This window comes from Pezoporus wallicus, unplaced genomic scaffold (assembly GCF_028554395.1).
Source record: "Pezoporus wallicus isolate ANWC-B61680 ecotype Strahan unplaced genomic scaffold, APGP_CSIRO_Pwel_v1 contig_3488, whole genome shotgun sequence".
Classification (NCBI taxonomy): domain Eukaryota; kingdom Metazoa; phylum Chordata; class Aves; order Psittaciformes; family Psittacidae; genus Pezoporus; species Pezoporus wallicus.
The window spans coordinates 1257174-1372296 of record NW_026635397.1 but is presented as its reverse complement, the minus strand read 5'-3'; the positions used below and the strand labels follow the sequence as shown (position 1 = coordinate 1372296).

General features: G+C 44.2%; 1 protein-coding gene across 1 annotated transcript; it reads left to right on the top strand.

Annotated features, from left to right (window-relative positions):
- The first annotated feature begins 16735 nt into the window (after positions 1 to 16735).
- Positions 16736 to 112378, top strand: IQCA1 (IQ motif containing with AAA domain 1). The gene is made up of 19 exons (XM_057422577.1): positions 16736 to 16753; positions 25949 to 26273; positions 29714 to 29827; positions 31977 to 32165; positions 32864 to 32935; positions 42569 to 42756; positions 65980 to 66064; positions 71072 to 71197; positions 74744 to 74819; positions 78216 to 78322; positions 78531 to 78626; positions 83952 to 84010; positions 87313 to 87395; positions 89459 to 89566; positions 93085 to 93284; positions 101087 to 101173; positions 104061 to 104238; positions 107643 to 107881; positions 111803 to 112378. The coding sequence occupies exons 1-19, from the start codon at positions 16743 to 16745 to the stop codon at positions 111899 to 111901; spliced, it is 2442 nt and encodes an 813-aa protein (XP_057278560.1). The 5' UTR covers positions 16736 to 16742; the 3' UTR covers positions 111902 to 112378.
- The last annotated feature ends 2745 nt before the right edge of the window (positions 112379 to 115123 follow it).

The window sequence follows — 115123 nt, the reverse complement described above, 5'->3', positions numbered from 1 at the left end:
ACCTGCAAAGTACAGTTTCACTCAGACCACCTTGACAAGAATTCCTCATGCTAGCATCAGCCATGCTTGAATTAGCAAGGAAATGAAAACAGCCACAGCAAAGAAGTGGGCTGGGGGAAAAGATGCAGATATAATGCTAGGCATCCATGTCAAGCCATGGCTGGCCACATCCCATTAGCCATGTCAGAGGATTCCTCCTGTTCAAAACAGCACCTCTGTAGCAAAGGAAGAATCCTGCATGCCCAATCCTGCAGCTCTTTTGCTGGGCACAGGCTCCTTTGAGACATCAGCAGCCATGACTACACATCCCATAGCTCTACAGTTGCACTGCTTTGCACCAGGAGAACCTAGAAATCACTGAAGGCTCAGTGCTGGAAAACCAGCATTTTCAAAGATGCTTTACAAGGTTACAAGCTCCTTTGCTAGTTCTAGCACAACCTCTAGGAAAGATTCCAGCACTGACAGAAGCAGCTCCCTCACCCACCTCATAAAAATGGCTGGAAGGGAGAAAAGTTCTTTTTCTCTAATATCAACCCAGCCTCCCTTTGTGCTTAAGGATCTCAGGAGACAGTGCAGAGATGAAGAGAACACCAATGACCCCCTTTTAAGGTTGAGTAAACTGAAGCACCGAACAGTGTCTGTGATTTACCCAAGCAGAACCATAACCCAAACTTACCTGTATGTGAAATACTGTGTCCCAGACTAATCTAGCCAGTTGAAAATACAACTCTGTGTCATTTATTGTATTTCCTTGCTCAAGGGGATATAAAACTCTCAGATACTCATTATGCCCATTTCATTAATGTCTTTTTAATACTGTAATGTAGTTTAGTAGTTTTCCATTGTTCATGCTTTTAATAACCCATCTCTTCCAAGCATGCCTTCAGGAGAACAAGAGCCACAGGGCTGAAAAGCACAACTGGAAAAGCTGAGATCCTGAACACTCAGCAACTCTGCAGTGGTCAAAGGAAAACCAGTCTTTGCATTTTGATAGCTTCATTAACTGCAAAATGGGGAGGACCTGTTCACAATTCAGGCTGTTTGCTCCCCACCACATAAACTAGAAGGGTCTCATGTTAGCGGACCTTCTAAAGCTTCTAAGCTTTCCAGTTCTGACCATACTGTAGTCTTCAATGTAATACAGAAAGAAATGAAGTGACTGCCTTTAAAATAGCTCCACAGATGATTACCCTGAAACACTGAAGGTCGTATTTAAATCCACAAATACAACAAAATGCACAGTGACAGATGAAATCGCCTCCTTAACAGACTTGACCAAATTCAACCCTGCTACACATCACCCAGCAGATGAACCTGGCCCAGCCATGCCTCAGAAATCCAATCATAATGAAAGCTTGTCCATGGTTTGAACCCAGGAGCAATTAACCTTGACAGGGGGAGATAAGATTCAAGTTTCAAAGAACAGAAAGTTTACTGGGGTTTTGTGTGCTTTCATGAGGCTCTGATTATTATTTTAATGCAGTTGTTTGTGGGTTATTTTCTTTCTTCCCCCTCCTCCCATAGATAAAAGTCTTTGCATTCATGGCAGGAGCCAAAGGATGGCTGAAGTCCAACCTACCTCCACCCCACTGCACTCACTGGCTATGCTTCCAGAGAAGGGGGAAATCAGACACATAGATGCTGCGGATCACTTAGGATTGACTCGCATCAGAATTCTTGGAAAAGAGAGAAGAAATCATTAGGCTAAAAGGAAAGCCAAAAGCAGTTGTGAGGGTGCTCTTTTAGGGGACTAAAATAAGAAGCCAACAGATCTTTACATGCTTCTCAGTAGGAAGCCTACAGTCATCCATAACACTGCTGATCGCCCTCTCCATGCTTGGCAAGGCTCCCACTCAACCATCTGGAGCTCATCCATGGAGGCACAACACTGAGAAAGGAGACGGAAGCCTGGCAGAGGTGCTCAGACAGGCTTAGGCAAGTAGGTGGGCCACTCACCCAAGTGACTGCTGCTCTTTGATCGGTACCAAAGCCAGTTGAGGACAGCTCACCTCGTGTCTCCAGGGACCACCAAAGCCACCACAACTCCTGCATCACAGAGGAACACCTACATCACTTCTGTTCGCACCAGCTGATGCTGTGATCTTGCTGATGTCTAAAGCAGAGCTCCATCCAGGTGAGGGCCAGGAGTTCGCTCTGTATCTCTCCTTGAAGGTAGCACTGATATTCATCCTCCTCGAGGGCTGTTAATGACAGCGTGTTCTCTAGTTAGGTGGAAGTACAGCTCTGAAGCCTCTACCAGAGCTTTTCCAGACAATGCAGCCACAGGAGGTCTGTAAATAAAAGGAAAGAATCAAAGATGGGGAGTGATGTGGTCAAATCAGCTAGGGGGGAGGTGGGAGAGAGCAAGCGCACTGCAAGCACTGCAGTTGTCTTCCAATGTCCATTAGACAGCAAACAGCAGTGGCCTAAGAGTTCACAAGTGCTCTCAATATTGGCAGATATCACCTGGAAGGGCCTGTCATCTGTGCTGTGAGAAAATGTGCCATCAGCATAAGAGAATAGCAAAATACAATGTAATGTAGTGCATATCTCTATGCTATTTACAGCCTCTGCCAACACACATACACACACTTGGGTCCCCATGGGATTTTCCTGGCTGCAAAACCCCTATTTTGCATTCACACAGCAGGTACTGAAACCAGCCACTGAGTTAAAACACATTGACTTCCCTTTCTTCACCCTAAAGTTCACCTGGAGGACACCTTGCTGGAGGTGAAGGGGGCAGAGGGGTGGAAGCAGAGGAATGGGAAAGGGACATAGCCTTTTACCATGAAGCCGCCACTAGAGCATAGCAGTGACAAAAGCTCAGGCTATGGTGAGCCATTTCTCCCTAACATGGACATCCATGTTAAGATGAAGCTGCCGAATCCTCCCTTCCAGCCCATTCCCATAACTCCTCCCCATGGAAGCCCCCAAAGATGCACCTCAGTCCTCTCTTTCCCACAGCAGCTCCTCAAGACCTTCACATATTTTGATCATTGTTGGTATGCTGTAGGCACACTGTTCTCTCCTTAACACTCCTGCAACTCTCCAGCTTCATGCCAGGAGCAACCACTGACTCTCTGATGATCACATTTGGCCAAGAACCTGGGAAGCTCTTTTACCCATGGCTGTATTCAAGGACTGCGATGCGGCTTTTCAAGCATACTGAGACCATCAGCCGAAGCTAAAGCAGAGCCTGTTTCCTAAATGGGAATCCTACAAGGATTTTATCATACTGCGTCCAGCTCTGGAGCCCCCAACATCAGAGGGATGTGGAGCTGTTGGAGCAAGTTCAGAGGAGGCCACAGAGATGCTGCGAGGGCTGGAGCAGCTCTGCTCTGGAGCCAGGCTGAGAGAGCTGGGCTGGTCCAGCCTGGAGAAGAGAAGGCTCCTTAAGGGGAGACCGGGAGACCTCAGAGCAGCTCCAGTGCCTAAAGGGGCTACAGGAAACCTGGAGAGGGGCTTCGGATAAGGGCCTGTAGGGACAGGACAAGGGGAGTGGCTTTAAACTGCCAGAGAGGAGATTGAGATGAACTCTTAGGCAGAAGCACCCTGTGAGGGTGCTGAGGCGCTGCCACAGGGTGCCCAGAGAAGCTGTGGCTGCCCCATCCCTGGCAGTGTTCAAGGTCAGGTTGGACTCAGGGGCTTGGAGCACCCTGATCTAGTGGAAGGTGTCCCTGCCTGTGGCAGGGGTTGGAACTGGAGGAGCTTTGAGGTCCGTTCCAACACAAACCAGTCTGGGGTTCTATGGCCCTATTTAAATCACCTGGCAGAGGGGATGGGCAGGGTGAGGGGGGCAAGACTCAGGGATGCACCCAGCCAAGCCCAGGCAGAACTCAGCCTCCTCCCTGAGCCCGAAATGGCACCAAACCCACAGCTGGATCACGTCTTATTCCAGATTTCCAGCCACTAGATCAAAGGACAAAGGTATAAGGGCACAGGAGTATCTGTAGTCTGACCCAACCCAGATTTAACTACCCTGGAAAGCTACTGCAAGGGCTTCATGAAAATAAACCCCACCAAAAACCAACCACTCCCAAAAGCACAGAAGAGACAGATTTTAACACTGCATACATCATGGTCTGTCTTGCAGGAGGTCCCCAATCTTGGACAAACCCTGGCTAGAGGACGGAAGACTTTCTAGTGGTCCAGAGCCTCTGAAAAGGGAAAAAAATGGGCATCACATGTCCAGGAAAACAAGACTCATTCATTACCAAACCGGCTGCACAGCTCTCAAGATACAAACGAGTCATGGGCATCCTTGTTTTCTGATGAAGAAATCAGTAATGGCTTAGTACAGATGCAAAGAAATAACTCCTGGGGCCAACCGACCAAACCAGGCTACTTAAATATACCACAGCTTGTGAAAGCTTGCAGAGACCTGCTGCTGAGCATGGGATGATCCAGCCTCTGCCACAGCCTCCTCTTTACAGCTTTAAAGTGCCATCTGAGCGCAACCTTTTCCTGCTGCTTGATGCTTTCAGATCCTTGACCTGGTAATGATATCACATCTGCTAGCTATTATCAGAGGAGGAGAAAGGCTCTCCCCTCACTTCCCCTGCATGCAAGCCGGTGTGAACCCAGCACAGCACGGTGTTGTGTCTTTGTGAGCTGAAAGCTGTCAGGCTGTTAATTCAAACAAATCAGATCTAATCACCTTTATCAGCAGGGTGAGAAAATCAGCAAAACTGAGAGGCTACAGAAACACAAGGCTCGGAAGTATTTTCTGATGGGCACAGAAAGCAAACACCTCCGAAGAGCTCTTTTCCCACAGAGATCCCACCCCACCGAGAACATCAGATCACAGTGGGGCACTGCTGAAGATCAGTGGCTGCACAGGTTCTCTGCCATCTTTTGCAAGACCTAAAACCCATTGTTTCCCAAGCTGTGCTGCTGGAAGAGGGGTATGAGACACAGAGGGCTGTGTTCCAGGACACCCTGTGGCTCCTAAACCTTGGACAAAATGCTCACAAACCCACTGCACATGGACTGACACCACACCAGCCAGATGCTTCATGACCCAGACAAGATCCAGGTACGGAAGTAATCACAAGTCTTATTTTGTTTGCACACCTCCCCAGCCAAGACCTGGACCTGGGCACAGGCACATTGCTGGAGATGAGGGTTTTTCTGAGAGCAGAACCCTGCTTTAGATGACAATGCAATCCTGGGTGTTCAGAGAGCACAATGGGGCTGTAAGCATCAGTCCTCTACTTGCACGTAACAGTACCCTGCAGCTGGTTCTTCTCTGCCCTATCAGCAAGCCCCTGATCCCATCTCAGCCAACTCAATGGCACCATAATGGGAACAGTCCTTAGCAGGTTTCCTGCCTTGAGCTGCCTGTGCTTTCTGAACCGGGGCTGCTTAAGGTCACTTCCAAAGGAATCACGTGGAGTCTCTGGCCAGCTAACAGAGAACCTCTGCCCTCGCATGACTCACCTTCCCATCGCAGAAGAGCCTGAGAACGTTCAGGAGGATGAGGAGAGTACGAGCGCGCAGACAGAGAACTTCCTGACACACAGCCCTGCGTAACTGCCTGTTAGTCACAGCCTGACCTCCCTCCAGCGAGCGTGACGCAAAGCAAAGCTCCACTTACTGATTTCAACACCAGCAGCCACCGTCACACAACGATGGAAAGAGAAGGGTTGGAAAAGACCTTGGGAGGTCAACCAGTCCAGCCCTGCGCCCCATGGAAGAGTCAGCACTGTGTTACCTTTGTCAGGCACACATCTAACTCGTTCTGAGAGGCCTCTGGTAATAAAAGCAATGTGTTCCAGGCTTTTGCTATTTGCATCATGAATTTAATCCCTACTTGGAGAATGAAGGGCACAGAAGGGAATAGCTGCAGAACAGAACACTGTACTACAGCAATGTTGCAGGGCCCAGGGGGAAGCTGCTGAAGTGAGAAGGATCTCTCAGCCATACCTCAGTGCAAAATGTAAGAGCAGGTCCACCAGCAAGAAAACAAGGGTATGAGTGGGGTGCCCCAACCAACCTGGCCAGACTGCCTGGGAGGGCTGTGACATCTGGAAGAGCTGGTGGGGACTGATCCTCCTTCACCATGTGGAGGTGCAGACTCCAGTGCTGCAACGGAAGTGGTCTGAGGGGATTAAAACACTGCAGATAAATGACAAATAAAGCTGTGCTCTCAGTGGCTGGGGGTATTTACACAAACACACAGACTCCTGCAAAGAGCAGTGGAAATGCTTTGCACAAAATCTCATTAGCAAACAAGGGGATTTCTGAGAGCACCATCTGTGCACCACATTGAGCACTCGCCCCAGAGCACAGAGACTATAGCACATTGCATGTGGAAGCCCAAACAAAAGCATATACAATAATACACAAAGGCAGGGATAGCACATATAGGATGGGGAAGAAGCCAGAAGAGACCTTTTCCTCCCCATCTTCACAATACCTGAAATCCCACTCCCTTCACAGCCTCCCAACAATGGCTCCTGAAGCACCTCACATCCATTCTGCACCCAGTGCGAGGCCCCATGATGTTGTCACAGAAAGGGATAGAAAGCTTTGTCATGAATGAGAATCAGCTGGCAACCCAAACCCAATCAGTGTGAGGTAACACAGAGGTCTAGTATTGGAAATAACTGTTTTTCCTTGGGTGTTTTCCAAGGAGGTCTCACAGCTTTCTAAGGCAAAAGTTCCCTGGAAAACACTGTCTCATCTGTGAGCTTTCTTCTCCAGCTCAGGGTCCTGGGAAAAGCCCAAGAGTAGCCAAACTAGGGTAGCTGTGAAACAAAGCAAGAGGCAATGTTGTGTGAGGGGGGTTTGGAGAGCAAAACAAACCCAGCTTCACAAATCAGCAGCTTGAATGATGCATCTCCAGTGACTCTCAAGTGCCCCTTCTCCTTTGCACTTCCAACCACCCAAGGGCTCTTCAACAGCATCCTCCAAACCAGCTATTACTGCAATTAATTGATTTGCATATCTCCAAAGCACCATCATTAGTGCAACACAGCCAAGCGTGGTAGTGTTTAATACTATCAATCAACAATTATTCATAACATCCCGCCCTGGCAGACCTAAATATAGAGACAAGCATTCATGTGAGAACAAAAAGGAGGGGGGGGAAAACAGCAGCTAAACAAAGGAATTAATTTAGAGCAGAATTAGGATCATAGAAACAAGGCAGACAAGAGACCAGCTCAGATGTCTCGCTCCCAGCTCATGTGTGACTCTCCTAACCTGCCTGCTCCCAGTTACTTAGGTAGCTGCAACTAAATAAAGTCATTTTCTCCTTGCAGTAAATAGCCATAGAGCCACAATGATGTACACAGGGTAGAAACAACAAGAGGCAGCTTCTACAGCCAGCTGGCCCTGGGTCAGAAAAGCTCAGGAGGGTCTCCATGCAGGACAAGGCTTAAGCACATGCTAACATTGAAGTACCTGCTTCTCCTCAGGCCAGGCTCCAGGAAAAGGGAGAGGCTGCTATCCAGTTATCCAAGCATCTTTAGCAATACAAGTTGCACCTCTTAAGGACTATATGCTCTTTGCTGACCTCCACATTTGGAGCCAAAGCCCACCCGCTTAATGCACAAGTCCTTCAGGACGCAAGAGTCCTCTCGTGCTGGGACAGAACAGCACCTAGCATCAGAGCCTGGAGGTACCATCCGCATGGAAACAGCATTCAATACCACAAGCTAATGGGAAAACAGCATCAAGGCTGCTCCGTATCAGTCCATCTTCAAAACTAAACTAAGGCTTTAATTAAACGCAGGCCCTTGCTCAAGAGACAGGAGATTCAGTGAGGGAACCACATCTAAACAAAGCAAAGCTCAAAAGAGCCAGAAACCCATACTACTGATGCAAACCTGCCATGCTTCACACATCAAGAGGAATACACAACCATCCCAGTCTGCCTTCCCTTCTCTGTCATACAGCACCCATAATGTACACATTTGCCATTTCTTATGATTCCTCCTCCTCTTATTATGGGACCTGCTCCCCATGAGCACAGCACTGAGATGGTCCATGTCCTGTCCACACACTGCACATAACCAGGACCAAGGTACTCTGCTGTGAGAGGGTGAAGACCTGACCAAGGAGCTTTGCCAGAAAGTACATTTTCCAGATGCATCCATGCAGGGCAATGTGAGGCCAGTGTGAGACCATCACCACTGGCGTGACTCTGTGAGCACACAAGGATATGAAAGGGAGCTGGCAGATCACTGCCTCACAGTGTGTTTTGCATGACTTTGATGTGCCCACATCACAGAATGGTTTAGGGTGGAAGGAACCTCAAAGCTCACCCAGTTCCAACCCCCTGCCACAGGCAGGGACACCTTCCACTACAGCAGGTTGCTCCAAGCCCCTGTGTCCAACCTGGCCTTGAACGCCGCCAGGGATGGGGCAGCCAGAGCTTCTCTGGGCACCCTGTGCCAGTGCCTCAGCACTCTCACAGGGAAGAACTGTATGAGCTTTAGAGTCCCTTCCAACACAAAACAGGCTGTGATTCTATCAAGAGCAATATCCCTGCAAGCATGAGTATGGGGAAGGGGCAGCTTTGCCCTCACACCCCACCCTCTGGCACTGAGACAAGCTCTCCAACATGTTTCTCTCTGTTTTGGCTCCTTGCACTAGACAGATACATCCCAACACTGCAGATCACACCAGCTTGAGAAGGAGGACACCCTTCTTCCCAGCTCGGTACCCATACTAAAAGCAACCATCAGCTACTGACTGCAGACTAAACAAAGCTTTTTGACACTGCTCACAGTCTGGACCCCTAACTGGAGACTCATCCAGCATGGCATCTCCCATCCCTATTTCTTTCATACCTCTTCGTGCCTCCATTGGTGCTGATGCTGGGGAAGACACTGTGCCTTGGTGGTAAGAAGGAATCAAATGCAATGTCTCATTAGCAGCATGCTAAAAAGAAACAAGTAAGGTTTTAAAGCTCACTTGCCTTTTGCTGCCCAACTTGCCCCATGTCTGTAACCACACACAACGTGATGGGAGGTGTGCCCAAGAAGTGAACCGCTGAAAGCATGAACACGAAGCAAGGCGAACTACGACTGCAGCAAACCACTTCTAAAGGGCTTCATTCTTGCTCAGAACAGCTTGAAAGGAAACCTGTCACTCACGGAAGTTAATCCTCCATCTTTCACCTGTTTCAAAAGAAATACTAGTCTGATGGGCTCTCTTTTTCAGAGGTAAAGAGGGTTTCTGGAGGGCAGGGTCTAAGAGCAAAACATCAATAGGAAATGTATAAGCTTTCTTAAAACCTCGGTTTGTTTGTGACAGCCCCCAGCAGCTTTTACTGCCTCCAACAGCAACTGATAGATTTGAACGGAAAAGACAGATGTCAGTGGCCACAATGCTGCTTTGCAGAGAACCTGAAAGGAGAAACGCAAAACTGAGTGACAAGGCTGAGGACCTCGAGAGAGGGTTTCCTGCCATGCAGGAGTTCACATTGACAGAGCCACGTCCTGAAATGAGCACAGGAGCTCAGTCTGGAAATACAACTGGATTTAAGAGCCAAATGCCTGCCAGGTGCTGGCTGCTAGGATGTTACCATGTCCCACCTCCAGCCAGGGAGGGTCCCCATGCATGTTCCATGCTCCTGCAAAGGGGAGCTCGTGCCAGCTCTCCTGCCCATGGTGCCTATGCAGTGGCACCATCCCGCAGCCAGACACCACCACATGCTACATGCTCCTGCTCCACAGCCCAGAGACAGCATGTGCTCCTCTCACACATGGGTCTCAACACACACCAACACCCTCCTCTGCCTTCCTTTTCTATGGGGCTTTAATTAGAGGCAGACATAAAGGGGGGTATGCACAAATGTGTATTTTTAAGTGCTTCTCCCCCTGGGACCCCACTCACAGGCTGAGGAGTGAGAGCAAAGGAGGAGTAACTCCACAACAGCCTCTGAGTCCCTCCATGGCTTCATCCCACAGGTAGAGGAGCAGTGTCCCCTCTTAGAACACCTCTGACAGGTGCAGGACAAATGGCATGCTCCAAGCAAGGACATCCTACCCTCTGCTTTGCACATCAGGGGCTGCCAAGGGGCTGGCCACGTGTTCAAGCAGGATGAAGCCATAGCACATGCAGGTCTGGCCACCTCATTTCACCTGTCTGAGGCAGAATTATTACTCTGGGGCTGGACTGCTTCCTTTACAGTGCCAGAGCTCATTTTCAGAGAGAAAATGGAGGGAGAAAGCTTTTGACTCATTAAGCGCCTTTGTAAAGGACTCACTGTTGGCATTTGACTCTCTCAGTGAGATAAACACACAGTCATTTAGGTCGGAAGGGACCTTTGGAGGCCATCTGGTCCAATTCCCTGCTCAAAGCAGCAGTAAATAAATCTCAGCACGTCTCCTCTGCTCCTGCAGCCAAAGGCACAGGTGGGGGACACATGAGGAGCAGGGGAGTCCTAAAGAGACCTCAACACAAGAAAAATCCCTCCTGCCCTGAACACCACCATGGAAAACAAGTCTCCTACCTGAGAAGAGGCTGCTAAACCACACGTGGCCCAAACTGACCACCTCAGCTCTCCCCCCAGAGCCTTGGAGTGTTTCCTCAACACAAAAAAGCAGATTTTGGCCCTTAAGTTCCAACCAAAGAAACACTGAGGTGCACAAAAGGTGCATAACTGACCCATAACTGCCTTTGGTCTGAATTTTACCCCTTTATTCCAAGGGCTCATGGCATTACTGTGAACCTTGCAAAGCAGTCCTGTCCCATCAACCTGGGAATAGCTGTAACTGCAGCCTCAAAGGTGCCACATCACCATACACTAGTGTCAGATACAGAAAATGCTGCAAAGCCCCCATTTGACTGATCAAATCACCTGTTTCATGCTTTGATCTTGATGCAGGAAGCAGCAAACCCCCTGTGCTATCCTTCTCCAGCAAACATCTTCCCCAGCTATAACCCTGCAATGGTTTCAAGCTGTTTCTCGTCTGGTCTACTTCATTTCATCACACCAAAAGCAGCAACAGGCCTGAAACTGAATCACAGGCACCAGTTTCATTCATAAACTGGGCTGCACACTTGCAGGGGGAGCTGGAGTTGTTATTTCTCACTGTTTACCACCTCCGAGCCAGGGAGCATTGTTTTTATCCCTATTGTGAGAACAAGAGTAGGGGAACAAAAATCACTTTGAGCTTCCCTTTCCCTCCCAATCAAATATAATGGAGAAAAAAAACCCACCGAGAGGCCGGATGTCAGATCCTCACGGAGTGTTTTTCCGAGCTATCTAGGGGAGCTCAGCCTGGTGCTGCAGGTCTCTGAGCCTGGTTTTATCAATGGGCTGCATTGGTCCATGTGAAAGGCCAGCAGGTGTTGGAACAATGAGCACAGACTGCCTCTACATCTGGGCTACAAAAGCAATCGTTGTGTTTACAAGAAACAGGATAATCAAGAAAACATCCTGCCACAGGCACCTAAACAACCACAGCCTCTTGTTACTCAGTTTTCTCTCACACTGCACCGCTTATTTATAGCACAAGAAGCTGGACCGGGAGGAGGAAAAACAGCAGAGTAGTTTTAACACTGGTTTCCATGCAGGAGTGACGCACGTGCAACGTGGAAGGCATGGACAGTGCCTGGCCTGCATTGTTCCTTCAGCTCGAGGTGGGATGCTATTAACCCTTGAGCTCTGGCTGGGAAGAATCAGCTGAGCAGGAGTTGTTGCTTTTGCTTCCTCAATGCAACCATGCCAGTTAAACGTAATTCAGTCTGGGATGCTCTGGATAGAAACTGAGCCGCCACATAGTGGATATGATTTTCCCAGTGCCTAAGCAGAAAGAGCTAGGCAATTATAGGGGAGGGATTGTGGAAATTGCTCATCCATCTTAGCCTTCAGCACTTCAGATTGGAGCAGCAGAGTAAGAGTGATTCTTCATGACCCAGCTTCAGTGTGTACTTGAGCCCAGAACCGTGTTGAGCTGCATCCCCAGAGCAAGCGGCACTGTGCTGTTCTGAGCTCTTACCCACCCAGGGCTCCCCAGCAAACCTCCTGCCTGTTTACTATGATATAAGGGGGTTCAGGTCAGCTAAAACCCACTGCCATTGAAGGGAATAGATAGAAGCTTATGTTGTGTAGCATTTCCTCTTTGCTTAAAACCATGACAATTTGGGATGTTTTCAGTCATTCATGGGCACACGTAGCCAGGATTAACAGTCAAAATTCTTCTCATTTTTCTATCAAAATCATGAGAGAACTATACACATCTCATATTGCTGCCTGGTGGGCCTATAAAGTCAGTAAATGGTTAGAGAATCTGTGCATCTTAAAAGAACTGAGATGGGTCTGTCCCAAAGTGCCATTTCACATGCGATACTGAACGCATCTTCACATTACACAACCAAAAGAAATGCTACTTATTTCCAGTATTTGCTTTGCAGAACAATATCGAAGCAACCTTTGCCCCCTGAAGTGACTAAAGCCTGACACTGTGTTTGTGTTCATTTATCACAAATTTCCTAGCTGAAGCCAAATGTTCAAGCCAACCACTTTCCTAAAACCTCCACTGACAAATGGCTTGGATAATGGCCAGAAGCCTGATCCTGATCCCTTTTTCTGTCTCTTTCTCACCAAAAAACCCATCTGGTGCATGTTAATTATCAGTCTGGATGGACTGCTAGATCTGTGCTAGCAGGCAGCTTTAAGAACAGCATCCTAGATAATTAAACTGCTGAATGCTGATGAACACTTGTCAATACAGAATCAAATCAATACAGTCCCTGATGTTTCCTAATGATGGACAGCCAGTGCTGTCTGAACCAGCTTCTTTTCAAAGCTTTAATTTTCTCAAACAACATTCTTTCAGGAGAGATGATTTGGGGTTTTACTTTCTAACAAAGAGAGAAGTGGAGTGCGGCATGGCATTTAATATCTGGCTGAGATTTAAAACGCACGCTCCTTATGAAGTGTGACATTTTATACCTGAAACCACAGGAACATTTCCCACATTTAAGTGATAGAGAGAAAATTCTTCAAATTAGATCTGAACTTTATACCTTCTAATTCTGCTCCAATCCTCCTCCTCCATGTACCATGCTCGGGCCTGATGAACACGCTGGTGCTATATCAAAGCCTAACAGACCTGACTGCCGACAAATCCCCTTCACTTAGCCTTGAAGTAAGCAGCAAACCTTCTGTACATCCAGTAGTTAATGTTAGCTGGAAAAATAGCTCAATGGTGGATTGCAAGGCTAAATGAACCGGTCAGCACAGCCCAGCTGGCAGAGCTATCCCTCCTGGCTGTCAGCATGAGCTGGTAGCCAGCACTGAAGCCACATGGCAGACCTAGGTCCCAAGTGTGCAGGAAAAAGCTGCCCAGAGCTCCTTTACACATTTTAATTCAAGCCTAAAGGTAAAACAAATGCCCACCAGCAACGAAGCCCAGAGCAGCATCTCCCAGACTTGCCCATCAGAGCTCCTACCCCTCACTTTCCTGTCCAACTAAGCTGTAACCAGGTCTTCCCTTGGGACCAATTGCCCTGCTGTCACAGCCTCCATCTTTTCCAGGAGAGGCTCTCTGTCAAGTCCTACAGGATGAGAGGTGCACCAGCACTCTGGGGTAGGTCTCTGGAGCAAGGTGGCTTTTCAGTGCGAGACATCCAGGAAAACCCATCCTCCTGGCACTTCTTCATAACCCATTTCATCCAGCTCATTGGTAGCATGCAAATGGGCCCCTTCAGCAACCCCTCATGTCAGCCGGAGATGCCTCATAGAGCACATCACAGCCTACACCTCAGCAAGGTGTAGCACAGATATCCCATGTCTGTCCCTATGGCCAAAGAAGCAACAGTATCCTTTACCCCCAAAGCCTCAAGTCATCCATCCCATGTGATGGAGAAAACCCTGACCACGCAGCCTCTCCTGCTGCATGCTCTTAGTCCAGCAACGCACACAAAAAACCCCACTCCTGTGCCTTGAAGGACAATCCAGACCTTTGTAAGTGCTTTGAAATATGAGTTGCAAAGGCAGAATATTTTTCCTATTATGTTCCTTGCTTTACTTAAGCCCTTACTCAATAAGAGACAGGTGCACTAAGCTCTTTGCCAGGGACAAGGCCCTCCAGTTTCATACATTCACCCTTTGGAAGCTCAGTAGTCGCCTCTTAAGCTTTTAATAAAAGACTTCTTTAAAAATGATGGCACCTAGTTTCCAAGGCAGCAGAACTTTTAAGCTCATGTTTGCAAGAGCCTAAGGAATTACAGATGCCAGAAGTAACACACTGTATAAAACCCATCACCTATTCCTGCTGGATAGATTAAATAACACAGTTCTATTAATGCAACACAATCTGGGCAAGGAAGTCGCTATCAGTGCTATACAGAAACATACAATGTGTGGAGTAACAGCTACAAATCCTTTAATCTCTGCTGGTACCTAGAGATCTCAGATGGTTGGTGCCTGTACAGATTATAGGAGATATGTGATCCTAGACTGGAAAGACTGAGACGCTTCATGGTGTTGCCTGACCAATGGCCTCCTGGACCTCAGCTGCAATTCAGTGCTCCAGGGGAAGAGATGAGAAGGGAGATAAAGGAGCAGAAAGCTGGAGATGGGGATGGAGAGCTCCTGTGCCAAACCTGAAGCACAAGATGCTGCCATGATAGAAAACACATCACAGGGCAGTCCTTTGAGGATAGCACTGTCCAAACTGCCCAGGCAGACACGCATCCTCTCACTTCAAACTCAAGGATTTAACTGGAAACCTACAGGAAACCAGGATCTCTCACACTCCCCAGTTACTCCGTTTATAGGTGTCTATTTTCTTAGGCTAAACTATTCTCAGTCACATGCTACTCCCATTTTGGCTACAAAGCAGGCTCCTTTCCCATGGAAAACAAGCAAAAACATCAACTCCGCTTACTTCATAATTAATTTTACTGCATCACTTTTTTGTAGCTTAATTTCCCATCTTTTCAAGGAAGATGTTTGCTTTTTGGGGTGTTGGAAGTCAGCAATGGGCACTCCATCTTTAATACAGTTTCTAACACAATAAAGACCATCCATTGCACTGTGACAATGAGGTGTTAACACAGGGCAATAAATTCAGATTAATAATTAACATCCACATCGTATCAAGCAATCTTGTTGCTCTGACTTCCAACTGCTTCAGAAGGCTTCTCAGTTGTCTCAAATATTGCTTAGCTATTAATTTTAGAAGCTACTTTTGATTGATGCATTCCAGAATAAGAAAAACAAAGTCATTTTCTATTCTGACTCCAATTCCTGAATTTACTTGTTGAATCACAAGAGTTACTCCCTTTCTCTTGGAGATTTGTGAACGATAGCTTAAGGTCTATGGGAAAGGGTATATTGCTTAGGGGTTATGGCCAAATTGGTCCTTAAAACCACACACTCCGATGGAAACAGCACTGCTGGGACTCTGCGGGTAGAACTCTGGCTGGAAAAGGAATAGTTCAGCAGAAAAAGGGATGCATAAATGCCCACACTGACGAAAATACAAATGCGATGTTCCCATCTGGGCTGCAAAGACTCAGTTAAGGTATTAAACATGAACCAAACACAAGTTAGTTACTGCTTGAGAGCCCCCCCTAACCTGCAGATGGATCTTCAGGCATTGAAAGGAAGCAAGCAAGTTTCTGATGTAAACGGCAGCAGCATGAAGAACCACTTTCCCATGCTGATTTTACACCCCTCCAAAAGAAAAAGCAAACAAGTCCTGAAAGCTCACTTACTCTTAACAAAACCCCACCAATCCAATACATCAAAAGCAATTGTGCAACGTGCATGACCATCACATGGCTCAGAAAATAACACACCTCAGATGCTTTTTGTTATGGTCTTGGTCCTTTAAGGTTCATAGTTTCAATGTGAAACCTTCTCCTCCAAAGCCATGGGGGCTAGGAACTTGATTTGAGAAGCTGATAGCCAAGACTCTCACCTAATTATGTGAGATGGGGCTTCAAGGGCGGGGGGGTATAAATACATAAAACCAGGAAAGGAACGCAGACATCCTGAGATTTATGTCTAAAATGTGACTGCTGGCAGAGCACTCATTGTCCCACACTGCTCCATTTCCCCCTTCCCCACTTGCGCTGTCGAGGAGTGCATTTTCCACCCCCAAACCCCTGTAATGTGCTGCAATCCTGTCTCACTAGCTTTGATTCCCCCTTTTTTTCAATAAGGAGCCTTTTAATGTCCTACAACAGATGCTTCTCACCCCATGCACAAACAGCGAATTAAAACGATTAGTGGCTCCCATTCCCCCATTGCTAATATTTGTAAAACCCAAAGCCGGAGCACATCCAGCTAGGAGGGTGAAGTACCCATAGGTGGGATGGAGACACAGGTCTCGGCGGTCACTGCCCAGCCGCCCTTGGCATCCAGATGTGCTCAGTTCGGGGATACAACGGGGAGAGGAAGTACAGAACACGAGGCGGGTTTCCAGCTGTTGCAAGGGGGAAAAACCCCACAAACAATAAGCACCGTGTTTTTAAGCAGTAGGGGATGGAAAACCACTACAAACTTGTCTCCGTGGGTGCTCGGAGAAACAAAAATAGAGGCAAAACGCGATGAAACGCGGACCGTCCATACACTGCGCAGCAGCACCGGCAGGCTATAACGTGCACGCATCTCGCGGCCCTGTCTCCACGGTAACGGCGGGGCGCGGGCAAGGCGTCCGGTTGCCCGGGCCTCGGACAGGCCGCTGCCAGCCGGGGCCAGGCCGGAGGGGCTCCGAGCGGTCTCGGCACCGGTGTGGGCTCCGCGGCGGCCTCCGCTGCGCTTCGCCATGTCTCAGGCGTGAGTAGCGCGGGGCGCGGGGGCCAGGAGGGGCAAAGGGCCGCAGGTGCTCGGGCGGAACCCGGCTGAAGGGGCTAAAATACACACACACCCCTCCACACACCCCAACCCTCCGCGCATCTCCGGAGGGGAGCACCCGCCGGTGCGAACGCGGTGCCACCGGTTCCGCCGCGCCGTATCCGGTGGGGCGCGGCCGCGGCCAGTCCGCGGGTTCCAACGAGGGGATGTTCAGCCGCTCCAAGGCTTCGGCTCACCTCGGCAGCATTTAGGCCGCTGTTGGTACCTTTCCTACCCACTCTGCCCATCTCTGCTTGCAAAAACATCACTTTTTCCCCTTTCCCAGACGAAAACTTGCACAAACTAGGGTTTTTCGCCCTGTAATGAATTCCTGATGCTGTCAGCAATGTACAAGTCTTAAAAGTTTGTTTGCAATAAGCAGACCCTGATGATGGCATTGGATCAAAGTGCCTGCAGGGAGCCATGCTCATCTTTCCAGAAACATTACTAAGATACCCAGCCTCCTTACTAAGAATTACTATTGGTTCCTACGTTGCTATTGTGCTACAAAGATGGGAACCTAACTGTGAGCATCCTTTATGGCATTATCCCTCAGTATTTCGCAGTTTGCTGCCTCCATGTCCAGCAGAGCAAGCCTCTCTCAACCCGTCTTCACTGTTCAGCTTAACTCAGTGTAATTTTAATAGACAGGGTTCTTCAGCATTTCCTGCAGCACTACTAGTGCTAAACAGCAAATCCACGCAAACATGATACGCATCTCCTCACCACATGACTAAACTATATACAGTTCTGCTTCCAAACGAGGTAGTAATGCTGGTAAGGGACTCCAAGTTGACATTGATGCTACTTGGCTCACTTAACTGGAATCACTCTATAGCTGTGCACAGCATGACATTTATAGCTGGGCTAATCCTGCCCTTCATAAATACATGTCTGAATATATACCAGTTCATCAATTACTGCTTCTATGGGGCCTGAGTTGAGCAACAGGCTGGATAGCTTTGTTTGCAGTGTTCTATACCTCAGCATACCAAGTTTTCTGGACAGTTTGTGCAGTTATTTATTGCCCCATGCTGGATTCAGGTTTTACCACCTCAGAATCTGAAATTAATAAATGTTAAGAAAACCCAACAGTAAAATGTAATAAAAAAATGGTCACAAACAATCAGGAAAATAAAAAGTAGAAAATTCTTACCTAAATATAGACAGCTTTAACTTCATAGAATCCCAGGCTGGTTTGAGTTGGAAGGGACCTTAAAGCTCATCCAATTCCAACCCCCTGCCACAGGCACCTCATCACTCTCATAGTTAGAACAGGGAAGAACTTCTTCCTAACTGTCTAATCTCAATCTCGCCTCCTGGTTTTTAAATGGTTGTGGCTGACAGTGCTGGCAAATGCATTAGAAAAGTTATCAATATTTCCTGTTCAGAGCTTTGTGCATTCCTCCCCAGCATAGAGCCGAGTTGTAATCAATGCCAGTAGTTACCAAATAGGAGTGCTTCTTGCTTTTGCAGAGCAAGATCGTTTAGAACACGACTCAGCCGAATTGGTTCTCAAGTACTGATGGTACTGTTACATAGACTCATAGAATAGTTTTGGTTGGAAGGGACCTTCAGGGGTCATCTAGTCCAACATGACTGTATGATGCCATGTCATATGGAAGACAGACTTCATGCTATAGATAGGCACATCAGTAAGTCCCAGTCGAGTCTGTAGCAGTGATCTCTCAATGCTGTACAGTCACATTCTGTGTACTCTATAGAACTGCGACACAGCACATAGCTCTTGTTCTGAGCTTGAGGTAAACAGCTGCTTTTTAGACATCTGGAAGAACAGCTGCTACCACAGAGAAATTGCCTGCGTCTCCTGCAGGCAGTTGGACATACAAATGTACTAAGTGTGTGTGCAGGGTGGTTGTCTCATGCACTGTAAGTCAGAGCGGTCAGGCTGGCATCTTCTGCAGCACTGAGTCACACTGCACATGAGTTTACATGGCTGGAATATCAGTTATTTCCACCCAGTTTATGTTCACTGTCCTCAGGGCCCTGTGGTTTGAAGCTCACGAAAGAGTGTTATTCCACTGCTTTAGTTTTGCATTAGGGTAGAGGCAGGACACTTAGGGCACTCAGTTATATTCTCTTAGGGTCAGTAAGCTCCAGCAGCCAGCCATAGGAAAACTCAGTGTTCAGACTTGCTTGATATGTTCTGAGGACAGCTGTAGTACCCCTTACATTTGCCGTGGGGATCATTAAGAAGTGCTGGATGTAGCACGCTTCCTAAAGTACTCAGACCCCAGCATTTGCATACAGATGTACGCTCTGTTCCAGACACTGAGCAGGAAACTTACAGAGATGGCTTTGCATTTATGTGTTCCTGCTGTGTTTCCTTTATGAATCTGTTTACCATTTACTTGACCTGTAGGAACAGTGATTTCTTAACTTGCCCTCACAGTCCTACTCCTGCCACATTAAAGCTGAGCCTTGGTGCTGCTACCACTAGTACCAGGTTTTAACCAGCTACAGGACGTTTGCCATTGCCACCAAGGGGCTTTAAACAATCAGAGTGCTTTAAAATTTCACCTCATGTCACAAAGAGAACTTTCTGTGGTTAAATATTGATCTAAGACAAGATCTTTAGCATCTCATTTTCTGCTTCTCACAGAAGCAGCCAAAGGAGACCTGTGTATTTTGTATTGCACGCCCAAAGCTCTGATGAACAAAATGAGGTTGCAAAACCATAGTGTAAGAAAATGCCAATCCAACTTTAATCCCCTCTTCTCTCCCCCGCTTTTCGTGGCTGCATTACGATGCAGTTTCTTACGTTGTGATCACATCCTATTTTCTTCCCATGGGGCCCCAGCCTCATTCAGCTATTGGGTTGTTGCTGAATATTTCTTTTTATCCCCTCATTCAGGGTCTGGCCCCAGGCCATATTCTTCAAATTCCATCCAAACGCCACAATTATTAGCTTCCTTCTGGGCATTCTGAGCATGTTCTCTCTCATACATCTCTCAAGCATTCATGGATTCATCTTTGCCCCTCTTCCCACCCCTGGTAAGCATTAGCATGTCATCTTGTTTATGTTAAAGGAGGAAAACAGAGGCAGAATCCAAATGATCACAACTAAGACCTAAAGTCTCTCATACATCTCCCTTCATCCTTAATGAGCAGGTAGGGAAAGATCTTGTGCATTTACTTGTACACTGTCTCCTTCAGGAAAAAGCATTGCCAGTGGAAATACTCCAGCAGCGTTTCTCCTGGAAAATGGTGAAAGAAGCAGCTACAGGTCTCAAGACCATGTTAACTTTGAGCTTCAAGCCTGATCCTAGCAGAGGTGGAGCAGCACCCAGGCACAGCGTCTGCTGCAGCAGCGCTACACAAGGGCTGCATGAGTTACCAAAGCTCTCTTTCCCCATCCTCTCACGTTTCCCTGCAGAGAGGAGGCTGCTGTTCTCCTTCTTACCTCCACGGAAGGGCAGCCTGACAGACAGAGGGATGGCCCTTGGCACAGGCTACACGAAAGCTCAGCCATGAAATATGCAATCACTTTGCAAGGTCTTCCTGAGTTTGGCCAGAGAAGGTGCTTGAGACCTGCTGAGGTGTGGCGTTGCCACGGCTGCAGGTGAAGGGGGTTCCTTCACCTTCCCTGCAGTGTCCCAGCACATTTATGCCACATAAAACCTTTTATCCCCTATGCACTTTCTGTCATAGCACCACAGACTGAACTTGGAGATGACAGAAGCACAGAGCTGGTCACATTAACAATGTCACCAGGCTGTATGTTTTCTTCCCCTGTCACAAACAAAGCCTGGTGAGGTTTTTCTTTACCCCAAGTACTTCCAACTTTGTAAAACATCATGGCTAGAGCAAGCCTGCTTAAAAAGTCATCTGACAGCCCTACCTTCACCACCAGCTAAGAAGTTTGGCATAGCTGCAAGCCTGACCAAGCTCAGAGCCACGAGTCTGCATTGCTCCAAAGTGCACGATAAAGGCTTTTACATCAGGAATTGATCCAGACAACCTTCAGTCACTTTATGTCATAAGGCCACGCTGATCTCTGTTTGTGTCTATACCTCTCCACGCCAAGAGCAGCTTTGTCTATAAGACTAAAGAAAAGAGAAGGCCACTCCCGTAATATATTTAGTCCCGCAAGGCAATACCTGAGTTGGTTGTAGCAGGGGAATAGGTAACTGCTGACCTCAACAAGCCAGCAGTCATCTTAAGCGTAGTGATCTTTGGAAAGAGAAGAAAGAACCAAAGCAAAGCAGCAGTGTTTGTGCAGCCTCTTTTCCCCTAGGGCCTCACTTTCCCCTCCCAACCTTTGTCTCTTGGTTCTTTATTTGACAGGGGCTGCAGGGCAGGGTTTCCCTCCCCTGTGTTTGCCCAGGGTTTAGCACAATGGCTGACCTGTCAAGCCCAGAGGATCTAGAGGATTCCCTGAGGACTGGCCCATACATGCACTTCCTCATTGCCAGACCCACGTCTCACTCCCTCTGCTCCTTGTGCCCACGGAAGCCCTGCTCCAGCACGCAGATCCCTGCTCCAGCCCCACTCCTCACTCCCTTGTTCTCACAAGCCCTGTCAGTGCTTTCTCTGTTCCCTGCTCTATGGCTCAGAACAGCCCAATCTCCTGAGAAAGGCAGGTAGTTTGCAATGGTGGCATAAATGCTCCAGAAGTGTGTTAAAACACACACAATTTAGAGTTCATTTAATCAAATGGGTGTTTCCATGTTAGGTGAAGAGACATGACCCACATCAGTCAGATGTTTTCCCTTCCATCTCTTTACATCCAGCAGACAATGCAGTAGTGCACATGCAGTGCTATGCTCTGCATTTATATGGTTGGCATATGAAAGTGAGAGATATTTCTGTCCTCGGGGGACAGCCCAGAAAAAACAGGCATCAAAGTAGCCTGGGTTCAGCCCATATACAAACCCAGAGACAGACACAACTTGGAATGCAAACTGCCATGTCCTGAAATAACAGGAATAGTTCCCTTTGGCAGTCAAGTAAAAACACCGAGACACTGTGGGGAGAAGGGGGAAGGAAAACCACACAGGCACAAAGGTGACCTCACTGGTGCCAGGCTCCAGTACTGGCTCCTGAGTGGTCTGAAGGACAGTTTGCATGCTCAGCACAAACCCTTTCAAGCAGAGCATGCTTAAGTGTCAAAAGAAGCTCAGCACAAGTAGGCAGGGTAACCTCATCTGGACCTCAGGACCATTTTAGTAAAAGAGATGGATGGGTCAAACAAATGTGCAGAGTTAGAGGGCCCTGGAATACTGAAAGAGGCAATGTGTAATTTGGCAGGATTTTAAACAGCTTTTTATAACTTGAGCAGAAAAAAAAAACCAAAAACTAAAAGTTTCACTCTAAATAAAGAGATCAGGCTTTATTTTGAGCAGTAAAAGCAAGATTCAAACTAGAAACCATGCTATAGCAAGAGTCTTCTTTAGCCCTTGTTTTAGACTCGGTTTGTACTTCATGGGAGTGAAGAGAAGGGACATTGGTTAAGAGTTAGAGCCTTGACCTTCCCTCCAAGCCTTAAGCTGCCAGAAAGCACTCTGGGGGCTCTGGAGTTAAGTCACTCTACGTGTTTTTAACTCATCCCATTACAGGATTGCTTATTTTACCCATAACACTCCTATTTTGTAGTTGCTATGACAATTTGCGGCATTACTTATACTGCTATACACACGCGAAGATTGAGACAGACATCCTTCTTTCCCAGGATTTAATCATCTTATGCCATGAGAAGGAAAATTATGCTCAGTGGTGCTGGTTGTCAGCACTACAGGCTAGTTAGATGCTTTAATCCAATCTAATTCTGATGCAGCATCACCCTCAGGGACAGATACAGCTCACACCCTACCTATTACAGAACAGGAACGAGTCTACTAGATGAATCAGTAACAGTAAATGAAAAGCCAGCATGCTCAAGGCTGTTCTGTACTCCCCCTTCAGCGTGTGGAAGCAATTTTGAGGGAGTTTACAGCTTAATGCAGAGGGGTACTGAGCAAATAGGCAAAAATACAAGTAGGGACTTGGAGGTCACACGCCGTCAGATTGACGGGCACGGAGCATCAGTCCTGTTCTCTGCTTTTAACGCGTAACCTTGAAGACACGTTACTCCTCCTGACTACCCTTTGAACACAGTTGTCTCTAAAACTGAAGGGCTCCCCAGGATTACAGCAGCTCTGCCAGACAGGGCTATAAACACACCAAGCACATCCAATCCTTCAGGCTAGTCCAGAAGGACTCCCATTTAGATACCAGTGAAACCTGAAATAATGTTCTGGGAGAGGAAGCAAATGGCTGTGCACATGTCCTCTGGTTTTTAGTCAGGGAGAGCCAAAGGAACACTCAAATCACATTGCTGCTTGCACTTATCTGTTCCCAGTTATCAAGTATCTGCTGTTTCCCATTACATGCCTAACAAACAGAAGCACTAGGGCCATGTCCCCCCAAGGTGTCATTCACTCTAACTGCAACAGGTACAAGAGAAAATCTAGCAGCTCCTCATAACTCTTTTCTGTCAATACTTCATTTTCCAGTGGGCCTATCCCTTCTTTTGCCCTCATTTACACAGAGCATCACTGCTGCAAGAGCTCCAAACATGCCACAATATCCATAGTCTTAACATCTGACCCACAGCAACGTGCTTGCAATCATCTTAATGCTTATCCGATAAACTAATGCGTTATGGAAACAATTATGTTCCATCTATATTGCCTGATGTTAACACGCTCTGAAGGCTGGAGCACTGTCTCCCTCCTCCCTTAAAAACTCATTTGAAATATAAAGAGAAACTGGATATTAGCTGGCTCAGCAGGAGGAACCACTTGACATTCCTCAGCCAGAGGAGGCAGAAAGGGAGATTATTGTAAATTGGAGTGGACAATCATGGAATTGGTTCTTGTACAAGCTGTTGTCCCCATGCAATAACCTGCATTCAGAACACTTCAACCTGTGCATACCCACTGTTCATAAACCTGCAGGGCTAGGCTTCCCCCAAGATTTACAGCTTCCCCACTGCCAAATGCCCTATGAGCAGGCACAGCTACGTAAGTACAATACCACGTTGTTTCCTTCTGTGCTGGAAAACCCCCTGAACCTCATACCAGTAGACGTTCTTCCACATGCTGACTGTGGAGGAAGTGGACAAACCTCCCATTGATTCACTGGCAGAGCTATTAGGTCAAAGCTAACACTGGTCATACTTGTGCCAAGCCTCTCCACGCTGCTGGTTTTATGTTGTATATCTCCTGCACCTGGGTTAATTGCTGCAATTAAATCATTTGGGTGGTGCAAAGGGATGTCAATGAAATAGGGAAAAAGGAAAGGGAAAGAGCTGGGTGGGCTGCAGAGGCATTAGGAAAAGCAGGACCAGCTGCATCCTGCAGAAACCCAAGTCAGCTGAAAAGTGTAATGTGCACTTTAATGTTAACAGTGCAGATTCAATAGCAGGGTTCAGGTTGGTGGTGGTTCTGCTGATGGCTTCAGGGAGTCCCAAAAGCCCCATCAGGATCCTGGATGTGCTGCACACACCTCATGCTCAGGGCACTTGTGGGCTGGAGTTTGTCCTCCCATCCACTGCACTGGTCCCTCCTGCAGCACAAGGGTCATTCTGTTCTCTGAGGTTGGGAATGATAAGATCAGCTGACAGAGCTCCCACTTAGGCAATTACAATCTAGCATAAGTAATGTTAACAGCTGCCTGGATTTCTTGTCAGAATTAATACACAAGCACTTGCTCAGTGCTGCTCAGACCAGCAAGAGAGCTGCTCTAAAAGCTCATCTAATGGAGGCAGAGCCTTTTAGTATTCATCCATCTTTGACAGGCTCTAGGAACACCAAGCAGTAGTTTGGTGGATGAGTCTGCATTACACCATGGAGGCCAGTAGCCTTTATTTATAGGTGTAAGAAACAAAAGTCAGCTTTCCCTGTTACCTTAGCCCACTGTTTTCCCCTCCTCCTGCAAACCTGACAGCGTGAATCAACTTTTTCTCCCAGCATCACTGAGGCTCAGTGCAGAAGCTTCTTACCTTTGCTATTAAAGAAACATTGCCAAAGGTGTAAGATGTTTTTGACAGCTGTCACTCCCAAGAGAGAGCCTTTACCTGGGCAGAAGTAAAACAGAACCTAACAGTGTCTTTGACTACCACAGATGTAGCACCTTTCGGTGACAAATCTGCTGCTTGAGCTCTTCTATGAAGAAAAGCCTCTTTGCCCAGAGTCCGTTTCTTGCCCCTTTAGGATGATTTCCCATGATATTCTGCACTTGATCTGCTTTTACCATGCAAAGCAAATGACAGCCAGTGCATGCTCATCACATCAGAGCTCCACCTGTTCGTAGAATCACAGAACTCTTCGGATTGAAGGGACCTTAAAGCTCATCCAGTTCCAACTCCCTTCACCTTCCACTAGAGGAGGTTGCTCCAAGCCCCTGTGTCCAACCTGGCCTTGAACGCTGCCAGGGATGGGGCAGCCACATCTTCTCTGGGCACCCTGTGCCAGTGCCTCAGCACCCTCACAGGGAAGAATTTTCCTACCAAATTCCTACCAAAACCACCAAGTAAAAAGCATTATTACTTCTGAAAGTGAAGCTGGTAACAAAGGTAGGTGACAGACCTCAAATAGGTTTGGACCAGACATTCAGCAATTGCTTGGAGTGCAGCGGTTGCTACCAAAGAAATAAATCACTTTCCTCACTTCACATCTGAAATAGTGCTCACAGCTCCACTCTAACACTGGCACCAACACAGCACTTACCCTACAATGAGCCCTGAGAACCACTTCAGAAGAAAGGCAGAAAATCAACACATGCTTCAGAAACATCAATTGGTCCTCATCCCAAATATGCAGGGACCTAAACCAGACCTTCCCCCATCATAAGGACTTTGAGGGGACACCCCTTTTCCATTAAACCATCTTCTCTATTAGCACAATGGAATGAAACTCATGGCACTATAGGGGGATGTAGCTTCAAGCATTCAAAGGATGCATTAAGGTGAAAATGAAAAGTTAAATACATTGTAGTTAAAATCTCTTTATAAATGTAATGGCTCACATTTCCAGTTTGCTTTTTTGCAAAGTCCACACACAGAGAGCCTTAGCATCATTGTGTGCTGACTCTTGCTTTCACGTCAGGTTAACTTAGTCTCTTCTTTTCCATTAGCACTTACAATAAGATGTGGACAGATGCCCAGAAAGACCTCGACATCCAGCTCCAGAGAGAAAGAGAAGAGTTTCTCCAGCCAGAGCAGGACCTCGTGAAAGTATTCAGGATGTTGGCCACTTCCTACATCAAGTACATGCAAATCTTCCATACCCTGGAGACAGCCCACGACCAACTCCTTCACCAGCAGAAGCGGGCATTGATTCGGCAAGTGCTGGATGGTGTGATCGGCCGGATCCTGGAGCTGAAAAAAGAGATGGTGGATCTGGAGAAATCAGAATTTCATTACATTGATAATATCCTGGAAGATCTAAAGCTTCTCCCAGTAGGTCTGCTCTGTTAATAGGCAAATTCATAGGGACTTTGCCTAGCTCTATGTTAAAGACAGTCACATTTACCTGCAGTCTGTGAAGTTCCACCAAGTGATATAGTGATGTACTGGGTGACCAGGAATTATGGTATTTCTGTTAAACATCAGAGTATATTTGGTCTACAATGAGCATTATATTGGAGCAAGATTTTAAAAGCTGATCTGCCTGACGAATTTGTTGCATTTCAGGTTCTCCATAACAGCACAGGCTCTGTAGATCTTTCTCTTGCACGTGTCCTAATATGAGGGTGCTGAAGCGCTGGCACAGGTTGCCCAGAGGAGCTGTGGCTGCCCCATCCCCGGCAGTTTTCAAGGGCAGGTTGGACACAGGGGCTTGGAGCAACCTGCTCTAGTGGAAGGTGTCCCTGCCTGTGGCAGGGGCTGGAACTGTGTGAGGTTTAAGGTCCCTTCCAACACAAACCATTCTATGATGTTGTATTAATTTAGCTTCACTGTGAACATCAGCAGTTTGACTCTGCCTGATTTGAATGTGGGATTATGTAAAAGATGGGCAATTGATAAGGAAGGTACAATCCACTTCAGTCTGCTCTTTTGCATCACTGTAAAATCAGCCTGGCCCCAGGCATCTTCCAGAGGTTACAGGTAATGCTGCAAGTTCATAGTACCACAAACTACTAACAAGAGAAACCTCAGCTAAGTCTCTTATTGTTAAGGAGGCAGGAGCTGAGGGCGTGTTCAGTGTCCAGGACTCAGGACTGCCCGATGTAAAAGCCCCTGACAGCCGTCCCGCTAAACCAGACAAGGACGCCAATAAAGCTAAAGGTTTGGAGCTGTGCTCTAAAAGCAGTGGTAAAGAGCAGCAGCAAAAGGGAGGTTGCTTCCCTCGCAGACAGCTCCACCTATTGTCACATTCAGGTACCGCTGCTTTCCTAAAAACAGGGTCGGAGCTTGAATTTTTGCTTTCCAGATCCCGGTTATAACGCGAGATGAATGCCCAGTATCGTTACAACGTTGGTTTGAGACTTGCAGACATGTTTCTGTTTGCAATACCATCCCTACTGCACCGCAAATAGAGACAGACAGTCATTGCCATGAGTTTTTGCAAGCTCTTTCCCTTTGTTTTCAAGACATATCATGAAATCCCCCTGCAGAACAAAGATGGGCAGGTCTGAAAACTCATGTTTGACATCTGTTATAACCTGCCTCCTACCGAAAAAACAGGGTCACTGAAGAGATTTGAGGCTTTTCCAAACGTTATTCCATAGTAGATGGGAATAGAGATTTACGTGGGGTTTTTTCCATAAAATAATCATATATTATTGGTTAAAAACCAAAACTACTGGCCAGTGTTTGACAAATAACTTCTGTTTCTTAAAGAATCTTCCCAAGAAGGATATCTCTGATCCTTCCTTTCACTGTATTATCTTGGGCTAAAATCCAGCGTGACTATAGGCAGAGAACACAACAGAGCAGTCTCATTTCATGACTTACGCAGTGAGATAGGCTACTTTTTACTATGTCAGTGTAAAGCCAAGCTTCAGCTTTCTTTAGTTCTGTGCCTCATGTTTTTGTATAGTTGCCTCCCAACACCCGGTCATTCCATTTCCTGAGGAAATTGTAAAGATATTTGGATACCCAAATCCCACATGGAGCCAGGAGTGGCTAAAAAGCTGCAAATTTGACGTGAGGATAAACACCACAAGCCTCGCTTTTCTATGCTGGGCCCCAAGAAGAGGTTATGAAGAGAAGCACTCCCACCCCTTCCAGTCCCAGGCTTGTGGCTTTGATCTCACCTTTAGAGTCAGTAAATGTCTCAGTCCAGGATCACTTGTTGTTAAAGCCCAGGTTAGATATGGGAGATAATCATCATGCACTGCTACCTGACAGTGTAAAAGCCCTCTCTCCCCATGTGAGAGTGTCTAGACAAACCGCTTCATTTCTTATACCTGGTTTGAAATCCATCACAGAGTGATTTGCACTGTTAAAGTACAACACATAATCATTTCCATCAACGAAGGTGCAAACAGAGAGCTTAATGAGGCAAACATTCAGAAACCTCAGCAGACCAGACTTCTGCATTGTTGAAATCAACAGGGATAAACACAATCCCACTTGGAAGCTTTCTTATGCTGCCATAACAGGGATGTGTTGGTCTGCACAGTGTGCAACTGAAGGAGTTGGTAACGAGATCTCTCAAGTTGGCAGTTCACAGGGGCTGTTTGCATTGGCCAAAGTCTTCCCTGCAAATTCTTACTCTAGAGATTGGAGTTCACAGGCAGCACATTTACCATGTGGCTGTGTCAAGGCAGGAGCAGTGCTTTTCCTTTACAGCCAGCGCTTTCCTCGTCCATATCTGTCCACATTAAAGCATTGAGGCTGCAAAGGAGGAAGTCAGAGGTCTCCCTGAGCAGGTCAAAGCCCATCAGTTTCTACAACAGACAGAACAGACAGCACTGATGGCACAGCGTCAAATCTTGTACCTCTCTTAGGCAAATTGGGCAAGGGACCAAGTGTTCACACATACCTGGGGACAAATGATTGTGTAACTTGACTGTGCAGCTCCTCATGAGCAGCATCACAGGGAAACTACTGCCTGTCTACCCATCCCTCCTTATAATAAATAATTTGCCTGAGGAGATACTGTGGATGCTGCTGAAACAGGGTATAGGGAACATGGTATGAACCAGACCTATGAAGACACATTCCACCCTCAAAGAAATATACTTGCCAATTCTTGAAGATTTGCCTCCAGTTTTCAATACAACACAAAGAACAGGTTATGTCACTGCAGTATCTTCACTGCTGGGGGAGGTTGTCTGCCTGTGTCTTCTTTCATTTCTCAGCAAGAGTGAAGTTCTGCAGGGGAAGGATCAGTAGAAATGTGAATCAGTTACAGCTTTTTAATGCTTGAAATGAGTAAAAGCCACTTCTGATCACACCTTATTTGGAGAAGTCACAGATATCACAGTCACAGACAGAGAAATACCTGCAGACAAACAGGATTGTGCTTTAGTTCCTTGTAATGGTTAAAAGAAAAAGGCAAGAGAACAGATCTATTGTTCATGTTGATTAAAAAAAGAAGTGGGATGATCACAGAACCAGAGGTATTCTGTTTGGTAGGAATCATGTTGAAATTTCCATCCACCTTGCCAAATATTTTAACAGTTTGATAATGTAATTGAGCCATTATAAGAAGAAAGATTTCTGGGCTCTCGTTGCTCAGAAACTGGGTTGATTTATTTGTTTGGTTGAATTAGGCCTTAAGTAATTGCAAAGTAACAGCTCAGCAGCTGTTCCAGAGGTCAAATTCCCAACACTCCAAAATATTCCACAATTTCAATCCAATTTCATTGCTTTGTAAAGGTGTTTAATTAATAAGTAATGTGATTTTGATGCAGATCTCAGAAACATCTCATAACCATTTCTTCCGCTAGGAAGATCTCGAAGTACCTATCCCAAGGTATTTCATTAAAGAACAGCTGGAAGTCCTGCAGCAGAGGGAGAAAATCCTGGATCAGATTTTGCTTGAGGCTGGATTGCAAGCAGAGGTAAGCATAGCACATACCTACCTGTTAACATGTTTTCGCTGTTTTAGTTCATAGCCACACGTGTCTGAACACACAAGCCAGTGACATTAAAAGTACTTTTGTAGCAGTTAGGAAGTAAAAATCTGTTTACAGATAAGGCACAAGTCGAAAATCGCATTTACTTTTCCTGTCTAATAATATCCACTCACATTTTGCCTCTGGTTAAGACTGAATCAACTCTGCTTTATGTGTGTGAGAGTGTCAGAGAAAGGGCAGCAGTTGGGCAATTTTAGTAGGTGCTTTATTTGCGTAGCTAATTCTCATCCTGTAATTAAGTTCTACTGAAGTCAAGTTGGGCTTAAGTTTTCCTGAACCAGTATTCCAACTGGAACAGGCAAAACTCAAGAGTTCAGGTCAGTGTAAGTGTTAGCATTTGGTTGGTTATAACCCCTGAACAATGACTACAGTCTCTTCTGTACAGCTACAGAGCTGCAGCTGCTAGGAGGAGTAAAAGATTGAATTTTGGCATAGCAAAAGTCATTACATAGAAGTACACGAGTGCTCTGGTGGAGACTGTTCTGGATTTGATATACTTCTGACCTTCTGGAAATAGCACATTGCCTACAAGCAGTCAGTGCTAACCCCTTGAAATAAACAACTGTGCCTACAGGTCTAGACAGCTTTGATTCATAGATGTTATAGCCATAAGAGTTAGTCCCTGATCAGACCACTTGGTCAAACTGCTGCACAGCCTCAACCAGTGAATTCTCCACCAGTAACCATGCTGGTGAGGAAAGTCTGTGGATTGATTCCACAAAGCAATGGAGAGAAGGTTTCCAGGGAAAGAAACAGCACCAGTCAGACAGAGGCAGGCTGCAGAGACAGCATAGGCTCTCTGCTAGATTACTTTAATGGGCAGCTGCAGTCCGCTTGGCCTCCACAGTAAATCTCTGAGTAAATTCTCTGCTCTTCTAGTAGTCTGATGGCCTGTAGAGATGCTCTGTTTCAGCACATTACATCTGGAAGCCTTTCTGTTTCCCACAGTTTTGCTCTCACCCCTTTTTAGCATAGCATCCAATACAGATGAGACTATCTGATGTGCAGCCAGCTCACCTGGGAGCACGGGGCTCCCTTGCCAGGATGCCCCAAGAGACACAGGATTCAATAAACACAGATAATCTCACACAGTATGGGTCCAGTATCTTGTGCTGCCTTTCCAGCTCAGTCACCACTGGGATTGCTGGAGGGCTGTCAGCACTTCTGCATGCACCATAGCAAGTCACAAGCACTCAGGAACTACTAAGCACTGTGTAACAGACTATGGTATTCTTCAGTGTCCATGGCAGTGCTGTTGCAAGCAGTGTAACATAAACCAAACACAGCTGAGTTCATCAGAGGAGTTTTCTCTGCAAGTGACTTTTGCTTCTATGTAATTCTCTTTCAGAAAGCCCTGCTGAAAGTATAGCGTAGTGAGCACCACACAATATAGAGAGAAGCATTAAATCTGAACTGACTCCAACTGGGGGATTAATGTCAAGAAAGGACAATAATCAGCTGCTTCATGGGAAGCATGAGGGGTTAACAAGATATTGAGGACTGAGAAGGGGGAGTCCCTCTCTCCAGCTGTACTGTTCTGATCTATTTTACCCCAGACCTTTTCTACTTAGGTTAGGCTGTCCAGACCTGGGCTGGATCAGGACAGCCTGTCCTGTTCAGCAAGAGGGCTGTGGTCCCAGCAGCACACCCAGTGATTCATCCCTTTAGAGAAGTGTAAGGAAGATATCCCACAGCCCAAGAATTTCTTCTTTTAACAGGAGAAAGACCTAATGTTCTTTGTGTCTTTTCTTCTCAAATGGATAAAGTCAAGCAGGATGCATAAAGCATACAGAGCCATTCTTCCCAGTGTAGCATCAGGCTTTCCTCATCGCACATCAACTCATCAAGCTCACTTTCTCCTAAAGGTCCTTCAGAAAAAACACATCTCAAGATAGCAAGCTTCAAAAGGTATTTGAGGAGAACACTAGGACAGGATTTGCTGCTGTTTGTGATAGGAACATTTCCACAAGAGATTTCATTTATTCTTTCCTTTGCTAACTGAATTAGGCTATTAAGAGAACACACAACTCTAATGCTTGTCTTTAACCATTCCTTCTTGGCTGTGCTGTTGAAGGAACCTGTCGAGGCCATGACATTTGAAGAAGCCATTAAAATTATCCAGGTTGCAGAACGGGCTCGCCAAGGCCGCTGTCGAGCAGCGTACATGAAGCGAATTTACCTTGCAGAGAAGAGGGCAAGACAACCTAAAGCTGAGATCAAGACGGGTCTGAATCCAGATGATGCTGCCACTCGCATTCAAAAGGTGAAATCTCTGATTTAACAACTGTTCTGGCAGAACCAAGTGACAAGGTTTTGCTCAGAACAGCAGTAGACAGAAACACAGCTTACAGGATGGAAACCATTCCATAATGAGAGCTTCCAGGATGCCTAGCAAGGTGATGTACATCATTTAAACCACTTAACAAAATGAGACGGGTCTCTAGATGGGAGATCAATGGAAACAGTCCTGCCCTGGCAGTGCAGGATGACTTTATAACCTAGATGTTGTTTTTCCAGTCTGATTTTTATGACCTCAGTTGCTCCTTCTGGCATCCTCCTTGGAATCCAGTGCATCTCAGAGAATTCATGCCTTTTCCTGTGATCTCCTGGGAAAGACTTCATTCCATACCCAGAAAAGATGGCAAAGGGATATCACTGTTGAATTCAGAAAGAGTCCTTACACATGTAATTCAGCTCAGTCAGAGAGGCGAACAGGAGCTCAGTCTAAATTTTAAGTCTCAACACTTTGTGTTTGAAAACCTACGTCTGCCAGAGTAAGGAGACAACAAACTTCAGGATTTGGTTAAAAAAGAAATAGCAGATGGCAACCTGTTAAAGAGCAATAGTTTCAATTGTATATTGTGCCTTTCCTTCCTCTATTTGTTTTTTCCTGTGGCTGCCACAGTGAAGGAAGCTGTAACAAGACCCATTTATCTCATTAGAGCTTTGTTTACAACTCAGGTTTGGCGTGGATGTGTCCAGCGCAAGAAAACAGAGAACCTGAGAGAGGAGGAAATGGTGTTTCTGGGGATGGTGAGTAGTGCTGCCCTGAGAACACAAACTGCCACAGCCTCTCTGCTCTTCAGGCTTCTGTAATTTAGCAGAAGATGAGAAATTAAGTTCTAAGATTCTTCCTATTTTTAAAGGGACCTCTAAGGAATACAGAACTAAACTGAGATGATGGATGGCACAGAAGTAGTGCTATTTGTCTTACGCTGCATGTTTTTGTGCTATATATACATGCTCCAATGTATATGGCAGATGTGAAAACAGTGTAGAATCTGCCCCAGGTTCTAGGGAATTGAACACAGAGCAAGGACGTTTGATTACTCATTTTTTAACTCAGAATTCCAATACATTTGAGCTGCCTTATTTCTGGAGTAGAATTAAAGCAACAAAATCTTCTTCGACCTTTTTGCAAGCCACTGCATATGTACATCAAGAGCAGGGAAAAGGGACCTAAGAACTGCCATATTAACCCAGCAATACCTCCAAAAGTCCATCAAAATGTTGCTCATGTTCATACTGCAAAAGCATAGGGAAATGAACAGCTCTCCATGGTCAGTTAGAATGCACGGGGTGAAAGAAATCAAAGCATCCTTTCCAGAAGGAACCTCTTGGAGAAGGCACATCTCCTCCTCCCACCAACATCTTCCTTCCTAGCAAGTACCTGAGAAAGAGGGTAAACTCTTCACAGTTTCCTTTTGCTACCACTGCCTTTATTAGGCACTAATGTGTGTCAGTCCTCAGAGCTCTCCAACTCCAGTAGCCCTACAAGGGCTCTAGTAAAGCTGCTTCACAGCACCACGTTACAGAAAAATTTATCACTGCTCTGTATTTGGTATATGAATTTGTACCTCCATATTCTGCAGTTCTTAAATTATTAATTTATAAACTAATAACTTAATTTCGAATTAAAACATGCTTACTGCTTCTCCCAGGCTATTTGGATTATTTTCTTGCCCAGCAATGGAGTTGCCCTTAACTACATTATAGGTTTATGACAACTAATTATACCTATAGCATACATCTGACAAATATGTATCATCAGTTAAGAATGACCTTAAAATCTTAACTTTAGGAAGTAACATATACATTAACCTAAGCTTTGCCATGTTAAATACAGATAACACCTTATGGATTACTGACTTTAGTATCTGCTGGTCATTAACAGTAACTGTGGCCAGCATAGCTGAACAGAGCTTTGGCTACCTTCTCTGTGTAAGACAGAGAAGATTCCCAGAGATTTTAACTAGCCCAGACCTAAAATGGTAAATATTTGGGATGTACTGAAAATTAATTAGAAATCACATCTTTAGCAAAACAAGGGATTGTTTCCTGTCAAATCCCATGACAGTTTCTGCTGAATCTTAAAACTAGAGTCTTAGGAAGGAAATCTAAGTCTGGTGTCAGTTACTGGAGGGTTCACAGCCAAGCACTCTTTTCATGGTGGCCGATAGTAGGAGTAACTGCTTAGTAGGATGTAAATAGCCTAGTTTATGAGGAGGAAACCTATATGATCACAGGGATGAAAGGAATTAAAACAAAATACATATAATATGTTCATTTCCTGACCTCCATTCAGGAGCAAGAGAACTGATGTTTGCAGCTGTGCATTCTGACTCTTTCCTCTTTATCAAGTGAATAATCAAAGAATATAGGGGAAAAAAATGATACCTGTGAATGAAAAGAATCTTTTCCTCTTGCCAGTGTTTTTATATCCCCCATTTGGGTTCCCCTTTTACTTTCCATGCTTCATTCCCTTCTGCTGTGTCCAAAGGAAGCGGGTGGCAGGCAGACACTGGTTCACACTGATAGATAGGCAGCAAGCTCCAAAGGTCAAGTCCCTTTGATGTATGATCACGTCAGGCCTCTAAAAAATGACCACAGATCTTCATGTGTAAATATGTTCAATTTGCTTTTCTAATGCTGCATGACTTAGATAAACGAGAAGACCCAGCCATCCATTATTCCAGGCCCATCCCAAAGGAGACCTGACTTTTACTGCAATAAGTATCATTTCTCTTATAATTATAGCTGGTTTAACAACGTCTGTGTTACTTTCATACAAAGACTGCTTTGCAAAAAGAGTCCATCTGAAGTTCCAAACAATGCTATTTAGAAAATTTCAATTTTGTAGGCCTAAAAGCATGGAAATACATGGAAATACCAAGCATTGCCCAAAAGTCTTTTGCTTAATTCAGTATTATTTTTTTTGCTGTCTACTTGCTTCAGAAAAGATTATGTATCTTTTCTGGAATTCGATTCTATTTCATCCTTTGCTTGATGACAGAGTAGAGGCCTATGTTCCAGAGGTTTTTCTTGGCTCAGAAGTAAAGCTTCATTATTATTATTATTTATTAAAGCTTAATTGCAGAAACAGCATGATTCCCTCAGCACATGTTTTCCTAAATCTCCAATAAATCACAATTTGCAATACTGGTTTAATTTGTAAAGAGAAGCGAGCCTCACTAAGAGCACATAGATCTTGATAACTGTTTCCTGATCTTCCTCACATTGCTGCCACAATGCCGTTTACTACCAGCTCCAGCATGACCGCCGTAACCACAGTTCCAGGCATAGGGCTGTGTTTAAGCCACACTGACATTGCAAGAAAACACATTAAATCGTCTTGAAAACATGCTTGTGCTGTCAAAAACCCTTATTTCCTTGCTCTATTTTACCCTGAAAGGTCAGTTATAACATACCATTGTTGCAGTTTATAAACCAGGGCATACTTCCACTTGTCTGTTTCTGGCATTTATAAGTTCTCCATCACTAAACACCCCAATTGGAGGTTGCTGTGATGGGTTCATGTTGCTGTGGTGCAAACTAGCTATGAGCTTGGTGTAACTGGATGTGTGAACTGGATTTTGGCAACTGCTTTGTCTCAATGTGCTGCAAAACAGCCCAAGCCTAATAGTGGATCTACACTCAGCACTCACCCTAACACTCTACTAACAGGATAGCCCCTGCAGGAAGTTACACTTATAATCTCAGAACACAGCCTGCTGGAAAGAGGAATAGCTGTTTGTAACGTAAAATGTTAGGATAAACAGTTTTCGGTCAGACTGATTTATGGAAGGGTAGGGGGAGCCTAGGAGCAAGGAATACAAGATGACAAGACAAAATCCATCCCTATTTAGGGGCTTAACCTACTGTTACAACTCTGAGACAGGAGCAGTCCAAAGGCCTGGCTATCCGCTTGCTCATTTTCTCGTAATGAGCACAAGTAATCAATCCCATTGCAGCCAAGTGCTCTACATGTTTAAACAATTCATAGGAATGAGCCCTGCGTGCTTCGGACACACACACGTAAAGTCTTTCTTGTCTCTCAGATGCAGCTATTGATTTATAGTTAACACACCTCTCACACTGCTCTATTCAGTGATTTCAGACCTTACCAGAGAGTTGGTGGCACAATACCTGCTGTGTCTGATTTTCTCACATAGTATTTCCACCATTCATTCTTCCTTACTCTACATCCTTTTTGCATGAAAGGATCTATTTGGTCTTAAAAACAGGCCCTGTTCTCTCCTTGTTACCTCTTTTAAACATACCCTAATTTAGGCATGTTGTCTTGGGTAATGCTTTTATTTATATCTGAGAAAACATTCTACCAAACACTCCTTGTGCTTTGAATTCCTGATAAATATAATTCATTTCATCCAGTCAGGGAAGAAAATCGGCATTTCCCAGAATAGCCTTCTGTGTAAACACCACGGACTGCAGCTACATAAATACTAGATGGGATTTAACCAACTGCTAACTCCACGACTGAGTGACATTGAAAAGGTTTCTTCAGCTCTTGAAAATGGGCAGTTACAGCAGTGGTCCACACCAGGCCGGCTTTTATCAAGCATAAGATTGACTTTTGTTTTACTTGCAACCTGGATGACGTTTTAGATGTCAGCACAAAGTTACATGTTATTTCACCAGGCGTACATGTGTATATACATAGTGATAACTAATCTGTCCTGTTTTCAATACACATTTTAAACCTGCTTATTTTGGAACTAGGAGGATGCTGGGAAGCAAGGCAGCTGCTAAATAATTTGGCTTTCATTGGCTGGAGTCACACTAAGAGTGAAATCACTGCCTGGCAGAGTCCAAAGCATACTTGACATTGTTAATAGAAGGTTAACAGCATGGCCAGGTATAATATCAGAAATAAACATGACCAACATTATCTAAACTTACACAGTCATGAGTATGTTTTCTTCACTTCAACTTCACTTTATCTTAATAGAAAGTGTTGCATGTCAATAGTTTTATAAATATATATTCTACAAAACAGTCATTTTTAATATTTTTTTCCAATAAGGCCTCTCCTACTAATGCTTTGTTTGAACGCATATGACACTTTAATTGGCAAAGCCTATTGAAGTGAATCATATAGTAGAGGAGCTTTAATGAATGCAATACATTTTGCTTAGTTGTGCCTTTTTTTGTGCCTAATTTAGGAATTCAGCCATATAATTGATGTGGCTATCACCATTTGTGTACCATGGCACTTAGATGAATACAGTCCTCAGAAGACAAGAGACCTCTTTAAAACGCATTCCTTCCCACAGCCAGACAAAATACATGGAGAAAAGCAAGAACCAAACTTGTAAAGATAATTTGCATCACAGTTTAGAAGCCAATAGAATAACAGCGATAAGTAACAGCACCCCAGTTACTTAGGTGGCATGTTCTTATAGTCGACTAGTAAGGATTTACTTGCCCATGTTCACTACTGCTGAAAGTAACCACTAAAACCAATTACTTTAAAACTACTTACTTTGCTTAGGAAATAAAATCCTCCAGATAAGCAAACTGTACTATAGTACTTAAAAGCTATAGCAAAATGCTACACAACTACTGTATCTTTCAAAAGATTATGGACAATCCTCTCTGTAGCAGAGCATTTACTGAAGAAGCCCCGTAAAACCATGCGGCATGTGTTTTAGCTGTGCTGTTTCAGGGCTAAGACAAGACACTGCCCTAAATTAAGTACCCAGTAATAAAAGCTGCAGTAAATCTACCTTTCAGACATAATATGAATGCTAGCCTTAAAACGTGAAGTAAAATGAAATGTATTTATTTCATTGAAATGAAGACCATCTTTCCTTGTAAGTGCAGTCGTAATGGAACAATTGAAGAGCAGTTAGTTCCACAGCATGGGACCTGCTATATGCAGAACTGTAGCCTTAAGCATGTTTAGCCAGGCTGCACACCTCTAAGTGCTTTATAATGAACAATAAAGCAGTCTGTGTTGGAAAGAGCTGTTGAGCTGACTAAGCAGGAAGACAGGCTAGGAGAGTGATCTGTGCAGCTGGGTTCCTAAGTCAAAAGGGAATATCCACAGGGACTTTCATCACATCAGCTTACCTGGGAGGTGGAGGAAACCTCTTCCATCCTTCTACTGGTGGGTCTTTTGCTTTCAGGAAACCTAAATTCTCTGTGGGGAGGATGGAGGATAGAGGATAGGAGGAGGAAGGAGCAGAAGAACCTTACAGCACTCCCTTCAGCATACTTGTGACTGATGAGTTGGAATAAAACTCTGCTTTAGACAAATGTCCATTTTGCCTTATTAATTTAAACAAGGATTTTAAAGACAAAGCCTATCAAACATTAGATAAGCATTTTAAGTTAATGGACCATGTAGTCCTATTTTCCCACAAACTCAGGGATCTTCACATTATGTCCCATTTCTACAGCAACATCAATTATTAATATGTATACTTTTGCTGACAGAAGGCCACACTAAAAATGTGAGTTTCGTTATCCAGTTCTGGGTCATTAACTGTGAAAAGCTTGTAAATATAATGGTTTATTCACATGGGAAGCCTTCATTAAGATGCATTATTCTACAACTGATGGGGCAGCATTGCATTATCAAGTTCACTGTCTCCATTTAATATTTGTAATTTGTTTCTAAATGAGTTGCTGTTTGTGGGGCAAGTTAACAAATTTGAATTTCACATGGCCAAAGAAATGTCTTAAAGATGGGAAAATGCTTCTTTACCCCAAGGAAAAGCTATTTATTAGTGGCTTACACTGTCGAATACCTCCTCTTGATTCAGAAGCAGAAACATCAGAGGCGCTGAGAGAAGTGATGTTAGAAATAAATTGGCTTTTGTCTTCCTTAACGTGCATGTTAAGTGTAGAGGGCCATGAAAGCAGCACGCATTGTGCTGTCTCAGTATAACTCTCCAGAGCAAGCATGTGGACGCATGGAAAGTTGGTGTGCAGCACTACAACACTGGAAGGCAGGGGTCAAAGACTGGCCAGCGTGGAGGCATTCCTGCTGGAGCTGTTTGAAACCGTCCTCTCACACTGTCCATCTGCCTTGGCACTCCTCCTGCCATTGCACTGCCTGTCTTCTCTTGCATCCTAAGGTGGCCAAAGCTTTTTCAGACATCCTTTCCTTCTGATGTCTGCTCCTTGACAGGAGAACAAACACTCCACCGGGGCTGTCATACAGATGCTGTCTCTGAAGATGCAGGAGTGCTTGAAGACCTTAGTCCCAGGTTTTGACATTGTCTCTTCATGGCACCATTTCCTCACTGCTGTTGAGTGCTTGCCTCCTCTTCCTCCCCCAGAATAGGAGCCAGTGTTTGGCTCCTGACATGCGCCAGCCTCCTGGCCTTCACTCAAGAACAGGCTGCAGTGCGTATGTTCCACATTAGACAGCCACAGATCCTTCAGGACTCATTTATCACTGCCAGCTCTGCTCTTCAGTTCATGCTCTCCCTCACACATCTGAGCTGGAGCGTGTTACTGCCAAAGCTTTTCCACTGCAGGAGGAGCCCTATGTTTGGCAGCTTTCTCCACCAGCTTTAGAGGATGTCATCTGCTGGTAATGCATCTCCCTGCTACTCATTGCAACAGCATGCCTGGCAGTGCCAACTCCTGCTCAGATCGTGTCCTTTCCTGCCTGCTCCATCATCTTATCTTGTTGGCTCCTCTCGAGCACCTTACCCTCCTCCCCAGTTTATCTGCCTATCTAGGTCTGAGCCAGCTCTGCCTTCCCAACTATGGAAACAATTAAGGAACAGCACATTTCACATTAGCCATGTGAATGCCTTCTCCTCCATGCAAATAAACCCTTTTCCATTTACCTTCATTTAGGAAAATATTCATAACATACAGATGAATAGGATTAGAAAAAGAAGATGGTCAAATGAGAGTATAATCTTACCAGTTTTCCCTGTTCCCATTCAGTACTTCCTTCAGTGAGTTGTCAAAGATGGATAGCTGGACTCTTGTTGATAGAAGCGGTTCCTCTTCCTTTAATTTTCTTGTAGGAAAGCAGCTTTTGGAAAAGGAAATGACAAAAATATGAAGGGCAAATACAAGAGAGCTCTTTTCATAAGCTCTTCTACAAGGTTATATCTGTACTTCAGCCTTAGGGCTCTGAGCACAGCTCAATATATCAGGAGATAAATTGATAACTGTGTGGCGCTCAGACAGGTGCCGTACAACTATTTACGCAGGGCTTGGCTGGATTTTGCCAACCAGAGCATGTTCTGTAGCCTCGTTGCTATCAGCATCCAAGCCAGCTGGATGCTGACTCAAGTGAAGATATAAGATAGTATACAGAGACATGGAAGAGTTGTGCTGGCTCATGTCTTCAGTAGCAGCACTGCTGCCCATACCTCTAGGCAGTCGTACTGATGGGAACTTCTCTAAGAAGCAGTTCCCCTGAGCATTGCTGTAGTGAAACAAATGGTTGAGTAGGAAACTGCCTAGAGGGAAGGGGATCTTGTTTCTAGATCTCAATCTGGGAAGCAGGCCTCGTGGGTGCTTCTCTGGTTTCCAAATGAGCCCTGAGAAAGCATCGTCACATCTGGCTATTCTGAGGTTCATTTGATATTAGTGAGGGAGATGATGCTGAAAAACAAAAGAAAGAGTAAAAACAAATGCTGGTGAAGATTGGAAACACTTTCATGGAAACTGAGAAGTGACCAAAGGTGACATCTCGGGGTGAAAGGCAACATTTTGGGTTATAGGGTGCTGAGGCATTGGCAGAGGGTGCCCAGAGAAGCTGTGGCTGCCCCATCCCTGGCAGTGTTCAAGGTCGGGTTGGACACAGGGGCTTGGAGCAACCTGCTCTAGTGGAAGGTGTCCCTGCCTGTGGCAGGATGGGCTTTAAAGTCCCGGTGATTCTATGATGTCTTCAGGAAAAGAGCACATGCAGCCGCCTTTTGGAAGTGTGCTGCTCCTCTTTTTACCTCCTGAATCTCTTCTCCCTGGTGGCCCTGACAAGTCACACATTACAAATGCAGGGAAAGCAGTAAATTGCCTTCCTGCACTGGGCCTCTGTGCTTACTTTGGACAGTGTGCAATCCCACTGTATCCTTTCCGAAACCAAACTTGCTTGGCACTTGTTAGTGTTTTTTGGAACCTGGTCGAAGCACAGAAAAAGTTCTTAAATATAAGCCGGCCCAGCCTTAGATGGAAGCTTTTTTGTCTTTACAGGAGACCTCTGGAATTAGAGCTTGGAACACACTAGAAAATACATCACCAGAGCAAGAAGCATGCATTCCTAAGTTAGGCTGAGATGTGCTGATTAAGGATCGGTTCTGTGCATTCCAAAGGTTTCCACCTTTGGCCAGAGCAGAACTATACAGAGGTTTTATGCAAAGCAGCATTCTGAGGCTTTTGTTCACATAAGCTGCCACCTATGTCAGTCACCAGCTTTGAAGAGTAAACCACACCGTAGTACAAAACCAGGTTATCATCTGTTCCAGTCTTAAATCTGACATATACTATCAGACTATGATTAGTACTTCCCAACTATGTGGAAAAAAATCCTTCTGGAATTGCAAATAAAACCCCAAAGCTAATTTACAAGTTAATTTTTAAAAGAGATTATTCTCTATACTGCCAAGGTAGAAACAGCTCATAAAACACTGGGAGCATCTCAGCTTTATCAACCACTGCAAACTAAAAATGCAAGGTTTCAGACCACCCACACAGGTGGGATTTTTCATGCTTCTGTATTTGCATACCAGCAAGACTTTCATTTTCCTCTCTCAAACTACACATGTAAAAGCAATCACAAAGCAGAAGTCAATGTAAGACTTGAAGCTGGCTCAGGAGCCCTTCTTGCCAAGGTTATCAAATCATGGGAAACTTGGGGAGCTCTGATTTTTATTACAGTGTTTGGGGGGTTGTTTATTCTTTTTGGTGGCTGTTGTTCCTCAAGGGAAGTTGATTTCCTACAGGAATAGGACCAGCTGCAACAAAATACCAGGAAACCAGTGACCAAGCAGTGCATATAAAAATCAAAGTGAACAAATTAAACACAATGCTGGCTAATTAAAACTTACCAATGGGAAGTCCAAACATTTGGAAATTCAATTAAAAAACCTTTGGCACCCTTCTGACATGGATAAAGTTGGCATTTGCAGAACAGCAGCTTTCTCACCTGTCTCATTGAGATCCTAGGATCCCACGCTGAAGGGTTGGCTTTGTACATTTCAGTGTTGTTAATTAATGCTGAAATACTAATAATAGACCATTGTGTGCATCCTGGCAAGTTTTATGAGTACAAGATTTTTCCTGGCTTACTGCAAAGAAATTAAGGCTTAAGCTTAGATTCGCTGTCAGCCTGGCTTTCCAGTTCATACCAAGTTCTTTTAATTAATCTATTCTATTTTCTCCTCTTGTTTTCAGAGCCTACCTCCTCACTTAAAGTCAAAGAGTATTCTGCAGATGGATGCTGGGCAAGTAAGCGCCCTGCAAGGTGAGATCCAGGAGAGAGATGATGAGATATCCATCAAAAACAAGCTGAGAGAAGTGGAGGGGCTCAGCATCAAGGAAACTCTCCGGGATCAGATTGGCCAGTGTTTCATTGAGTGCCGGTGAGCAGAGATAGACACTTGCCCCTTCTTAAGCCCATTTGCCCCAAAGAGCCTGATTTTGCAGTTCTTACAAATTGCAAAATCCATGTTAAGGTGGTGATCCTGGTCCCAGCTGAAGAGCTAGTACTGTGCCTGCTGCAGAGCTAAGTTCCTGAGCAGCAGGATTCCTAACTGGGGAAACCAGAGCAGTGATACACTGCTAGCACAGTCCAACAGAGACCAGAGGTGCATCTTGAAAGTCTGACTGCAGAATCAGGTCCACAGACATTAAAGTGCTTTGGAATTACATGAAACATACTTAAAGTTGAGGAACACTATCTGAAAGATAAGGTTTAAGAGAAAAAGTGCAGTTTTCCATGAAGTATAAGTATAATTATTTGCCATAGCAAATCACATCACGTCACTGGTTCTGCAATCCAGGTGCCTGCTGCTGGTATTATCCAGCAAGCCAATATGAATCTGAAGTACTTTTGTACTTGAGGCCTGACCTTCAAGACACTCCTCCAAATGTAACTTTACTTAAGTAGTGCTGCTGATCTCAGTGAAACTTCACGTCTCAGTAGAGTTAAGCACATACACATTTTAAACCGAGTGCTGACATCTGTAGTTCTCTCAGGAAGTTTACTTTACCCAAAGAAGTTTTAAGACTGGCAATTTTAGTATGGCAGCACTTGCACTGAAGTATATAGAGCCTTGTACTAATAGGCTGGTTTTATGGTATAAGTGTTTTTCTCCAGGACTTACCCCATCAAGAGGGTTGGTATCTGAAAGTAAATAGGGAAAGCACCCTAAAGTTCCAGGATTTAGCAACAACATTTCAGCTGCTCTGCATTAAACTGCTCTGCAAAAACAATTCCAGTGTTTCTGTGTCTTTAGCTGCTTGGTGATGTTACAGACCTTGATTTTGTCTTGTGGACTAGTGTCATGTCCATTCATCATTCAGTGTACTGGACCTGCCTTCAGCATGCAGCTTCCAGTTGGAAACACAAACGCGTTCTGATGAGATCCTGCTCTATTTATCGCTGTCCTGCTTTAATCAGGTTTTAGTGGCTATATGACAATATAGTGTTTGCTAAGAAAAAAAGCATCACCATAACTATCACAGATCTGCCACTATATTTCTATAAAAGCTGTTTTCTCTTCTGTCTCTTTTAATACTCAAAACTCCAGCATGTTTTTTTCCCAGTCTAGCTCTCTTTTAGCAAGAACTGTGATTTTACAAATCTCAGTTATCACAAAGCACTTCCCCAGTCCCTAAATCAACTCTGTTCCTAGGGCCGGGTCTGCACGGTTCTTGAGCTGCCATTTCCTGCCACTCCCCACAACTCCCAGAATGTTCTGAGGAATAGAAAGATCTTATTTCCTTTGCTAAATATTACTCATCTAATAGCAATTCTCTAACACAGGTCAATTGTGTCCAATTAACTTGACTCTAGAGCTTGAGGAGAACTAACTGAAATACTGCGTGAACCCATAACTGTGTTTCTACAGGAGATTAGCAGAGAACAGTCAGTGTCCCAGAGAATAAGGCTGAGCCATAAACCTCTTTAAAGACAGTTATGAGACATTATTGAAAGTAAAATCCGTTCCATGGAGACATGTAACAGCAGAGCCATCTAAGAGTCTAACCAATCCATTTGGAGGAAGCTGAAGCCATCGTTCAAATCACGGGAGGTGGAGAGGGATGGCTGAATGAGCAGTTCATCAAAACCCTTGCTACCTAATGTATAAACCACCTTGGTCTCATGTACCTACAGAAGACTCTGAAGATGTCAGGTGGAGTGTAAATGCTGAGCTTTCTTATTCAGTAGCCCTTATAAGTGAGATGGGACCTCGTTGCTACATTTATATCCCACATGTGCCCAGGGGCCCAACTTTATGTGACATTTCAGAGATATAGGCAGACGTAGTCAGTATCCCAGCATATAAATATGCTATTAAACAAGTTATAAGGAGTTCTTTAGCTAACCTTTAAGTTGTCTGCTCTGGTCTTGTCAGGTTCAGCAGTCTTGAATCTCATCTAGACTTAAAAATTAACAAAGATTAAAGTCTGAATATAAGCACTACATTAACTGACCTATATAGCTTTACGGATATGCTTTCCCGAAGCCAGTGATTGTATTAAATGGGACTAATATATACACACAGAGTTAATCAAGGACACCACTGCTTACAGACAAGCCTTTATGCAGACATGTTTTGCTGCTGCATATGAGATTGACAAGGCTGGAGGGGAGCTGTTTTCTGAGTCTAACAACCACAGACAGAGCTGCTTCTCTACCCAACCATCTGAAACAATCTATATTAATAGTTAACCAGAAAGCAGTTTTAAGCTAAATCAGACCATTTTGATAGAAAACAGTTACAGAGATTCTGCAGGTACAGTTATGTGGCATGCCCAAGTGCAGCGACATCTCTGATAGCACAGAGGCAGTAACAGACTTGTTGCTGTGAGAGCAGTGTTTGGTCACACTCCCTGTTTCTCCTTTTAAACTGTCTATCATGATCTCTCAAAATCAGCAAGCCAAAGCTAGACAGATCTCATTGATAAAAGCCATTGTGATGATTTAGCAGTGTGGTAGATAAAACCCCGTGCCCAGTGAAGCCAGTGGGAAAGCTGCCATCAGCTTCAGCAAAGGCTGGACATCACCCAATAGCTTAGTTCATTGGAATCCGGCTGAGTGATGCAGTGAGTTACAGGGCTGAGAGGAATCAGAGTGAGCTCCCTGCCATCACGCTTTTCACAGGGGGCTTCTGTTTAAGTGACCAGAATAGTTTTACCCACAGACACATTCACTTGCATCCAAAATAGGTTAAAAAGAATTACTAAACCCAGCAAATTTCTCCCCATGGGAGCATGTTTGTCAGGCAGAGCCAAGCGTTCTGTGTGGTGCCTGCCAGAGACACTGCAGAACTAGGAGTTGTATCCTGCTCCTTCCTGCTGGAGAGTGGGCCAGAGCTGCAGATTTACATTATTACCTGCCAGGATGTATTCTGGCTCTGCACTAAGCCACGCTGCCAGATCAACAGCTAAATGTAGCTTATAAATTATTCTTGTAACTAGGCCTTTTGACAGAGTCTCCCATTTTCCATCCTCTATTAAATAAACAAGATAGTTCAGGGGGAACAAAGATTCTTTTGAACAAATTTTGCTGTATATACTAAAAAAAATAAACCCAAACTTCCATATTTTATCCTCCAACTGGAAAGGGATGTGCTAGGAAATGCAATTAGCAAGTATTGTCTTTCAGCACAGCTGCTCTTAGATTACAAAAGCAATGAGCACATATTAAACTTCTCCACTTGTAAGAACTGGTATGAAGATTTACCGCCTTCTTTGCACAAGGGAACAGGCATGTCTTCAGTCAGTTCAAGAGCCAAACAGCTTCTTATGAGGGTAGGTTCTAAAGGAGCAAAATAAAGCAAAACCCGAAGGAATAGATAAATGAAAGTGTTCCAGTTGCTTATAGCAATCCTACTACAGAGAAAACAAACAATTTTGGATAGAACACTGTGCATTTTGCAGCCTTCCCATGCATCATTCAGTTTATCTGTGTTGACTGCTGTGGAGCTCTTATTTGCTTTGCAAATTACTCATATAAAGTATGAGTACTCATAATAAAGCTTTCTAGACTCCTCTTTGGCCTTGTCTCTTTGCACCATATGAATACCGCAGTACAAGTGTTCCAGAATTAACAGTTGCCATGATTATATACATCTCAGCCTGGATTTTAATCACTTGACTCCCACAGATTCTGTTCATTAAGAACAGAGTTTCATATTAAGATACAGCAGTTGCATAGCTGGGGTTTTAGTTTCAATTTCCTGTGCCATTGCAGACCAAACCCATTTTTCTCTAGTTCCCCATTTCAAGTTTTGCACTGCATACACTAAATCCATCATCATAGGCTTCACCACTCTTTACCCACCAACAGTTCCCAAATCACACATCTTCCTCAGAGTCATCCCTAAATTAAATCTTAAAAGGGGTGAAGAGAAAAGGAGACAAGGATCCCCTTATTATACAGAGAGATATAGTAGCATCTTTGTCTAAGAAAAGTCTTCTCTGACAGAAATCAATACAAAGGATAAGAAATCAAGATGAGGTTTTTATTACCAGAGATAGCCTCAAGAATCACAGGGGAGAGCCTAATACACAGGCTTTGCTCTAATGTGTCTTATGCCCTCTAGCTGTAACAAATTACGCTGTGGATTTCTTGGAGGATTTATATGCCAATGCTCAGTGCTCTGGGGAGCATTTCATCAGTGGCATTGCTGACCTAATAACAGGGGATCTAAGTAATAGCGACTTTTATGTATGTTATGTGTTATTCCCACAGATTTGGGGATTGGTTTTCTGGAGGAAGGAGGAGGCTAGGGGTAAATGTGCTTTCATAATAGGTTTACACTTTACTGATTAGCTTTGAATGATCTTCTCGCTCTGCCTGCTGACTTGAGTACTGTCAGGAAAAGAATTGGCCCAGCTTCATGGTGAGTGAATGAGGCTCCTTCTGAAGCAGGGGGTTCCTGCGCTTTATTTATTCATTTGGAACATTCCTGACAGCCAGCCCAGGCTTTGATGCAGAGGAAAGGGGAAAGAAATAGGAAGTGATCATGTTATATTTCCCTTTTTCACAAGGCTGTTTTGTTGAGCTGAGTTTACTGCCAATATGCCTGTCCATGGGAGTCCCTAGGTAGCAGGGGATGGGGAAGGGGGAGGCGGGAGGAAGATGAATGAGGAGAGAGGTTTTGCACTGAAACTCCCCAGAATAGGGCAAGTATTCATTTGTGTCAGGTACTGCCTGTATCACATTTCACACTCTGTACACACTGCTCTTGATGAAGCTAATGTTAACGTGCATGAGAAGGTGCCAGGCAATCCATCAGCAGCTGAAGCCTTGCCAACAGGACAGAGACAGATGAACATCGTCAGTGCCAAGCAGTGCCAGGCCTCCCCACACAACTCTGGTTCCGAGGAAATTGTCACTCTAAGTCTGTCTGGACCTGTGTTGTTTTTCAGTCCCGTCTCGCTCATCGTTCGTGCCCTCAGCCTGCCAGAAGTGCTTTCCAAGTAGCATGGATTGCAGTCTCTATGCAGTATGGCAACAGCTCACAAAACAGCTGATAGGAAAATTGCTTAATAACCAAGTTTAGTGCAGTGAAGCACTGTGCAGACAGGTCTCTTAAAGAGCAAGCTCCAGTCTGGAAATCCTTGGAACACAACCAGAGACATCACAATCCCTTAATCACAGTTCTTTTCCCATACGCTGCCCTGTTACTCTGGAAGGTGCATTCCCTTCCTCTCTGTCACTCCAGCAAGGGCATTTCTTCTGTAGGAGCCTACCAAAAATACCTCTCTGATGTCTAGTACTTTATATTCAGCACAGACAGGAGTTACTGCCCACAGGAGCCATTTATAGATGAATGATGAACCACTCTCTTTCACCTAAACCATATTGTCATTACTTGTTTTCCCTGTCATCATTAAAGGATTGTCACACACTCACAAGCCACTTGTATGTGGCATCCCACTTGGAGCTGAAACTACTTGCCAGAAGTAGCTGTGAGCTCAACATAAAGATCAGGATATTCTGCAAATGGGGAGAAGTGGTTGTCTGAAATGTCATCTGGTGAGCATGAGCAGAACTAAAGTAGAAAGAGGTCTGTATCTGCCCCATGGTTTTCTCCTGTCCTTACCTGATCACTGGGGTTGAATATGTCTCCTCCTGTCCTCTTCTACTTTGTGCACTGAAAGCCTACACAAACCAAATTCTTTAGGGAATAGTACAAAACAAGCTCTTTCTGAAACACTTACAGCCAGTCTGCGTTGTGTCTCTTCTCTGAGTCTTCTCATTTTCCTTGGAGGTGAAGACAAGCTCTGTGGGACCCAAAGCTCTGAAAGAGGATAGCACAGGCTGGGATGTCTTCCTCTCCCTAAATACTTGATCTTCCTGCAAAATTACAGATACATCAGTGTGAGACAACGTCCATTTTCTCTATCAGTCATTTCGCTTCTGTTTCCTGACAGAGCAAATAACTTCAGATTCTGCAAAGGCAGCAATCTCCATGTCCTTACAGTCAGTGCTGCTACAAAGTGCCCTCCAAATGCCAACAGGCCATTATGCAGAAACAGCTTACATTTAACATCAATCTCCCTGACCATGGCTAAAGCCTGCTCCCAGATGTTGGACTGTACCTCATGTAGACAGTCAAAGCTAGCTGCGAAATCCAACAGAGCCATGACAGCACATAGCAAAACCTGCCTAGGACCATCATCAGTGCTCTGACAGCTCGGTCATGCTGAGCTCCTTGCTGCAAGCAGCCATGCTGCTTAGTTCAAGTCCCTCAGGCATCCCTCAGGGATCGGTGTTGGGACCGGTCTTGTTTAACATCTTCGTCGCTGACATGGACAGTGGGATTGAGTGCGCCCTCAGCAAGTTTGCCGATGACACCAAGCTGTGTGGTTTGGTTGATAACACCGGAGGGAAGGAATGCCATCCAGAGGGACCTTGACACGCTTGTGAGGTGGGCTGATGCCAACTTCATGTGGTTTAACCATGCCAAGTGCAAGGTCCTACACCTGGGTCGGAGCTATCCCAGGCACAGCTACAGGTTGGGCAGAGAAGAGATTCAGAGCACCCCTGCGGAGAAGGACTTGGGGGTGGTGGTTGATGAGAAAATGAACATGGGCCGGCAGTGTGCGCTCGCAGCCCAGAAAGCCAACCGTATCCTGGGCTGCATTAAAAGGAGCGTGACCAGCAGGTCGAAGGAGGTGATCCTGCCCCTCTACTCTGCTCTTGTGAGACCTCACCTGGAGTATTGTGTGCAGTTCTGGTGTCCTCAGCATAAAAAGGACATGGAACTGTTGGAACAAGTCCAGAGGAGGCCACGAGGGTGATCAGGGGACTGGAGCACCTCCCGTATGAAGACAGGCTGAGAAAGTTGGGGCTGTTCAGCCTGGAGAAGAGAAGGCTGCTTGGAGACCTCATAGCAGCCTTCCAGTATCTGAAGGGGGCCTATAGGGATGCTGGGGAGGGATTCTTCATTAGAGACTGTAGTGATAGGACAAGGGGTAATGGGTTAAAACTTAAACAGGGGAAGTTTAGGTTGGATATAAGAAGGAAATTCTTTCCTGTTAGGGTGGTGAGGCACTGGAATAGGTTGCCCAGGGAGTTTGTGAATGCTCCATCCCTGGCAGTGTTCAAGACCAGGTTGGACGAGGCCTTGGGTGATGTGATTTAGCATAAGGTATCCCTGCCCACGGCAGGGGGTGTGGAACTGGATGATCTTAAGGTCCTTTCCAACCCTAATTATTCTATGATTCTATCTGTGAGAACTAAAACCCTGCCTTTGGGCTCCCGGGTGAGACAATCTCCAGGACTTATTAATTAACATAATTAGGAGCTGTAAACATTAACAGGTAACGTTCAAGCCTTACCTAACACATTCTTAAAGCTTCCACTCAGTACTTCTCTATTGACTCATTCTGGCAGATGTCTTTAGGGCTGGAGTGAGCAACAGAATGGAATGTAAATGCATCACTGGGCTTACCGGAGGAGTACCAGAGCAAATACTCCACCAGGTTTCTTTAAACAGAGAGAAAATAAGTTATCATAAGCAGAAGGATTGTTTGTATATGGCAGGAGAGAAAGGAGCCCACAGTTTTTCAACCTGTTTTCCCATTGTTTGGCATCATCTAGCTACCTTTAACAGCAAACAAACAGCACTGCTTCAGTCCTTCTTTCTTGCCTATGGGAACACCACACTGTCCTCTTAAAAGTGTGAAAGCCTCTAATTCCAAAGGAGGGACAACTTCCTATGTCCATCTGCAGTTAATCTACTTCATTGGGTGCCTAAGGATTTACAGGAGACATGGGACACCTCTGGAAGCTTCTGTGCAGTGGCAGAAGTTGCCTAACTCAGTGTATGCTATAAATTTACGAGTGTGCTGACGTGAATGGAGGCAGGTTGATGGCTCGGGGCGGGGGGGGGGGATCAGCCAGAAGCCCCTGGATTCATATATTCTCATACTTGGTGAAGAACATATAAATCTCAGTGGCAGGTATCTGAAACAGTAAGACCGGTTGAACTCTGGTGTCATGCCTCCAGAGAGGCATTGATAACATCACAAGATCTGCTTCCTAAATCACCACAAATTCTGAAATGTGTTGGCTTTCCAGTTCTGTAAGGCTCCTTACATTTACACTTCAATTTGATTGCCACTTCTCTGCAGTGATTAAAACCACTTGCAAAAGGACTACTGCTGAGCTTTAACTTTATGCATTGAACAGTCAAAGTTTGAAATAATGAAGGAACAAAAAGAAGATTCTTAAAACATCACAGGTGAAAATCAACCTTCTCAGGGAGTTTTCAACATAAGAATTCATCCTCATCCTCATTTAATCACCAAGTGCACTGATGCTGCATAAGCGCATCTTCGTGAGCTTTCAAACACTACTATTCCCTTCCAGATTAACATGCAGATATCTCAAATCCTAAAGTCATTAGTGATCTTCCCTGGATGATCTCTTTTCCATGATAGTTTGCTTCCTGACTTCATTGCTGAAAATAGGGTCAGGTCCTGATACTGTTTAACACAGCTAAGGCTTCATTCTAAGCAGATTCCTATCAGCTTCCAGGAGGATTTGTAGAATAAGACACTTGTTTCTGAGGAAGTTTATCAATATCAGGGCTTTCTCAAGGGTGTCACAGGCAGAAACACATATTCTTGCTCCCCAGGCAGTTCAGCACCAATGCAATATGGGGGTAAACTATTCCAGTGCCATGGCACTTTGGGCTTTGTGATTTCCTCAGCATCCTGAGGAGTGCTCAGAACTTCAAGCATCTGCAAGCACATCTTCATCTCTTCATCAGGCATGATTTGCACTGCACACTTCTTGCCATGCTTGCATATAAATTATGCATTAGCGACATTAAAAGCTCATTCAGAAAGCCATAATGACCATGGTTCTTCTTCAGACCAGTCTGTCCTCCTCCACTTCTCAACCTGCTTGCTTCTAAATCACTTTGCCCAGAAAGACTTAACCTTTTCCCCACCCCACTTCACCCCAGTTTCTGTCTCTGCAGTTTCCAGCTCTAAAGCCCTAAACACTCCAGTGGCTGTAGACCAAAAGCAGGATTGTCCAGAGCCTACTTGCTCAGCCTGTGGAAGCAAGACTTTTGACAGGGACAGCAAGGACATTGCTGTTCCACAGGGCAAGAAGAAACTCCATGTTCTAAACCTTGGGAGAAAAAGGAGCTTCATTTAGACATTTTCATGTATTTAGCATAAGCAGAATTATGCCTTTAACCTGTCTCCATCTTGGGAAAACCTGATTCATTTGACCCATTATTTTCAGACATGTATATTGTAAACCAAATACCAAACACCTAAGCTTTCAGTCCAAATAGTTAATAGCTTGACAAATCCTTGGCCAGCTGAGAACCAGAGCTTTGTAATGGATAGTGTCAGGCAGGGACACTGGGGAAGCGCTAGAACCAGAAGTGGAAAATCACTCCAGCAGGTTTGGTGCACTGCATTGCACAGCTGCTCACAGGGAGAAGAACCCAGATGAGGTTATTCATCAGGGGTTAGAATACAAGAGGGAGGAGAGCACTCACGTACTCGAGGGACATCCCCCAGGCAGCTCCAGAACAGCCACCGATAGATGACAGGAAGCAAGTCTTGCACGACCTCCCCCCCCCATGCCCAGTCATTTGGCTTTCCAAGTTCCTCTTTTGGTGCCTATTTTTTCCAGGTATTTTATAGGGATCCATAGCCTCCCCATCACAGACCCAGTTCCAGCAGGCTAGGCAGTGTGCTGTGGAGACAACCATAGGTGGAGTTCTGCACATACAAACAGGACACCTCTTTATTCTACCTCTCTCACTCACCAGAGCACAGTGTGGGACATAGGAGTGAATGGACGCAGCACGTAAGGCCAAAGCACTAAGCATCAGCCCAGGCATTTGGGGGTACAACTGCTGCTCAGGAAGAAGAAATCAGAGGACCAAAACCTCAATCTTAGTACAAGGACAAGTTACTCTGTCCTGTCCTGCTGGTCCTTCTATCCCTGTTCTTGCCCATCCTGAGCACTGTTCTGTAGGATGAATTACTGGCTTCATTTGCTGCCTGCTTTGTGATTTGCAGCACTGCAGAAGCAACACTGAATGTTACAACACACTTAGATTAGATTCCCTTTTCTGCCTTCTTCACGTGGCTGAAAATGACCCACAGATACCAACAGTCCTTTGGCCTTGAGCCTGAGCCTCCTGCTTAGTATTAAAGCTCCTAAAAATATTCACTCCTTGTCTGTCTGGAAGGCTGGAATCAGCTAAAGTAAATAGCATTACTCTGAGTTGGTCCCATTTGCAAACAAGGAAAAGCAGTCTTGTAACTAATTAGTTCTTTCTCCTCCAGTACTTGTCTTGTACCCATCTATAGTAATACTTGGGGATTAAGAGTCTGGAAATGCTAAGTGTTACCAGCTTAATGCAACACACCCCCCCACACCCCCCCGATACCCTCAAGGACACTTCCCAAACGTGATTTGTTTGTTGTCATAGATACTCACACAAACAGTTGCATTCCAGGGCTCGCACTTGCCAGCAGCAATAAGCTCTACATGTCGTAAAGAACAGACTGGGCTGTTGCTGGCAAAAGCTGCAGCACTGTGCCCTGTTCACTAGATGTGTTCGGTTCCAGTTCTCCCACACTGCACTTCCTTTATCCCTGTCTCAAGCAGAGTCCTACCACAGGCAGAAACAGACAAGTGGGGTATTTAACACTGATAGCTAGGGCCTGATTTTCACCTCAGAACTGGTTTCTGTTCCAGTAATCCAGCCAGATACCTACTGTGCTTGGCCAGAGGCGCCCACTTCACCTTCTGATCTGTTCTTGGTTTGATCAGCAAAGCACAGTCCTCATCAATAAGAAAGAAAGACAGGGATGAATCCCAAGGCGAAGAGGAAGAGACCCAGCCCAGCTGGTTTTTTCACTCCACTGTGACAGGGAGAGGTGTATTCCCCAGCAAGTTAATACAGAGCAGGTAGAAGAACCAGTTTTCCCCACTTCCCCATTTCCAACAAGCAAAATGAATGAAGATCTGCCGGAATACAGCAATAAGAAACAGACACAGAAAAAAGAACCAGGAGTCCCACTGGTGCCTGGACAGAAAGGCACTGACAAGCCAGTGGCTGGCAGAGGAGAGGTGTTTGAGGGATATTCTGGGAAGAGAAAGACTAAGGAAAAGCTTAGAAGTAAGGAGAATAAAAATGAACAAGAGGAACAGAGCAGTGGCTCCCAAGCTACAGCCCTTGCTCCACAGAATGATCTCTTTGGAGAAGCAAGCAAAGGAGGTAAAAAAGACATTTTCAGCCTTGGCTCTGCAGAATGCAGAGAAGAAAGGGGCCATGGACTGACACAAGCAGAGCAAAGGGGTAGCAGAAACAGGCACGAGGAGCTGGAGAGGCAGAACTGGAAATGGAGGGATGAAAGAGGCATAGAACTGGGGGGGGGGGGAGGGAAAAATAGGGACAGTTAGAACCAAAAACTGATAGAAATCGTGAAGTGTGTCCACAGCAAAGAAAAAAGAGCAGCACCCAAATGTGTATGGCAGCAAGCCAGCTCAGGTGGGTGTCTGGAAAAATACTGGGTTGTAAGGGAGTCGTGTTTGAGTACAGAGAGGGTGGAGGCATGCAAGTGGCTGGGAATGGCAGCCTGTTATTCTTTGTCTGAAGAGAAAATAGATTTGCTTCTGAAATCCAGTTGTTTCACTGTTTTCACTGGCAGTGGGGTTTTCAGAGTTTACATACTGGAGACCATAGCAGCAGAATGGCTGATGGAATATAAGGCTGAATATCAGGGCGCTGTGGCATCAGTATGCCAACATCTTTAACAAGCTGTTGACAAGTTACTTAAGTGCTGAATTCCAAGCAAATTCCACACACAGAGACATGCATCATCTAGCACAGGAAATCCAGGCTTACACTGGAAATGGGGCTAACATCTAGCACACCTCTAAGAGCACTTCCCTTCAGTCTCTTTTCTCCTTGCCCTCCATCACCTTTATCTTGGACAAAATAGCTCATCTCTTTTTGAGTCAACCATCAAATAAACAATTACACTCAAATTCAGCTGCCACAACATACCACTAAGATTGAGAGCACAACTTCAGTGAAAGTAGGTTCTTGGGTGGTTAATAAAACATCCAGAGGCATTTAAATAGAATGAGCTTATGCCCTTCAGTTTGGGGCATCGTCAAGCATGCCAAGGGCACATGAGGCAAAACTTTTGTTCTTCTGTGAGCTGATTATTTCCCTTGAGAGCGCTAGCACTTTGTCAGGTGGGGTGTATTCCATGGGCTGGTAAGCACCTAGGCAAACTCTTCCCAATACAAAGTTAGCTTTGAAGTTCATCTGACCCAATCCTGTATTTGGACTGAATCATGCCTTAGTGCTGACGAGGTTGGAAGGTAGCATTTCTGTGGGCAGAACAAGACCTTGCCTGAAACCTGAGGCACATCCATTTCTTCCAGAGTCAATGTGTTTCAGTTTTACTGAGGATTTCAGCACAGGGAAAGATCAGTCAGACTTCATCAAACACATTGGGTTTATTACCCAGGTCAGAGTCCAGGACTTTGAAGTCGTGGTGCATTTCAGCCCTGTGCAGACACAACAGAAACTATAACTATTTATACTACGTGACTCTACACACACCCAGCTATTAGCACCACAAACTAGCTGTGTTTTGTCTGCTCTGTCAGGCATCCTTAGGGCTTAAGCAAGAGCATTATTTTGAGTTACCATCCTAGGCTGAATAAGAGACATTTAACAGTGCCCATCAGGGGGGCTGCTAGTTCTCCTTAGGTTCTACTTGTACAAAATAACTACATCAACACAGTACTATTCAGTAAGAGCCCATACCAAATACCATATTGTTTGACTTGGGCAAAGAGCATAAAACCATAGAAGAGCTGGTTCAGGATTTTTACTGAGGTATTTACCTAATCCAAGAAACTACATTACCCTCAACTAAAATCTGTTCAGATACTCCCCTCCCTCTTCATAGAGCATCTCACTGACTCAGCAATCCTTTGGTGGTTGGACAGGAAGTTTACTCTTGTTTTGTGCTCCCCATCACATAGGGAAACTGGCTCTTTCCCACAGATTTTTCTGGAAAGAGTTCTAATCCAGCAACCACTTTTAAAGATACTGGTTTAAAGCATAGCTGTAAGTTAAAGGCTGCAGCCTGTGTAGCTGCAGGAGTCCTCACCGTATTCCAAGTCAAAATACAATTGCTTCAAGGGAGCAAATTCCATAGCCGGAGCTCTGCCATCTTTTGTATTGCATACATGTGCTTCCCATCATGGGTTCAGCTCTTAGCTGCTACAGAGGGGGTAATGCTGTGCCCAAAATATCATTTCACCTTGATCCTCTTCTGGGAAATCATGTATAATCATGGGTTTATTCTTCATGTATTGCAAGGTTTGCAGTTGCAGGAGGCCTGGGAACCAGTGGGAGTGAAGGTGGGAGCAGCTGATTGTAGCCTCTCCCACGTATGTGCCTGTATTTCATTCCTGTCAAAACCTAATCTTTACATTCTTTGCCTGAGGGAGCTCTGCTATCCTATAATAAAGCCTTTCCAGACAACTGATCCTCTATGCAGGCCTGTGAAACAATGCATTTAAATCCCCAGTACTGCAAAAACATATACAAAAGTAGTGTAAGATGTAGTAAGTGAGTAAACCTGCCCTTCAGACTGCACTTTCCACACCACCTTACCTCTTACACCACTTTGGTAGAAGGAAATTACTGACATTCAGGCACTGTGTTTCTACCACGAGTATGGGCTGCAAGTCCAGCTCCAAATTCCCAAAGGACATCCCTGTGCCTGTAGGCCCTCTCTACCAAGGAGATGCTTAAAAAGCACATTACTAAACCATCATGTAAATGAGCAATAACAATAAAAAAGCTCCATTTTGTGCTTATAACTGATTAAATTTGAGTGCATCCCACTGTGTAGGTTGTGTAGAAGACTTTGCTCACTAGAGCACGGCCAGAGCCCTACAAAAGGTATTCAATTCTGTATGGGGCTCCAAGATTATCCCTGATTTTCCTGTATTTTCCTCACACTTTTTTAAATCACCAAAGCAGATATTCTAAACTATTCTTCTTGCTACTGAGCTGTTTGGTGGTTAGCATTGAACATGAGTCTGTAAACATGTGTAACTACGTACAAATTCTCTACAACATTCTCCCATATCGATCCCATTTTTCCCTGGTTTTACACCGTGTACACCTGACTGTGATTTATGCAGATAAGGCTGCACAAGCCAATTGGGATGGACGTTGAAGACTCATGCACTGTGACTGCTTTCATATGCATGCAATTGCCATAGATTTATAGTGGAATTCTTCATTTAAACAATTGTGCAAATGACAGAGAACCGGATCTCTTGGAGTGACAAGAACATTAGAAGCAGCAAAGCACAGCAGCATGTTTGGTTGCCTTCTTTAAGACCATCCTATGTGTTATTTTCAGCTTCTTATTCCCCACTGAAGTTTTTCTTCTGCACCACAAGTGCTTTCCAGTCTTAGCTTTCCAGTCTTATCTCTGAGTAGTGCCATTAGCCCAGCACTACAGTATTGGTCTCAAATGAAGTAGCAAGCCACTCTCCCAAGCAGTAATGTGATGCCTGACAGATGCTGATTACACATTGTCCTTTACAAATGCTTAAAGTCAAGTCATGGTCAAGCACCAGGTCAGGGGAACGGTGATCCATGAATGGCACAGCCATGATATAGTGGTTGGAGAGGACAGTATGCACATACAGATCATCCAGGGAGGCAAAAAACAAGGCAAGTTAGGCTTATGCCAGACTGGACTGTATTGCTGCATTGACACCATAGACCTAAGGCAGATTTAGAGTTCTAGCTACTGAAATGTGTCTGGTGCCACCTTCAATATCACCTCAGATTTATCCATCTTTATCGTGCTGTGAAATGATGCAAGTGGTTATAAACCAGATAAAAATCACATCATTTTACCCCTCTTGCATCAGGTAGGCCAGGTTATCTTAACCACTGACAGAAAGGGTTATGTATTACTCTTATGTGCTGTATTTATCCTAGTGTTTCAATAAGGGTAGATCAAAGCACAAGGCTTCTGTGATCATTTTCAGGCTTAGTCCCCAGTTTTCCTGACAGACGTAAAGGGTGCAAATGCTGCATATCACATGCAGGGAGTTGGGCATGCCCCAGGTGCATTTAATTTATTATGCATGCACACAGCTATCCATCCAGCACATAAGCCATAGGTTCAGGGAGAGCACAGTCATTTCAGAGAGTGCTAATATCCTTGAAATACTTCAATTACCTTTCACAGTCAGGTGGTGGCAGAAGGAATACAGCACCAGCACAACCATTACCATTGCAGAACAAGGACAAGGGACCCTGAGAGAGCCGACACGGAGCTTAGGTGCAAGTGGCACTTCTCCAGGTGCTCAACCTGCCCAGGGCACCATTTCTCAACCGTTCCCAAAGCATTATCTTCAGGTTCAAATGATGGGCCAGGGCAAAACACTTTAAAGCAGCCATGCTCATTCTTACAGCCTTCTTTCCCATCCAGAGACACATTTTGTTCAGCTAACACCTTGACTTCTAAGAAGCAAAAGCAATTGCTCAAATTTCTCATAAACAACTCCCACAGGACAAAATGCTCTGTCTGTTGCATTCCAAACCCCAAAGAAACTTGTGATGTTGGAGGGCAAGTTATTTCTTTTGGCTGGCCTTGCTATGAAAATCGCATGCTTTATTTTTCTCTTTACAGAATTCATCTTGTGTTAATAAAGTACTGTTGATTCCTTCTGGCTGACTCTGCAGGAAAGCTATTCTCACAAAGCTTCTAGTCTGAGCTGAAGTAATCTTGCTTAAAACTGGCCATAATTATTTCAGTCTCTTAAATCTAATGCTAAGCACAGGAAGCACTGCCAATTCAAGTCAGGACTCGGTATTCTATGAAGGCAGGATAAGCTGGCCAGAGGTAAGGAATTCAGTAAGCACAAGGAGAATTTGACCTGGCCTTTCTTTGAGCCAGCTTCTGTATTTCTGACCTTGCTCTAACGAGAAGGGAAAGATAGAAGAAAATCAAAACGAATGAATGCTTAATAAGAGTTGTCTGCTCCAGAATACTCATTACTCCATCAGCCAAGTCCCCCAGTTGTGGTGCTGGGCCCTGAGGGGAGTTCTTCCTCTGCAGGAAGGATTGCTCAAACCCACTGTCCTTCCAGCTGCATTGAATTCCTCAAAAGGCTGTAGACAGTCAACAGGAAGCTAACACTGGAAATAAGCCTGGAGACAGTCTGACAATGAAAGAGGGGGAGCAGCCTTTCACCTATGAGACAGCCCCTTGGGGAGGATGGGCTGCTTCACAGCTCCAATAAACATGGGATGATAAACCAGTCCAAAAGAGAAGGAAAGGCAGGAAAAGAAGCTTAGAACTAGGAAACAAAGCATGGGTACAATGTCCAATGTCAGATCTTCTCTGTAGAGAAGCAAACCATCAGGATTTCTGTTTTTCTCAGGCCTGTTTCTGGTAAGCAGAGATTTTACCCCAGCACAAGTACATACAGAGAGTCTGATAAATTCCTCAGTAACAAGACCAACAGCTCCTTGAGGCTGCTGTGTGACACCATGACATGCCCCGCTCTTAGTTCAGAAACCGTGTCCTCCAAGGGCAGGGATGAAACATCCAGATGTCCTTGGATCTACCAGGAGATGCTTCTACTGTGGCTGCAGAGAGCCTCACACCAGCCTTACCAGCAGCTCTGCCCAAACCTGTTCTGCATGGCAGCAGTCAAGCCAAAAACCACCAAGTAACCTTATAGGAATCTGCTTTCCAGTCCCTTTAATCTTAATTTTCATTTCCATACCATGATGGGTAAACTTAATACTTGTCTTCTCTAGGTTTGTCTGAGCTTTCAGCAAGGGTTGGATGGTACTAGCTCTTGCAAAGGAGTTCAGAAAGCAATTTCTCCCAGTGCTGAGTTAATTCAGATTTGAGCTCTGAGAAAGCTTCTGGCAGTACTCTTTGAGGGTAGGGAGGGACATGTAAAATCAGAGCACCAGAACATTGTGTGAGTGGTAGTATTGCCAAATGCTTGTGCTGAGTTTTCCCTTTTATTTTTTAATTGAAGCCAATATAGGAACTGTAAATCATTCAGTTTCTCCTTGGCATTATTCATGCCCATATTGCTTCTTGTTGTCGTTCAGCAGTTTAGCAGTGATTTGCAGTGCTGCCTTCCCACATCTCCCATTCTTTTCAAGACGAAAAACCTATTGCTGTTTTAAACCAGGAATAATTTGTCAGAGTTTCAAAGGTAACAATAGATCAAGAAATTCTTTGCCTACCTTTTCACCTTATGGTTTTTACAGCAGGAAGCAGGATAGCCAGGAATCCTGGCAAAGAAGGCTCAGACTCATGTCTGCCTGAAGGTGGAAACAGAGATTCCCTTTTTCTTTTCCCTGTACACTAATTACCTATTGCTATCCTTAAAAGACCAGGAGGATCCTTGAAAAGGTAAAACAGCTTCATGACAAAGCAAAACCGACCATTTCACTGTAAGAACTCAAGAAGCTTAAGAACAACTGTACTAGGTCAGCCAAAGGTCTACCTTTCCTGGCCAATAATGCTATGTGTAATAAAACTATCAGAGAGAATTACCACAGCCCACATTTAGGTCTGTCCCCTCCAACAACTGTTCCTATTACTTGGCTTTGAAGCTCACTTCTATCATTTCAGATCTAAGGCAGGCATTGAGGACCCAAAAGACCATCTAATTACTATAGTTACTGTAATAAAGGCTATCACCTTTCCCCACAAACCTTTCACGCTCATTCCTCCTTGGGAGTGTCTCTCCTTGCACACTGTTGGCCCCACAACATTTGATCTTACATTTTTAAAGCTGAATATTTATGCAGAACAATAAAGTTTCCAAATCTCCAAACACTTCTCCCTGCAAGACATTCCACTGAATTACTTCCATGCATAACCATCGCACATACAAGTGAACGCTTGAAGGATCAGGACCTCAGATAAAACATCACTTGGAGTATGTCTCTGTCCAAACCCATTAAAGATGACAGGAAGCCTGCGGAAATTAACCTTGCTTTATAAGTAATTCTGCATTTGAGTAGGTTGTTTTCTTCTGGAAGTGGTTTTTCAAAGGGCTAAAATACAGACAAAAGGGAAGAAAACACTGCAGCAAAGACATCTCAAATTAACCAGTGCTGCTATTTAAGAGAACCCGTGTCAGGAAAGATCTCAGAAACAGGCAAGAACTGCAAAATAACAAGGGGTTTATTTCTTTAAAGGGTTCCCCCACCCTTTGTTTTTTTCCTTTTCTGTGCAGAACATTCTACTGTCCCTCCATATACAGCCCTCATTCATCCCTTTGCTGCTGCACACAGCCCACATCCTTTCTTACCCTGAAAAGAGTTAAATGCTCCTTTTTCCTCTGAAGAGTAATTTTTTATTTCTCCTGACAAGGCCTTTTATGCAATTAGCTAGAGAAGTGATGGCCAGAAAGAAAGAATAACACATGTAAAATCATGCCAGAGGACAGAGTAAGTAGTAACTTGTTGAGTCTATTACAGGAGAAAATGTTTAAATCAATGGTGTGTTCCCATAAATCAACAGCAATATTTAGCCTTAACTATAACCATCCCTGAGCAATGTGGAACAGAGAGAAAACACTTAAGCAAAACCCAGCAGTGATGCTCCTGGAACAAGGAGGGGAGTGAGCAGCAGATGGATAAAGCACAGCATGGGGTTACCTCCAGGCAAGGAATTGATTCGATGGGTCAGAATGGAGGTGCCACAGCATTCAGGGTTGAGCAGGACTTCAGCAGAGACTTCCAATAACAGCGACTCCTACCAAGCCTGGTGCTGATTTGGAGATGGTAAAGAACCATTCTCATCTAGTTAAAACTTGGACATTGATGAAGGCTATGTGCTAAACCAGAAATTGGGCCCAAATTGCCAGAACTCTGTGCTACACGATCAGAGACAGAAGGGTTTGCATTGCAAACCAGAGATGTTCATTCCTTTTTAATTATTCTTGACAGATCTAACTTATTGTAAGAGGAAGAGGTTTGGGAAAAGGGAGAGCAGTAACAGTGAACCATAAAACAGAATTTAACTCAAGAAACAGCACAAAAACCTCATCAGACCCTTCTCTTTTTTTAGCTGGGAGAAGAAAGTTGTCTCTTTTCACTCCTCCATCTTTGTTCATCCCCTTACTCTTCTGGTTGAGCTGCTTTGATTCAGATTTAGGGCCCCCATTCATTCCAACAAGATGGCTTTTCCGTAAAGCTGTTCCCAAACCCGTGCTATGCTCCTGTTGACAGTATTTCACTGCTTTCCAGAAAAGTAATGGATTTCTCACATACCAGTTTCTAAAGGTCCCTTCTTCAGCAGTGTCCTTCACAGAACAGAATCTTTTATAGTTCTATTAAAGCAGTGGCTCTGACCCAGAGAAGGATATTTTGCCTATCTTGAACTCCGGCACTCATCAGTTTGATTGGAGGCAGGGAAAGCAAAGCTCCCAGCCACAGATTTCTCCCCCAGCCTGTGTTTGTGCTGGGGATTGCTCCCAAATTTCAGTTGTTCATTTAGGTGAACAGTTTTACTAGAACTGCATCCTCCATATGAATCCAATAGGATTTGCTTCTGCTTTCACTTGTAATCCTTAACACAGCATGAGCACTCCCACTGAAGCTACCGCGTTGAAAATAGGAGTTGCTTCTTTCAGGTCTGGCATTTACACGTTTTTATGACATGCAGGAAAAGCACAATTGGACCATTTTCCCCCCGCAAATGTTGAGACAATAATAAGTAACAGATTCATTGAGTTTTGACTTGCCTCAGAACTAGGTGTTTCTGACATGTACCACATCCCTCAAATACATTACACACTCCAATACTCTTATCAAGAGCATGAGCTTTCTGCGTTCTCCTCTCCCCATCAACATGCAGCCAGACTTTCCTGACCACCAGTTCAGTTTGACAGCACAGAGAAAGCATCAGGGTGTATGAGCTGTGAACGACCTGTCAGACCCAGTGACTGATGTGCAAAGAAAGTGTCAGGGTACTATAAATATTGAAAACCAAAGAAAATGCTGAGCAAGCAGTGGGGGATTTTAGTTCACTCAACTAAGAGAGCAATCTAAATAACAAATACAGGCTGAAATTCACACACCTCCAGTGAGCTAAAGCCCTGCAGTGACTGTGGTTGACTCAACTTTTGGAGTCGTGAAAAGACACAGATGCGGGTGCGATGCTCTTCTACTCCCCAGTTCAAGTTTCAAGCTGGTTGCTGACTATGGGAACCTCTGCAGCTCCACCTTCTCTAAAGCCTTGGTTTATAGGTTGAGTTGTGCCATCAGTGCCGCATAGGTGGAACCAAGGATTTTCCAACATAAATCTCTCATCTACACTTCCAGCAAAACAAAACAGCATGCGAGGCTCAAGTTTGGAGCAAGTCTTATACCATCTGGATTCATTTTCTTTCAGTATGATTGCCTTAGAACATTCATTCTAATCATGAATAATACTTCATTGTTTCTAGGAAGTTTCAAAAGGGGAGGGCAGTTTAAAATTATCTGAACTATTCTTGGTGTAAAGCAAGCTCAAAAACATTCTACATGTTTGGAGATCCTCCTTATCAAGAGCCTGTGGGATATGCCTGGTGGGACATGCCTGGTGGGACTCTCTTGAGCCATAGAAGACATGGAGCTTATCTGATGGACCAAAGATATAGGAATAGCCTTGGCTGGTTCATGGATTGCATGCTGGCTGCTCATTTTACACTGGTGTTTTGTTGTTCTCAACCACTAGAAAACAAGCTGATACAAAATAACTTAGTTGAATCCAAATTAACATCTCATGACAAATGCATGAGACAACCCATTGTGATGGTTCTGAGTAAAATGCTGCCAAAAAGTGAGCGGAGAATGAAAATTGAGATTCATTACATTTCCCAATGAACTTTTGACCAGGAAGATCAATGACTGCATTTTTCTGTGCGGATTTACAGGCCGAATGAATCCCTGGTTTAACCTCTGAACTCAGAGGCTATCATAAAGAGAGGAATTTGGCTACAAGGGTCATGTATGTGCATGCTTTCCAGGCATTACAAGATTGCAGTTGCAGTTATTGAAACCTCGAAGAAAAAGAGGAAAACCCACAAGAGGTCAGAGAGGGAAATGAGACTGAGGAATACTGTTCCCTGACAACTGGGCAGCAACTGATCTGCAAAAACAATGACACATGGGAAAGGATGAAGTCCAGAGAAACAAAACACATGTCCCAGAAGAGAACTACCACTGAAACCTATGGTAGTTATCTCCTCCCAGGGTCACTGATGTCCACAGGAACTTAGATTCTGCATTGCCCTCAACCGAAGACCCAGTTGTAGAATCCCAGACTGCCTTGGTTTGGAAAGGACCTAAAAGCTCATCCAGTTCCACCCGTGCCACGGGCAGGGGCACCTTCCACTAGAGCAGGGTGCTCCAAGCCCCTGTGTCCAACCTGGCCTTGAACACTGCCAGGGATGGGGCAGCCACAGCTTCTCTGGGCACCCTGGGCCAGCACCTCAGCACCCTCACAAGGAAGAGCTTCTGCCTAAGAGCTCAGCAACAAATAAAGATCAGGACCTGGAACCCACTTGCAAATATCCAAAGTTCTATTGAATTCAATAGCGCTCAGATGCACACTCACCATACTGTAGCCAAAGGGCAAAGATTTCTGTCCCCAAGAGCTGCAAATGATTTAGAAGCAAAAAAGCCAATCAAAATACCAAATATAACACTAATGAATATTGAAAGCTGGCACTGATTCCACATTCAATGGGCAATGGACTCCAGAATGATTCTTCCCCCGCAGTGAATATTGCCTTTCCTTCCCCCTGGCTGGCATTAGTAAAGTAGCAACAGTCTCAGTATCAGATTTTGAGCAATTTGCTACTGCAAATTGTAGCAGCATTTAAAATGAAATTGAGCTGTTTTCTGTGTGTTTGTAAAAAACGAACCCTGATGTAAGTTAAATGGAGGATGCAGGGTTTTGAGGCAAAAATCCCATTCTTCCTAGAGTAAAAGTAGTAATAATAATAGAAAATATGCTAACAATAAGAGCCCTTTGTTAATTTCTGGCTTCTGGGGATGCAGTGACCACAGGTTTGCAACTGTTTGCGCATAGAACTAGTAATTGTCGAACATGCAACTGACTTGCAATGTTCAATTACAGTCGCAGATGGGTATTTGTTTATTCTTCCATAATTGGTGTTACATTAATACTAGCTAGAGGTCTAAACCCCACACGTGGTGCTGTAGAAACATAACAGATGCTGTGTTCCAAGGATCTTCGTTTTAAATTGAGCCTCCTGCTCAACAGCAGGCTAGGAAAGTCCCTGAAGGTACCAGTTGTTTAAGAAAGGAGAAAAGAAAGCAATTTTTATGAATCACATTGACCTTTCTGAGCTGTTTCCTTCTCCAGGGAAATTTCATGCCATTCAGAGGAAGCATTACCATTCGCTTTGAAAGCAGTGGAAGGATTTGCCTCCAGTGTCAGAATGGGGTTTGGTGACACCATAAAGATGGTATTGCCAAACAGGCAGAAAATCTTCCTAGTATGACCCAAAAAGCTACTGAAGTGAATAAAGTTCAAATGTCTTATCAATATAAATGGTCTTTGGACTGTAATTATTGCTTCTATCTTTAGTCTGGAAGCACCCTACAGCCATCTGTGAAGCCTCCTCACCAGCTTCCATCACCACCAAATTTGCAAGTATATTGGAATTGTGGAGGATGGATCCTCCCATGGGAATACAGTCTGGAATTTGTAGATTAAAACCCAATTTAAATAAAATTAGTATTTATTGTTTAAAGCTGGATGTTGAAAGCAGAGGGTAGAGCTAGAAACAGGAACACTTTAAGCTGAGGCTCTCCTGTAGAGTGAACTCTCAGTGTTTGGTGGGCCACAGAACAACAGACATGGGTTTGTAAGTGTTTCAATGGATTTCCTGGCCAAAAAGCCACTGTCATGAGCAACTGCTCAGCTCTGTGTGTTTGAACAGGAGGGTGTGCTTCCCCACCAGCTAACAACTTGGCCAACAAGATGGAAAAGCATGGATTGTAATTCCTTTCTCACTTGTGTTTCTCACACAGGCACATTGTGGGCAGGTTCCCTGACTATCCTACTGAAGAGGCAGGAGGGTCAATGGCTATTCTTTCTCAGAATACTCCAGAGCAGGTACTGTCACTTCTTTAACGAAGAAGGTTGATGGGACTGGGGAAAGCATTGCCACAAAATAGGTCTGTTTAAGTAACAAGTTTTCGTAACAACAGCCTCCAGTACTCCTGGGTGAGCCAGGCGTGGTGGCTGGTTGCGGGCTTCATGACCTCTGTGGTCCTTAAAGCTGCCCTGTTGAGAGACACAGTTGTGTTCATCTGCTGCCTGCAACCGGTGGTCTAACACAGGCATGGTAAAACAACATTTTGAATTCAGTCTTCTTGGAATCATAGGGGTATACAAGCAGTCTTTGTGTGGTTTAAGCAGATGTAAATACAGACTAGCCCAGCACAAAGCAGGATACTCTAACCGTCAGTTGCCTTGCTTACAAAAATAGGCAGGAAAACTGCTACAAACAGCTCTCTGTGCCTTACTAAAAGTGAGCTCAGGGCATGCTCCTGGTTTTAGCCAAGTTCAGAGCATTCAAAGGTCAATCCTGCAAAGCCTCTAAGCCTTTCTGTTGTTCAGCCCCAGACAGAGCAAAGGAGACCTCCTGGTTATGTTTTCAGCTCCTAAAGTAGAAACACATGCCGGAGTCAACAAGGCTTTGTTGGCTGCTCTGAGCAGCCGGGGAGCCACCCAGCAAGTGTGGCTTATTGCTGGAGAAGCCTTGAGGGAAAGTGATGGTAATCAGACCTGCTACCAACAGGGATAAACACAGTTCGGAGAATGGTAAAAGTTGTACTGAGCACAACTGGATGTGGTGGGAGATGATGGAGAAATGAAGTCCTCCTGTGCTTTGAATTCCCATCTTCAGCTATTTTGCCATCTTTCTTGGGCATTTGCTTTCTCTTTGCATAAAAACATAATAAAGGAAGGCAGAAGTCTGAAGAGATTGTTTTGCTGCCTGTTTTCCCTGCAGGAATGAAAAATACCTGGAAGAAAACTACTACACCTGTTTTCCCAACACATTTTTGTTAGCTATTACCTACTTTTCAAAGGTTTCCTCTTTTTCAGCCAGCACAACCAACAGCAGAATGTACGCAACAACCTGAACAGATACCCAGAATACCACTGGCAAAAGAAAGTTCAGTGAGATCATGATTTTATCTGAATGTCAGACAAGTAAAACAGTTTTTGTTCAACTGAGTCAGCTGCATATTAAAAATCCCTAAGGCAACTGGGTTTGTTCCACACTGGTCTACTGGGCAGCATAGGAAATGAAATCCTGGCCCCATTGAATTTAATGGGAGTTTTGTCCTTGACTTCAGGGGAGACAGGATTTCACCTCTTGTATATATTAGCTTCTATGAATGGGTTGGGTGCTCCTCAGTTAAACTCCATGAAAAATCAAGACTGAGGTGTATTTAAAAAGTGAGCATTTTATAAGGCTTGGGTAAAGACACTTTGGGGAAAATAAAATACAAATTAATCACTTCACGAACCATTGCTGCGTTATTATACATTCTATATTTCTTTATCCTTTGACAACTCTGACCTTACTTGACTTTGTAATGAAGCTGGCCTCCTGCACAAGCTGCTTCCATGACATTTTACAAATACCTTTCCAAAGGGGATGCCAAAGAGTTCCCCATGCAGAGTACTTGGTTTAGTTAGGAAAATATATCCTCTCTCTTGACTGAAGAGAAGCTTCTCTCTACACACTCTTCAAGAGAAATTTAAGGTTCTAAGACATCAGTGTAGTCTCCTGCATCTGTTCCAGGTGTTTGTCCCTAATGGGTTTTCATATTTGCTCCAAAGATAACCATCAGATGTGACAATTTTTAGCTTTGCCTTTATCCTGCTGCCAACAAAATGATGATCTCTTCCTGTAGTTCATTAAGTCTCATCACCCTGAAAATAAGCCAAGAGAGTTGTCATTTATCAGGCACACTCCCCCTCTCCCAACTCCCCCTCATTTCCAATCTTAAATAACTTAGCAGGAAAAGAGATGCTTATGAAGAGTTTGGTTGTACATTTGATTGCGTTGCCACATTATGGTAATCACAGCATCATATCCAGCAGCATCTAGAGAAGCAAGGGGAGGAAAAAGCCCTATGTGTTAACTGCTGTGCAAACACAGACCCCTGATCCTGGCTTGGCACCCTGGGCAATATACTCTGTAATTACTGTTCATTACTACCAACAGCTGAAGATCCCCATGAATCCCTGTAATCAGTAAACGGCAGTGCAAGAGATCCCCAGAAGATGGTTAATATTAGGAACCCTGACTATTCCCAGGTAGGGATGGTAACACACTACTATGCAATCAAATCCTGCAGTAATCACACACTTTTGCACTGCGAAAGTTTGGAAACACATTTGAACCAATGTATGAATAGCAAAGTCAATTTGACTTCTGGGGGTTATCATGTTAGAGCAAAACATCTTTGCAGCCTCAAAAGAAAATGTAACTGGAGAACAGCCATCCCTCAGTAAGAGTCCTACATCAGGGGCTGGGGGGAGGCTAAAATTCATCCTCTCTTACTGAAGCACATGCTCAGTGTTCAGAGTTTTATAAGGGCTTTCAGCATCATTTCAAAAAGAGGCAACCTCGCAAAGAAAAGGGCAGTCTAAAATAATTTAGGAAGACATCTGCTTTTATTTCCACTATGAAGTTTTCTTCAGGGGAGAAAAAAAAAATGGTATTATAATGTGGGTGAATTGCTTAGTATCTCAAACTAACCTTTGCTTGCCCTTCCCTTTCTTTCCTGCTCTTTTGTCAGATTCTTCAGGCATCTTCTTGTAGCTGGAGGGAAAATTGTTCTGTATAGAAGAGTACAAGCCATTCAAGGTTACATACACAGCCAGCTTCACCCCAGCTCTCAGGCCTCTGCAATTATGGAGCTGCTGAGAGCAGAGCTGAAAGCAGAGCTGGAGAAGCTGCACCAAAAGAGCACAGAGAAGGTGTATCTGACACAGAAAAGGAAAGATACATTTGCTGTATCATTCCCTTCTGGGAAGCACAGAGCCACTTCAGAAATTTCAGGCTTCACATGGATGATCTTTAAGGTCCCTTCCAACCCAAATCATAGAACCCTAGACTGGTTTGGGTTGGAAGGGACCTTAAAGCTCATCCAGTCCCAACTACTGCCACAGGCAGGGACACCTTCCACTAGAGCAGGTTGCTCCAAGCCCCTGTGTCCAACCTGGACCTGAACACTGCCATCTCAGACTACGCATATGTTGCCAAAGCATCCAGGGAAAAGACTGTACCAGTGTTATTTGGACACACAAGATCTCTTATTGCAGTCACTGAGCTTGTGTCTAAATGTGGCTTTTTGTGTTCCTGTGCATTTCATTCAGTGCTAATTGTAAGCACCATTTTCCTATTCCCTATATGAGCACTTAGTTCAAGCCTTCGCACCATAGCTTGTATTGCAGCTCTGAAAATACTAACATGTTTTTGTCTTGCAGAACAGATGAAGGCAAGACAGAAGGATAAGGATTGTTCAGCCATTAAGTCCCATTATAGCAGGTTCATGAGAACAGAAAATCTACGCAACCCCTTTGCGTATCATTCATCTGTATAAGAACATGAAAGCAAATAATTCCAATCAGAGTCTGGATTTACTTAAATTATATATAGAAAAAAGTTATATATGTTAATTTATATATATATATATACACACTATCACCAGTATTTACTCAAAAACACTGCTTGAAATTAAATTCTTTTCTCAAGCACATATGTGTGTAGAAAACCCACCTTTGAGATACCAGAAACCATTACTGTGACCCTTTGGTAGGGAGTCATAGCAGAGAATGGATGTAATGAGGTTGGATTTCTAGCAGACTACTAGCGCTAGGATAAAGGATACACTTTGAGTAGCTCTGTTGGTTTTGGATACAGCAGGCCTGCTGGGACACTAAAAACCTATTTTGAACTCCAGTCAATCTGTTAATCTATCTGAGGGAATGAAATGCTTCACTGCTTATCACCGCAAGATATGACTGAATGGTGCTCGGGGTTTAAATTACCATATTTAATTAAATGTAAGATACTGAAATGCTTGGGGAAATCCACTAATGAATTTCACTGGCTGCAAAACGTAGCCCTTGTCTTTGTCCCCTACCACTGCCCAGGCTTCAATGCATTAAAAGGCATTCCTTAGAAAACAAGTACTTTTACTGTTCTAGGAAGCATCTCTTCCAATTGGAAATGTTTCATTTTCTATTCTTTCATGGTACTGCCAATAGTAATGTTCCATTAATAAATTTCAATGACCACAGCATTTCTGATTTATACTCATCAGTAAATGATCCTAGGATTCCTCTCAGGGACAAGAGAGCACAATGAAAGGTGCCTGGGAACAAAAGAATGGTAGGAAAAGCAAATTTCACCCTCTGCCTTTTTCAGATAATAAAGTATAAATGGCCAGGAACTAAAGTTGTGGAAATTGATGTAGCTGTACCCAGTTATCTGCTGGTAGTAGCTTGCAGGGATAAAGATGCTGGGCTATCCATGTATATCTGTCAGAGTCTGTCACAATATCTCTATCCACTCAGCCACCAGAACAGCTTCAGTCTTTAACCATATATTGAAATTAGACATGCCTTGAGGCAAGCTCTCAAAATCCATCTCTATAAAATCAATCTGCCTTGGAAATACTGGGACAAATTAATAATCGGAGTTCCAAGTCCAGAGGGAATGTCAGGTCGTATGTCATTAGAATACTGTGCTCCTGGGTGGTTTCAGGATTTGGTCTTACTCTCCTTTGCAGCTGGGGACATAGAAATCACTTCTTTCCCAATGGGAGATTGGGATAGTCAGCGCCTGTGCTGAAGTGTGCTGGTGGGAGTTCCCTCAGCAAAAATCAGAAGGACTTCTCTGTAATGGTCAACCCCTCTGGAATTCATAGGGGACCGCCAAGCGACATATTGATTGTCATGTTACCACAATATTGGAAAGCTGAAAGTGAAGGAGGAGGATACACACTGGTTCATACCTCCTACAGGACATGCATAACACACTTGACACGTGAAAATACTTGACCAGCTCTTCACATGTTTTCCTGTCTCCTTCAGATTGCTGCAGAACTGGCTGCCAAAATGGAGAAGGCTTTGGAGAAAAAGGACCAGAAGGGCAAAAAAGAAAAAGGAAGAGAGAAAGAAAAATCCAAAGACAAAAAAGATGAGAAAACTGAAAAGAAAGTAAGGGCATCCTGCATTGAGAACAGAACCAAAGTCCAGCCTAGTCAGCCATCTGTAGGCAGACGCTAGTAATTCACATTAGACTCGTCACCAGGGCTTCAGGCCTGGGTTCAGAAGACAGAAGAACTGGCTGAGGCCAGTCCCTCTCAGCCTTTCAGTGACCTTGATGATTCTGGGGAACTGATTTGTACCTGTCCTGTTTTAGGAATGGCCATTGCATGGCATGGCTCAGCTCAAGGGGAAGAGCTGAGTTAGGTGCAAACTGCCAAAGACATAGATGAGGGAAAAATACACATTAGGGCTTTGACATCATTGCCAGGACAGTGTGCACACTCTTTTCACAGCACTGCTGCTTCTTTTTTCATGTATGTAAAAAAAGGCTACGCAGGTAGTTAACCAAACATCACCACTTTCCATGTGGGGTACAGAGAAGTTAATTACTGCCACCCCCAGAGCTGCCAAAAGCATGACAAGAACATAGCACTGCACCAATATTGTTCTTCAACACCTTTCTCAAATGGGACACCCATTCTGCTGGAGTGCAAAGCTTAGTCTCAGATTGGCTCTCCACCTCAGAGCTTGTATGGATTTCAATCTTATCTATAAGTACAGTTCTTACATGGCCAGCTGTGTCTTTTGTACTGCAAGCTCACGTTTTATAAGCCTGTAAATAGCAGTCATGCATTTTCAGTCCACGTTTTTAGGACATGAATTATCTTTTGCTGTAAGTCACAGTGGACACCACTTAAAGAAGGACATACTCCCCAAAGTCTTCTATGTACTAAGGGCTGGTTTCACAGAAGGTATGCTTCTGAATTGTTTTGGGAGTAACTTCACTGAGGAAAGCACCTGTGAAACAGTGCAGTGACCAAAGGGCATCTTCAAAAGTAAACTATGCAACAAGAATTGTAGGATTTTGCTGAAGCAGCAACTTTTGTTTCCCATCTACTTTATTGCATAAACAAAGTAGAAGCAATATTTTATGGGGGTTTATTAATAAGGGTCATTAATCTGTCTGGGAGTGTGTGGAGGAGAAGGGTGAGTTTTGTGGGGCAAAGCTGATTCCTCACTACAAATTTTACACAGATTCATTGTAAGTCCTAGCCCTAGAATAACCATTTAACAAGAAAAGATGCTTTTCTTGGACAACAGCCATTAATCTGGCCAAAGCTCTCATAACAGCTAGCCAGGAATGCTAAACTACGTGAACTTAGGAAGCCTCAGTCTGTCTAATTGGGAGGTAGAAATCCAAGTGTTAACTTGCAGCTCAGCATCTTTGCTGGTTGCAAATGCTATTTGGGCCATATAAAACTATGTTTGGGGTTTTGGGGTTGGGGTTTTCTCCCTTTTAGAAAAGAAAAGGGACAGCAGGCTGAAGGAGCCATGTACATAAATGTGTTTCCAAGCTCTTTAAGCCTGATCTGGCATTGCTAACTAGGAAGGGTGGGTGGTGGCTGCTCCTATGCAAACAAGATATTTTTTAGGCTCTGGTCACACATGTCTTCAGTCATTTGTCATCAGGGTGACACTGTCACTGAGTGCACTATCACAGCATTAGTGAAGGCATCATACTCCAAGCAGTGGAAGGTAAAATTACTGGTACCACTTCATTGTGCCCTAGTGGCAGAGCAGAGCCAACCTGTGGGAGAAAGGAGTATAAGACCTGCAGACCTAAGCCAAATAATACTGATGCCAAACTGTTTGTTGTCAGTAAGACTTCTGGTGACTTGTACTAGTGCCACTTCAAGGTGTAAGCCCTTAAGTCAATGTATACACTGCAGAACTTTATGGGAAAGCTCAGATAAAAGGGTATATAAGAAGGTAATAGCTTAGAAAAGCTTTTGAAACTGGAGTTTAAAGACCCTTGTAATACACAGTTACAGAACTCCAGTATCTCAGAGAGCCCATTTCCCTTTGGAAGCATTCATGAGGGTGTCCTCTAATGGATTTCTGCAGCTTTGCCCTTGTCCTTGCTCCTTCCCAACTCAGCTGGCCCAGAACAAACCCCTATGATGCCTCTGGTCTTGCAGAGGCGATGAAAAAGGCTGTTGCAGACAGTTGAGTAGGTCAAAATGAGACATTAATGTTCAGGCACACTGAAAATGTCAGACCCAACCCAAGCTTCTGAAACCAGATGGCAACTCACTCATCAGCTTAAAAAACTGTCAGAGAGTAAATTTGATTCTTTGTTGGGTTTGCACATGTCAGTGGATAAGAACCAGCGATACCAGAAACTAATCTCAATCCCCTCACAGTTGTTTTGGAATGGGGTGAAATAACAATATAGAGCTCTGGGGCTTTATAACTTCATGTCGTTCTCCTCTCTTTAGCCATCACAAGTCCTGTCTAGTAAAATTCTGAGCCATTATATCAGGCTCTCTATGGTTCATTGAGAAAGAACAAAGGGAACATTCTCTCCAAGGTTATAATTCTGACAGGGGTGGAGGGCAATAGTATCTAAGACCAGTTGAGAAAAGTTCTAGCAGCAGGACACTTATTAAAATAAGTATAGGCTAGAAATCACAGTGATGCAGGCAGAAAAAAGCCTGACTTGTAACTTCAGTTCTTAAAGAAAACAAAAGTTTGGTCCCAGAAGGAAACCTGAATATTTCTGAAAGGCTTGATAGCAATCTCTTAAGAAGCAGATTTGATATCAAAGTAACTCTGTTTGCTTTTCTCTGTAAGGTGCTGATTTGATTTCCCATTGGGCACCTAAGCAAAGAAGAAAACACCACCACACACACAAAGAAGGAAAACAAACAAAACCCACAGCTTCAGCACCATATGATCCCTCTTTTCAATAGCAGAGCACATGTTAGACAAGTCTGTCCTGCTTCACCCTAACATGCTGCAACCTGTCTTCCTCATTGAACATGAGGAAGGCTGCACATCCAGATTCATCCAGAAATGTTTAAGTGAGACATACTTTGTTCTTAGTGAAAATCATTAGCAAAATCTCCACACTAAAAGTGCACAATGGAGTCGAAAATTTCCCTGTTGTTGAATAAGAACCACCTAGCATGGGATAGGCTTTGGAAAGCTGCAGAAACATGGTCAGACTTATTTCCCTATCTCTGCTTAGACTGAAATGTACACTGTTGGTTCAAGGTGCCTTAGAGCCCTTAACACAGGACAAGCATGGGATCAATCAACTTAACATAACAAAATACACAAGCTGACTCAAAAGAAAATAAGTTTGAGTCCAGAGGTGGCCACAAAGATGCTGCGAGGGCTGGAGCAGCTCTGCTCTGGAGCCAGGCTGAGAGAGCTGGGCTGGTTCAGCCTGGAGAAGAGAAGGCTCCTTAAGGGGAGACCTTAGAGCAGCCCCAGTGCCTAAAGGGGATACAGGAAACCTGGAGAGGGGCTTTGGACAAGGGCCTGTAGGGGCAGGACTATTCTATGGTTCTACGGAACGATGTTGTCTTACTGCTCACGTTAAAACAAATATTTAAAAGTCTAACTAAAATTATCACACTTTCATACTTGCAAGGTTTCTAATATATAAATATGCTGACTTTTCACCACCTGTCCACTTCCCCCATCTAGGAAAAGGATGAAGGCTGGAAAATGGCTCCGAGTAATTTCCTTTCAATAATGGAGGAAGGAAACAGTCAATACAAAGGTCAGTAGAAAAAGATAACAATTACAGCTGGAATGTTCTTCTAATTCAACTTAATTTGAATGTCATTCTTATAAGGTCAAGCTGGGCAGCTGCCCAAACTACTGGAACATTACAGAAATGAGGACATTAGATCGGAAGGTATTTAGGAAAGGAGCCTGTCAGTACCTCAAGTCTTCTTAGGAGTCTCTCAAAATCATTGATCTAATGATACAGAAAGGTACATTTCTATGAGTAAAAGTAACCAAACTAGAAGCAAAGTGCTGTAATGTTTGTGCAAGGGCTTTTCTGAGGGCAACAAAAGTGACATCTGAAATAATTCCAAAGCATTACTGAAAATGAAGCCTCAGCATTAATGTCTTCATGCTCCTGTAACTCTGCCTTCCTCTGTCCATGAATTCATTCACCTACACGCAGTACAGCTACCTAAACATCACTGGAGTTCATGCAGACTACTATTCCTCTAGACCTGTACTGGGCAGTTTTACAAGCTGCTGAACTGCATTTGCCAGGCTCAAGCTAAAACACTTATATTGTTGGAAACAGTTGTGTGACACCTACTTTCACACTGGAACAGCAAGAGTTTAAGTGGAGCAAGTCTAAAGCAGCCGAAATCATTACCTCCATCTTCCTGGGGTTTATTTTTGAAGTACCTTGTGCTATGAGGCAGCAAGATGCTATTTCCCCCATTACACAGCTGCCCAGTTGATACTTAGGACTTGCTCAGTGTTGCAGAGGATAGTTGAGTTCAACCCAAATACTCTATGGCCCAAACTCTGAAGTGTAGTGATATTACATATTTCTAATCGGGCATCACAAGATTCAAATCCTTTTGCCAGGAGGTTGGAAGTGGCCTTTTTAAGAAGAGTTTCACGCTTCAGGTACATTTATTTCCATGAACAGTCACAAGCTGTTACCTGAAATTCAGGGATATTGGAATTAGCTACTGCTCTGTAGAGTGAACGCTAATGCGGCTGAGATGGCCATGGTTAGCAGTCACATTAGTGCACTGGGCTGGCTTTGAGTCCTGAGCTAGAGGTATGCATATGAAATAATCCACAGAGAAGCACACATGCTATTTTAGAAGAGGTCATATAAATTGCATTGCATACACACACGCATGCAATAAATAGCTCCTGTAGCTGGATGACCCTGTCTGTAGCAGAATACCAGGCTCTGCTGACCAGCCAGTGCAAACACAACATCCTCAGCCTCCTGGCCTCACTTTAAACTAAACCTTAAAGCATTCTGTTGGTCTATAAAAGAACAACACAGAATCTAACACTTAGGAGTTATTGATCGCTTCTTTTTAAGTGAAGGGCCTCTAACCTAGTGGCTAATATAGGACTTGGAAAATTCACTGCCAGGTAATGTCAGAGGCAGCTGCCTAACCTGTGGGGATGTCACTGGTTTGCCTGCAGTGGATATTAACCACTCATCAAGTCACAAACTGCAATAAACAATTAAGATTAAAAAGATCCCAAGGAACAAGAATCTATGGATCCTTTTAAACCCAGTACCTCTGTGAAACAGCACGTGGTGACCCAGTCAGAAAAGTGTTTAAAACCTCATATAACTCCCATGTAACATCCCCTTTCCCCAAGGCTGAAATTCCAGCCTGGAAGAGGTACCTTTTAACTAGGGCAAATCAGCTTTCCCTCTTAACATCCTACATGACATCTGTTATGCCATCTGATGACCTGCAAGTAATGTAAAGAATTTAATGTCTATACCTCTGAGTTTCTTTCCTCATTATCAAAGAAAATGCACCATCCTTCTCCATCTCTACCCTTTTCACTTGTGAAACTCAGAATACTCTCCTGCAAAAACTATTCCCTATGTGTGAAGTCACAAATACTCTGCTCATAATTGGACTCTGAAAATTTATAGGGAGTAGAAATAGCAGCTAGTGTTATAATAACTGGGCTTAAACTTGAATGGTCTCCTATGGGTACTGTGAAAACCTTCCTGAATTTACAGTGCCTTAGAAATGACAGTGGGTAGAGAGAAGAGTACCTTCAACAGAACAGATTCATAAAGGAGCCTATGTTTTCAAGTGTAATTCTTAATCATCTGGAAATCGAATTAACACATGCTGCTGGAGATTAGCTGTCATTTATAAAGATACTATCAGGACTTAAAATGCAAGGAAATACAAGGTATGAATTGTCTTCCTTTAAATTACCTCCAAAAACACAGAAGACATTTCCATTAAAAAGGCACCTTTTGCTATTAGTGGAGAATTCAGACATGTACCAAGCTTGCCAGACATCATTTAGTTTTCTTTCTAAAGAGCAAGTTGCAATTTGTCTCCATAAAAGTAAAGTTATGGGCTTTGGGTGGTCATCATCAGTTTGCACAAGCTTCCTTTGTTAGGTCTCCTGATTACTTATCCTTTACAGAACACTAAGAAATAGAGGTGCTCTACCAGGTGGGTCTTGTCTCTCTTAGGGAAAGACTTCATCTGCCTCCCAATTACTGCATCAAGCTTTAAGCTCCCCAAAGGCAAAACTTTCTCTGTGTTAGGAAGGACCTTAAGGCTCACCCAGTTCCAACCCCCTGCTGCCACAGGCAGGGACACCTTCCACTAGAGCAGGTTGCTCCAACCCCCTGTCTCCAATCTGGCCTTGAACACTGCCAGGGATGGGGCAGCCACAGCTTCTCTGGGCACCCTGTGCCAGCGCCTCAGCACCCTCACAGGGAAGAGCTTCTGCCTAAGAGCTCATCTCAATCTCCCCTCTTTTAGCTTAAAGCTTAAGCCTACTCCTTGATCCTGGACCATATTTCAGCCTCATGTGAATTACTACAGAGGCTAACTCACAAGGTCGCCTCAGTTTTAACTTAGCATTAGATAACTCGGCAACAGAGAACAGGGAAACTTCCTGGTTTAAATTAAACACCTTCCTTTGGTCTCCAAGCCTGCATTATACCAGCAAAGAGACATGCACAGAGAGCACACTCCTCAGGACAGGAGTCATTTTTGACTCTTCATGGTAAAAAAAAAAAACAAACCCTATGCTATTAAACAGAGAGAAGAATGCCAGCTTTGGGCACAATATGCTTTGGTCAATGCTGTGGTATCTGCTTTTGAAGGTGAACAACACTCCAGGTATTCAGCTTCTCAACCTCCAAATGACAGCCTCTACATCCCATTATCCTCCTGAAGTCTGATAGCAATTTACAGCCCAAGGCAAGGAAAAAAGTTACCCTCAAGACTTACAGATCCTAACAAAACAGGTCTCTGCACTTGGGAAGGGTCCCTAGAGCCTGCTACTTTCATACAGCTAGTAATTTGATAGAAGCTGCTGACAAGTACCTATTTCTTGCGCCCAGCAGCAGTTGAAGAAACCAATGGCTTTTGTAACTTTCTTCTCCTTTTTTCTTCCTTTTGGATAACAGCCGTTTGGCAGAACAGAGACGAGGGATGGGATTTTCTCCAGGATCACGACCCGGAGCTGATGAAAGAAGAGAAACGGGAAGAAGTGGAGAAGGAGATCAGAGTGCAGGTGTGCTTACAATAGTCCAAGGACACTAATAATGTGCACTGCCTGTGTATCTCTCTCTACAGCTGTAAGAACTGGCCCTGGCATAGACCTTAGCTCCTTCCAGAGCCCCTGCTATCTGTTCTTTGCTTTAATGCTTGTTTAGCTGAACATTTGACTGAGGTGCGGTGGCACAACAGCAGACCTAGGTTAAACTCTGTCTGTCTGATAGGTTGATGCATTGATGCGGCACAAACTGGAGAATCTCAAGCTGGCTGTGGATGGAGAGAAGAGTTCCAAAGCCAAGAAAGGGAAAAAGAGTGATAAGGTAAGGGCAGAAAGTTGGGAGAATTCAGAGTCTATCTCAATTCTCCACCCTGTATTCAGTGCAAACCCCAGTCTCACAGATACCAATGTCGAAATACACACCCTAAACAAACATTCACTGAATCTCAAGTCAGAACCATTTAAAAGTCTTTTTCCTTTAGCCATTATTATTCCTTAACCTTTATAAACATGCATAGGACAAACTGAACTGTTCCAGAGATAAATCATTGCAAAATAGATCCTATTTTCAAGAGGGATACACACCCTGTTGAAATCCTGTAATGCAGTCAAACAGGAAAATCCAAGCAATCCCTCTCTTGGAGGTGACATGTTCAGATTAATACAGTTTTCCAAGGAAGGCGCAGATCTGGGTGCCAGGAATTTTTCCAGCTGCTGGACTGGTTAACATACAGCAAAATAATGCACTTTGAATGCTTTGGTGTAACCTTTCATTTATCCATACAACACATAGACCACCTACAGCAGGTACACGTTAATTATGTTACTGTTTACTATTGAAGGGTTTGGAAACTTACAATTAAGCCAAATAAATATAATGTAGATCTTTAACCTGTTTTATGAGTTACCCACTGGAACACAGCACGTCATGTTCACATCTATACACAGAATTCCACAGCTTGTGGTTCCCTAAATTCCTTACCCAAGCATTTAAACTATAGATCATGTCAGTGCAAAATAACTCAAAGCTTACAGACCCCACCATTCAATCAGCAGATGCACTTCAAATACTCAGGGCAAATAGCCAACCCTAATCTCATGTTGTATTTCATTTCTATAATCCTTTTAGCAAGCAAATACTTGCTGTTGCTGTACTTCTGCTCAAATTATCTCTAAAAATGCTCTTTCATCTGACAGGGGCAATTTAATAACACAAAACTGAAGCAGCTCTGAAAGCTGATACCAACTGGGTTGCTGAATCCCTTTCAAAAATAGGGAGGCTGAAGATACACAGACAAAACATTACAACCATCTTCCCAAAGTCATCATGGGCAGATGCATTTAGATCAGCTAAACTCTGCCTCAGAATGTCACACTAGAGTTATCAAGTGTTATGTTTGGAGCTGTTTGGGGTTTTTTGAACTTTCAAGATAGGATTGGAATAGTTTGGGTGGAGGGAGGTTATTTAACTCTTGTTCTCCCAGCTTATCCCAGTAGCCTGAGAGAACAAGGTGGGAAAAGAGGGGGGGAAAAGTACTAATTGAGTAATAGAAGTTCCCTAAAGGCTTAATCGGGGGGGGACGGGGGGGACGGGGACGGGACGGGGGGGGACGGGACGGCGGGGACAGGGGGGACGGGGGGGAAGGGACGACACACGACACAGATGCAACCAAACAATTGCCTGGGGTGGGGAATGTAAGGAGGTATGAGATTTTAGTCAAAAAACATCTTCCTTGTGCAGAACCATTTGAATTTGGCATTGGCAAAGGCTTTTTTTTCTAATTAGTATTTGCAGAAATACCCCAGTCCGTAAACCAGTGCATACATCTGCACAGCCTTCAGATCTGCTGTATGAAAATTTGGCCTCTATAACCAGAATCATATGAGCTGGAAAGGTTTAGAAGCAGGTTATTCATTTGTTATTCAGCAAAAATCCTCTAGGCTTTCAAGGCATGTGTTACCCATACCTCTCCCCTCAAATATGAGTGCAAGTAACAGTGGGTTTGAGTTCTCATTGTAGCCATGAACATGTCTGAAGCACAATGTAAAAGCATTCTCAGGAGGATTCAACATTCTTCAGATAAATCAAACCTTTTCGGCACTGTCAGTAGGGAATGGGCAGCAAGGGTCGTTTCTTAAAGTGAACTCTCATAACTGGAATTTTCTGTCTACGGACAGTTACCCCAGATACCCAATGCTGCATTTGGCCATGCCCTGTGTGCTAAGGAGGGATTTCTTCTCCTTTCTTTGCAGGAAGACACCACAGTAGAACTCAAGTGCTTTTTGTTGGCAGGGAACACTCTATTGGACACCTTCCACTAGAGCAGGTTGCTCCAAGCCCCTGTGTCCAACCTGGCCTTGAACACTGCCAGGGATGGGGCAGCCACAGCTTCTCTGGGCACCCTGTGCCAGTGCCTCAGTACCCTCACAGAGAAGAACTTCTGCCTTCTATCCAATCTGAAGAGAAGGTCTGAGTCCCCAGCCAGCCTAGAGGAGCCCGTTATAAAAGCACCTTTAGGTGAAAGAGAGAGGTCTAGCATCTGCCAAAGTGTTTGATGTCTAAAAAGTTGGTGGCATCCTCATCTCAGTGCAGTCTTTTTACTGACATGTTATTCTGAGTCCTTCCCTTTCTGCTGACAGCCCCAGCTCAGCACAACCCACCAGCTTTACAAGTATTTCATCTAGATGGATGTCATGTACCACCACCATAGTGCACATAGGATTTAGCAGCCAATGGTGCTTCCCTTGAGAATCTGCAGTGAAGTAAACCACAACAGACCTAGCTTCCCTTGGGAAGTGGTGCTTCCCTTGGGAATCTGCAGCAAAGTGAACCATAACAGACCTAGCTTCTTTAGGCTGGGTTTCCACCCAACATCAGAGCTGACAGATAAGCTCTCTGCAGTTACTGACCTGGAAGTTATGTTTAAGTGCTTATCAGAGTGCTTTTTATTAAGCCCATTGTGCTGCTTTTCCTGCTCTGCTCCCCCAAGGATTTGTTTCCATCCAAGTGCAGGTAAAGCATCCCATTGCAACTGAGTACACCCACACATACACAAAGGCATACTCAGCACTGGGGGAGAAAAACAGAAAGAGGGGACATAGGAACCTAAGCATGTAAATAGGCCTTGGTAGCATCTCAGTGCAGCTTTGGATATCAATGATGCAGTTGGGCAGAAGCAAAGAAAACCACAAAAGCAAAGCAATGGCAAGAATATCAACCTTAGTATAAAGACCTGATAAGAGCAAAGCCATAATGAATAAGGCCCAAAGACAGGCTGGGTCAAAAATGAGGAAAGGCTGGATTTGAGGGCAGTGACTCAGAACTGCTGTTGGATCTTCTGTATCTGATGGAGATTAGTATCCACAGCTCTCAGCCAACTGTAAGAGCTGTAACTTCTTTGGATGCTGTAGCTAAATCCAACAGGGATCACAGCTCAGAGCCCCCCACTTAGTGAGAGCTTAATAATTAGTGCGAACATAGAATCATAGAATGGTCTGGGTTGGAAAGGACCTAATGATCACCCACTTCCAACCCCCTGCCACAGGCAGGGAAACAGTCCACTAGACCAGGCTGCTCCAAGTCCCATCCAACCTGGATGGAGCATTCACAACCTTCTTGGGCAACCTGTTCCAACATCTTTGTCCCAGGACTTTTTCTGTAGAATTATCAGAAGCTGCTGTCTCTATCTTGGCATCGCAGGAAAGACTTAAACCAAAGCAGGTGCATGCACAAGCACCACACATGATCCAAGGAATCCACTCACTTCACACACTGCTGCTTACACACTACCATTTCCCTAAAGCCACAGAAGTGCTTTTTTCTTGGTACCTTCCCACAGACCTGGTGGCAGCAGGACTCAGATCACCACAGCCAAAGGGTGACACAGATCCTGCAGTTCCAACATGGAACAGTTCCCTCAATGAGACATTTTGGGTACTCTGTGCCTTCTGGTGCCAGAGACACTGCTCTGGAGTCCAGTCTGAAATGAGGTCCGTGTTTGCTCATAGCAGCCTCTGAGCTATTCAAACCATTTTCATGAGCCCACCCAGTAGGACGAGATACTACACTGAGCACAGAAGTCGGTCTGCTGTCATCTGCCAACTAATAGCTAATACAGTTCACTACATGTGACTTACCAAAGCAGAAAATAACCAAGTGAATGGATGGCTACACAGAAGCTAGGCTGACATTTCGGAGACAGAAACAAGGAGATTTCCATTATAAATGATGAACGTGTTCACATTCATTAAACATTATCATTTTCTAAATAAAAGCCTTTCCCAATAAGGCATTCTGGGGGAAAGCCATTGTCTACAATTCAGAGTTCCCCTTATGGCATCTCAGTGTTTGCCAAATTCCCCATAAATGCCGTTTATGTTAATTAGGAAAACACATTTTCCCCCTGCATAGTTCATTTTTGTGTTGCTCTTGAGTTACTTTATTGGTGAAGCTGCCTTGAGGACAATACCAGTTGGCCAATAAATTCAGCATATGCTTAGTGCCTTTACATAGGTAGAAATGAGCTTTTCTTCCCAGGCAGACCCTACGATATGTAATTTCTAGCTTGTTGGGAGAAAGCTAAAAGGACAAAGCTGGAGACCAGCAGAAATAAACAGCTGACAGTCTATTTCCTCAGTTGTTAAACCAGCATGGCATATGCTTTGTTCTTCCCATTCCTTTGCTGCAAAACAAAGCCCCACTGGCACACTCTAATGAGTATTTGCTGCCAAGCTTATTTATGTAGAGAAACCTGAGGTGTAGTTCTGCAGATAGGGTTGTTGGCTTTATTCCCATACAAAACATAAGAACATCGCTTTTTCCGTGTTAGCTTATCCATATAGTTCTGGGGTTAGTTTATCTTTTCATCCAGATGATGTCTGTTGCATTGCAAACAGTAACAGCCACTGACCCATTCACATTGTGATGTCCTTGGAAACGTACAATTCATGTATTTGTGAACACTGCTTATCCATCCTAGGAAGACAAACACAAAAGAAACCAACACCAAAACCCCCCAGCATTTTCTATAGGATTCTTTAACTCAACAACACAGCCTCTGCAGAGCTTAAATGTAAGCCATGGAAGAAATCCCATGGTGCACAAATACTGCTGTGTAAATAGTTCCAATGAAGTAATTCTAAAGTGCTTTGCAGAACTGAACTGTGGACATGAGTGGTGGGCACTAACATGGATTAATAATGTCCTCTCCACAACTAATTATCCCTAACTGTGTTTATGGCTTGTGAGCTTTAATTAATGGAGGGGCTTGTCATTACTGATTCACATCTTTCTTATTTCTGTTTTCCATGGGCTTTTTGCAGTTGGTAGAGAAGTGAGACACAAGTCAGAATCTTACCATAGGTTAAGCATGCTGAAATTATCAGATAGTAAGTAATATATTCAGATAGATGTAATAATCAGATAGATATAGATAGGAACATCTCCTATGCTCTTATAAACGGGGATATGACTTCCTTTCCCTTCAGGCATTCAAGGATATGATTTTTCCCTTTGGGTTCCTTCAGTGACAAGGGCCACATTCAAACACAAGCATTTGCTGTTCTGACTCTCCCTCTTCCTCAATAAATTCAAAACCACGTCTCTGTGCTAAGGTCACTAATGCCTGTCTGTTTTTGTGGTCCTCAGAAGAAAACAACCACAAGGAAGAAGATATCTGAGCTGGAAGAAGATCTAACTCCTGACAGGTAAAGAGAGGACCTGTTTACCTGAGATTGAGTGCATCCTTTTTGCATTAGATATACTATCAACCCATTTAGTTTCTAATTACACCAAGTGCATCTCAACACTACTATGCTTACCAGCATCAGGAACTCTATGGTACATAAAACCTCTTTACTAACAGTTATAAATATGCATAAAAAGCCTAGATGGTAAAAACCCCACTTTTACAAACACATATGCTTTACCTAAAACCTTTTTTGCATTCCCAGTGAACACAGCAACCTACACACAGCCCCTTCCTGACCAATGGCTTTATAGCACAACACATAACAGGCCAACAGAACACTGCTTTCATGCTCCATAGCACAGATCCTTGTTTTCCCCAACTTCAACAACGCACACAGATTAAGATCCCCCTTCTGCAACACCACACCACTAGGACCAGTCACCATCAGCTTCAGTCAAGTTAATTCCAGTATGCAAAGGTGAGCACATGCAGCATTTAGGTGGGATATAGGCCCCATTTGCCTGTTTCCCATCATCTCTGCAGGTGCAGAAGCACAGAGCAAACCTGTTGAGTGTCAGATTTTCCATTCCAGCTGAAACCTGATAAGGCAGGCTGTAGACAGGCCCCTGTACTCCATAAATCAGCCTTCATGTACATAACATAAATCTTACTTATTATAGAATCATAGGATGGTTTCGGTTGGAAGGGACCTGTCCTGGGTTCAGCAGTAGCAGTCATTTTTCTCCTTCTTGGTAGCTGGTGCAGTGCAGTGTTTTGACTTTCAGCTCAGTTACCTGACTGGGTTTAAACCACGACAGGACCTTAAAGCTCATCCAGTTCCAACCCCCTGCCACGGGCAGGGACACCTTCCACTAGAGCAGGTTGCTCCAAGCCCCTGTGTCCAACCTGGCCTTGAACCCTGCCAGGGATGGGGCAGCCACAGCTTCTCTGGGCACCCTGTGCCAGCGCCTCAGCACCCTCACAGGGAAGAGCTTCTGTCTAAGAGCTCATCTCGGTCTCCCCTGTTCTGGCAGGTTCAAGCCATTCCCCTTGTCCTGTCCCTACAGGCCCTTGTCCAAAGCCCCTCTCCAGGTTTCCTGTAGCCCCTTTAGGCACTGGAGATGCTCCCAGAGCAACTCCCTTAAGAAGCGTTCTTTTCTCCAGGCTAAACCAGCCCAGATCTCCCAGACTCATCAGTAAGAGTTAGAGTAGAATCATAGAATAGTTCAGGTTAAGATCATCTAGTTCCAATCCCCTGCCAGAGTTTTGGCAGACCTGGCAATTCCTTGTGCACCTTTGCTTTTTCAAGCATCCTTATTTTATTTGAAGGATTTGAGTGTATTTTTTTTTCTGTGACACTCCATTTTCAGTGATGTGCATTTCAGTGTGATGTATTCACTGACAATCCGCTATTCTTCACCTGTACACATAACACAAACACAGAGATAGCACCACTGGGACCTGCTGACCCAGCAGCAGTGCACAGCAGAAGCAGACCCAGATCCCAAGAGAGCAGCATTAAGACAAACACCCTCAATCACTGCAGGGGGAAGCACACAGGATTCACTCCATGAATCCATTTTTACAGGACATGCTCAGCAAGACCTGGACTAGATCATTTAGGGGGCTGGTGCTACACAGCCAGTGATCTCTCTACCTACTTGAAAATAAAGAACCTCTCCAAGCAAATATTTAGAGTAAATGTGTCATAGATTATAACAGAGCATGACCTCTACTACAAAAACAGCACCAAAGTCTAACAAGGACATGTATATTCTGTGCTTATAAAACCACTCTTGCACGTACCTGCTTCTTTACATATAAACTTAATACAACACACAGCCTTTTAAGAACACAAACTTTGTAGTAGTGGCTTTAAATCAGAGTTTATCTGTCATTTTGGCTCCATGCGCTGCTCTTCCCTGCTGAGCAGGGAAGGAGGAAGCATTACAGCAATAACCAAGAGAAGCTGAGGTTCAGCTTGGTTTTGGCATGGAGAACAGGGCGCAAGGGGCTTCAGTCAACAAAGACTGATCACATCACACTTGGAGGAGGCTCAGGGCATGCATCATTAAGCTTGCACAGTAAAAATAATAAGACAGGAAAAGTAGAAGTCACTCTCCCAACAGAAGTGTCAGGTTAGTCCCACTGTACCTTCTGCTCGCTTTATGATGCATGCTCAACATAAATCACTGAGAATAAGAGTCAGAGAGGCAAAAATCAATGCTGTTGAAGGTGAGTTCCAATTTGTATTTGCTTATTACTGCTCCTATACTAATTGTGCCACTAACACTGCATAAACATGAAACTTACCAGCTGAAGAAGGCCACGGACCTCAAATTAGATATATTTTATTAGCCAGCTGAGAGTCCCTACTGAATATTTTTATTGCAGCCATACCAGAACATCCCAATTAAGATAGATGACTAAGGCAAAAAAAGGGAAGAGGATGTGCAAAGTGCATAGTGGAAGACCTATAAAGGTTCAAGTAAGTAGTGCTTATGCTAACAATACAAGAGTTTCCACCAGGCTTATTCATTTTATATCATCCTTGAAGCAGTATCCATCTGTAGAACCTAGTGCCAAAAACATCACTCAATTCAATACCTAGGTAGAACTCCGAGAGAGTGTGTGGAGAGCATTCACATCTATAGACAACCAGGAACAAGTGTAGCTGTATTAAAACCTCAATTAGTGGGAGTTATTTCCAGCCACTAATGGCGTTAGGAAAAAACTGCTCCACTGGAGAAGTTGTGCCTATTTCCAGTGTATGTTTTCCCGCTGATTCTCCTCTGGCTACCATGATCCTGACACTGCAGTAGGTAGACCACTGGTTGTTCTGATCAAGTCATTCACATCATGTTGCTGACAAGGTGAGACCGTCTATTGCAAACAGAATAAATTCCAAGAAGAATTAATGAATTACTACTAATTGAAGAGCTAAGTGAAGAGCTGTAGTAGTGCTAGGATTGTCATTACTGTATCATTTAAAAATAATCTGCCAGTAATTGATATTAATGAACAAGCCTATTACACGAGTCATAACTGATCCTGCATCACCTGGAAATGGGTGGTGGAATTGGTATGAGAGGGAGAGGGTGCCATGTGGTGTGTGAGGCAGGGAGAAATCTCTTGCCATAATGCAGAAAGCTGTACTTACTGGTTTCATATTAATGGCACTAATCACCTTTACCTCTGAGCCACAGAATGCATTTATAAAGCTGAGGAAACATAACTCTCAAGCTAGTTCAGTTACTGAAGGCCTGAGCTTTTACTGACAGCGCCCTGGGATTTCTGAGTGATGTCTCTTGTCCATAGGACCATCGATTCTCTGTATAAGGAACTGGTGGAAGAAGGATTGCTGATAAAAGCCAAGACCGTGAATCTCTCAGATTATGTTGGTAAAGTACATATATTACAACTAATATGGTGTTTAATTCTACCAAACCTCCAGCCATTCAGTGTTCACTGGCCCCTATTTCCAGTCAAGGGGGAGTTCAAGAGTAATTACACTTCCAGGACTTTCAAACTTGAGTATCTATGCAAAGCAAACCTGCTTCTGCAGGGTGCCTGTTACCTTCCACTTCTGCTAGTGAAACCAAGGGCCTCTTAGGAAAGCTGATGCTTAGCTCCAAGCACTAACACCTGGAAGCCTTGAATGGCTTTGTCTGTCACAAGCCACTCTGAGGTGGAGCCAGGATATCCTTTCGGCAGCACTGGCCAGGCATTGGCCTTCAGTATGAGTCTGTTGAGCAGAGAAGACTCACCCTCTTACCTTTACCTCCCTGCCTGCCCATCAACTTCGAGCAGTGCTTTGAGGCATATCTGGCCCTTGATTTAAGATGTGCCTCTGCCTAGTTCTGCAGTTCATAGACCTCTTGCCCAGTTTCTGTTACCTGCAGCTGCAGTCAGACATGCTTGCCTATGCTTTACACAGGAGGTGGAACCAAACCACTCTGTTGAAGGCTGAATTAACAAGTATTCTGCCCATTTTATGCTCATTAAAAGATCATGAAACAAAATAAGGGAAATTTTCCATCATTCCGTTGCTCACCCAACCAGGCTGCATTTGTCTAACAAACATTCCCTGCCAGGGATGTTTTTAAAGCACATCTTGGCCAGTGGATAATGATTAACAGATGGTAACATCAAACTTGGAAATAGGCTGAGGTAGCTTTGGGCTATCTTCCCTTGACCCTGAGGTTTGAAGCTGTGGCTCTTCTGCAGTCCTCAACTGCTCAGCTCTTACAGGGCTGAAGCCTAAGGAAGGTCACTTCCATCCCAGTTCCTGGCAAAGGGACAGAGTGGAATTGTGCTACACAGCAAGTAAAGGCACTGAAATGTCCCCCCCCCTCTATGACAAACCGACATCACTGAACTAATTTTCTTGGTGACCTTATCTAAATTAGTCAGCGAGTATCCACCATGATTTATGTTCAGTTGCAATTAAACCCTTTGATGCCTTCTAATTAAATCTGTGAAGATTAATTCCTATCCGGGTCTTTTGATTTCTCCTTAAATAAAAGATAAAACCTGAAATGAATTTTGTTCTTCAGAGGGGAGGGGGCAGTTGCACCAGGGCTTGTCTGCCTTTTGGCCCCCAAATTACAACTCCCCTTTCTCTCTTAACCATTGCTAACATACCCCTGCCCAAAAAAGCTCCAGTGCTCTCCATTTTTCATTCCAATAAAACACAATTTTTTGAGATATTCACCATAATGACATGCAATTGATGCTAAAAAATAATCACTGACTACATCATCACAGCTAGTTTTCCTGCTTGTGGCCCATCCTGCTGGATCTTTTTTCTCTAACATGTCTTGTGTATGGACTTTGACAGGGCAAGCAGTGTGATCATGGCTCTGTAACAAGAGCTGAGGCAAGATTCAATCAGTTCATGTCAGGGATTTTTGGTTGTCTTGGGCTGTTTTGTTTGAAGAAACACAGATTAAGTGCAAAGCAAAGAACCCACCAAATGAGGTGACACACTCCAATGTCTAACACAGCGAGAGGCTGAGATGTGATACAGTTGGGAGGATGCTTGTTAAATCAGCTTTTCCCCTTTCTAAAATCCTTCTGACGGAGCGTGTTTCACTGGCATCCAACCCTGCAGAATCCCAAACCTAGAAATCCTTTGCCAGTGAATGTGATTTATGGTGCTGTTAATGATGCTTCTCCACAAAGTTTCTTTCAAAGGTTATTTGAGACTGGCAGCTCTGCTGAACACCTTCCACAGGCTGGAAGGGGAATCCAGTGTGTTTAACTTCAACTTCCTTTGCAGTTCACCTCTCCAAATTGCTCAGGGCCACATTCCACACCAATATTGCCCTGTTTGAATCCCTGTCCCCTGGGTTTGCTGTGAGCACGTTATATTGGTATTCTAAGGTAGTTTTTCATGACTCGAGTTATGCTTTCTCTAACAATGCACTGTCACATTTATGAAGCCCGTGCTTTCTCCCTACAGGCGAGTACAGCTATCTGGGGACCACACTTCAGCAGGCAGATAGAGAGCCAATGCCCTCTCTTGCAGATGTCAGACAGCTAATAGCACTGTATGGAATACTGCCATTAGGTAAGAGCACAGCAGAAATTACCAGAGGGCAGAATACAATGGCTTTGCTTCCTGTCAGTAACGTGCATTTTTACCGGCTTTGACAAGGCTTGATTAATCGTAATCTAAAGCATTTTGCAGTATAATTGTTTTTCAATTAAGCCTTCTGAGTGAAGACCGTATCAATTTAATAGTGCATAAAGGAGCTTGCACATGCTATTGTCAGGTATTGCGTTTCCAAACCATCTCCGTTTGCATGTTAACAGTTTGTGAATGGCAGCACATAAAAGGAAATCACTGGGGAAAGATAATAGCTAAAACAAGCTCCAGTGATCAAAATTAATCAAGTTAAGGGAAGGGCTAAGGTTGCAATTTACCTTTTACAAGCTGGCTAATGTTACTCAGTACTAAACAACACAGTCGTTTAAGGAATTAGTCTGGATACATTTTGTACATCAGAGGGAACACTTTTAAATGCTCTTGTAGTTTGCATTAAGACTTTGCCGATACCTAACAAAGCTTTGCTGGGTCGAGTTGCATGCTTTTAATGGAAAAATCTATCCCATATTTTACTTGGGAATGGCATATGCCAGATTCTAGTGATTGCAAGAAGTGCCTGCCTGTCTCAAGGGCCTCTACCCATACTTCACTTGCATCCTTTGCCATTCCTGATCGGCTTTCAGGGAGGTTTTATCCTCCCTGGCATATCCTACCCCAGGCTGTGCCATTGCCTGCTGAGCCCCTTTATAGGACAAAATAACTAGGACAAAATAACTAATGTTATTTTTGCCATTCCGGCAAATGGAGCAAAGCTGACACTGAGCTTCTGCTTTCCCCTCCCCTTTGCACGCCTCCCAGACAGACCTGTGTTCAGGCTGGTCTCTATGTACATGCTCTGAGGCTCTCCCTGTCCCCACAGAGGGCATGTGCTGTAGAAAGCTCAGTGCAGCAGTGCACAAGGCTGCTTCCATTTGGTCTCAGGTTGAGCTGTAGGGCAGCAGGAGTGCTCTATCTGCAGGTCAGGTTAACAAACAGGATGCTCCAAACACCCCTTCCATCAGCCTAGATGGGCTTTCCTTATCTAAAACACTCCCAGCTGGTTTTTGGATTAACTCTCAGGGGTTGGCTGCAAGTTTGACCACAGTCAGCTGAGAGAGGTCGGCAGTTATTGCTGTCTGCACTGACTACGATGTGGTATTTTGTATACCACATAACTCCTCCAAGGTTATGTTTTAATGCTATCTAAACCTACTGAATTCAAGCCCCAAGACACTCCCTGAGGCAGGAGGAAAGAGAATCCATACATTTTCTACCATTTAAAATTCCATGGAGAAATGCCCCTGGACTAGTTAAACAAGAAGTATTTGTTGTAGCATTTTTAAAATGCCTTTAAGTAAAGAAAGCTGTTGCATGAGCCAAAAAGAGGCACAGGAATGGTTTTACCTTTTGGGTGCTCCGTTACGAATGACATTTCACTTAATTCATCTCAAAACTAGTTAATCGTATAATGGTGTATGTGTGGAAGTAAAAGTTATTCTCATAATAATCACCTGATGGCAAGGAAAGCCCCCAGCTTAAATAGCATTGAGAAAATTATAAGCAGCTGAAGGAGAAATAAGAGTAGCCTCTATATTTCATCTTTAAACACAGAGGAGTCTGCTGCTCCCCTCATAATAAATTGATGTGTAAAAGGAATAGATTGGTATGGAACCACCAAATATTAATAAAGCCTGGGTGGCTGACAACTTCACTACACCCTGCACAGCCCTGAAATAATGGCATTCATCTTCGCAGTTGGTTCATTGTCATTTATTTGGGTTGTTAAAGCATTAGGACACAATAGGCAGCCTGACTGGATTTGGGTTTAGCTGTCTCCTTAACCCAGAGAACTTTTCCAGGCTAAGCCAGAGGCTTCTGCTGCAGCCCAGCACCTTTGGGGCCAGTTTCCCCCACTAGTCCCATAGTCTGATAGACACCAGTCCCAAAGACCTTCAGAAGTGGCAGATGCTCACACACATTCAAATTTGCCTTAGCAACAACCATCACTGCTCACACAGAATGGTTTTAGGCTTTGAGGCAGTGATGTTACAGAACTGCCACTGTGTACAGATACAGCATTTGACATTTCCTACTACCTCCATCTCTAGAGGTTTACCTGTACCTAATTCATAGAAGAACAGAGCTGCAGGGAAGACGAGTTCTATCACCATCAGCCACCTAAATCTTTCAGTGGTCCTGTTTCCACAACACAGGCAATTCTTCCAGGCTTTCCCAGGTGATGGATGCATTTCTTACAGCCCAGAATGAGTTTACCTGGAGCTGCCATAGGCAGAGATTTAGAAATGCTGAGCAGTCATTGCTGCTGGCAGAGCAAGTAAAGCAAAGCAACCCTGGCATTTGCATTTGTTCACCTGAATAAAAGGAAGGGAACAGAAAAGGATCCTCCTCCTCACAGATAATATTGTACTTGCTCTGCAACATGCAGATGCTGAGTTCCAAACTGGGGAATACTATTAGCTCCTCTGCAGATGAGCTAACACCACACTCAGCAGGCAGGCTTAGAGGGCTTATTGGGCTGAGAGAGCTGGGCTGTTTCAGCCTGGAGAAGAGCAGGATCCCTAAGGGTAGACTTTAGAGCAGCTCCCAGTGGACAGGGCTCAGAGCAACCTGCTTTAGTAGAACATGTCCCTGCCTGTGGCAGGGGGTTGGAACTGGATGAGCTTTAAGGTCCCTTCCAACACACACAAACCAGTCTGGGATGCTATGATCAGCAGTGAAGGGTTTTGGAGAACAGCTAGCCTCAGTGACAGGCAGTCAGCGTCTCCAATGCTCACTGAACAGCAATAACATTTAAGAGGAAAAATTACCCGAAAAAGGCAGCAGTTAAAGGAGATAAAATAAAACACATGGAAACATCTGGTTTCAGAATCACTGACAAACACAGCTCCAACAGACTCCCATTAGTTTGTTTGCTTTCAAGATGGGGAAGCTGGAAATTGTCAGCAGAAGGAGGGAATTCTCTTTGTCCTGTGTGCAACTTGAGTCTATGGCTTTGTCCAGTTGCAGAAAGTGAGGACTTGCTCTCAAAACAGATGCAAAGCTTAAAGCCAAAGGTACATCTCTAACCCTGCCTCTGACGGACAGCTGAGGAAGGGAGCTGACAACTGCTGTGTAACAAAGCAAGTCCCTGTGAGGAGCACCAGGCCTGTACACATAGCAACCAGCATCAGCTCCTTTTCAGTGCTGTTATCCTGTGTCCATCCTCAAACATTTATCAGTGAGTTACTGCTCTTTGATCTCACACAGATTCAGAGCTGGAGTTTGCCCATCAGAGTGTGTAAGTAAAGGTGGTTGAGTTGTACTACAAACAGGGATGCTAACTCAAATGTGGTAACTCCTACAGAATTGAGCTCAAGAGTACTTGTGCCATATTAAGGAAATAATTCACATTACAAATTATTGACAGTAGATGAATCACTCTATTACCTTTATGACAGACTTAAATTAAAACAATAATAATGCCATATGACTTTGTACAGGTTCTCAAATAGTCCATGAGAAGGCTCCTTTGGTGAAGGCCTTGTTACTAGCTGGACCTGCTGGTGTTGGAAAGAAGATGTTGGTCCATGCCATCTGCACAGAAACAGGAGCCAACCTCTTCAATTTATCTGCTTCCAGCATTACTGGGAAGTATCCAGGCAAGAGTGGCCTGCAAATGATGCTTCACATGGTTCTCAAGGTACTGTGTTTCATGTACTTCTCTACAGAGTTAGTTCAGTTCGGCACATCTTCTGCGGAACAAATGGGGCATTGAGTCATAGTTCCTCCACAGTGAGGAATATGCACAGCAGTCATACAAGGGCAAAGCTGCCCCACGTCCAAAGGACTGCTAACCCAAATGGAAACTCCCTCCCTGCTTTCAAAGCCACGTGCTGACAGCCAGTGTGTGCTTTGCTGTAGAGGACTTAATGCCTCTTGAGAAATCACTTGTAGGAACCATATTTTTCATGTTAACATTTGTGCAAGCTTTGCATTACCTTGAATATGAAAAGCATCACAGATAAAGGGAATTCTGCTCTCTGTTTATGTGCACACCAGTCAGGAATGCTTGCCATGCAGCATTTAATCAGATACTACACTGGGGTGGTCAGATATTTCCTCTCTGGGACTCTTGCTGTAAACCAGTTTTCTCCTATACTGCTCTCTGTTTACCTATCAGCAAGTGTTTCAAAAGAGGGAATCCTAGTTCAGGATTACATTAACAGAAATGTATGAGAAGCCTGGAAATTAAAAAAGGCATATGAACTGTGAAGGACATAGCCCAAACCCTCCTCAGGAAAATAAAGACACTCTCCTGGCAGGATTCCTTCCACATTCTCAGTGCTCAGTGTTTCTGCTAAGGAAGGAAGCTGGTAAACATTTTCAGATAAAATCCTCTTGGAAAGATAAAACACAATACATACACTAGAAAATAGCTTTGCAGTGCCACTAACAGACTGAATTCAAATGGGCTTTCCCTGGGATGCGTTATCAGATGTACTGTATTAAATCCAGCATTACAGCAGGTTTGTGACAGGTGCCTCCATCCACAGAAAACCAGGAAAGTCAGGTTTCACGCTGAAAAGCAAAGCAATCCCCAAGGACCCATCTCTTGCTGGTCAGAACACTGCCGAAGGAAAAGCAATGGTGCTGTGATCATGCACCTTTGATGCTGCAACACTGACACTAGGTCTAGCACTCCCTGACACAAGCTAGTGCCATTAGACTGAGCTAATACTCCCTCTCCTCCCTCCGCTCTGCACATTTCACCCTTCTCCACTTAGTTTCTCTGCCTTCATCAATAGCAAAGCACATGTCTGGCTGCAGGCACAGTGCACACACCATCCTTCCCATCATCTAGTCCTCGCTACAGCACAAGGCCTTTAAACACAGGAAAAGGGAGGGCACCTTTTTACTCCTACAGGAATGTGCCAGCTGAAGTTAAGGCTTTTTTATACATGCACATATATACATATAAAATATGTACAATAACTAGAGCATATATAAAATGTGTGTACACCTGTACACGTTAGATATTTAAGTCTAGATATACACACCCATGTAGGCACATAAGTCCAGATACAGGTATATAAAACCCCTTACATTTTTCCACATTACCTAAGAATAAATTGAATTATTACCCAACACCTCCCCCAAAATTATGAGTCCAAGCTGACTTGTCTACTGTAGTTCTCACAAAAGCAGCCATGAGTTACCAGATGGAAGTTGCTTGCAGTCATGTGATGTAAGGGCTAACCAAGCACTTGCTGATCAAAAGGTGTTCCAACTGCACCAGCAGTGCTGTTTCAAACTCTGCTCCTTTAACCACAGAGCAAACAGCACAGCACACTATTTCTTTCCAAGGGCTGCATCACTTGCATGCTCATTTCTGTGCAAACTCATGCTGACACAGCACCAGCCTGCCTTAGCATCATTCACATCAACTATGTTCAATTTCCTTTCCTAATTCCTTTGGTTGCTTCACCTCTCTGTGCCACCTTTTGTTCCCAGGGCTGAGCCATTGATTTGTGCTGCTGATTTTGACTCAGATTCTGTGGGTTCTCAGAGGCAGGCTGGAAGCAGTCCTCCAGCCACACGGGCTCTCACCTCTGCAGCTACAGCCCCTCTTTATTTGCTCTTAACAGTGCCAAATGTGTCTCATTTTTCCTGCCTCTGGGGACTCGCAAGTCCCTGCCACAGTCATCCACTGCCTTCGTCCTACCAACGGTTGCTGCTTTTTTACAACATCAGGTGCTCCCATCCAGTATGCTAGTCCTGCACCTGGGATGAAGTAACCCCACACAACAGCACAAAGGGGTCTGGGCTGTAGCCCACCAATTAGACAGCAGCTTTGGAGGAAAGCACTGGGGCTTCTTAAGGTCAGCAAGTTGAATGCAAGTCAACAGCATGTCAATGCAGCAAGAAGTCAGCCAAATGCTGGCCTCTATTAGCAAGAGTAGAGCCAGCCTCTTACAGCAATTACTGATTCCATCCTAACTGGCACTTATGACACCACAGCCAGACACTGTGTCCAGTATTTGGCTACCCTGTAACAAGACAGGCACTGACGCTATTGTAAGGCTCCAGTGTACAGAGGCACACAGAGCTGACATGCCGTGAAAGCCGATGGTATCTTGCCACTGCCATGTATTATTTAATGCTCTCAGTCTACTATCTGGCACATCATAGTACACCTTGCATGCAGATGGCCACTGAAAGATTCACCATGTCTCCATATTCAGATGCTTCTGGTCATGTTTTTTGCAAACAGCAACTGTGACTGTTGTCAAGCAAGCTTTCAACTCCAGCTTTCCACAAGTGCCTTTATATAGAATCAGTCAAGCAGAATACACACCTTCTACTTATAGTTGTAAGTGAATGACAATGAAACATTCTTTTTCTGCTGTCTTATGATCCATGTAACCATTGCTAAACACCAAGATTTAATATATAATTACATTTAGTATCTAAGAATTAAGGCTGCTGTGATAAAGGTGGAGTAACCTTGCACTTCCAATTACCTATCACATCTGCAAACAGAGTTGCTGTAATGAAAAGAAACTCTGGAGAACATAAAATGACCATTAGGAAACTTTCCGGCCATGACCGAGCATTGGCTGCTGGCAGTTGTTTCGTGGGAGACACCCTAAACAAGTGAATAGCAATGGAAAGAAATGGAACTTTAATTTGTTTCAGATGCAAGAGCCAAATTCTTTCTTTTTCCCCTCCCTTATTTAGGGAGGAGACTTGCAAGAGACATACCAGCCCTGATCCAAAAGGAGAGGCTTGCGTGTTACTCAAAGCAGGCATTTTAAATGTCATAAAGAGGAAATGACTTCTCGTACTAGGACAGGAAAACACCAATGTTTCAATCTCCTATTCAAAGGAAATGTAAGGAAGATTAATTTCAAATAGGAAGGCTATTGGAAAAAGCTGTGAACACCAAGCCTGAGCACTTGTATTCTCCATAAAGACACAGCACAGCCTGCCAGGTCAGCTCTGCTTCAGAGTAAAGAGAGGCTCTGTCTCTAATGTAGAAGCACTTCCCAACATTCCCAAAAACAAAACTCATCCTTCAAGTGTGAGACAGAACATGCTGAAATATTTCAATTAAGCCACATTTTCCATGGACTGAGCCAACCTAAACTCTCTGCCAGCTTGTACCAACCCATAGCTTGGCTTGCCAGTGTTCCCATCAAGGCACAAACCACTCCTGTAGTGCAACAGCTTATATAAAACATGCTAATAAAAGGATAATGAAGGATAATAAAGGACAGTGAAAGATGCATAGAAACAAAACAAAATCCAGAAGGGACTGAGGATGGGAGGTCGGATGCATGACTCCACAACACAAAAGTGTGAAAATGCAGGTAGTTCATAAGGCTTAACTCCAAGGCAATAAAAATGACAAGCACTGGCCTTCCATTAGCAACCGTACAGCAGCCATCAGGTTAATCACCACCAGAGTGAGACAACACCTCTCAGGTCCTTTACCAGAGCCGCAGCAGCACTCAGGAAGCACATTGCACAGAAAACCACACGTGGGAACATGTTTTGAGTGCAACACTAACCAGGCTAAAAGGTTGAGAAAGAGGTGGCCAGGAGGAAATACCAGCGGAGAAGTCATCTCTGTATATCAACATCTCAGTTTATGCTGTTTCTACTGAACAAGGGGGTTTACAGAGCAGCAAGCTGCAGAAATAATCACCGTCATTGTTAGAAGGCTCTTCTCAGGCTATTTGATTATGCTATTTAGCAAGACTGTAAAAGTGTTATACAAACAAACGAATGCAATGGAGTTTATTTAACATTAATTTATATAATCCCAGCATTTAGAGGCAATATAATTTCGAAGTCTGTCACTAATCTTTTTCTACTGAATCAGGTTCCTTTACCCATAACCACTGCTGTGTTGTCCCTTCAGACAGGTAATTTTTCTGGCAGCTGAAGAACTAGGTACAGTTTACCTCAGTACATTGACAGAAGTCTCTGCGTATTTAGCATTAACATGCCACACAAGACTCTTCCATTACAGTTGAAATCTGGGAACAGTCTGGTCTGCCTTTCTTCCAGGCATCCCAAAGTAATTCTTTCCTCTCAGTGCAGTTCAGTCTGCTAGATGCCTAAACCCTTTAAGTGTTAAATAACACCAGTGCTCAAACACACGGCGTTATTTCTGTGATAAAGCAGCTTTACGCTATCAGTTTACTCTGCATTTACTCTAGTGTCAAACAATGAAATTCATCCTGTTGAAAGGCAGTATTTATAGTTGTTTTCTGCCCAACAAACCAGGATATAGTGGCATCATCACTGGAGCATTTGCCTGTAAGGCTCCCACAGATAAGGTCTGTTCAGCCCTTTTAGCATCTTGCTACTTAAGCTGCTTTGAAGCTGATGAGTGAGTATCAACTGCAGAGCATTGAGCGCCGCTGGCTCGCTGCGGTATTAGAAGGGTTAAGGAGCCATCTGCTGGCAGCTCCTGCAAATTGTTCATATCATTTCAATTACAAATTAATTATGTACAGTGCATTTAATTACCCATGGATTCAAACTGCCCGTGGATAATTCAAATGAAGCACTTTCACGGGGGATAGACAGGCTGCTACAGCTCTGCCAACAATTTAAATGAGACGCCGATGGATGCTGGGTGTCTGATCTGCCTTCAGAAAAGAAACAGCCAAGCTTATACACAGTGTGTATCAACACCAGAACATACGCAGGCTGCTCTATACATTTAGAGCATCACCTCAAAACAGAAAGCACAGCGAAGTCTCTCAAAGAAAGTGCCAGAACTGAGGTTATTCATTGTATTTCCATCTCCTCGGTGGGGAAATGAAAGGGACAAAAAAACACCAGATGACACATGGGACAGCAGTGAGCACTCTTCCTTAAGAGCTCAAATGTAAGTGTAGTCTGGTTTAAAACTTAAGGTTCTATTTTAGAGGGCTGGTAACCACGGAAGTGACCTCCCAGCCAAACGGGAGAGATGTGAACCTCCCTGCCTGCGTTGGCCCCACTGAAAGGGCAACACGGGTTCCCTTTGAAGTACACAAGCAGAGTTCAACCACTGCCAACAGCTTTTATAGCCTCTGTGACCTCCCCCACCCTTATTCCGCCATCACATCCCACTGCAGCATGAGGCGCACAGGTATGGAGAGTACATTGCAGAACAGCTATGTGGCTTCCCAGGCACCATACAGCTGCATTATCCACACTATCAGAAGGGGACTGTTCTCCTTGGGAAACAACATTAGCACATGCATTAGAAAAGAAGCAACCCTCATCAGGATAAAGTGGGGAGAAGGCACAAGAATAGCAGATCCTACAGTGACAGAGCTTATTGGGGTGGTAGCGCACGCACACACAGGCTGTAAACCCGAGCTACCGACTCAAGCTTCATGGGGGAAAAAGGGAGGCTTCAAGGGAAACAGCCACCCACTGCCTCATCTCCAGTGGTTGTTAGATTTCAGAAGGTGAAAGACAAACATCAGAACGCCCCAGCTGATTGTTCGTTCATTAGCGGTGCTGAGTTGGGTGAGGGTCTCCGAGTCAGAGCTTCCACTCATCACAGTGGACTCCATAGCAGGTGCACAGAATGCAAAAGCAGCTCTTTAAGAAGCTGTAGGTTTCTTTCAGCAACTTAAACCATGCCTCTGTTTTTCCTTCCAAGTCTTAATGTTACAGAGAACATCAGTTCTCCCATCTCGGCTGTTTGGTCATGCTACCACCTTACACTTCTTTCACCTCTGGCCTCCAAGCCTATTTACATGCACCCAGGCACTAACGGCATTCACCTGCAGGTGCGAGTGAGTAGGACTGACTTGTGTCTTCTGCAGGTGTCTGAGCCCTTGACTAGCAGGATACTCAGCAGAAACTCCCTATGCAAGGCTGCTGTACAGCTCAGTTTTGTGAAAGCCACAGGGTTGCCCTGTCAGGTGTACCTTGCAGAGTGTGTGCAGGCTTAGGAATATGCCAGACTTACCTCTGAAAATAGACAAATAGGAGATGGATAAAACAAAGCATTTGCCCTTAAAATTGCAGCTATTATTGCTGTACAAATTTATATGTTATGTCATTCTCGCTTGTACACTCAATACACTGCTGGACTGAAAAGTCACCCCTTCAGTTGTACATGCAGATAAACATCCATATAACTGCCTAGGTCCACATATCAGTTTCTGCAGCATTTTCACATTATCTTTCATGACACAAAGTTTTTCTTTTCTAAATCCTCATTACTAAAGCTAACCACTCAAATCCCTGCCTTCCAGAGGAAAAAGCTCAGCTTTCTCCCATTAAACTGTTCTGAACTTGGAGGTACCACTTGACATATTCTAGGACTGATGAGTTCCCATAAATAAAGTGTCACATGCCAAAGACGGCATTGTTTCCACTTCACCCCATCAACAGCACAGCAAACAAGTTTAACATCCCTCATCTATTATTCTCTTCCTCATCTTCAGTCCGTTTCTACACTACAGACACACACACGAGCTTGGTGCTTTGGAAATGTGTCTGTAATAATGAACTGTGCTGCTTGGAAGAAAGATGTTCCTGACTTAATTCTTCCTGCACTGTCTGTCAATCAAACACTGCACTTCTGATGTGTACAACCTATTGATTTTGTAAGCTTCCTTCCTAGAAGCAGCAGCTTCAACCTGGGGAGGGAAAGAGCAGGACAGAAGACTGCTGTGTCTCTCGCTGCCCATTGACTCCTCGAGCCGTCACTTTTGTTGCTGAACAAACTAACACGGCTCCGAGAGCCACTAGAAAGTGATTAAAATTTGGCAGCAGAATGTCTAAACTCACTGGCGTTTCTATAGCAATAGGGAGAGTGATGGGAAAAAGCCTGTAGCATTGCTGCCATCCTGCTGTGAAGCAGAGGTATAGTGCCTCTGACTTTGGAGCCAGAAAGTCCATTTGTATAGACACACACACACACACACACACTCCCCCCTTCAGATTTAGTAGCTTCTGCTTAAATTCGTGGGCTAGCTGCAAATTAAATGCTGTTTTGTAAGCCAGAAGATTGCACATCAGCCTATTTTACTTAAAGCTTAGTACTATCCCTTCCCACGCAACAGCCATGTCTTGCCTGACTCCCCATCTCTATCTCCCTTGGAAAACCAGGGAGGGATCCTACAGGCAAGGGCTACCAGTTTTAGAACTGGTGGTGGCCCATTGTTTGCCATTGAACTTCCAGTCCAGGCTTCCTTTTTGCAGAACTGCAGCTGAATTTGGATTGAGAAATGACAGATAAGCATAGCAGTCAAAACAATCCCATTTGGATGGGTTCTAAATGATAGATTCCCAACTAGGAACGCTTCAGTTTGCCAAGGCTGCTAAACAGAGCCAGTGCTATCCATGAGTGCTGAACATTTCTGGAAGACAAATAACCCAGGCTCATTTTAACAGCAGAAACATGGATTCAAAAGCATAATTATATATGAAATTGTAGCCATTTTAATCAACTTCTTGCCTTCTCTCCCCATTCTCTCTTAGGTGGCCAAGCAATTGCAGCCTTCAGTTGTGTGGATTGGAGATACAGAAAAGATATTCTCTAAAGCAGCATCAACGGCTGATAGAGAGGTGAGGTGCTCCCTTTTTATTTCACTCCGGATAATTTCTTCTGCTGCATTACAACAGACACAAAGGAACAAGTGTATTTCTCAGCTTAGCACATACCGGTGTGACCAGACTTGGCAAAGCTTGCTTGATAATAGCTTGCTCGCTAACGTTTTCTGCTTTTAAGAGAGTCTTGTGACTTCTTCAGAGCCCCCAAGAGGTCACATTTCTCTCCTACACCTGTACTTGCTTTATATAAAAATAGTCCAGCTTTCAGTGCACTGGAAAGTAGAAGAGAATAATGGAGGCTTTCAAAACACAAGGCAAGAAACTAAAAGTTAAGCTGAGCTTTAATTGCTCAGCTCTATTAATGTGAGCAATCATATGGAGCCAAAGTGAACAATAAAGTAACAAGGATAAATTTCTACAGCAAAAACAAAGGGCCTGTGTTAAACAGATAAATTACAGATTATTTTCTTGGGGCTTCCACTGCTTCCATTCCTTCCTCTCTTGTGTAGCTTCCCCAGTAGAAAGAACATTCAAACATTGCCCAATAGGCACAGCAACTCAACCTCTGGAGCAGAGGGGCAACCCACCCAAAACCCTCATTAGATTCATGTTGCTTGCAAAATATTTTACTCTTAAAGCTCCGTGTGAAAAAAATTAAACCTCGTTTGTCTAAGGTGAGCCCTGTACAAGCAGACTGTGAGATAGACACAAGCCTGTATTTCAAAAGACCATGGAAGCATCCCCTTGGATGAGGCTGTTATTTCTGTGAGCTGGTGAATGTGCAGTGATTGATGCCCTCTAGTGGTCGCCACACCGAAAGGGAACCTTTCTCTTGGGCTAAAACCTTGACAGCAAGTGCAGATGGGGATTAAAATTAAGATTAAAGGCCAAAAATTGCCTGGGGTGCTCATGATCTTTGTCTGCTTTGATAGCCACCGGTGTGGAAAAGCTTCTCGTCCTCCCCACCTCTCCGCCTGCTATCACATCCAGGGACCTGCAGGTATTTGACTAAAGGTCTCTTGTGTTGGTGGGAGAAGATGGCTCCAGGTTTTAAATCACTCATGTCCACTCACCTGTAGCAACCATTATCTACTCTCAGTCATTTCAGTGAGATGGAATTCCCCAACCACGCCTACTTCCAAACCTAAAATAATGTGATAATTCTCACTTTTCTAGAAACATTGCATCCTGGAAAATATTTGTACTTCCTTCTGATACACAAGAAGAGGAGGAAAGCTTGCAGCCTATGAGTAGCAATAGATGTATACATCACAGAGAGTAATTTAGCCAGTGTAAAAGTAAATCCACATTTCGGCCATTGCCATGACCAGATCTCCCTGGCAGAGCAAAGGTTGGCTAAAACTTCCAAGGTACCTATGTAATGGCGGCTTGTTTTATCCTCAGAGAAGCCAAGTTCATTACCAAAAGCTTCCCAACAAGGCAACGGCAAAGATTAGATAAGATCTTGTGATCTGAAGTCACAGCAAACATAGTGTTTGGGTGTGGACAGAGCAGTCCTTGCTGTTCTCTTTCTTTCTGAACAAGAGAACAGCAAAGACTTCTCCTTTGCTCCAGGGCAGACCCACTGTGCTAACAAGGCACATTCCTTGGGGGCAAAGCAGGCATCCTGCTGTCTTAGGAGCGTTGGGTGTGCGGGCACAAGGAGGTGATGAAAAGATGGCAGCTGGCACTGAGTGATGGCCATAGGAATAATTCGTCCAAGAGCAAAACCAGGAGTGAGATGTACTAGCCTGGCAAGCAACATGCCTATGCTTCCAAAGTGGAACCTAAGCCCTAGTACTAAGACATGCTCACCTTCTTATCGTGATTAAGCAATTGGCAAACTTAGACACATAGTATGACCCTAAGAATAAAAAGAATGAGAAAACCAACATCTAGTAATTAAGTTTACCTAGAAAATAGCTATGTGACTGTTAGGATTTTTTACTGATTTCCCCATTTCCTCTCTGCTGCAGCTTTCGTTCTGAAGAAGAGCTTTGTCTTCTTTCTGTCTGCTATGGCAGACAACAGAAAGATGGTACACTCAATGGAGATTCATGGGTGTTTATTATTGCCCTTCAGCTGAGAAGGTTTACAGGACATATTTTCTTCCTTATTGACATTAAGGAAGGCTGATAGGAAGTGGAAACTCAAGTTTTTCAGGGAGCTCCTACTATTTAGTAAAGCCTGCAAGTGAGTGAGCGCTGGTGCCTTGGATGTTAAAGTCTCAATCATTTCTGACAAGAGGCTTCCAAGTCAGTAGTCATCTTTGATACACTGTCCTAACCCAGTTATTCACTTACAGCTTTATTGACAGCAGAGTGACACCACAGCAATTGGCTTAAGCTTCTCCAGTCAATATTCACTTGGACATCATCAAACATAAGTATCCTATAACAGGTTTTGCCCAACACTTATCTGTTCTGTACACAGTAGTTAAGTGTTTCTTAGAAAGTCAAATAGTAAATTATTGCATTCATTCACTCAGGAATAAAACCTGAATTCAAAGAGCTCGTGTTCTCAGGTTAGAGCATCAGCAAGCTAGAAATCACAGCAAGAATTAAGGAGTGTATTTTTCACATGTAAACCATGAGTAGGAGTTGGTAGTCCGTAACCTGTAAGAGCAGAGAGAATTCCAGACTAGGCTACATACCCTGGCATTATTTCTATCTGTTAAGGTTTATCAGGTGCACAGTTCCAAGCAATATTTCTCCGTGAACTGGAAATCAGAATTTCCTTCTTTAACAGATTTGCTTCCTTCCTGCTGTTCAATAACAAGATCAGCAAATTCAAGTAGTGAAAGAAACTAGCACAAACCCACAGATGCAAAAGCAGAAACTGAGTGCTCACCTGACTTCCTTAACAACTTTTTCCCCCTTGTATTCACATGTACATGCTGAAGATGGGCCCAAAAAGACTGGAAAAGATGCTCCCCAAATTCCTGAAGGCTCTGAAAGCACCGGACAGAGTGCTGCTCGTGGGAACCACCAACCGCCCCTTCGACGCCAACCTTAAACCTTTCTGCAAAGTCTACCAGAAAATCATTGTGATTCCTAGGCCTGACTATGCTTCCAGATTTGGCAAGTATTCCAAGTCATCCGGACTGGTAGCGGTGGCTTAAATCTGTGTTTATTGCCTGGTTAGCCTCAGAATTGACTTTAAATTCATAGCCTGGGTACCATCTTGCTTCCTGGATATTTAGGTTAATACTGATACAGGCTACACCAAAGATCAAATAAGCAAAGTCGAATTTGGAAGAGTTTAAAACACTGTTCAGTGGTTCACATTTTGTCATGAGTTCAGTGTGCACCAAGTTCAGCCCAATCTGGTTTTCCCCTGTATGAAGGAATTTCAGTGCACATTTTCTATTTCAAGCTTTTACATAGGGATTCTGTATTTCTGTTATTTCTCTCCAGTTTCCATACCCGAAACAACACACTTTAGGGCCTCTCCATAAACAAAACCATCTCTGGAGGACTTTGTTTTGCCACTATCAAATTCCACTTTACTACTTAGAGATCGTGAGAGTCATTGTCTAGGCATCCGAGGTTTGGCGTGTCTAGTCTATCAAATGCTTACAGTGATAGGCCCTCCCAGAGCCTGACAAATTCACTGAGTGCCCCATATGCTGAGATTCACAGTTTGTAAGGAAAACAGTGTCTTTTCATAGACCAATTTACACGGTCTATATAAAAAGACAAGCTTCCAGGAATGCAAGTTTGGTTTCAGATTTGAGTCACCTTGAAGTCTGCAATAGCTCAGCATTGACTAGGAAGAAATGCTCTAAATTAAGTTTAATAATGTGAGTCAATTACTACAAGAGAAAAGACAGCTTCTCTGCATCCTTCAGATGTGGGTAGCAGAAGGGCTTTGAGCTGAAAGAGGGTAAATTTAAATTAGATTTAGACTGTTCTTCCCTGTGAGGGTGCTGAGGCGCTGGTACAGGGTGCCCAGAGAAGCTGTGGCTGCCCCATCCCTGGCAGTGTTCAAGGCCAGGTTGGATGGGGCTTGGAGCAACCTGCTCTAGTGGAAGGTGTCCCTGCCCATGTCAGGGGGTTGGAACTGGATGACCTTTAAGATCCTTCCAACCCAAACAATTCTCTGAATCTATAAGGGCTTTTTTGCCTGTGGTTTAATCGCAGGTCATGTGGTTTAATACATTTTCTGGGTATTAAGGAATCTGGATGCGGTGTCTCATGAGCAAAAGGCCTGTTTAAGTTCAGTCTAAAGGTAATATGGAAAAAAAGGTCTGGAGCTATTCAGAATGGCTAAATTCTGAATAACACTTCAAGTTAGGATTCTCAGCTATGTGCTTCTACCAGCACAAATATACTGATCACTACACCAAGGAAAACAGACTCCCTTTGTGCCACTAATCTCTCATAGACCATGTCCCAGAAGAATACATTAGTAAAGGAAACCACATTCAGTTCAGGGACCTGGCTACACAAATTGTACCTTGTCTACAGCATTACCTCCACAGTCACCTTATTACAAAAACCATGCAACTGGGTTGTGAAGTCCAGTTTCATGCTGCCTTTCACAGGGGCAGCCAAGGTATTGAGATGATGCACATTACAGCAAGCTCAAGACAGGTTTTGACTGCCTAACACACAGTAAATCTCTTCCACCCTCAGTAACTTTCATAGCATGGATGGGAAATGGTCTCTAAGAAAGCTAACATGTGTTTCATGTTATGTTACAGCTCTGATAAATTGCTAACAGATAAGCGATATGAATAAGACCTAGGGAAAGGAGGTGCTAGCAGCTGAATTTAGTTGTGTTCACTTCTGGGGATTGAGCTGTCATTTTCTGGGATTCTCACCACTAATTTGGAATCAAAAAACAAAACAAAATACAAGGCCAGCTGAAGGGATTTCAGCTGCAAACTTAGGAATGACCCAGAAAGTGAACTCTGGATACTTTAAAGCAGATTAAACTTGTAGCTTTACTACTTTGACGTCACAGTCATGACAGCACCTAGCTTGTTCTTTAGCTCCAACCTGACCCAAAGTTCAATGAAAAGATGACTTTTACTATACAGAGTTCTCGTCTTCCAATGCTGAAAATTTTCAGTGCCTGACACCCAATTTGAGAACTAAAGAAACTTGTTTTGACAGCAGAGCCATGACATAACAAAGATTCATAGCCACAGCGCACAGCTACTTGTCTGCTGCAACCTTCCCTTCTGTTACAAACCAGCATAACCCCATCTATGCATGATGGGAACAGGAAACATACAAAGAAAATCATTCAACTGGAAGATTCATGATCCTATACAGGTTTCTTGCTATTATTCACCCAGCAAGTTAGTACCCTGTAACACACATGATCCTACCTGCAACAGAAGCTGCCGCACACGATATATAGCTGTGCTCGCCCTTGTGTGCATCAATTCCTTGTTATGAAGTAGTGATTCAGCCAATAACTATTGAGCAGAGATATAATTCAAGCGGAAGATCACAATTTGCTTGAGTGAAAAATGTAGTCCAAAGTTGTCAATAGTTATGGGCACAAGCCTGTGATATCGACATTGCAATCGATGGGAGAGTGAGGCAGGTTTTCTCCCTTACATGACTGCCCCAACATTCAGTACCATTAATTTTCCACCCAGTACTTTCATACTACATATAAGCATTCAAACACATGACACTCAGATCAGAAATTGCCTGTCTCACTCAAGAACCTTTCTAATCTCTATGCATGATACTGCATTTCTTTCCAGTTTGTTTCATGTAAGGCTCTAAAGGAAAGCATGGTGAGATGGCATGGAAGTTCTATCAAGTTTCTCCAGGACAGACTGTTACTTTACATAAGAATAACCAAAAGATGTTACAATTCCAATTAATTTCTTTTTGGAAGCAAAATCTCAGGCACTTCACAAACATTAAGAAAACCTTCACGGCACAGAGGTTCACAGCTAAAAGATACAAGCAGGTTTCCTATTTAAATAAGAAGCAAATCTCAGAAACTGACACCTGGCCTTTGCAATACATGCCTGCATAGCTGGAACCCTTTGGCTTCCAAAGCAGACATTGAGGCCCCCATAGCAGCCCTCAGTTCAGCAGGAGGAACCTGTGATCAGGGTCCCAGAAATAAAAACAGCCTGTTAATGTAAGCACTTAACTCTACACGCCCAAATGGGAACATTCTGGACAGGTTCTCTTCCTCTGTGTACACACAAGCATGTTTAAGTAGTTCTTGCCATTTTTACACACATATGCACATATGTGCCCTTAATGACTTTCTGAAAATATCGACCAGTAGCCAGCAAATGATCACTAACGATTAAAGAACAGATGTGCCTAAAGGCCACTTTGCTACAGATCTGTACATGAAAGAAACAGCAAACAAGAAGAATTGGAATCTTGGCTTTCCTGACTAATAACCCTTATTTTCCTGTTTCAATTTCAAAATGCATTTTTCCTGCTTCTCTTCATTCATGTCTTTGGCTTTCTCTCTTTTTTTGTGTCCTGATGAGCAGTGTTATGGAAACACATCATCCTGCAGAATGGGGGAGCAATCACCAGCTTACTGAACATAAGCTGCCTGGCAAACGTGTCAGATGGTTTCACCCCAGGACAACTCATCCGGGCAGTGCAAGCTGTGCTGACCAAGCTGCGCCTCTTGCGGATGAGCAGGAAGCCACTGAGAACTGATGAGTTCATAGGTTTTCTGGCCACACAGGATCCAGTGTACAGAGAGGAGGAGGAAGCATTTAAGGTGACGTCAAGAGCTATGTTAACTGCCTGTCTTTCATCATCCCCTGCCATGTTCTTGCCCATTTGATCTAGAGGCCTGCTAATTCCACTCATGGGCTGCTGCATCACTATTTAAATGATGATGTATGCCTCGACAGCATCAAACACCCATCTCCCCCATATGAGGATGTTTGGCAGCCCATGCTGCTGGGCAGCTGGACATGCTAGGCAAGCAGTCATTATTACAGGCAGCAAGCCTGGCATAGTGCTTTGCTGAGCCTCCTGCCTGCACTCAGCTCATGTTGAACATGGTCTTCAGGTGCATGGGTAAATTATGCAGGTGCCATTAGTATAACGTATTGGTCCTTTTTTCTTTCAGAGCTGACATGTTCAGCAAGCCTAGCTATATTATCTTGAGGAGGCAAAAAAAGTGGACATTCAGGGTCGGCAGGGTGTTCCACATAGGTATCATGTTCTAAGTCCTTAGTTTAAATTACTTCAGACAGAAATTTTTCTTATAAGAAGAGTTTTCATTTGGGGGTTTAAAAGAATAATTAGTTTTCTGCCTCAAGTTTCGTTCCTCTCCACACCCCCCAGGCTATAAAACCCTGAAAGCAAAACCTAGTGCATTTGAGATGCCTTACATGTACCTCAAATATACATGGATCACCCTGCAGACAACTACTTTCCCCACATGTAGTTCAGTAGTATTTACTCTTTCTTTCCCTGGACTAGGATTATCTTTATTCAGTGGTTAATTCTGCTTTCACTGTCTTGCTTTTTCTTTTCCTATTGATGGAAGCAGTTTATAAGGCTTAAGTACAGGTCTGTAGCTTATTTACTGTAGTGACTTCAGTGTAGCTTAGGGACAGCCAAGTTGGACCTGAACTACCTAGTGTGCAACACTATGGCTTAGCAGTACTGACACCCCAGAAGAATGACACAACATTGGATTAAGGCACCTCAAACCTACTAAATGCTAGTGAAAGCCTTAGCCTCCAAACAGGAAAACCCTGCTGTGTACCAAGGAGCTGCAGGCAGCCCACAGCAGGGGCTCCAAATGGGATAGAACTTCTGTACTGCCAAAAGACCCCTAAAGAGCTTTCTCAGCCCTGAATCCCGCACAATTTCTACCCAGACCCACTTATAAACTGTCCAGTTCTCCCAGCTGAAAGGTTTGCATTTCATTCCTCTCTTTAAATCCCCTCTGGGTTTGAATCCCCACAGCTCCTTGCACAACAAACAGGATGCTGTTTCTAACAACTTCATCCAAGTCGTCTTCAACTGCTAACCTAATGATAGTGCATATATCTCCCAGCCCTCTTGAATACTTTCCAGTTTCCATTTAGAGCCATTTGGCTCATTCAATGCAGGCAGCATTTGTGATATTTGGCAAATTACTCTTCTCTTCCTCATGCTTCCTATCTAAACCAAAATCTTTCCTCAGGGAAAGGCTAATGGTTCAGTCTTGCAGCAAAGGAAAAAAACCTACCATTCCCAGCTCCAAGCAGCAATCCATTTGTACCCTGAAACATGAGAGCTAGTATTTAGTAGAAGCCCAACTTGAAAATGTTATTCCACTTACTATAAATATGCCTGGTTTGCGCAGCACAAAATATGCAGGCAGCACTTCATTTTCAGCACAGCTAAAAGGATCCTGTCCTCAGCGTCCCATGGCAATCGTTTCCTTGCATTAATTACAGCCCTTAAGAAAGTATTTCCTTTTATCTGTTTTAAATCTGTTTCTCTTAAATGCCATGGAACCTTGCCCCAGTACCTGTAATATGGCACAGGGGAAGAGGGCTGGTAAAATGGCCTTGTGTGCTAATTAACTCCAGTATCTTCATCTCTTCTCACACAGAAGCCCCTCTTCCCAAGCCTCTAATCATTGCCATTGCTGGACCTTTTCTGTTGCTTTGTCTTTTTCTGAAGTGGGGCGGCTAAAATGCAGTATTCGAAGTGGAGATTAGTGCTGTGATGAATCTTTGATTTCTCTTTGCTGGAAACATGAATCTCCCTGTTTGACATTTATATTCTGCCAGTGTTCTAAAATGAATATAAATAATGCAAAAGTTGTGATAATGTGATTTCTTCAGTCAATTCACTCAAATTTCTGCCCCAATTACACATCTAAGTTTGTGAAATTATAAATTATTGCACCAGTGTGATTGATACAAATCCTGACACAGAAATAACGTTAATTCTAAGAGAGCAAAAGACAGTCCAACAAGCACACTAGATCTGCCTGCCAGTGACTGTGCCAGATTACTTATAACATGTAAGAAAACCCATACCAAAGACTTTGGACATCATTCCTCCAACAAGCCAACGCTTTAACTCTGGTCAGTCACTTACTGTCAGTGACTCACATCCCCGGCTCAGATGCTGGTGCATTACTGATAATTCTACTTTTCTTTTAAACGTATCTGAGGAGCTGGCTTCTAATCCCACGTAGTCACAACCAGCACCTTCTCTTTCTTATCCCACTCATGTGAAGGACCAGAAACAGCCATCTCCAGACCTCTTCCTGCACCAGCTATGTCCGTTCTCCATGACACAGGAATAGCTTGGCCTGAGGCAATTGCCGAGGCTGCTGCACTGAGAGCACAGGGTTTCCTCCCAGACACCTCCCATGACACTATCTAGATGTAGATACAGGAGAAATTGCATCATGTTTTAATCAATCATCAGAGTCCATGTTCTTGAAGGAGAGCAATGGGAGCAGAGATCACAGTGATCAGGCTGCCCAGCTGGACATTTGATATCTCTCAGACTTTATTTGCCTGCTGACAGTATTTAATCTGCAATAAGAGATCCACATTGCGTGCCTGCCATCAGCCCTTTTCTGGGACACTGGAAGCTTTTAAGCAGCATGACACCAAGGACCATCTGAGACCAAGAAAGGAACAACAGGGTGTTTTCCTCCCTGTACACTTCCAATGCCTTTTCTCCCAGTTACTTCATTTGCTGCTGCCTGTAACACACACTGGGAAACTGGACAAGGCAGAACTCTAAAGGCTCAAGCTGGAGGTAGCTTTTTGGATGGATCCTGTGGAAAAAGCAGACTTAAAAGGGTGCCGCATTGATAGGAAGGTTGAAGACGACATTGGCCCAAGCAGAGGGCAGAGAAGACAACAGCTGCAGCATTAAATAGCGTTCTGTGGTCAGAGGAAAGACATCCTTTCCTGAGGCAGCATGTGAATGAATATGGTCAAGGAAGGCATTTTATCAGTCATGTCAACACCTAGTGGCATTTTAGTGTCCGATGTAGGCATGACTTTGCTGATAAAGGTTCCTGTATGTATGTATGTATATATGGGGAAAGAGAAGCTCGTACTTCTAACTAAATCATTCCACTTTACATTTTCTTCACATGGCCTCGAACTGCCTTGCTGACATTACAGTCCAGAAGCTTGGCAAGTTCACAAAGCGACTCTAGCAAGATCATTTACAAGTCACAGGATTGTGAACAGGCATCTGAAAGCAATAAACAGGTTTTTAATGTTCAGGGCTTGCTTTGCTTCTTAAGCTCTCTCATTGAAGTAAAACCTGTCTGGTTTGATTTGCAGAGCCAGGAGAAGTGTATGGTTTGTCTATTGCCAAGTTTCAGACCAGAGGGAGTTTTGACAAGAGCTGTATACCCTGGAAATAGGGTTGATCGTAGAAGTTCTAACATTATCCATAACTGTAGCAACACAAATGGCCCAGCTAAGTACTCCTGCTAATGAAGCACAACTCAAGCAAGCAATTGCGATACTTCTTGTTGTAATAACGTTCTCAAGAGATACAGGGATTTCGTTTCTGCTTCTCCACGAGCCAGCCATGATTATGAGAGTTTAGTGTTTTTAAAGGAATGCTCCATTGTACCAGTAAAAAGTTTAAGTGCTCTTTTATTTCTCCTCCAAGGTTTATTAAAACATCCACATGTGTTTTGGTTCTTCAGGCTTGGTATGCCAAGACCCCGCTGGGCAGGGCACGAACCAGAGCCCTGGCAGGCAACGCAAAAGCAGGAAAAGGGAAAGGAAGTAAAGGGAAAAAGTAACCTCCTTGAGGATTTTGCAGCTGGCAATACCCATCACAGCTCGACTTCATCAAACTTTATCAGCACAGAAGATGGGAGGAGAGCAAACACATTGGAATAATACACCCCATGTTAGAGGTATTCCAAGAAAGAGAATTCCTTTCTGAATGAGTTTTACAAAGCTAAAACCCATCAGCTGAGACATCAATGTGACATGTAGCTCTCAGAGGGTAAAGAGTTAATGGCCACTGAGTTGCTCAAGCATTATTTATTTGCAGAGATTTTAGGGGGCAGAAGGGTTCATTACTCAGCACTGTAACATGCCATCAACTTTTAGGCTGTTCTCATTTATTTCAGCAAGTAACTCTCCTTAAAAATTGATGTCACATTAATGTCTTTCATTACTTTAATACCCTATATGCTTTATAAAACTAACTGCTTTATATATCTGTAGGTCTAATGTGTTACAGTTCTCAATAAAACTATTACAGCTATAAAGACTGCTTTTTAATTGGGATGGATTATAAGACACTTAATGCAATCTACCACAAGCTGAATATTTACACAGGCCTGTGAGGACCAGCACTGTTCCAGCTTCTGATACCTTATCACGGAAGAATTCCTATTATGTGGATCTTAGCAAAAAACATGAATAAGCAGAACAAAAGCAAAGCAGTCAGGAGGGGTTCATTTTAGTGAGTGTCCCAAGAACCTCTTTTGCACTAGAAAACAATGCCCAATTACCCTGTTTGCACAAAGAGCAGTGTCTGTTGCTTAAGAAAACCCCAACATATACAGCAGAATAGAGCATTAGGTGTATTACCCAAATATCACAAATAGCAAAAGCAAGTTACTAAACCTTCTGAGTGACATTACTCAGGGCTTGGGATTGGGGTCGGTGCTGTTCAGCAACTTTATTGGCAATACAGACAGTGGGACTGAGGCACCCTCAGCACATTTGCTAATGACACCGAGCTGTGTGGTGCAGTGACACACTGGAGGGAAGGGATGGGATCCAGAGGGAGCTGGACAGGCTGGAGAGGTGGGACCGTGTGAACCATGGAGTTCAACAAGGCCAAGTGCAAGGTGCTGCACGTGGACCGGGACAGTACCATACAGGATTTCATTCACCAGGCTCCTCTACAAATAAAAGCCACAATTACCTGTTTTTGCTGCAGCATACCTATGTTGGCTTGACAATGACTAATGTGCAATACGTATTTTAACTGGAAACAGGCACACCAGCCCCAGGGAGCTAAAGGACCTCTCTGTACCTTCAGTATACAAGCTGGGAGATACAAGGAGGGCTGCTCCGCTGAAGGAAGCTGCTCAGGTTTCCTCCAGCACAGGCCAGCCCAACCTGCCCTTGGGTGAGGGTAACATCACACGTACTCTGCCAGTTACAATTCACTCCAAGCATAGCTCTGCTCACTGCTTACTGAGGTCTTCCCAGTGCGTCTTCTATATAAAAGCAATTGATCCCATTATAAATGTTCCTGCATCTTCATAATATCCCATTCCTTTCCTCCCCCCTGCTAGAACAGGGTTATTTCATCCAAAATATGGTGGCAAGTGACTTTACCTGGATGGTGAGTACAAAAACCCAGAAAGATTCCTACAGTCAACTCACTGCATAGAAAATGATCCATATCACTGAGCACAGCAAAGGGAACTGGCTATGGTTAAAGCAAGTTTTCTCCCCGAGGGAAGAACAGGCTGCCTTGCCATCACAGCCCAGTTTATAGAGCACCCCAGCTCAGGCTTTCTGAGCTCCTCTTTGGCTACTGTCTGGTACAGCTCCCTTGGATTGCAGCCTTCCAACCTTGAGGCAGCATCTCCAGCCCTGCCAAAGGGAACGCTTGGTAGACATCATCTTTGTAACACATCAGCACATTCCTCATAGACACAAGTCTTTCCCGAAGCCACCCCAGCAATGATCCAGCTGCTGGATCCTCATCATTGGTCACCACAAGTATGAGCTGCCAGCCCCTGGATTTAATTCACTTGCAACAAAGCAGCTACAAATCAACTTTATTTGGTGTTTCTTTGCTTGCAGCAGGCACCTACCTTCACAGATTTGGCAGCACATCCCCATTAGGAAAGGTCCTCTTCAGCTTCACCCTGGGAGAAAAGAGTCAGGCTCCCCAGAGAGGTGCAGGGCTTGTGCTGAAAACCTCATCTCTGCTCTCATCTGCAAGGAAACTAATTTGGATAATTCTGTCCTCAATCTTGCCGACAGTGGAATCCTCCTCTCCACAACAGGTTTGACAGCAGAACACAACGTGATGAAAAGACCACATTTAGGCTGGACGTAAGCAAGCCCATTAACTCATATTTCAGCAGGTTCAATGCAATCTCGGTAGCAAAGTAACATGCTGACTGGCAACATCCATCTCCAGGGCACGACTCCGACCCCACGCAGGGAGGATGCAGGGACCTCTCCCCATCCCAGCTGTGCAGGCAGAAACCTGCAGTTTTATTCCAGTATCCACCAGTCTATAGGTAAAGGCACTGGGGCAATTCATCCTTCAGGCGTAGCTTGCAGCATTGGCTGCACTCAGTGTAAACTTGCTTTTCCCCATGGGGATCTGGAAGCCTCAGCTGGTGTACCTGCAAACAGCTCTGTGGGTAGGAAGAAGCAACAGAGCGGACAAACTCTGCCCCGTGTAGCTGCCAAGCCCTTGCTCTCCTTTAGAACCTTATCAGGGGGACAGAATGAGGAGCAGTTTTAATGCTGTTTATTATTACAGAAAGTGAAGTGCCACATCAAGCAGAGCCAACATACAGTGATTTCAGTGTCAATGGCTGAGCTAATCAGTTCAGCAGCCCTGGCTGCATCTCTAACACCCATCCCACTGTGAGTTTAAACAGTGTTCCTTGCTAAACCCAGCCACAGAAGTCCCAAAATCTGATGAGGGAGGAAAATCCCTTTGGCTATATGGAGTCACAGAACAGTCCAGGTTGGATCCCAGCCCATATGCACCAGGAAAAGGTGAGTTTTGGGGGGCAGCAGAGGGGGGTGCCAGGCTGCTCTGCTTCCAGCATCACCAGCAAAGTTGAGAAAGAAGCTGTCACACTCATTTATATATGTAAGTGGGTTTTAATGCATTCTAGAGAATTATAAGCTAAATTATTTAAATGTCCCATTACTATTAAATTACTGGGCATTCATTGTAAGAACAGTCATAATACAGGAACTAATTTGGTATTAATGTGAATGTCAGCGTTTCATTGCAGTTATTT

Bases quoted from the DNA above. Each gene is read 5' to 3' on its own strand.
- IQCA1 (XM_057422577.1), top strand. The intron at 71,198-74,743 runs GTAAGGGCATCC...TCCCCCATCTAG, and splicing joins ATGAGAAAACTGAAAAGAAA to GAAAAGGATGAAGGCTGGAA. The intron at 93,285-101,086 runs GTACTGTGTTTC...ATTCTCTCTTAG, and splicing joins TGCTTCACATGGTTCTCAAG to GTGGCCAAGCAATTGCAGCC.